We start from the raw sequence: 144,179 nt of genomic DNA, 5'->3' as shown, positions 1-144,179 counted from the left end.
GCTGGCTCAGTTGGTTAAGTGTCTGACTGTTGGTTTCAGCTCAGATCACAAACTGAGGGTGGTGAGGTCAAGCCCCACATTGGGTTCCACACCAGGGGAGTCTGCTTCTCTCCCGCTCTTTCTGCCCCTTCCCCATCCCAATCCCCACCAGCCTCATGCTCTCTCCCACACACTCTCTCTCAAATAAATAAAATCTTTTAAAAAGAGAGAATCTATTGGCTACATAGAATTTACAATAAAGAGTAATACATATTTTATTATTTTTAAACTGTAGGTTATACAACCTTTATATCAGTAAAATGTATAGTAAATTATTATGTGTGTGGGTACACACACACATATCATTTAACCTCCTGACTCCAGCAGAGCCAGAACAGTCTTACTCCTAGAAATGAGTCATTGGAGTTAAGGTAGCAAAGGCCTTCAATGATGAAAGGCCTGATGATGCACTAAATTTGCCCAGGATGAGAATGACTAGGGGTGGCCTTCAAGAGCCAAAGAACTCCATGCACTGAGTGATGGGGAGGGTAACAGAAGACAGCAGCAAGGAAGGGTAGTGGCTGTAACAACCTGATGGTAACTGTCTCAAGCTGGTATTACCCAACGGTGGAAGAGCAATGGTCTGGACATGGCCCCATATGGATTGCTGAGCCCTCATCTCACCTGTACTTTTGAGGTCCCAGAGAAAGCAGTGTCCTCAGGGAACAACGTGGTTTCAGCTAATTCTAATAGCTTCCTCTTATTGAGTTCAAGGGGAGCATAGTGCAGTGAGATGATCAGGGTTCTTGAGTTAGACATTTCAGGTTAGGATTCCGGCTCTGCTGCTTCTTGGATGAGTGATACTGGGCAAGCCATGTTCCACCCTGTGAGCTTTCATCTAATCCATAAAATGGAGAATGACCTAACACTCAAAAGGTAATAAACTGGGGCACCTGGGTAGCTCAGTGGGTGAGTGTCTACCTTTGGCTCAGGTGGTGATTCTGGGGTACTGGGATTGAGTCCCACATCAGGCTCCTCACAGAGAGCCTGCTTCTCCCTCTGCCTATGTCTCTGCCTCTTTCTGTGTTTTTCATGAATAAATAAATAAAATCTTTAAAAACAGAAAAAAATACCTAAAACACTAAGCACAGTGCCTGGAATATGGTAAGGTTTCAATTTATAAATATTGGGCAGCCCCAGTGGAGCAGCGGTTTAGCGCCGCCTGCAGCCCAGGGCATGATCTTGGAGACCTGGGATCGAGTCCCACGTCAGGCTTCTTGGGTGGAGCCCGCTTGTGTCTCTGCCTGTGTGTGTGTGTCTCTCTCTCTGAATGAATAGATAAATAAATATTTTTTTAATTATAAATATTACTGTGGCTGTGTAGTAAAAAAAGAAAAAAATATGTATGATTTATACATAATTATAAAATTATAATTACACATGGCAGGGGGAGGAGAGGAGGAGAAAGGAATACATCATAATGTTAACAACAGTTGTCCCTGGATGGTAGGACCGTGCTGTTTTTCTTTACTTCCTCTATATTTCCCAAAACGTCTACAATGACCCTATTTTTACATTCATTCCGAAAAAATATTTTTTAAAGCAAGGAAGGTGCATAGGAAGGAAAATATTCATTAAAAACAAAATAAAAACAGGGGTGCCTGGGTGGCTCAGTCAGTTAGGCATCTACCTTTGGCTCAGGTCATGATCCCACAGTCCTGTTCAGCACGGAGTCTGCTTTTCCCTCTCCCTCTGCCTCTCCCCATGCTTGTGCTCATATGTGCTATCTCTGTCAAATAAATAAAATATTTTTTAAAAATAAAAATAAAAAAAATTTAAAAGGCCAGTGTTGTCTCAGGGCATTAGAAAAATTTTACAGTCTTCTGTGGTAAGTACACAGGCCTATCACCTGAGTAAATGATTGCAAAGGGCAGAAAAAACATTTGCAGAATTTAGTATTCCCAAGTCATCCTTTTTCACCAGTAAAAAAATGGATAAGTTCAAAGGCTGTTTCCTCTTCTCTATTTTCTGTCTCATCCTGTGATTTTTACATTTCAGGAGGACTTATAATGAATAAAATGCTATAAATTAATCTAAACATGATTCAAATCTTTAATTTATGTATTCATTAAAATTTTACCTGTTATCAATCTTAGGGTTCCAGGTGTTAATGGCAATTCTAAATGAAAGTCAAATATAATCATTTGCATAAAAGCATTAGAAGATGATTAATTGGTATTTTCAGACAGCTGGGATCCATTCTGCACTTCTAGAGCTGAAAAAAAAATTTTTCCCCTAAAAACATTTACCTATGCTAATCCCCAGGAAGCTGCAGAATACCTTCCAGTTTTTCATGTACTCAGCTACATTTATAGTGCTTTCGTTACTAGAGCCACATTTCATATTTCCTGACTTTAAAAGACATTACAATTGTGCACCCTTGAAAATTAGGCTGATTTCCACACCATTCCTTGAATATTTATGTGTTCCATTCTGACAGGAAGCTAAAAATTAAATCTACCGATGTTAACAAATTCCCATTTGTGTGTTTTAACATGATTTGGGGGAATATATTCCAATTTCAAGGGGCCTAAACTTGAGGTACCCTAAAAAAATAAGTCACAGGACTTAGGAAGAAAAGTGCTTTCAGAAAAGTGCTTTATCTATGCTGAATAAAAGCTGTGGCACTGGCAGCTCAGATCCAGTTACGATTGCTAAAGCATGTCCAGGCTGGTTATCTAATGCCTCTGCAGGAATTTAGGCCACGCATTAATGCACTAAAGATAAAATCAATTTGAAAATTTCTTAAGTCAAATACCAATCCTGGAGTAAAACTCTATGTGCAAGAGAATCAGCCAACAGTAATAGGAAGCCAATTATAAACTCTAAACTACTCTGCTCAAACGTCCTGGTTTGTTACTGGTAGGGCCCATTACACACAGTTTGCTCAAGTTAAATCCACTGACTGGACAAAACTGCTTGCTAGACACAGGCATACATGTGCTCCCCTCCCCCACTCCACATACTTATAAAGCTGCAGTTCAATTAACAGGAAGTCATTGGGTGCAAAAACCACAGCAACGTCCTGAATATAAACATCTTCCCATTCTGCTAGGCCGTAGAGCCAGGCATTTTAGAAATAAGGCCCTAATTCATATACTGGCCTGGCCAACTTCTTGCTATTATTTCCCTTTTCGGCTTCCTCATCTATAAAATGGGGTCATAATGAGTGGAAGCCTATGGAAAATACATGAGAAAACACATGTGAGATTCCGAACACAGCTGTATTTGGCAGATGTTAGCTAGTGTCACCCCTTGTTCCTCTGTCTTCCTCACTGCCCAGACCCCCAAACAACAAAGGCATGGCACTGTTGTCACACTGGCCAGTGAACTGTTGCAGCATGGTTGACAAGGGTGCAAGCAATTTCTATTTGCTTTTATTTGCAAGTGTGACCTGCAGAGAAAATCAGAGGTGAGGGCCATTTTATAAACCTTTCTCAAGGCCAGATAAGCCAGCTGATGTAAATTAATCCCTTGAAATGTGAATGTAGATATACAGATCATCTTTTCATGTAATCCAGGCTCTGGTGGCTGAAAAAAAAAAGATAGTTTTCGACCCTATTCCTCTGCTGCTCCCTTAGATCAGGCTCCAACACCTCTGTCCTGGCCTACTGCAGGCCATCATCAACCCACCACCCCATAAATGGTCTTTCAACTTCTATTCTCTGCAATTCATTTTCATTCATTCAGCTATTTATTGCATGCAGACATGAATCAAGCACTGGGTTTACAGGTACAGTCTCTAAAGAGCTTCCTCAATAGCCTCTTTAAGCACAGATCTGACAAGGTAACCGCTGTGTTTACCAACCTTCAGAGGCTCTCCATTGTGCAAAAGCAGATTCCCAACTTGAAAACCTGATTTAGAATGACCTCAGTGGTGCCTAAGCATGGACATTTTGAATAAACCACATGGTTGAGTCTGATGTTTCCTCCTGATTGAGAAACAATAGAAAAACTTTCAGATTTCTTGCTATGAATACGTAACAACCTCTGCAATATGACCCCCACCTTCCCAGACTCACTAAACACAATTTGGCCTCTGCCTAAATTTTGCCTTTCCTCCTTACTATACTCCAGCCATACTACCTACACTGTTTTGTGAGCATACCAAGCTCACTCTTTCAAGTTTACACATACTGTGACAGGCACTACTTGGGAAGTGCTTCCAGCACCTTCCCATAACATTTACACATAGTAGGCTTCTTCACCTTCCTCAGACACCTTCCCTGACCATTCCACCTAATTCATACATAACTCCAGCCACTAACCCCTTACTTACTTTACTTTCTTCCAAACTTCATAGCACCAAACATTATCTGAACATATATTCCTCATTGGTGTCCCTGTTTATTCTTTCATCTCAACTAGAATTTAAGCTCTGTAAGGGCAGAGAGTTTGTATAGTATGTGATAGGGGCTCAAATACTTAATGACGAAATCATCACTCTCTCCCTATAGGTGCTTCAGTCACAGCACTTAACATGCTGTTTGTATAATCAAAGCCTAAGCTCTATTGGTTATTAAGAAACTGACTCAAACTATTTCACAGAAGGGACAAGGGAAGGGGCAGAAACTACTGAGAAGGCCTCCTGGGAAAGTGCAACTTGGCTGGAGCCAAGGCATTTCTATTTCTCCCCAACTCCCAGGCCATCGTCTTTTTGTTTTGCTCCCCAAGCTGCTACTCCATTCTCCTCATTGTCCTTTGTTTACTTAGCTCACATATGACCTAATTTATGTACTAGCACTACTGGCTTCTCAACATTTAAGAGTCTCCCTCAGTGAAAAGTAAGAGCCTGCTGGCCACTGGTTAGCTTTGAGTCAACTATCTATCTCTGACCCAATTAATTGTAGCCTTGGGGTGGAGAGGGAGGGACAAGGGAGGAGTGTCTAGCACACTTTCTAGTTTGAGGATGATCAAAGCAGCCTGGCACAAATCCATACCCTCCAGAGATATCAAACCATGCCACTTCTCCCAAACATACCTTGCTCTTTCATACCTCCAGTCCCTTGTATTTTCTGCCTGAAAAGTACTTTCCCCATATCAACCTTTTTTTTTTTTTTTGTAAATGCACAATTCAGTAGCATTTAATACATTCACACTGTTGTGCAACCGTTCCCACAAATTTCGGAACATTTCATCACTACAAAAAGAAACCCCATACCCATGAGCAGTCACTCCACATCCTCACCCCCAACCCTGGGCAACCATTCATCCTTTCCTTCCTTTCAGGTATGTATCTAGAATTGGATGTTGGATATATTGGAATTGCTGAGCTATATGGCAAATATTATGTTTAACTTTTTGAGACGTTGTCAAACTGTTTTTATTTATATTTTTTAAAGATTTATTTATTCAGAGAGAGAGAGACAGAGACACACAGAGGGAGAAGCAGGCTCCATGCAGGGAGCCCGATGTGGGACTCGATCCTGGGTCTCCAGGATCACACCCCGGGCTGCAGGCGACCCTAAACCACTGCGCCACCGGGGCTGCCCTGTCAAACTGTTTTTAAAAGAGACTGCACCACTCTACATCCCCATCAGCAATGTATGAGGGTTCCAATTTCTACACTCTTGCCAGGACTTGTCATTATCCATCTTTTTTATTTTAGCCATCCTAGTCGATGTGAAGTGATACCTCACACATCAGCTTTTTCTACATCACCTTTAAAGCCCAGCTCAAATATGACCACTACGGAACTACGTAACATGCTCCAGGACAGTTTTAGTTACTCTCTTTTCTATAGTACCATCATTTACCTAGCAGCACCAATTCACTCAATTACTGAGCACCTACTACATGCCAAGCACTGTTTTAGGTGAAGATATAGTGAACAAAACACACACATACAAATCCCTGTGCCCTGTGGGGCTTATAGTCTGGTGGAGAGGCAAACAATAAAAAGTTAGTGAAATGGTAGTAAGCAGTATGGGGAAATCTAAAACACAGCAGGGTAAGAGAACATGCCAATGGTACAGGGGTGGGGGGCAATTCTAAAATGAAAGTCTCACTGAAGTTACAGTTAAGCGTGAATTAAAGTTTTTTGAACTCTCGGGACATCCATGAGAGATGTCAAGTAGGCTTTGGATAATGAATCTGGAGTCCAGAGAATAGAGTCCAGGCAGATATAGTGGAGATGATGAAGAACCAGAACCTCAAATTGAGGTGTGACTGCTAAACTAGGTGAAAACTCAAGAGTATGAGGTCTGTCCTAGAAAGCAAAAATCCGTTTTCTGTTGCAGCTGTAACAAATGAACACAAACGTAGTGGTTTAGGACATAAATTCATCACCCTGCTGTTCTATAGAAGTCCCACATGGGACCAAAATTAAAGTATTGGTAGGCGAGTTCCTCTTTGAGAGATTGTAGGAGAGAATGTTTCCTTGATTTTTCCAAGTTCTAGAGGCCCTCTTCCTCTATCTTTCAGCCAGCAACATTCCATTTTCCAGACCATTCTTCCTCATCCAAGAAAGATCCTCTGCTTTTAAGAACTCATGCAATTAGGGATCCCTGGGTGGCGCAGCGGTTTGGCGCCTGCCTTTGGCCCAGGGCGTGATCCTGGAGACCAGGGATCGAATCCCACATCGGGTTCCCGGTGCATGGAGCCTGCTTCTCCCTCTGCCTGTGTCTCTGCCTCTCTCTCTCTCTCTCTCTCTCTGTGACTATCATAAATAAATAAAAATTTAAAAAAAAAAAAAAAAAGGAACTCATGCAATTAGGCTAGACCTATCTAGAAAATATGAGATAATCTCCCCATTTCAAGATCCTTAAAGCCATAAAGTCCCTTTTACCATGTAACATATTTACACGTTCCAGGGATTTCGAGTATGGACATGGGGTGGGAGGTTGGGGATATCATTCCTCTTACACAGTAAAATAAGGAACACATTTCAAAAAGGAGTGATCAACTATGTCATAAACTAACGCCAAAAAAAGGGATAAAGAATTGACCATTGGATTAAATATAAGTTCTAGTGATCTTTACATAGGCAGTTACAGTGGAATCAAAATCCTCAATGGAGTAGGTTCAAGACAGAAGTACAGTGTGCAGTTAGAGAACTCTTTTTGAGTTTTGCTATAAAGAGCAAAGGGGAGGAGTGTGGGCCAAACAGGATTTTTTTTTTCTTTAACACGGAAGAAATAATACTATGCAGTAGGCTAATGGCAATGATCTAGCAGAGGGAAGTTAATAAAGAGAATGGCTAAAGCTGCATCCTCTGAATGGGGATGGAATCTAGGACACAACTGGAAGAGCATACCTTACAAAGGGCAAGCATGTAACTAGAAGAAAGACAGAGCTTACAAGCAGAGATGCAGGTAGATGAGTAGATGTGATGGCAGAAGCCTGTGGAAATTTCCTTGCTTCTATTTTCTAAGTTAAGAAAAGAAAGAAAAGAAGAGAAAAGCAAGCAAGCCACAAACTGAGAGAATGGGAAAAGTGTTAAAATTTAAGTGTTTTCAAGGAGAGTCAAGAGTAAATGAAATAAAGAAATGTAGCAGGATTGTCAGATGGTACTACGGTCTATTTGAGGTCGTGACTTTCAACAGAAACAGAGTCAGCATGTTCAGTTGCACAAGTGCACAAGTGCAGATAAAGTGGCAGACTGAACTTAACTAATGAAGAACAGGAGGTGGGAATTTTAAAATAGCAAAGAGGATCAATTAACTCTAAGTCACACAGTACTGTATCCACATAACTCTGTTAACATCTACAAACCTAACTTCTCTTCTAGACTAAGATCCTCCAAAGTGGAAACAGTGTCTTCTCTTCTCATTCTTAGTACCTTACTAGATAAGCTTATTTTCTGAATGAATGGATAGATTATTACCCACGATCTAAGGGAAATTCCCCATCCCCAGTCCTACAATATGTAAAGTTCCTCCTTCCTCACTGTTCTCGGAGTTTGAGTAAAAAGTTGCAATGCTTCATCAAAATCTATGGTATAAAAAAAATCCCTTGGAAAGAAACAAGATGCTTAATTCCTAGAGTGTTGTGTCCAAGAACTAAACCACAAAATGTACCAGATATATCCCAACTCTGGTTAGGTTTGCCCTGGTTGAACACCTGGGTGGCATGAAATCTTTGAACTTCCCAACCTCTAATTATTTTACCTCTTTGCAGTAATTAACAGGACCCAAAACAAGCCTTGAGAATACCAAGTTTTCTAAGGAGACATAAATTAAATTCAACCTAGGGTGGAGAACGATACACAGACAAAGAGCATGTAAAATACGTTTTATTGTTCTTTAAAAGGGTTCAGGGTTTGGTTTTAAATCAGGCTGCACACCTTTCATCAGTCTGACATCTCTCTCACCATGTCAAACTGGCTTCAGCTAGCAATACTTCATTAAATCCAAAAGAAAAAAACTTTTAATTTTGAGGAAGAAAATCCAGTTCTGAGAACAATTAACATTAGTATGTAATTTAAAACAAAATGAGGGATAATGTTTCTTGTTGCTTTATACACCCTTCTCCTCATACAGAACCAGGAATGTAATTTTCCTATCTCAGGCAGGCACTGATACTGCTGGACACTGCACACACACACACACACACACACACACACACACACACTCCCCACAAACAACAAAAATCAGAGCATGTCAAAGGGAAAAAAGTTTGTTACTGTCTTGATCAAAAAAAACCCTTGGAGTCAACAGACAGTCTGAGTTTAGAGGGTATGCTGTTTTGATCCTGAACCTATGTTAAGAATCTATTGTCATGTTCTGAAATAAAGAATTTTGGAGAGTACCATCATTTTTCACTTTAAAATTCTAGAAACAGTTTCAAAAAGCATTATTTTGTTTTGTTTTCTGGGATAGGGGAGGAAAGAATCTACAGATATTCATTTAGTTAAAAATCAAAACAACTCCAGCATAGGAAATAGGCAGTTCACATAGCCAGCCAACGTCTGAGGTATCATCAGTGTGAGACAAGGTCCCAGTCCATTCCTACTGGCCTAGCTGATCCTTAAAAAAATGGGAAGTTTATGGCTCTGCATAGCAAATTCCAGCAAGACAAGATGACCCTAAGCCTTTATTCAAATCCTTAGAAGCAGAGCACTATTAAGTAATATTTAGATGAAGAGTGCAAGAGCCCCAGATGGTGTCCTTCAAATTGCTTTGTCAATGCAGCCTGGTCACAACTGCCGTCTGCAAATGAGCAGAGAAACAGCTTCTCTAGATCAGCACATTGAACCCGGCAAAGAATCTCCAAAAATGACACTACACCATTTCATCAACAATGCAGTCCCTTTGCTACTCATTGGGTTGCTTTATGTCTCTCTTCTACCCTGTATGGCCTGTGGACACATACTCACTAGGCATTGTTGGTTTGGAACCAGCAAATTATTTTTTTTTAAATCTCATAAAGAAAATAACAAGGCAATCAGTGGTTAAACTGAACTGTACATATAGGGGGCAGTTTGAAAAATACACATCACAGGCATTTCTCAAGTCCAAAATATCCTATCTTTGCTGTTATTACTTTCACCATTCCTGAAAATTCATAGTACAAGTCAGTCCTAAATAAAAATTTTAAAGTTGGTAGTAGTTCTCTGATATCATTAGACAGAAAATCAGAGTAACGCTACAAATCCACAATTCTAAGAAGTGTGCTAACTCTCTGCCTGGACACATCTTTAGTGATAACCTGGAGTGCTCCCCTTCAGAAAACAGAAGTTTCTGGGATACCCACTTAGCTTCATTGGTTGGGAAAGAGAAAAATTTGACTCTCAGCTAAGTTCTTTGAGAAGAAAGACTATTCTTAAAATGCCATCTCCCCACTAATTTACCAAAATAAAAACCAAAACAAAAGGCTCCTGGCTACTTTGCCTAATGTTGAATAGGGTTTTCAAGAAAAGAAACTAACATGAACACCCTATCATCAGTAAAGACTAAAAACCACCTGGATCATATAATATATATGCCACTGTTTTTTTTTGTTTTTGTTTTTTTTTTTGGTACTTTTTGTTTCTTTTTTTGTTTTTTTGTTTTGTTTTGTTTTTTCTAAAAGTGCCCAGGTGGGCTTAAGGCTGCCAGACTGCACACACATCTACAGCAACAAGGGCTTCTCCTATTCCATCTAAAACATGTATTAGGGGAAAAAAAGAGGGATGAAGAAAGAAGAGGGGAATAATATACGCCTACCACCAAAAAAGAGAGAAAGAAAAAAAAAGAGAGAGAGAGAAAGAAGAAAGAAAGAAAAGAAAAGAAAAGAAAAGAAAGAAAGAAAGAAAGAAAGAAAGAAAGAAAGAAAGAAAGAAAGAAAGAAAGAAAGAAAATAAGAAAAAAAGAAAAGAGAAAGAGGGGGAGAAAGAGAGAGAGAAATAGAGGGAGAGAAATCCCACAATAGGGAGATCTATGTGCCAAGCATAATGGAAGAGTGCGCTCCCCAAACAGATGGTTCTGCACAGGCTAATGTTCTGCTGGTTTTCCTTGGAGACATATTCTGAAAAGTTAAAAAAGACAGGAGATTTTGATATAATTCAATCCTGGCAGAAATTCAAACTCCAACAATTAGGAGCAAAATCATCCTTCACTGAATTAATCCCTTTTTTCCTTCTCTTTTTCTTTTCTTAAACATTTTATTCATGTTATAGAGAGATTTCTTTTTTGTTTGCTTTTTTCCAATCATTAGGAAAGTGGTTGAGGAGTACTGAATCCATCACTACTTTGGTGACACAGTTAAGATTCCAGATTCACATTTCCAGGTACCAAGAGTTCCCCCTAAATGCACAATCAAGCCAGCCTTCGTTTACACTTCTTTCTACTGAACACAGCAGTGCCCATTGGTGTCTCTGACGCGCAATCGCATCTTAGGTCGGTATTTCTCCAGGTAAAGCAGCTGTTTGGAATTGAATGCTCCCCTTCTTTTTCTGAAAATACAAGAATGACAAACTTGATCATGTAAAAAAAAAAAAAAAAATAGAGCTGTCTGACTCACTAAAATGCATTATTTATGGCCTAAGGCCTTTCTAACTCCACACAGCTGAAAACCAGCCTATTTCCTATACAATATCACTTAAGAGAAAAGGGCTGATGAGTGAGCAAGTATTATATGAAGCAGCAGGCACAGATGGTGTTCCTTGAAATATGTCACCTTCTTAGAGCTGCTACCATACATTTCGTGCCCTCTTATCACAGTCTTTTTTTCCCCCTTTTTTTAAAAAAAGAAAAGGTTGAAAGGGAAAGACAAGATAATGATTGCTAAAGAATTCTGGACAACAAAATAACATGACCCATTATTCCAGATGGATGCCAAGATTCTATCTGGGCAATACCATTCTGATTTTGTGCCTGAACAGGTCACTTAAGAGTCCTAATTAACTACTTCTCTATAGATTCTTCTCTGCCTCTTGGTCATAGTTGCATTTGGACGGTACTTTGAACATTCATTAAGAGAGTCACTAGATCACCTAGACTACTACTTAGTTATTCATTTTAAAGATTCCTAGATACTCAAAAGTCATATACTGGACATACTCTACAGTGTCCAAATTTGCCAACTAAATTAGAAAATCTTTAAATCTGGGAGCAAACAATACCATTATGAGTCTCTTCACCACATGGTCCTCTTGATTTCTTCAATCAAACAATATTTTTTTTTTCCAAACAATATTTTAAGCCAAAAAATTATTCCATACTACAAAGAGTACGTTCCATAATTCCTTCCTCTTGTATGGTCTTGTTTTATGAGTTTGTGAACATAAAACTTCATACTCACTGTCTTATAAACTGAACTGCGTCTTCATACTTCATTCCACATTCAATCAAAGCAAGTGCAACCAGCACAGGTGCCCTACAGAGAGAAACTCATTTGTAAATATCCACAAGTCTTTGGAAATAAAGGATCTTTTTTATTTTTATTTTTATTTTATTTATTTTTTTTTTAAGATTTTATTTATTTATTCATGATAGTCACACACAGAGAGACAGACAGGCAGAGACACAGGCAGAGGGAGAAGCAGGCTCCATGCTGGGAGCCCGACGTGGGATTCGATCCCGGGTCTCCAAGATCGCGCCCCGGGCTAAAGGCAGGCTCCAAACCGCTACGCCACCCAGGGATCCTAAAGGATCTTTTTTAAACCCAGGATTATACATTACCAAAACAATGAAAAGCTCGAGCTTTCCTTTCTCCTATATACTAAAATTTTTGCTATTTTCCCTACATAGGAAAAATGTCTGTATCAGGATAGGGTCTTTGGTGTCATCTACTTTTAGTAAAGCACTTTTTTTTTTTAAGATTTTTTATTTATTTATTCATAGAGACAGAGAGAGAGAGAGAGAAAGAGAGAGGCAGAGACACAGGCAGAGGGAGAAGCAGGCTCCATGCAGAGAGCCCACGTGGGCCTCGATCCAGGGTCTCCAGGATCAGGCCCTGGACTGCAGGCAGCGCTAAACCGCTGAGCCACTGGGTGCTGCCCAAGCACTAAATTCTATACCTTCATTAAGAGATCTTTATTCTTGGCGTGCCTGGTTGGCTCAGTCAGTTAAGGGTCTGACTCTTGATGTCAGCTCAGGTCATGATCTCAGCATCAGGAGACTGAGCCCTGTATGGGGCTCCATACTGGGCATGAAGCCTGCTTAAGATTCTCTCTATCCTTTCCCTATTCCCTCCCCTGTGCATGCACACTCTCTCTCTCTCTCTCTCTCTCTAAAAAACAGATCTTTATTCTTTAAACATCATGACATTATCTGAATGTTCATATTCTATGTTATCAAAAATTCTTCATTGGTCTTTAACCAACATTGCAGAAAAAAAAAAAGAAGATTTGGGATCCCTGGGTGGCGCAGCGGTTTGGCGCCTGCCTTTGGCCTAGGGCGCGATCCTGGAGACCCGGGATCGAATCCCACGTCGGGCTCCCGGTGCATGGAGCCTGCTTCTCCCTCTGCCTGTGTCTCTGCCTCTCTCTCTCTCTCTCTCTGACTATCATAAATTAAAAAAAAAAAAAAAAGAAAGAAAATTTGAAAAAAAAAAAAAAAAAAGAAAAAGAAAATTTGACCAAACGTGTCATCTGTATTGAGTATCTCAAAAACTTTATTACAGGGACACCTGGCTCAGTGGTTGAGCATCTGCCTTCAGCTGGGGTCGTGATCCCGTGGTCCTGGGATCGAGTCCCGTATCGGGCTCCCTGCATGGAGCCTGCTTCTACCCCTGCCTCCGTCTCTGCTTCTCTCTCTGTGTGTCTCTCATAAATAAATAAATAAAATCTTTAAAATAAAATTTCAGCACAAAACCTTTTTATTATCTTTTCCTCATCAAATACTAAAAAGGCACTAGATTTCTTCAACAAAATCCTTTCTATGAGCTAAGAGAATTGATAATTAGAACAGTTCTCTATAAAAGTATGTTTTTAGGGTTATGGTTTTTTTTTTACATCTAACAAGGGGACACTGAGGCCTGAGCAGGTCTCAAACTGTCCATGGTTTGGGGAATGCCCTCTGCTTCATGAACCAAAAAATAGAGGGTTTGTCTTCTGGGAAGACAAAGCTGTCTTCTCCTTTGAAAAAGCCTCCAACATAGTTGAATTTGGAGTCTTCCAGGAATATGAAGGCAGGGATTGAAGCCTCATGAGTCTGGATTTTCAGCTGGGGTAGAGAAAGAAGACAATGGTTATAAACAGCAAGTCCAGGTGAGGTATAGTTAAACTCCAGGACTTGTCACTGTTAATCCAGCCTGGGTTTCAGGACAGTCACAGAAGTAGATTCCTTAACAATAAAATACTACTACACACATAGACAAAAATCTAGCAAGGGAAATGACTTTTAAAAAAAATTTCATTAGAGAGAAAGGCAGAGACATAGGCAGAGGGAGAAGCAGGCTCCCTGAGGAGCCTGATGCTGCACTTGATCTCAAGACCCCAGGATCTCAACCACTGAGCTGCCCTGGTGCCCCTGGGAAATGACACTGTAAAACATCTACTACATGGTACCAACTTTAGACTACCTGCTAGGATAGTCACCAGTTTTAAAACTGCCCAAGTTAGGACACTATCTTCACCCTTCAGAATAAGGACTGGAACTTCTGGCCCTGAAGAAGAAATTATACAACACTAAACTGCAAAAAAAGGGGGGAAAAGAGCAAAGAACAGACCTGAGCAGAGATAATAACCTGAGTCACCACCACCTGGAGGCAAGAGCACCCTGCACTACTGTTCTGAGTCAAAGTGCACATCATAAATTAGCATTTAATCTGTTGTTGATGAGACTGTAGCAACACCGTTCCATGCAATGCTCAAGGAAAAAGGCTTTAAAATCAAAGTTAATTTTTGTTCTCCATACATCTCCTTTCAGAAGTTTAAAGTTCGGCCATCGGCTCTCCACCTATTAACTTCCTGTTCATCTCAATCCAAAATTAACCACACAGTTTCTTCAGAAATTTAAAATTATTTTTTGTTGCTCATCTCAAAGACCTAAGCCCCTCTGAATATGTGAAATGAGGGGGAAAAAATCCATACTGAATTAAGACCAATTTTTAGCTCAAAAAAAAAATTTTTTTTAGCTCAAATATAAGATAATTACATTAAATCAGTTTCAAAACAATTTCTGAGCCATCATCCACTAAATCTATCATGGGCATCAAACTCTTAAGAAACCATTGCACCAACTTTAGCTCTCATTTCCTTTTCTTTTAGGCAATTTAATATTTGGTGTAATAAATACAAACGTCTATCAGAGTGAAATTTTTGATAATGAATTCACAGACAAAAATGTAAGAGCTTACCTTCCCAATCCTGCAACACAATGCACTGCAACACAGCAACCTGGCTCTTCACGAAATTTGGTTTTTAACAAGTTTAGCCAATCGTCTACTATCTGATTAGGGGGTGGCGCTCCATCATCAAATGGCCAATCCTGGAAAGAAAAGATGTTTTACATTAAGTTGTTATTTTCTCCAGGATAAAATCTACTGCAGAATACCTGCAATAGAACACATCTAACTTTTAACTAACTGTACTTTATATACCTATCCAGTTTTTTTTTTTTAGAAGGTGAGTGCAGGGGATGGGGCAGGGGGTGTGGATCTTAAGCAGGCTCCACTCCCAGCACAGAGCTAGACTCGGAGCTCAATCTCACAACCTTGAGATGATGACCTGAGCCAAAATCAAGAGCTGGACACTTAACACTGACCCACCCAGGTGCCCCTATATACCTATCCTAAATAATACAATTCTGATCACTGCTGAAAAGTTTTTTCCAAGATCAAAATTCAAGTGTGCCAAGTAACTTAGCCTTCTCAATCACATGTAGCCAGCATTGTAAGCATCTAATTTTATCTTATGGAAATCTCTTATCAGAGTGGTAAGAAACTAGGGTCTTCAAATAATTTATCTGAATAAAGCAATAATTAGACATAATAGAGAAAACTATACTTAAAGCCTAGACAAAGTAAGAGAGAATACAACACCTATCAATATAATTTAAAAGTCCACTGTGGCAAAGAAGTATACCAACTGGGACGCCTGAGCGGCTCAGTGGTTGAGCATTTGCCTTTGGCTCAGGGTGTGATCCTGGGGTGCCAGAATTGAGTCCCACATCAGGCTCCCTACATGGAGCCTGCTTCTCCCTCTGCCTGTGTCTCTGCCATTCTCTGTGTCTCTCATGAATAAAGTCTTTAAAAAAAAAAAAAAAGTACACCAACTAGTATCTCACTGATCTCTACAAATATTTTGAGGATTATCCCCCAAATAGCTCTAAGTTATGATGCCTTTTCTTATTTATTTATTTATTTATTTATTTATTTATTTATTTATTTATTTATTTATGATAGTCACAGAGAGAGAGAGAGAGAGAGAGAGAGAGAGAGAGAGGCAGAGACACAGGCAGAGGGAGAAGCAGGCTCCATGCACTGGGAGCCTGACGTGGGATTCGATCCCGGGTCTCCAGGATCGCGCCCTGGGCCAAAGGCAGGCGCCAAACCGCTGCGCCACCCAGGGATCCCCTGATGCCTTTTCTTTAAAGAAAGATTCTCTCATAAGAAATCTCCAGCAGTTAGCATATCATAACAGAAATATACTATCATCTTTGGGCGTATATACTAAAAAGGCAGGAGAGGGGGCACCTGGGTGGCTCAGTCAGTTGCCTCTGCCTTCGGCTGGGTCATGACCTCGGGTCCTGGGATGGAGCTCCACATCTGGCTCCTTGCTTGGTGGGGGGAATCTACTTCTCCCTCTCTCTTTGCCCTTCCCCCGACTTGTGCATGTACATACATGTACTCTCTCAAATAAATAAAATCTTTAAAAATAAATAGCCAAGTAGCTAATATTTTTAAAGCTCTGCCTAAATCATACATATCCCATTTAACAAGCACAGTGCCACAAGATAGGTTACTAAACAAATGGAGACCTTTTTCTCAAGTATCCCTTTCTCTTTCTATATTCATTTGTACATGTGTATTTAAGTAATCTCTACCCCCAAGGTGGAGCTGAAACTCACGACCCCAAGATCAAGAGTTGCATGCTCTACTGACTGAACCAGCCAGGCTCCCCTTGGGTTGTTTTTTAATTAAAGCCAATCCCATGTGCATATAGGCAGTGTTTATCTTCCTTTCTACCTAGCAAGAAGACCTAAGTAGCCAACATAAATCAGCTTTAAAGAAAGAAGGGAAGGGAATTCACATTTTGCATTCCCTCTCTCCCATCTACCTCCAAGGACAGAAATGCAAAAACGCTGGGAACTTTTTTTTAAAACGTAGGATTACTCTAATGAGATTGGATAAGGACACTTTAAGATGCTAGAGAAAGCAAAAGAGAAAAGTGACAAAGCACTAAATTGATTCTGCACTCATTATGGGCACTACTAGAACACTTCATGTAGCCCATTAGCCATGACAACATATTATGTTTGATTTGTCAACTACGCCCCATAATTAAAGGGTTGTCAGTGTTATTATTATAAACGTCACTAAGTTTAACTGTAAATAGCAGTAAAACCAGTAAGCAAGTACCTTACTTGAGAGCTTACTTCCTCTAATACCCCCTAAAATGCACTCATTTAAGTAACAATAATATGAAACATGCTTCACTTACTCATATAAAGCAGTTTCTATCAAAAACAAATCATTAAAATTATTATTTGGAATTTGGAACTGTCTGAACTTCAAACTGACATAATGGATACCACCATTAGGCTTTTCCAATATGCCTTGATTTGCAAGAACATTAGTCAAAAGATTAAAAGATCTTATTTTGGGGATATCCTCTTACAAAGTATTCCAGGGGGTACCTAGGTAGCTCAGTCAGTTGAGTGTCCAACTATTGGTTTCAGCTCAGGTCATTATCTCAGGGACATGAGACTAAGCCCGATATCAGGCTCACCAGGAGCATGTAGTCTGCTTAAGATCCTTTCTCTCCCTCTCACTCTGTCCCTTTTCCCATTTGCACTCTTTCTCTAAAATAAATAAAATCTATAAAGTATTCCAAACCCTCTTTACCTAGCAAAAGTAGATTATCAATCCACTTAAAATCTCTGGGAAAAGGAAAGAAAGTCTAAGCTTAATTCTGTTTTTATTTTTTTAAAAGCTTAAGTTAGACCTTTAATTTTATCTGATCACATCTATTTAAAACAAAAGTGTAGATTTAAAGGCCCAGAATAAATCCCAGACCTACCATTATCTTTTACAAACTAGTTCAAGTTCTCTGGTTCATTTCTATTTCATAAAGGTGTTTATCAACATTACTGATTCAAACAAACTACAGTCAATCCATAGTTCATTTTCTCATTCATGCCATCTGTCAAAACAAACTGATTTCTCATCTGCCCACTGGAGAACATACAATACAGGAAAAAGAAGTCATATTCAGCCTAGTTTCAGAAGTTAAAATTTTGTTTTTATAAACACAGGGTTATATTTTATACATGTTTATACTTATCCCCACAGTGATTTCCACCCAGGGGACCTTAAAGTCCTTTAGAAATGGGAATGCAAGCAAATTATTACCACGCCATTCTATTAAAATACATTTTTAAAAAACATAATGCTTGGCTATTTGGTTTTTGTGTTTTCACCAAAATGGAGGTGAGAGAACTTTATGGATCAGATATGAGACAACTGCCTTACCAACAGGACATTTATTTTCTTTGCATGAACTGCCTTCCCTACTGACCAATGCATAAAGACTACAGAACTAACAGGAACATAACTTTGTACCAGTATCATCATCTTTTTTTTTTTTTTTTTGAAAGATCTTATTTATCTGAAAGAGTAAGAGAGGGAGCATGCGCATGCATACACAGGCAGGGGGAGTAGCAGGCAGAAGGAGCAGGAAGCAGCAGGCCCCTTGCTGAGCAGGGAACCTGACTTGGAGCTCAATTCCAAGACCTTGGGGGATCATGAACTTGAGCCAAAGGCATATGTTTAACTGACTGAGCCACCCAGGCACCCTCAGTATCTTATTATTTTCTTCCTTTTTTTTTTTTAAGATTTTATTTATTCATAAGAGACGGGGGTGGGGCAGAGACACAGGCAGAGGGAGAAGGAGAAGCCAGTCTCCATGCAGGGAGCCCAATGTGGGACTCGATCCCGGGTCCCCAGAATCACGCCCTGTGCCCAAGGCAGGCGCCAAACTGCTGAGCCACCTAGGGATCCCCACTTTTGCGGTTTACACAACTATTTAGGGAAGAAGGTAGAAAATTTTACCTCATCTGAGGCTGTTTCCAATAAATAAAACAGTGTATTTAGGGGCCAAGGAGGAATTTAAAATTCCAATCACATTATGTTCAAACTGAAAACAAAAGAAAGCTAATCACACAAAAGCTACTTAGAAACTTACCACAAAGTGTCAGAAACTATGTTGATTCTCTGAAGCAAGATGCCTTTCCCTCTCCTAAACCTTTTTTCCAGACTTTGTCCCCTATAGGTTATTCACAAAACACTAAGTAACTAATTAGTACTTGCAAAGTGAGAGAGAATACAGCTGACCCTCAAACAACACAGGTTTGAACTGTACGGGTCCACTTACATGCAGATTTTTTCCAATAAACACAGTATAGTACTATAAATGGATTTTCTCTTATTTTTTCTTAATAAAATTTCTCTAGCTAACTTTATTATAAGAATATAGTACATAGGGCAGTCCAGGTGGTTCAGTGGTTTAGCACCACCTTCAGTCCGGGGCGGGATCCTGGGGTCCCGGGATCGAGTCCCACATTGGGCTCCCTGCATGGAGCCTGCTTCTCCCTCTGCCTGTGTCTCTGCCTCTCTCTCTCTCATGAAAAAATAAATAAAAATTAAAAAGTTTTTTTTTTTTTAAAGAATATAGTACATAATATATGCAACATACAAAATATATGCTAGTGGCCTGTTTATGTTATTGGTAAGCCTCTGGTCAATAGTAGGCTATTAGTAAAGCTTTTGTTAAGTAAAAAGTTACATGTGGATTTTTTACTATGTGAGGGTTGGTGTCCCTACCCCTGCATTCAAGGGTTAACTATATTTCCATGTAAGTTAAGAACTTCTGATGAAAATTATTTTCAGGACAGTCTGGGTGGCTCAGCATTTTAGCGCCACCTTCAGCCCAGGGCCTGATCCTGGAGACCCAGGATCGAGTCCCACGTTGGGCTCCCTGCATGGAGTCTGCTTCTCCCTCTGCCTATGTCTCTGCCTCTGTGTGTGTGTGTGTGTGTGTGTGTCTCATGAATAAATAAATGAAATCTTTAAAAAAAATTATTTTCAGTTAGATTGAAACCAGTAGCCTATGGGCAGCCCGGGGGGCTCAGCAGTTTAGCGCCGCCTTCGGCCCAGGGCGTGATCCTGGAGACCCGGGATCAAGTCCCACGTCAGGAGCCTGCTTCTCCCTCTGCCTGTGTCTATGCCCCCTCTCTCTGTGTGTGTCTCTCATGAATAAATAAATAAAACCTTAAAAAAAAAAAAAGTAGCCTAGAAACAAAAACTAAATATTGCAATTAATTTCCTAGAGAAAACAAAATGCAAATTTCCATTTTCTTGAAGTAAATGTATATTCAATTTTGCTTTTCATTTGTTGAAAATACTCTGCATATATAGACTTTAAGGGGACAAATGAATAAAACTGCAAATCCAAAAATTTTTAAAGATTGCTGTCAACACTGTATCTCCTATAAACTTAAAAACCATACTAAGTGCCCAGTTTTAAAAATAGCTAAGTTTAAAAGGTACTAGTTGTTTGTAGTGAAAAATTAAAACACTACACACTCACTAGAACGTGGATTCCTTCTTTTTCAACTGGAGCTTTATCATATGTAGCATCACAAACTCGAACCAAAGTTGTCACTCCATACTTCTTAAGTTCCTTTAAAGAAGAACAAACATAAGGGAACATACTTTTAGAACCTGCAACCAAAACTTTAAAAATGTACTATTATAAATTGAAGCAATGAGATATCATTCTTGGACAAAGATCAAAATCATTCTCATTGTGGCAATATATCAAATGGACACTCAGGCTCTTAGGGGAAGCACCAACACAATCACCTTTCTAAAGGTAACAGGTCACAAAAACTATAAAAGCACATATACATTTTGACCTAGAAATGCTACTTCTGAGAATTTACACTAACAAAGTAATTAAAGACATATATAAAGATTCAGGTACCAGTGTGCTCAGCATGGGCTTTTTAGAATGGTAAAATGATGGAAACATTAATGGTCCAAAAACAGGAGAACTGTTAAAGTATGTGACAGCTATAAAAATAATACTAAAAAGGTTGGGGGAAGATTTTTTAAAACATAGTGTGATCCTATCTATGTGTATATAAGTAAATATACACATATATGCAGAGAAAAACATCTAGAAGTTAGGTACTAAGAGTTAAGTATTTTTAAACTGTCTTTTGCTTATATGTATCTTCTGATTTTCACATAGTAAAAATACTTATTGTTTTTGCTTTTTTAATTTAAAGAAACAAAAGCAGGGAGCCTGGCTATCTCAGTCAGTGGAGCATACGATCCTTGATCTTGGGGTTGTTGAATTCAAGCCCCTTGTTGGGTGTAGAGATTACTTAAAATCTTTTTAAAAAATTAATTAAATTAAATTAAATTAAATTAAATTAAATTAAATTAAAAAAACAAAAGTAATATTGAAAGTAAGATTAAAAAGTGATATCATAGAGTACCTGGGTGACTCAGTCAGTTAAGTGTCTACCTTCAGCTCAGGTCACGACCCCAGGGTCCTGGGATTGAGCCCCAAGTAGAGTTCCCTACACAGCTGGGAGACTGCTTCTCCCTCTCCCTACCTCCCTGCTGGTGTTCTCTCCCTCTCTCTCTCAAATAAATAATTTTTTTAAAAAGTGGTATCATATTACAAAGCCAATAAACAAACACACAAAAAAAGCCAATAAACATACAATTACAGCCAGAGCCTTGCTCCTTTAAAAATTTTCCTATAGTAAGGCCTAATCCAGTGACTATCTATCTTCGATGGGCCACCAACATCTTTTTATAGTTGTAGGACAGTGGCCTCTGCCACTTTTGGAGTCTACAACCAAGGAATCCACAGGCTGAAAATAGGATCACATAATTCAACCAGGCTTAAAGGTGACTGAACAACCCTAAGGGCACACAGGCCTGCAATCAACTTGTACACTGTGTACACAAAGTTAAGCAGCTCTGGGAATTAGAAGTATAAATGAGCAGGAATAGTTATATCCTACAAGAGGTGTTGATTAGTCATTTGGTTATCTAAAGAGTAAAGTCATTTTAATTGCTAAAGGACTTTTTCACAAAAAGGCCTTCGAAAACAGACCTGGGATAGTTGTTATTACATGGAGTCATTTTTAAACATTTCAAAATATAAAACAAATCCTATTAAAATGAACTCCATAGTTGCCATTCCCTGAAAGGTTATAGTAGAAATTTTTATAGTATTTGTGTCCTCCAGCAATTCAAAATCTCTTCTGAACTCAGTTTTGCCATCTGTAAAATGAGACGGGTAGATTTAGAATCCCTGGGAGTTCATCCAGCTCTCTAAGTCTAGTCCATAAATATAGCAGAGAAAATGAAGGGTAGGACATAAAAATGTTACCTGTAACACCTTTCCTCCCTGAAGGTTCTGACCCTTGTATATGATGGTTACTATTGCTAAACAGTTCTGGAGTAGGTTTTTATCAAAAGTGGCCAGAATATTTGAGGCAGACATGGGTTTTTGAGTCAGAGACCATTCTACCATATGCTATAACCTTTAGGGAAATTACTAAATTGCCCTGAACCTCAGTTTCCTAATCTGTAGGAGGGACAAAATAACAGTACCCATACCTCATAGGGCTATTTTGAGTAGTAAATGATATAATACATAAAACTGCGTACTGTAATGTTGGGTACATACTAAATGTTCAATAAATGTTAATTATTTTTATTTTTAAAAATATGGGGCAGCCCTGGTGGCGCAGCGGTTTAGTGCCACCTGCAGCCCAGGATGTGATCCTGGAGACCCGGGATCGAGTCACACATCAGGCTCCTTGCATGGAGCCTGCTTCTCCCTCTGCCTGTGTCTCTGCCTCTTCTCTCTCTCTCTATCTGTGTGTGTGTCTCTCATGAATAAATAAATAAAATCTTTAAAATAAATAAATAAATAAAAATATGAACTATGTTGAAAGGATATTAAAAAAAAAAAAAGACTACATAATCTCTAAAGTCTCCCAAAATCCCACAAATGTTCTTTTAAATATCTGTTGTAACTAATTCACCTCAATTCAAAGATTGGTAGGATGACCATCCATATCCTAATCACAGAAATAAATGGCTTTGTGATAAGAGATTTCTTTATAATGGTGTTCATTTATAACTCTATAAATTAATCAAAAAGTAAAAAAATAAATTAATCAAAAAGTAGACCATACTACAATCTTACCTCTGTGAACTTGTTGAGGGTAGCATTGGTAGGGTTGTGAGTTATCAGAAAACGCATATTCTCATAGGAGATCTCCACAGGGGCTGGACGGTTCATTATGGCAAATAAAAAGTGTGAGCGTGCGTGTGTGGGTGTGATGGGGAAAATGAAAAAAAAAATCAAATCTTGAAATGTTTCACAGCAGAAAACATTAAAAAGACCACTAAAATGCCTAATATCGATCAGTGTTTTTCTCTATTCAACTTGTTTATTCTTTAAGAAGCTTCTCTCTTCAAGGTAAGCAGAAGTATTTAGAATCCACTTGAATCCAAATTCAACTTGGGCCTCAATGTCTGCAGATGGATACCTTCGGACTCCAAAAAAATCCAACTACATTCAAAATTTAAGTAGCCTTTACTACATTTAGGCACTAGTGAGACAAGTTAAAAGTGTAGGTTGCTTTCCACTTTTGTTTACTTGATGCTTAATTTTACTGGAGTCATTAAAAGAAATATGCTTGCAATAATAAAAAAAAAAAAAAGCCAACTATTTCTGAGGCCAGTCTCGGTGTCCAGAGTCTTCAAGGCAATGTTAATTATGGCACATAGAACCCCCAAGCTCACTTGTCAGCGAAAACGCTGTGCTGAGCCTGGCAGAAGTCTGCCCTCACGCTCAGAATCGCCATAAATGTGCAACGTATATTCCAACGAAAAACCTAGAGGAGAAAAGCATAAATAAAATGAACTGGAGGTTGACAGCATAGTGAACATCATGCTCAAAGTCAAGAATATGTACTCTATGAGTCCAAAGACATTAAAGGTCACCAATTCTAATTAATTCAAATTATTGTCATCTATGAAGACTAGGATAAAAATGTAGATCAAGAGTTTTAAAAGTCAGAAATTCAAAAGTCTTTCTTTTTTCAAAAGGGAGTTCAAAAAAATTTGTGTTAATAAGATTTGTAACTCAAGTCATTTTTAAATGACCTTATTATTTTTAAATATAGTTATTGAAAGATCCTTAAAGAAACCTTCCCTCCATAGATTCTTCATAAAGTTCATAATGATCTTATTCTTCTGCTTTGATGATTAAGTCCTTCACATATACACTTTGATTAAAATAAGATATATTTGTAAATCGATGAAGGATATTTACCAAAATTTCACTTTGAGGATTTAATTCTTTCTATCCAAAGGATATGTACCGGCCCCCAATTATAACACTAGTCCATAAAGTATTTTTCAAAAAAATTAACTTATTTTCCTCACAACTCTTGAGTAGTTGTTACCACCTACAAGGAATGAGGAAAGAGGATCAGAAAGTGAACTTTCTTCATGATTTATCTAAGGCGAATGTCTTCTGTTAGTCCAATGTTTTTTCCAATGTACCATAATGCCTGTTGCCTCAATTAATGCATAAATACCATCATTTCAAGTCCAATTTACCTTTTCTCTCTCTCAATCTCTCTCTCTCTCTCTCTCTCTCTTATTTATTTATTTATTTTTTTTTTTTGAAAGACTGTGAGGGGGTTTGGTAGGGTGAGAGAGAGAGAGAGACTCTTTAAGCAGGGTCCATGCTCAGCACAGAGCTCAATGCAGGGCTTGATCTCATGGTCCCAATATCATGACCTGACCCAAAATCAAGAGTTGGGACGTTCAACTGCCTGAACCATCCAGGCACCCCTAGTCCAGGTGACCTTTTAACTATTTCTCACAACACATCACTACCTCAAGAGTACAAAAGCTTATCTAAAGGTCATTGATTCACACAGCATTCTTCTGCCCATACCAAAAACAAGGTGAGAAAGTGATAGAATTTTTAATATAATTTTGGGCCTGTTGCACTGAAACACAGCAATCTTTATAGTTAGCTCAGAGTATCAACAAAATCATCGTCTTTATAGTTAGCTAATCAGAGCATCAACATAATCATAAAATCCTCTGGGGGGGGGGATCCCTGGGTGGCGCAGCGGTTTGGCGCCTGCCTTTGGCCCAGGGCGCGATCCTGGAGACCCGGGATCGAATCCCACATCAGGCTCCTGGTGCATGGAGCCTGCTTCTCCCTCTGCCTATGTCTCTGCCTCTCTCTCTCTCTCTGTGACTATCATAAATAAATAAAAATTAAAAAAAAAAAATCCTCTGGGGGCACCTGGCTGGCTCAGTTGATAGAACAAGTGACTCTTGATCTCAGGGTCAAGTTCAAGCCCCATGTTGGGTGCAGCAATTACTTACATACATACATACATACATACATCCTCAGAAATAAATAGCTCTGGAAATAGGGACAGGGTCTAAGTTCTTTCACTTGCCTTTTCTCTAATCCACCAATAAATGCTTATTTAGTAGTCTCTGAAAAGAGGACTGACCAGATAGAAAAAGACATGAAAGAGGGCCATAGAACCATTTTCAGGAAGAAACTAAAATACATTTAAGAAAGAACCAAGGCCTACAAACTTTCAAGCCTACTCTATTCACAAGTCTTTTGTAATATTCTTATGGCATTATGTAAGTTACATGCTTGTGACTATATTACCATGGACAAAAGCACAAAACTAAAACATTCCTAAAATATGAAAGATATGTAAGAAATTCAAAATGGCAATCTAACCTCAGCAGAGGTTATATACTACAGTAAAATCATGAAACTTCTAATATTCAAACTAAGAAAAAAATATGTACCACCACTTTCCTAACTGTAATCCCCAAACACAGGCACCTTAGATCACACATTTCATAGGGTATTCCTTGTGCAGTCAAGGAATTTTAAAGCTAGGAGAAGGGCATCTGGGCAGTTAAATCAGTTAAGTATCTGCCTTTGACTCAGGTCATGATCTCAGGGTCCTGGGATCAAGTCCCACAGCATGCTGCCTGCTCAGCTAATAGCCTGCAGCTCCCTCTGCCTGCAGCTCCCTCTGCTTGTGCATGCGCGCGCTCTCTCTCTCTCTCTCTCTGTCAAATGAATAAAATCTTTTAAAAAAATAAATAAAAATAAAGCCAGAAGAAGCTTAGAGAGCAACAACAACTCCAATCTTTAAAATACAAACAAACAAACAAAAAACCCAAGATGATGTTTGGGAGCAAGAGAGGTTAAAATGAATTAACTAAGACCACATGACTAATTAGTAGCAGACCAAAGACAAGAACCCAGGTCTCCTAACTATTCATTTTTCCTTCAATTTTGATTATGGCGGTATCCACATATTTTTCAAGTCATAATCTTCTTCATGTAACTATAACTTTTCTGCAAATATTTGCTTGGATGTTGATCTACAACTCTGTGACCTTAAATAAGGGGAGAAAAGATTATTAAAGTAACCATTCAAGAACAATGCTCTGCATGCAGTGAAAAGCAAAACACAAGGAAATTCTAACCTGTTTGAATCCCTTTGGTTAAATGATGTTATCATGCTAATATGTGTGTCAGCTGAGTAAAGGCACTGAAAGACCTGCTTTGTAGTGATGGCCAGGCTTGAAAGGTTACATCTCTAGCATTAAGTTTTCTACCTAGTCTCCAATGTTTGTCTGCTCAGCAAAGAGAACAAGTTTTATGCCATCTTACTCCTCCAACCTCATTTTGGAAGGACCACTTCCAAAGATAAGGATTCATTATTAGATTTTCAATTCTTAACACACACTGAGATCCCCGGCAAAGGAATTTCCATCAAACGAAACAGTATGTTCTATCAATGTTAACAGATACATGATAAAAACAAGCTTCTGTTCCTTCTCCCACCCCCAAGAGTTCAACTATGCATCAACAGTTAAATGCTCTTGCACCTGTCAATTCAGATAAACTAATGTTAATTCCTGTAACAGACATAAGAATACAAAGCAGTCTGTAAAAAAAAATCATTAACAGTCTACCACAGCCGGAAAGTACTCAAAAGTTATAGCCTTGTATTTTAGCATAAACTCAGCACCTGTACATCTTACAGGAAAACTTTCTTCTAAACCTGTCTCTCTGACATTAAGTGATTTTACCTTTATAGAACCTTTTCTTTTTTTAAGATTTTATTTATTTATTCATGAGAGACAGAGAGAGGAAGAGAGAGAGGCAGAGACATAGGCAGAGGGAGAAGCAGGCTCCCCATGGAAAGCCTGATGTGGGACTCAATTCCCAGACCCAGGATCACGCCCTGAGCCAAAGGCAGACATTGAACCGCTGAGCCACCCAGGCATCCCTATAGAACCTTTTAAATGTTGAATTTGGGACATTCCCATTTCCTATGCAACATTTCCATTTTTAACCAAAGAAGGTGACTTCACTGCAGTATTAGAAGAAATGGTTTGTAACAGAGAAATCCTTTTAAATCAAGAAGGGAGGGAAAAGAGAAAGAGCAAGAGGAATGAAGAAAGAGGCTGGAAGAACAAGCAAGCAGAGGCCAACCAAGCTAAGATAGTGTACTACCAGTAAGACTAAGGAACACAACAGAGGCTACTTAAAAACTTTGAAGAGGTTTATGTTAGAGTTTAAATGTCCTGTGTTGATACTCTAGTGCTAACATCTAAACTCGATGAGAATCAAAAAACTCAAATGCATGAATACAACAACAACAATCACTTAATCATTACATATTCTTAAAATGGAAAACTATGCTGATGTTAAAAAAGAATAAAACCGATCTATATGAAATATGGAAAGCTGAGACACTGATAACTGAAAAGAGCACATGACAGTATGAACAGTACATATTGAAATATTTGAGAGTGCTACATTAGCTTTCAAACCCATCAACAATCTGGAAAGTTACAAAGAGGTAACTGGTTGTCGGGGTGAAGGTGACAGGAGCTGAAGGCCAGAAGCATGATTTACTTTATCATAGTACATACCTTTTGAAATGTTTTGTTTTTCCCATGTACATGCACTACCTCTTTTTTTTTTTTAATTCTAGGGTGATAAAGAACCCTACGATGATTTACAATTTAACCATGTTCTCAAAAGTGCTATAACCATAGGCTTATAAAGAGCCTTAAGAGAGCTCTGTCCCAGGCAGGCCCGTACCTACACAATTCCAGACAATTTTGTTCTTTGTTAAAGAAATTAAATTACTGAGTAAAATTCAGGTTCTTTTCTGGGATTTCCAATTCTAAATCAAACATATATATAGAGAACTTGAGGGCAAACCAAACATAAGCATCCTTTTAAAAATCCTGTCAATCCTGCTTCTCTCTCTGCCTGTGTCTCTGCCTCTCTTTCGCTCTCTCAATGAATGAATGAATGAATGAATAAATAAGTAAATAAATAAATCTTAAAAAAATAAATAAATAAAAGGTCAGCCCCGGTGGCGTGGCGGTTTAGCGCTGCCTGCAGCCCGGGGTGTGATCCTGGAGACCAGGGATTGAGTCCCACGTCCGGCTCCCTGCGTGGAGCCTGCTTCTCTTTCTGCCTGCTTCTCTCTCTGCCTGTTTCTCTCTCTGCCTGTGTCTTTGCCTCTCTTTCGCTCTCTCTGAATAAATAAATAAATCTTTAAAAAAAATAAATAAAAATCCTGTCAATCCACTCACATTGTTTTCTCTTTTTTTTTTTAATTTTTATTTATTTATGATAGTCACACAGAGAGAGAGAGAGAGAGAGAGAGAGGCAGAGACACAGGCAGAGGGAGAAGCAGGCTCCATGCACCGGAAGCCCGACGTGGGATTTGATCCCGGGACTCCAGGATCGCGCCCTGGGCCAAAGGCAGGCGCCAAACCGCTGCACCACCCAGGGATCCTTCTTTTTCTTTTTTTAAGATTTTATGTACTCATTCATGAGAGACACAGAGAGAGAGAGAGGCAGAGACACAGGCAGAGGGAGAAGCAGGCTCCATGCAAGGAGCCCAACGTGGGACTCGATCCTGGGACTCCAGAATCACGTCCTGGGCCAAAGGCAGGCGCCCAACCGCTGAGCCACCCAGGGATCCCCCCACATCACGTTTTCCACTGAGAAATCCTCTATTGAAGTAAATGATATAACTCTCTAATTTGATGGTTATGCCAGAATTCATCAAATTAAAACAATACATTATAATATAAATGTACAATAAAGAAGTCTAGATCTAAGAAAAAAATATAAAGGCAAAGTTCTGGAAAAACAAGGAAGCATACATTTACTGTTACTTTTCTTACCAGAAATTCTACAGGAAGTCATGCAAATTTAAGTCAGCTTGGTTTGTACAAACAGGCAACATGAAAGCATTATAGTGCAAAAAAGCTAAAACCTTTATACAGTGCATATAGGCTAAAACCTTGCAACAATTTCTTCCTAAAACAAATTCATCTCACTTCAGCAAGGACCCTGCACCTCTCTTAAGTATGAATAATCTGTCTATAGTTAAAAATTAATTCTTAGGGACACCTGTGTGGTTCAGCAGTTGAGTGCCTGCCTTCAGCCCAGGGTGTGATCCTGGAGTCCCAGGATCGAGTCCCACATCAGGCTCTTTCCATGGAGCCTGCCTCTCTCTCTGTGTATCTCTCATGAATAAATAAATAAAATCTTTTAAAAAAATTAATTCTTATGAAGAGTTAAGACATCTTCCTTACAATTTGGCTAATTAACAATTTATTAATAAATTTAACAATTAATAATTCAAGTATTTATTAGACACATACTATGTGTCATAGTACTTTTTAAAAAGATTTTGTTTATCTGACAGAGAGAAAGTACAAGCAAGGGGAGCAGCAGGCAGAGGGAAAGCGCAATGCAGCGCTCCATCCCAGGTCCTAGGATCGTGACCTGAGCCAAAGGCACTCAACCAACTGAGCCACCCAGGTGCCCTGTGTTAGAGTTTAAAAGTGCAAGAGTAGTAAACAAAAATTCTTATCAGAGTGGATCTTTTACTTTAGAAGGCAGAAAAAGGCAAAATATGCCACTGTTATGGACAAAAATGCAAAGCAGGGGAAACTACAGTGCCAGAACGCAGAGGGCTTCCCATTTTAAATAAGGCTATCAGGTAAGGCCTCACTGAAAAAAGTGACATTTTATCCAAGACCTGGGGGTGTGAGCCAAACATATTTGAGGGAGCATTCTAGGCAAAGGGATTAGCTGTTGCAAAGGTTATGAGGTGGGGCCATGCTTGGAGTGTTCTAGGAACAGCAAGGGGGCCAGTGCTACCGGAGCAAAAGGGAATGGAATGAATAGGGTGTCAAAGAAATAAGAGAGCCTTACAGGACAATGTAAGTATTTGGACTTTATTACAAGAAAAATGAGACAGTTTCAATCAAGAGTGACAATTTATGTTTAAAAAGACCGCTTTCACTGCTATGTGGAGACAGATTATACAAGTAGGAAGAGTAGAAGCAGGGAGATCTGGTAAGAGGCATTGCCATAATCCAAGAGAAATAGCATGGACCACAGTAGCAGCAGTAGACAGCGTAAGAACACATTAGTTTCAAGATACACTTTAGGAAAAAAAAAAAAAAAAAAAGATACACTTTAGGATCCCTGGGTGGCGCAGCGGTTTGGCGCCTGCCTTTGGCCCAGGGCGAGATCCTGGAGACCCGAGATCGAATCCCCCACGTCGGGCTCCCGGTGTATGGAGCCTGCTTCTCCCTCTGCCTATGTCTCTGCCTCTCTCTCTCTCTGTGTGTGTGACTATCATAAATAAATTAAAAAAAAAAAAAAAAAAGATACACTTTAAGGTAGATCTGTCCACAAACTGGATGTGAGGTCTATGAAAAAAGAGCTAAGGCCCTGAGTAACAGCAAGAACTAACAGAAACCTAACTTAATATTCTGAGACTATTCAAACAACAAACCATAAAATCATCACAATTATAAAGGAAGAAAAGTAGAGAAATTCATCCATAAAGTACTACTGTATCTACTGCATTCTGACCATTTGGGAAAAAAAGGTATCTTAAGAACTTGTTCATTAAATAGAACTTAACTTTGCTAATTAGTTTTCTAGTTAACTGGTCTCAAACTGAAATCATACTCCTCTTTGATAAATCTACTCCCATCTCATCAGAACCTTATGGAAATAATAGTTCTACTTTCTCTGCTACTTATCTTTGTTCATCCCTCTATGTTGCATTTATCAAACTAAAATTGTATACAATTCAAATTAATGTTAGTTGCCATCCCCTACTATACAGACCCGGGGAGCTGATAAGGAAAAGAGGTATCATTAAATTCTACACAAATTGGAATCCAAAATATCTGTAAACAAGCTAAAAATAGCTTCTTTACTGCTAAAAAAAAAAAGTTTCATAGTTACTCTCTTGGTTATTCCCACTTTTCCACTTCCTCATTTAAGGAGGGAACTTGAGAATCAAGTTCCAGTACAGAAATCAATAATCACTTATGTAAAAAGAAATTATGACCTTGATGGTGGGAAAATATCTTAACATTTCAGAACCAGCATGAGATACATGGCCTGCCACTCAGAAAGGAAAGGAAAGCAATTAACCAACAATCGCACCTGCTTCTGAGAACAGTAACCGTTATTTACTGAAGTCTTGTGGGCCCTGTTCCCACTCACACGAAAAGGGAGTGGTTTTCAAATTTGTATGTACCCTAGTGATTAGAAGTACTTGTCATTTTCTAGAAATTCCTACCCTCTACAAATAACTCTGAGACAAAAATTATATTAAATATTTTCATGCCATACTCGAAAATATTTAGTTTTCAATTCTGTACTGTTCTTCTAAAGATTAGCAAATTCTCCAGCTGAATTCATTGTCCGAAAATGTTTTTCCTTCTATAAATAAAATTTAAATGGAGGTAACAGGACTATAGCCAATTTTCACTTTTTCTAAAAAATTATTTGAATACCCGTAATAATATTAAAAATCCTACCAGCAGAATTCTAATATTGGGTATTATTGATTTCAGTGAATCTTTTACAAATTAAGCTAAAAAGCTCTATTAAATTGATTCTATTCATTCACACTTTTCACTTCCAGGCAAAGGTATCATGGCTATCCTCTTCGCGGACTTTATGCTTAAAGATTTTAGTTTATGTGCACTTTAAGATTCCCAAGCTTCTTTATTATAAAGTTTAAGCATATTATTTTTCTAAATAACTGTGGTAATCTCCCTTATACAATAAAAAGTAACTCAAATTCAGCAGCATTCCCATATAATTAAATTCTAATATTTGTTTTCTTCTTTTCTTACATCCTTCTTTTAACCTCAAAAGACTAAGTAATTTTCCTGGAGAACAATTTAAGTCTTAACCATTTTAATTTAGTTTCCAACATTAATATACATTAACCCAGAAACAGTGAATTGATTATTTCACTAATAAAGAAATGTATTTGAGATTCTGAACTCCAATTGTAAAAAAGCAAATTCAGTAGTGAAAATCAAGAAAGAAAGGAAGGAAGGAAGGAAGGAAGGAAGGAAGGAAGGAAGGAAGGGAGGGAGGGAGGGAGGGGGAGGGAAGGGAGGGAGGGAGGGAGGGAGGGAGGAAGAGAAAGAAAGAAAGAAGAAAGAACGAAGAAAAGAAAGAAAACGAAAGAAAGAAAGAAAGAGAGAGAGAGGAGAGAGAGAGGAGAAGAAAAGAAAGAGAGAGAGAGAGAGCAAGAAAGAAAGAAAAAAAGAAAGAAAGAAAGAACGCCAGAAAGAAAAGGGGAGGGGGGAGAAAATCCAAAGGGACACCTGGATTCATCCTGTCAACACCACTTGAATATTTTCTGAGCTATATCAGGACAGTTAGAATGACTGTAACAGCTGTGAGTTCCTGAGGTTGCAAAATAGATACTTGGGAAAAGGTTATTTGAATCACCTTTCAAAATAACCTACAGCACAGGAGCAGCATGCAAAGTAAGAACTTCCAGGCTATTGTTAGCATTATTTAAAATACAAGTTTTAGAGCTGAGCAGTTTATGGGTCAGCTTAACTCTTTCATTTCCCCATTTTGTCAAATGCATTGAGCATTATTTAAAGGTCTTATTCAAATATTCACCACCAATAAGAAGAGAAGGAAGCTCACTATGTACAGGATACAGAATAAAAACATTCCAAATTACATCTTGTCAGCATAAATTCTTTTGTTTGAGCCCCTGAAATTTTTCTGCTGTTAGGGCAGTTTGGTCCAAGTTTCCCCTAAAACCAGTTAAGTTACACTTCACTTCCTCTCCTAAACTTGCTTTTTATAAATCACATTGTACTTCACAGCCATCTCTCTATGTACTGAGAATAATACAAGATAAACAGAACCCAAATCATTCTATTTGGAGCTTCTGATGGCTTCTTAAAATATACTTTCTTCCCACTAATTGTCCAATAATGGCTTGATGTTTATTTTCATAAAACACAACATTTGCAAGCTTTAAAAAACATACAGTGAAAGCAGTTGTTTCACATTAAAACACGAAAGTAAAAATGGTGGAATACTTCTATAATGCCATGTCAAGGGATTATTATTCTTTGCTCACCAGCTTAGTTCAACATGGATCCACCTTCCTTCTCTTCCCACTTAACGCAAAATTTAATCTCCTGTTCTCTTCCTCCAAATGCTTACTGAGACAGCGGACAATATACCACCTCTGAATAATACTAAAATGCAGCATATCCAATCTTACAACATGCATTTGTGGAGCTCTTTGTGCATACCATACAAACACTATCGAGGATTAAGATACTAGAAGAATCCAGGTGGATGAAAAACATTTTATAAAGGACATTAAAATTTCATATTAATGCTATATACTTTGAAGACCCAAAGTATGAATAGAATGGAGAAGGATTAATTAAGACTTCAGAGGAAAGGTAAAACTTTTATGACAAGATTGTACAATCAGTGAAGGGCCATGGTAACATGATTGAGAAAGGACTCTTTGGTTAGGTTAAGTCTAGGAGGCTTTGACCATGCTGAGAATTTCAAACCAATTCAAATGCAATAAAAGCTCTTAGGAATTTAAAAGTATGAGCAGCAGTAGGCAACTCTTTGCTCAATGAGAAGAAACAAACAGGCCACGTTTGTGCGCATCTTATGATCTACTGAGTAGCTTCATAATTAACAAGCTTCACAAAAATAGACAACTTACTAATTCCTATGGCATAGGTGAATTATTTTTCCTACTAAACATATAGGAGTTTAAATTCTACTTGCTGATAACCTCCAACTAAAGATCTCAGTTCATCAGAGAAACAATTTAGGTTATAGTCTATGACTTAAAATTTGAAGTGACTTTCATCGAGAAAGATCTAAATTATTTGAATAATTTAAACCAATCACCAAAAGGAAACTTGTTTGTAACTACACGTGTGGAATGAAGAATAATGTCACTATAGTCTATTGTTTCTCCATCATATCCTTCTCAATTTGCTGACAAATCCTACCGATGACTCATATCCTTCTGCACTAACCAGTCACTCTGTTCCCTCATGATAGGCTTTTCACTAATAATGGAAAGTAGAAAACACATCAATTTGTTTTCCTACTAAAAACAGTAAATATCAACATATGTATATAAATCCAATTTATGGATACTGTGATGATACAATCTAGTGAATGTCTCCTGTAAAAGACTGAAAAAAAAAAAAAAAACCTTATGCTCAAATATCAACTAAAACTAAAGGACTACAAGAAAGCAGACTGATTGTGAATTTGAATTCTTGTCAAACGATACATTAGTTAAGAGCCAACATTTTTGACCACTGCAGAAATAAAAACACAAAGCAATTTATCTGATCTGCTAAAGCAAATATATCATGTGTGCATTTTATGCCAAAAGAATTAACATTTTCTGAGAAGAATGAAATTTCAACCCAAAAATACTATGAAAGGAATTAAATTTCTCTAAAGGTAAAGACCATTCTTATCGTCAAAATATTTTTTCAAAACAGGCTCAACTAGCAAAGAAAGGGTTGTAGAAAAGCTTAAACTTCTCTGCAGTTTCAAAAGGCAATGTTGTGCAATGTAAATATACATTCAAATGATGAGATTTAGTTTCTAGGCCACTTAAAATGGAGTGGACGCTGTGTTACAGAACCTATGGGTATAAGAAATCAGTGCAGGAAAACAAAAAACATTTGTATTAAAATCACATAAAAACTGTCGGTATAATCTGTCAACTCCTCATAGTCTTTTTTCTAGGAAAGTTTTGTTTTGTTTTTGTTTTTTTAAGATTTTCTTTATTCATGAGAGACACACAGAGAGAGAGAGAGAGAGAGAGGCAGAGACACAGGCGGAGGGAGAAGCAGGCTCCATGCAGGGAGCTTGATCCCGGGTCTCCAGGATCACGACCTGAGGCAAAGGCAGAAGCTCAACCACTGAGCCACCCAGGCACCCCCAGGAAAGATTTTGTACCCTGTCAGTCTATGTTGATTGAACAGACAGTTCGGGGGGGGGGGGAAGGGTCATTTTCTCACCTGGGTCCTGGTAACTCCACAGGGTAACTGTGGAAAGTGGACAGAGCCTGCAATGCTGTGTAGCTTCTTTCTTAGAAGTGCTAGAGTAGTGATAGTTTCTGGTTTAGCTTAGACCTCTACAAGTCCAAGGAGCAAAAAACAAAACATATAATATCTACTTGAGCTCTACACCAAGCAATCCTATAGGGCTGCAAGTCCCAAGAGAGTGGCCAGGAAGTCAAGGAAGCTAGAGAATGTGGTTCAGTCAATAAAACAAAAGATAACCAGAGAAAGCTACAGACACTTCTATACATATACTAACCCTAAAGATGAAAATGGATAAAAGGCTTTTCTAACATTCCAGATTAACAGGCTCAAATCACCATTTCCCAAAAAAGTTGTAATTGCTGGTATCCACTGTTCACTAACAAACCCAAGGTACAAAATTATGTGAATTGTAGTATTACAGACTCTCACTTTATAAATTTAGAGAATAATCATCATTTCTATATAACCCAACTAGTATCTCAAGAAACATCTCAAAGCAGCAACATACCCTCACAAAAAAGGATCCAAGTAACTTTAGCATTGTTTTAAAAAAAAAACTAAAAACTAAATTTCAAACAAAAAAGGCCAACTTTAGAATATCCACTTAATTCCTATATAATGACCAGAGTTAACTAAAAAATGAAGTTTAGCAAGAGATTTAAAAGTACCTTAAGCCTCAAGGGGAAACTTTTTTCATCTACTGCCATCTATTTACTGATATTTTTAACTTAGATTTCAAAATCTGGAATTCAACAATTGATTCTATAAATCAATCTCCTTATCTGTACAAATGAAAGTGCCACTTATTCAAAGGATTATTATGAACTTCATTAAGTAAAATGATTTATGATTCAGCATAATAAAATTCTCAAGAAGGGAATGTTGAAACCTGAAACATCGTGTTGGACTTCACAAGGGTCCTAAGACCTCAAGATCTCTACTACGGCCCTACTCAATAAACATAACTAAGTCTACCGTGTTAAAATTACGGATCTTGATTTCCAGTTGCTCAGTTTTTAAAAATCCCCAACCTCTCTAAGTAATATAGCTGATTACATAGCATTTGAAGAAATTGAGCTAACTTGGGTTTCACTCTCACTTAAGTTTTACTCTTCCAAGAGCAACAGCTAAAAATTTATGTACTGTTCTTCTGCATCTTATTTGTAAGATGCAGTAAGAGGCTTCACTGATTACTAATCCCACATTCCAACAAAAAGGAACAGTACAAACCCTGTTAAATAAACCTCTACTAAATTTAAACTCTATGTGTCAAAAATCATAGTTCTATAACTACTGCATACAAAAATGCCACCTTTAAAAGACAAAATGTTAAATAAATAGAATAGAGTTAAATCTTAAAAATATTTTATCTTGTTTCACACAAATGTCTTTTCAAGGAAATATAAATATGCGATTTCCAAACTTTTTAAGAAAGTTATATGCAAAAGCATTCAAACGTTTACTCTTCCCTAGTGCCACCAAAGTTCAATGATGTTGTAAATGGTTTCTGCTTATAAATTTAGTTAGTTCAAATTAAATATTACTTGACTGACTCATGGAGGGAGTGGTTTGACTTTTGCTGTTCTGAGTCAGAATAGACCCAGTTCAGCAATTCTAAACAATTTTTCATTTGTATAGGTGTCCTAAATGCTAGCTTTTTCCAGTTACCAAATATAACAAACTGTTGCCTTAGTAAAAAAGGTCTTAGTGGTAATATTTTGAATCTGTAGTTCAATTTATAATTAACAAAGTACTTCCACATATATTTTCTTATTTGATCTTCACAATCTCCTGAGTTAAATATCTCATACAGCTGAACAGAAAGACTTTCACATAGGAGTGACAACTTCTAGTTGACTCTTAGCGCCAATAAATGCCCCAATAAATACACTCTTTCTCTCCCCCAAAATAAAAAACATAAAAGGCTGCTGGGTTTCTTTAATCAGACTTTCCTCTCCCAGACATATCCCAGGTGCCTCATAAAAACTATGTCTCAAAGCACACACCCTGGGGCCCCAAGAGTTTCAAGGCAGAATCTCCACCCACATAAAAGCCTAGCTTAGGCCCCAAAGAGCCTCAAGTCAGCATCTCCTAAATGATCCCCTTGCCTTCAGCCATCTAGTCTTCTGCATTAAATTCAACACTTCTCATCTGTACAAGCTGCTAGGTCACTGTGTGGTTGAGAAACCTCAAAGTGAGACAACCTATTGAGAGGGTGGTAATGGTGTAGTGGAAAAACCAAGGATTTAGGAGTCAGAAAGACCTGGGTTTTTAATCCAGCTCCAATTCTTATTATCTTGTGTCCTAGGACAAGTTACTTAACTTCTTCTTTGAGTCTTTAGATCTCTTCATCTCATCACTGTAAATCATCGAGGGCTCATCACTGTATGGCAAGTGCCTAGCCTATAGAAACCACTCAGTATGTGCCAAATAAATGCAACCATCTTTATAGTAACTGAGAATTAAGTGAGAGTGTGTAAAAATACCTGGTACACAGTAGACCCTTAATACTAATTAATCCAATCTCCCACTAAATATTAGTTAACAATACTATTTACTATTTCTGAAAGCACAAAGCATGCTAGTGATGAAAAAAAAGGACACTCTAGAAAAACAATTTCTGACTCCTAATTATACACTGATGTTCTGGCCTATAATTCTATTAGGTCTACTATTAAAAGGACTACCATACTCTTTGCTTATCCTATTGAAAGACTTCCAACTTCTGAGAAACTTCTCATCATTAAAGTGTAAAATCGGTATCAAGGTACTCTTATCAACAACCCCTACTTCCACAACACAAGAATCTGGCAAAAGTCTGTAACAATGTCCATTTACTATCCAATATGAAACAATTTTTAAAATGTCAAGATTAGAATATGGGCAAACAACTTCTCACCATCTTCACCAGCACAATGGCACGCTGGCAAGTGATTCTGAAGCCTTAAAAATGTGTCATTCTGTAGCCTTCATTTCCTTTTGCACACTGAACAAGGCATAACTTCACTCACTTCCTGTCTGAAATTACTCTGTAATACAGAGCATGGCAGCAAATAACTACCATATTCTAACCCAGCAGCAGTTGTAGTTTAGTAATTCCAAACAGACAAGCATGCCTACAGTAGTGGTGCTACAACTGTTAAGACACTTTATATGCTTCTTGACAAACTCCAGGGAATAATAAACTAGCCTCTGGTTGTTCTTCGTCATCAGTGCTACATTATTTTTTTTTTTTTCTTAAAAGATTTCTCCAGAAGAGTAGAAAAGAGCCAAAAACCTAATAAAAATTCTTCCCATTTATGCAACGATAAAATACCTTTCGCCTGAAAAACTAGCAGCACTTTACAAAACAGCCTATGCTTCTGAACACTCGGAAGGCGAAAGCCTAGGACCCTGGGCAATACTACGCAAGACTGTTTTAGTTAGCTCTCAGAGCGCCAGACTAGGATAGGATGGCCACCATGTCCTTGACAAATTCAGAAATTTATATCGATGTCACAAAGCATTTGCCCCTCCACACACACACACACACACACACACACACACACCAAAAAAGAAGGACTTTTCTTTTAAAAATCCCAGAGCCAGAGGACGATTCCCATACCGTTTTCTCACTGTGGAACCCAAGAACTGAGGGCCAGGAGCAGGGTTCACCATCGCCACACACGGCGCCCACGACCTCTGAGAGCCTCCAGGGCGCCCGCTCACACACTGGACAATCCCAGGCACACCCTTCCACGCTCCCTCAGCTGCCATTCATCCTCTCCCCGGCCTCCCTCCTCACACCGCACTCAGGTTCCCCACACACACTCCCCCGCTCTACCCCATACACTCGCCGCCCTCCCTCTCCCACCTCCTCCCTCTCCCCCTCGACCCCTCGCGCCCCCGCGCACTGCCCCCCACGCCCCCTGTCCTCCACACGCACTGCCCCCGGACACGGCCCCCAAGTCGCTCAGCCACACTCCCCGCCCCGACTCCGTCTTCCCTCAGCGCACACGCACACCCAGCCCTCTCCCCAACTCACACCGTCCCCCCTCACGCACGCACATTCCCTCCCGACACTCCACATTCTTCCACACGCACCGTCCCCCCTTCCTCACCCACCCTCGCTCTCCACGCTTCCCGGCCGCACTCCCCCCGCCCCCGGCCCGGCCCGGCCCTCCTTCCGGGGACGTGTCTCGGGCCTGCACTAATGGCTGCGGCGCCTCCCGCCCTCCCCTTCCCCGAGGCCCCGGGAGCCGGAGCGGGGGCCGCCCGGGAGGAGCGCACTCACGCTGGCGAGCTGGGGACTGGGCATTGAAGTCCGGCGGCGGCGGGAGCGAGGAGGCGCCTCTCTCCTCAGTCACCTCGGCGGCGGCGGCGGCGGCGGTAGCGGTGGCGGCGGCGGCGACGACTCCCCCCCAGCCTCGGCGCGCGACACCCGGCCTGGCCCGGCGGCGGCGGCGGCGCGTGTCCACGAGTCCGTCTTGCTGCTGCTGCTGCGGCCGCCGCTGCGTCTCCTGCTACCGCCGCTGGCCCCGCTGCCGCCGCTGCCCTGTGGCGTCGCCTCGCGCCGTGCCCGGCCGCCGCTGCCGCTCCAGCCGCTACCGGACGGACGACGGTTACAGCCCGGCCGATCGCGCCGCCGCCACCACCGCTGCGCGCGCAGCCGGAACCAGCTCCCGCCACCGCCCCTCAGGGGGCGCTGCGGGGCGCGGCGCGCACGCCCACTGGCCCGCCCCCCGCGCCCGCTGACTGGCTGGCCGGCCGGCTCGCGGCGCGGTTGGGCCCGCCCACCTGCCCCGCGGGGCTGTGACCCACTGCCCTCGGCGCCTCCCCCGCTCCTCCTCGTGGTTCGTTCCTCTCCGCACTCCCGGCTGCGGAAGGCGCGTCCATGTGACCGGGGAGGGGGGGCCGGTACGTGGCCAGGGGAGTCGTTCGCCCACGCCGCGGCCTCCGCATCCGCACCTGGGCAGAGGCGAGACCCGGCGGCCGCGCTGTGACCTGCAAAGTCGAGGGGCTTTTTCCCGCATCCCGAGCCGGGAGGCCTGGGGCCAGACCCTGATGGGATGGGGCGGCCACCCAGCCCTTTGCTCGGGGATTTCCAACTCTGAAGTGACAACCGGGGCAGCTCGGTTCTTGGCTGCCCTTCTTCGAGGCCCCAAATAAATAGCGTGCGTGTCTGCAGTTCTGCAGTTGCGAAGATGTTTCTGCGCCTCTCCTTGTCCCATCCCCGCGCGACACATACACATACACACACACACACTCACATACACACACCCCAAAGAACCCTTCCTGACAGACCAGAATTCAAACTTCCGGAACGTAGCATCTTGGGCAAGTTATTTCCTCTCTCTGAGTGCTCTCAACTATTAATGGAAATAGCTATTAGCTACCTCCTGGGGCTCTTTTCACGTTTCAATGATATAATGTATGAACAATTCCTGATTAAGAGGAAATCCTGAATTTAAAGATTTCCAACCTAATGTCCTCTTTAACGACAGAGATTAGCCTAGAGATTCCAATATTCTCTCTTACTCTTGGAAGGTGACCAGAAATTCTTAAATTCTTTGTCAGACCACGAGTTCTAAGTTTTGGTTTGGAAAATGTGGTCACCGGTGAGTTAGGAGGCTGGTCTGGGCCACTGCTGGAGGGCAGCCAGACTAAGAGGTACTGGAGACTGGCTTGGGAGGATGAGGGGGAGGCTCATCCATGAGAGTTGGGGTACCAGGGCTCTGTCTTCCCTATCCATCCTAGGAAGTCATACCTGCCCAGAACTGGCATCTACCTAGAAGAGCCCCCTGCCCCTTGGGCTGCATCCTTCCCCCCACCAGACCACACACATGTTTATCTGGCCCTGTGGGGAGAAGCAATGGTCAGTAGACATCATTAGGCCATCCCCACAAGGTAGACCTGAGGCATTGCTCCTGGCCAGAAGGCTTCTATTAAAGCTTAACAGTAAAAAGAAAGGTCTTATGACTCAGCCACATCAAGCCACAGAACAGAACCCAAGATGTTCACCACCAGCAGGTGGCCCAGGAGAGGGTATTCCAGGGCAAGGCTGGCTGGCTGGCAGGACTGTGTGGGAGTTGAGAGGCCCTGAAAGGAGGGGCTGCAGATCAGAATCAAGGCCCTTGGATGAGGAGCACAGGCTCAGCTGCCCCTTGCATTCTGCCTGCCTCCAGCAGGCAGCATTTTCCACTTCCTGGAAGCACAGATTTGAAACAGAGAACTACTTCCTCCAGAAAACTTTTGTTGAGTCTTCTGGTCATTGATTCTTCCACTAAAATCTCAAAACACCTTGTGCAATCCTCTATCATAGCACTTATCACAGTGAATAGTAAATGTCTATTTTCATGATTCTCCCCCCTCCTTAGAATGACCTACTTGGGGCAATCAGGTACATGGTTGAACAAATGAATGCATCTTCCCTCATCTAGCTCTCAGCCTGGTCCTAAAATGTCAGTAAATAATACAATAACAACATAAGGAAAACAATAACGGCTATGATAGTGGCTACCAGTTATTAAGTATCTACTCTTTTCTAAGCCCTGGATAAGCTGTTTTAAAATATATTGTCAAGTTTACTCTTCAAAATAACCTTATTGGGCAGCCCGGTTGGCTCAGCAGTTTAGCGCCTGCCTACGGCCCGGGGTGTGATCCTGGGGACCCAGGATTGAGACCCGCATCAAGCTCCCTGCATGGAGCCTGCTTCTCCCTCTGCCTGCGTCTCTGCCTCTCTCTGTGTCTCTCATGAATAAATAAATAAAATTTTTAAAAAACAAAACAAACAAACAACAACAACAACAAAAAACCACCAAAGTAACCTTATGAGGGATGCCTGGGTGGCTCAGCAGTTGAGCATCTGCCTTCAGCTCAGGGTATGATCCCAGAGTCCCAGGATCAAGTCCCACATGGGGCTCCCTTCATGGAGCCTGCTTCTCCCTTTGCCTGTGTCTCTGCCTCTCTCTCTCTCTCTCTCTCTCTCTCAGTCTCTCATGAATAAATAAAATATTTTTTTAAAAAAACAACCCTATGAGAAAGGTATTATTACTTTCATTTTAAAAGGAATTGGAAGGGGCAGCCCTGGTGGCTTAGCAGTTTAGCGCCACCTTCAGCCCAGGGCGTGATCCTAGAGACCTGGGATTGAGTCCCACATCAGGCTCCCTGCATGGAGCCTGCTTCTCCCTCTGCCTGTGTCTCTGCCTCTCTCTCTCTCTCTCTGTCTCTCATGAATAAATAAATAAAATCTTTAAAAAAAAATAAAAGGAATTGGAGGGGCAGCTGTATGGCTCAGTGGTTGAGTGTATGCCTTTGGCTCAAGGTGTGAACCCGGGGTCCTGGGATGGAGTCCTGTTTCAGGCTTCTCGCAGGAAGTCTGCTTCTCCCTCTGCCTCTCTCTGTGGGTCTCTCGTGAATAAATAAATAAAATCTAAATAAATAAATAAATGGAATTGGAGGGGCACCTAGGTGGTTCAGTCAGTTGAGCATCTGCCTTCGGCTCAGGTCACGATCCCAGGGTCTTAGGATGGAGTCCCACTTCAGGCTCCCTGCTCAGCGGGGAGTCTGCTTCTCCCTCTCATTCTCTCTCTGTAATCTCTCTCTCAAATAAATAATAAAATCTTTTTTTAAAAGGGGGGGGGGAAGGGGATTGGAAGATCAGAGAGATGAAGTAGGAGACCCAGGATTCAGGTGTCTGCCTCTGAAGCCCAAATAAGCATCTTAGTCTTTGACTCCAATCAATAACTGTGTCTCTCAGAGTAGGCTGGAACCCCTTCTGAGATGTTGGAAACACCCACCTCTGAGAGTGAAAGCCCTGAAACCATGACACAACCAGATAAGCAGGGAAATACTCTAACCTCTGACATAAACGATCTCACCCAAATGGTTTCCCAGGGATGACTGCACCCCTCAAAACAGCAGGAACTGGGCTGCAGGCACCTTTATATGGTGCGAACCACCCTTGGCAGTGAGATTCCCACATAATGAGTGCCCTGAGTTTATCCAGTACCTTTGCTGAAACCTTCCAATTGCCATTAGCTTATTAATCTTTGTGAGGTAAAGTTAGCAGTATTGTTGGACAGTTTTTTTTAAAGATTTTATTTATTTATTTATTCATAAGAGACACAGAGAGAGAGAGAGAGGCAGAGACATAGGCAGAGAGAGAAGCAGGCTCCACGCAGGGAGCCTGATGCGGGACTCAATCCCGGGACTCCAGGATCACACCCCGAGATGAAGGCAGATGCTCAACTGCTGAGCCACCCAGGCATCCCTCTTGGCCAGTTTTATAGTTAGCTTCTTCTTTTTTTTTTTAAGATTTTATTTATTTATTTATGAGAGACACAGACACAGAGAGAGGCAGAGACGCAGGCAGAGGGAGAAGCAGGCTCCATGCAGGGAGCCCCACGTGGGACTCGATCCTGGGTCTCCAGGACCACACCCCAGGCTGAAGGCAGGTGCTAAACTGCTGGGCCACTCGGGCGTCCCTATAGTTAGCTTCTTAAGAGCAGGAGCTGTATGGGTCTGCCACATACAGGAGTTCGAAGAAGTAATGGTAGTGTGGCAAAGAAATGGAGACCTTTGAAGAAGTGGTTTAGACAGAGGTGGGGACATAAGCCAGGTGCCTAGAACCCACCCTGGGATTGTAGACTGTTTCATCTGGCATCCTCGCATTGCCATTTAGTTCCTGGGTAGTCTTGGGAATTACTTCATCTAGTCTCAATTTCCCCATCTGTAAAATGGAAAAGGTAACAGTACTTACCTCCAAAGGTAGTTCTGAGCATCACAGGAATTCATATATATAACTTGGAACGATCCTGGACACCTAGTAAGTGTTCAATAAATATTAGCTAGTATTACAATTATTAGCATGGTACTTGGCACTGTGGAATGAATAAATGGAATAAGCACTGCTACTATGGTTGTAGAGTTTATTTCAAAATTGCAGGCTCTGCTACTTACTACTAGCTTTGTGACCTTGGACAGGTGGCTTAACTTCACGATGAACCTCTGTTTTCATCTGTGAAATGAGATAGCTCTGAAATGAAGATCTTGAAAGTGCTTTGTAAACTGTCCATCACTATATAAACATTAACCATTGTTTTGTACCATCTGCAGGAGTCTCAGCTCTGCCCCTTAGAATTCCTGACCTCTGAAGTTTCTTCATGTGTAATATGGCCATGGTGATCACGTCTCTCTCAGGGGGTTATTGTGAAAAAAATTAAATGATTAATGACAATATATTTATAGTACCTCACAGGGAAGAAGTGGACCATGCATGCTACTTCCCTACCCCCTAACAAGTGTTCCTTTTCAGTGTCCCAAAGTAAAGGAAGCTGCAGGGCACTGCAGCTGGTGGGAAATTGATGAAACCAGGGGAGCTGGGATTATTCCAGGCTCTGCCACTGTGAGGCCTTGCGCAAGTTACCCAACCTCTCTGAGCTTTCAGATTCCCTTCCTTTAACGAGACCCTTGAACTACTCTTACGGAAAGGACCCAGTTGGAAGCAAGGACCCAAATTCCCCACCCTCTATACCAGATGGGGTCAGGAGCCGCAAAAGAAGCGATCCAGGCTCTACAAAGTTGAACTGAGCTTGGGAGGCTCCCGCCCAGCACTGCTTGGCTTGTCCCAATCCTGTGGACCGGTCAGGAGAAGGCCACGGGAGGACCCCACCCCTCCCAAAGTGATAACCGGGGAGGAGGAGGAGGAGGAGGAGGCAGGGGGAGGAAGGAATGTACTGATTCACCGCCCCACCCATCCCCTGCCTCTAATCTCTCTTCCGGAATTTTACAGCCCTCTCGTACAGGGGCGGAGGCGGAGGGGGCAGGGCGCCGCACTCCGCCGGCTGCTGGAACCCCCCCCCCCAACACACACACACACACACACACACACACACACACACACACTCTCCCCGGGCAATCAGCGGCTGCGGGGAGCCCCGGAGAGTGGTGCACCGGCCCCCGGGCAGCGTGCCCCCCGCGGAGCGTGCTGGCGGGGGGCGGGGAGGGAAGGGAGCTGTGAATTCCCACGGGCCGCCAGGCTCGCTCCGGCGTGGCTGCCTCTCCTCTAGCCGGTAGGAGCCGGAGAGCTGGGGCGGAATCCCGGCTCGGGCCTGAGTGCCCTGGAAGGCCGCGGCCTCCTTCAGGAACTTTCCCGCGGCCAATCAGCTCCCCGGATCCCCATCTCCGCCGCAGTCAGGTGTAACTGGGTTTCAGCCAGAAACCCAGAGAGAAAACGACTTCAGGCACTGGCAGCGACGGAGAAGGAAAAGTTTAGAGACGTAGCTCAACCACCTTAGTTTAGCTTCCTCAAGATGGGACAAGGGCGGCTCGGACAAGGCGGGGATGTGCTCCAGGCGGTAGGTGCTGAGGGCCCGCGCGGTGGACTCCCCAGAGGAGCCCTGCACCCAGGCCTTGAACCAGCCCGTCCTGCTGGGTGCAGTTCACAGCATTCTCCGCTAACCTCGAGACTACATTTCCCCCGTTTGGCAGTCAAAAAATGTAAAAGAATTTGTTAATAACTGAAGCAAGTGCTGTTGGAACTGCAACTCCCAACAAAGGGATTAGGAGGTAATGATGGCCACAGCTAACATTTACTGAGTACTTACTCTGTGCCGAGGACTGTTGTTCTAAGCATTTGATACGTATGAACTAATTTAATTTTCAAAATAATGCTAGGACATGGAAATTTTTATTATCCTTCTATGGAAACTGTGATAACAGCAAAGCCACTTGACCAAAGTCACTCAGCCAATACATGATAGAGACAGGATCTGAACCCAGTGAGGATTTTTCCAGGGCCCCACACCCTCAACCACTATGCCATCTGCTGCTCCTGATGAGAATGTGGTTTGCGTCTACCCACCTGGACATTGGATTACGGTGTATGTTCTCTTCATTATGGCAACCTCTTTCAGAGTGACTTAGATTATCTGTGTGTGTATAAATGTTTAAATGTGCTCTCTGACTGTGATAATGTTTCTACACACTGAGACATCAAAGTACTAGGTTAAATGAGGCAATCAAGGTCACATTGTGAAATCGAGAAGATTCCTTCCCCAATGGTGCACAGTTGTCTTAATTCTGTCAAGTGCTAAGGCCAGAATCTTGACTTCCCCTCCAAGGGGGTCCCCTTTTACCTAGTGGTAACCTGGAGTACCCATCTCCACATCAGTGATCCTAATTTGACTACTGCTATGTTTTTCAAGGATGTTGCCCTGGCCCCCAAAACTTATTCCTTACCCTATTCTCATCTGTGTGCATATAAACTGCACCATTGGAGGTTTCTTTTTCTTTTTCTTTTTTTTTAAGATTTTATTTATTTATTCATGAGAGACACACAGAGAGAGAGGCAGAGACACAGGCAGAGGAAGAAGCAGGCTCCATGCAGGGAACCCAGTGTGGGACTCGATCCCAGGACTGCAGAATCAGGCCCTGAGCCAAAGGCAGGCACTAAACCACCGAGCCACCCAGGGATCCCCAACTGGAGGTTTCTTACTTGGTTTCAAGCCAAGATGATAGTTCATCTATTGTCAAAATGCAAACATTACAAGAGAGAAAAATAAACTGGATTTCACCAGCCATTTTCATGTAATGAGAACAAGATTATAAGAGCCTTCCTAAAAATGAGTTTTGGTGGAAGAGGGAGAGCAGAAGGACTATGAATCCCTGAATTAATGTCTGAAAGAACAGCAGAAATCATCTAGTGCAACCCCCCCTTTTATAAACCCAGGTAAAGAAAAGGAATGTTGCAGGCCTCTCAGAGATACTGAGATTCCGAGGAGAGGAAGGGGGGACCCTTGTGGGGAAGGGAACAGAAATAGAGGCAAAGGGACAAAAGACCAGGTTAGCCTCAATGTCAGAAGCCTTTCCTTCCAGTGGCAGGGGTTATTTTCCTAAGCAAGCTCTATGCCCGATGTGAGGCTTGAACTCATGACCAAGAGATCAAGAGTTGCCTGCTTCATTTACTGAACCAGCCAGGTGCCTCTCCAGTGGGGTTTTAAAAAATCTGTTCTCCCTGCAGCCTTAAAAATAATATATGCATTTTATGGTATGTAAGTTATACTTTAATAAAGCTGTTATAAAATAAGACATGCTTCTTATAAATATTTTTTAATTATAGAGATGAATATTTAATAAAGTAAAAGTCCCCCACAGTCATATCCAGAGAAGGAGCCACTTTTAACAATTTGTATTATATTGCTCCTCTAGATTTTTCTCTGCACATTCATATTTTTTTCTGTGTATTCATTTACACATGCATGCCCACACCCGCGCTCATGGGTATGTTTAACAAAAATGGGATCGTTTCTCTTAACAATATGTCTTGGACAGTTTTCTATGTCAGTGCATTTAGATCTACTATATTCTTTTAAAGGCTGCCTACACAGTATGGATGAACTATAATTTACTTAACAGGTTCCCTAGTGATAGATACTTGGATTGTTTCCAATATTTTGCTATTACAAGCAGTACTGCAATGGACATTTTTGCACATGCATTTCGGAACCCTTTTAGGGGAATTCTGTATGACAAATTCCCAGAGAAACCGTTCCTTTTAAAACAGCATGCTTCATAAATTATCATTTTCATCCTATTCCAAGTGCTTTGACATAACAGCCTGTTCCTGATCCAAATGACATAAAGTGCTTAGGATATAGTACACATTAAATAAATGTTAGTTATTTTCATGATTATTATTGCCTTTGTTTCACAAAATCATTGGTCTGGTTGGAAGAAATCCATTCCTTCAGTCAACAATTATTGATGAGCTGCTGCCACATGATGGGCCTGAGGAGGCAAGGGTGAACAGAGGTAGATCCTGCCCTCAAGAAGTTGACAATCTCATTGTGGATGGATGTGTCAGCTGTCAGTTACAACACAGAGATAAGTACCACAAAAGTGGTATCCACAGGGGAGATAAGGGAGCAAGTAGGAAGGACATTAACCAGTCTGAGGAAGGGCAGGAATGATGAGAAAGAAGTAACAGCTTCAATTATCCAAAGAAGTAAGGTAGTTAGTGCCCCAGCCACCTAAGCAAAGGCCAACCCACCATCCCCAAGAGATACTGATAGGACCCACAAAACAAATCAGTGGTTCTCACATGTCCATCCTCAGATTGGTGCTAGTACATGGGGAAAGGAAGAAATTAAAGATAAAGTGGTGAATTTTTATATGTCAAATCTGTTGGATTTATTTTTTTTTTAGGATTTTATTTTTAAGTAATCTCTACACCCAATGTGGGGCTCAAACTCACAACCCCAAGATCAAGAGTTCTATGGTCTACAGCCTGAGCCAACCAGGAACCTCTGAACTTGTTTAGCTTAAAAGAAAGCCTTTCCACTTGACAGGATGAGCACTGGGTGTTATGCTATATGTTGGCAAATTGAACTCCAATTAAAAAAAAAAAAAAAGATAGCCTTTCATTCTGAGAGTATATCCCTCCTTGTTTGGTGGGTTGTTTTTGTTTTGTTTTGTTTTGTTTTTTGTTCTTTTTTTTTTTTGTATTAAAATGTTCTTTCTTTTATGAAGCAGTGGTTGTAGTACATGATAGTTGTTTTTCTTGAATGTTCTTGTCTGACCAAACTAAAAGCTGGAAACCCAAGCTCAGATACCCTCCTCATTTTTTAAACTTTTGACTATTGATGACGTCTAAAAGTCTGGGGACCTCTGAGCCAAGGGACTTCTTTTATCATTATTACTGAAGTATAATTAACATACAGTGTTATATCTGAGCCAAGTAACTTCTAAGGTTCTTTCCATACCTGTGGTTATAAGATTCTCTGCTCAATAGTGATTAAGTCCCAGAGCTAAATTAAGTTTAGAATCTGTGAACCAAATCTTTTTCAACAGACCCCAGGTAAAAATAAATACATAAATACCTGAATAAGTAAAAGAAAGAAAAAAAAATTTGGTACCCTCTCAAACACTTTCATTTTTTGGTTCCCAAACCACATAAGAGTGTGTCAAGTTTTCATATAGACTTGGTCTCCTGTTCCCAGGAAATGCAGCACTGAAGAAGAGAAGCCACAGAAATAACAGATAGAAGGGATATGGGAAAAATCAATTGATGCAGTTTTCACAAACCTTTAAAATAGATCAATTTAGGTGATGATGGGGTTTCATGACCAGTGGTGACAGAGCCTCTGATGGGAATGCTGGTGTTTTTCTGGCATTTCTCTGAGTGGGCTGGAAGGGGAGGAAGGTGGGGTTCCCCCCCCCTTCCACTTATAAAAAAATGGAAGTGATGAAAAGCAAAAGTTTCCTGTAATGTAGTGTTAAGAGGAACAAATGAAATGCAGCTCCTCTGCAGCCAGAAAATGCAAACCCTCTGACAGGCACTGGGCAGGCCCTCCCCACTGATGCTGCGGGCACTGGCTAAGTATTCACCACCACACCTGGCCCTGCTGTTGCCATGGCGACTTCTCACCTTTTGCATTCCTTGACTTGGGGGTTGAGAGTGGTTCAGGGCGCATTTGAGCTTTCATGTTTCTCCTTGGCTTCTGGAAAAGGAAAGGGGAGGCAAGGGAAGGATTCTAAGTTAGCTTGGCCGGCCTTGGCTGTTTGCTTTTGAGCTTATGTAACTAAAGCCTCACTAGGTGAGAGGCCTCTGCAGCAAGGGGAAGGAGTGGAAATGGCTTTGGCAGAGCCCAAAAGACCTAGGTTCAAATCCCAGCTCATCAATGAACCCCTCGTCTGGGCTGGCACTGGCAGGTACAGAGAAATGACTGAACAGCCAGAGTTGGCCCTCAGAGAGGCAGCAGTCCAGAGGGACAGCTGGGTCAGCAGAGCCAATATAAGTGTCTTCTCGGCAGCCAGTGCCCACTGCCCAGAGAGATGACCTTATAGGGAAGGGAGAACCAATATGGTACCCACATAGCATTGAGCAGCACTTTTAGGAACACTCCAGCAAGGATTCCTTCCCCTTGAGCATGAAGCCATCAAATTAAGGGTGTCAAGAACTGAGACTTCCACTATGACCCCAGGCAAATTAATTCATTCTCCTAAGCCTCACTTTCCCCATCTATAAACCAAAGCTAATGATAACTACCTTAGTCTCGTTGAGAAAAGTTGCATTCATTAATATATAATGATGAAGCAAAGAGCAGAGAGACCCAAATTCAAACCTCGACTCTCCGATGCTCAATTGAGTGACCTTGGATAATTCTGAACTTTGGCCCTTCTGAGCGAGATTCCTCACCTGTAAAAGGGTAACCATAATCATACCAACTCCTAAGAATATTGCTAAAATTACACGAGGTAATGTATAGCATCAGCATGTAGCAAAATGCTGCTTACTTCTTACTAACAAGTAGAGCTCCTGCCCCAGTGCCTGATGTGTCCTAAGTCAGATACTATTGCTGTTGTTACATGGCACCTGGTTTGCTTTTGGTAAACATTCCTTTCCCAGCCTTCTTCCAGGCTTCTTCCTTCTTTCCTCCAGCCACTCCACCTTTGTGCTTTCTTTAGCTTTCACAAGTGTTAGCTAGGTCTCTCCCAGGCCAAGGAGGGTGCAGCTTAAGATCCATGTCCCTCTCTCCCTCCCCAGTATCCCTTTTATTACCTTGGCTTAAGCCTCTCTTCCTGGTCTGAATGAAGGGGAGAGGGCCTGGGCCCATCCCCATGGGGCTCCCCTGAGAGTGAGGTGGGGAGAGGCAGGGAGTGCGTCATCCCTGATGCAATCACGGGCTCATTGCTTGGCCCACTTCCTTCTCTTTGGGTGTTTACCAGAGCCTGGATTCCACACGATCCCTTGGAAGTGTGCTCTGACAGCAGGGGCACGCAGCACAAGAAATCATGTGACAAAGCAGTACTGTGTCCACCTGGGCCTCATGCGCCATGGCTCAGGGACACAGGAAAGAGATACCAGGTGTGAGTCCTGAGGGAGCGGCAGGGAAGGCAGGCTCTAGGAGGGAGGGACTAATCCCTAGCTGATGCCAGGGCCAGCTTCCAGACCCAGCTCCCTGAGTCTTGATGAATAGGCCCTTTATCCTTGAACTGAGAAACTTAGGGGGAGGGAGCCACAGAAGGGGTCTCAGGTGACATGGAGACCCTGAACAAGCTCAGAAGATCTGGTCCCTTCCTTCCCAATAGAAATCCTAGCCGGGAAGAAGCTTGTTTTCCAATCATTTGCGTAGGATCTTCATTTGGGGTGGGGGAAGCCTCATCAATATCTCAGCCTTGCTTAGGATGTTAGCAACATCCTAATAAGCACAGGTCGCCTAGTGCTAAAAAATGGGGCTTTGGGCAGTCAATTCTTAGCTCTTCCAGCTACTGGTTGGATGCCCCAAGCAAGCCACTTCCCGTCTACCTCTCAATTTCCCCTTGTCAAATGGGATAATAACAGTAGTCAACTTCAGAGATCAAGCCGGTAGGCCCACAAACAGTACAGGGCAATGGTAAAGCGCTTAATGACTGTTTGATATTGTTATTTTTATTCAGACCTTGGGGGGAGGCAGAGACAAAAAGCATCCCAGCATCAGCTGTTTGCTCCCAGATCCAAGCCCTGGAATTCTCTAGTGCTTAGAGAGCCTTTTTTTTTTTTTTTTTTTTCTGAAGCTAGGGCCTCATTGTCCTTTCAATATCTAATGACTGTTTCCCAGTTATCAGGAGAGAATCTGACCTCCCCTCCCCCAGAGCTGTGAAACCAAGTAGCAAAACTTGCTCAAGTCCTGAGTCATTCAGCAAAACCGGCCCAAGGTAATCGGTGGATCAAGGAAACCAGATGCAGAGTGGGGAAAACCCAGCCACAAAGTCGGGGCCTTCTCTTAGGGCAATTCCCTCTGTTGGTCCCTAGGATGAGCTTTCACCCAGGTTCCACAAATAAGATGGCACCTGATACCTGAGAGCTTCCCAGGCCCTCTGGTGCCAGAACAAGACATTGGCTGCACCTAGGTCTCCAGCCCATGGCCAGGCCTTCCCACAGAATCTTGTTTGACACAAGATCTTGGACAAACTCTCTCTGTCCCTCCACACCCCAGTCCCAGTCCTAGGGAGAGTTGACACCTTGTCCTCCCATCCTCCCCACCCACTCATTTCTCAGCCCCTGCAACTTAACCCAGCCACTCCACTCCCATGGCTGATCTCTTAATTGGCAGACTACCTCCAGGCCTTTCCTTCCTGCCCTCTGTAAACATCCAGCACTGTTGACCACTCTATTCCTCTCTGGATTTCTCTGAGGTCATAGCTGCCTGGTTCTCCTTCCCCCTCAGCAACCAGCACTGTTCAATCTGGGTTGTTGGCTGCTCTCCATTCTTTAAAGGTTGCTTCCTGGTTCTGCTCTTAGCCCTCTTTCCTCCTAGCCTGCATTCCCTTCCAGAGTTAACCTGTGTCCAAGTCGTTAACTTCCACTGCTTTGCTGGTGACTTCTCAGTATCTCCAGCTCAGATCATCCCCCTCCCCCCCCATTGTCACCTGCCTACCAGGCAGCTCTGTTTGCATGACCCCAGGCAGAGCAAAACCCATGTGCCCCAAAGTGAACTCCTTATCTCGCTCCCCCCAACCCGTTCCTCCTCCTGTGTTCCCCTGATGAATGTGCTCCCTTGATGAATGACACCACCTTTTCACCCTGTTACCCAAGCCAGCGGCCCCAACATCACACTGGCCCCCTCCCTGCCCTGCCCACAAATCACTCTACTCTTAACATCTTCTCAATCTTCCCGATTCTCTTCCATCTCTATGGTTTCTGCTTCAGTTCATGCTTTCACCATGACCTGAAGCCTAAATTTCTATGTCTTATAAATGGGATCTAGGCCTTAATTTCTCCCCCATTTGTACAGACTCATCCTGGAGTGTTTGCCCAGCTACAGTCCTTTTTCTAAGGACCCACTGTTGCCCACAGACCTTGCTGATGAGGTCCCCCCCCAAACCCCCATGTTGACCTCACTGAAGCCTACCCTGCTAACACCAGAACATTTTGAACCAGAGATGCACATCTGACCCAAGTTGAGTTGAATTCTATCTCCTTGGATTCTTGTCCAAATGTCCCCAAGGGTTACATCTGTAATAAAAAACTAGTGCAATAATCTAAAGAGACAATGGGGAATGGGCAATTGTGGCAAATGGAGAGTATGTGTCTTGTCTAAAGGTAGCAGCTGCTACTCTGCACTAGCAGATGGTTGCCATGGGAATATAAGCCCAGACTTGTCAGATATTCTGATTTTCCAGGTTTTTTTTTTATGTGAAATTTACCAATTTTTAAATTTTGGGCAATAATTCATTCTTTTAAATGCCACTGGCTAAGCATATCTTGTGCATGATATTTGGCCTACAGGGCTGCCAATTTGTAATCAGCACCAGGGAGTCAGGTTTAAGCACTGGACCCAAAGCTAGAGACAGCCACTTCCTGCCAGTGTATGGAGAAGCAGAGAAAGCCCTCTGCATATAGAGAAAAAAGCCTGTTCCTGTTGGCTTCTTGCCCCCGATATGCCACATGCCCACATTTCCTGTCCCAACATCTCCTGCCCTTCTTTCCAGACCAGGGACTATATAATATAGTAATGGGCTCTGATGTCAGACAGACTTGGGTTCAAGTGCCAGCTCTGCAACTCTTCAGCTGTGTGCCCTTGAGCAAGTCACTTCATCTCTCTGAACCTCGGTTCCTTCCTCTGTAACATGTGGTATGTGTTTAATAGGGTTGTTATTGGGATTGAAGAAGCTATTACTCAGAAAGCCCTGAGCACAGTAAAGCACCCAGTAATCAGTGAATGAATGTTAGCCAATATCATCATTATTGCTATCAGCAGCAGTAGTGTCCTGCCTCCCAGCCTAGCCCTTGTTCCCAGAATGCTTCTTTTTTAAAGATTTTTTTCTCTAAAAGATTTTATTTATTCATGAGAGACACAGAGAGAGAGGCAGAGACATAGGCAGAGGAAGAAGCAGACTCCCTTCAGGGAGCCTGATGCAGGACTTGATTCCAGGACCTTGGGATCATGCCCTGAGCCAAAGGCAGATGCTCAACCATTGAGCCACCCAAGCATCCCTTTTAAAAAAGATTTTATTTAATCATTTGACATATAGAGAAAGCACAAGTATGGGTAGGAGCAGAGGGAGAAGCAGATTCCTTGCTGAGCAGGGAGCCCTATGTGGGGCTCAATCCCAGGACCCTGAGATCATGGCCAGAACTGAAGGCAGACACAAAACTGACTGAGCCACCCAGGTGCCCCCCCACACACCCCAAATGCTTTTTTGTCTGTATAACTCTCTGGGCTTTTACCATTTGCTCTTATTACATATCACTATTTTATCTGCCTTGGTATATTGTAAACTCCTAGAGGGGAAAAACACATTTTATCTCTCTTTATATTGAGTAAGGAAGTGTATGTTTTGTACACGATAGGTGCTCAAGAGACATTTATTTGTTGGTACACTACTGGAATTTAGGCTGTGGGAAAATAAAGACCTTGTCTCTGATTCAGTTGTGTAGCCCGAGCCTAACACAATGCTGAGCACATATAATACCCTCCATTAGGGGCGCCTGGGTGGCTCAGTCCGCTAAGTCTCCAATTCTTGATTCCTGCTCAGGTCATGATCTCAGGGTCCTAGGATTGAGTCCTATGTCAGAGTCAGCACAAAGTCAGCTTAAGATTCTCTCCCTCTCTCTCCTCCCCACCGCCCCACCCCCAGTTCTTGCACTCTCTTTCTCTCTAAAGTAAATAAATAGAATCTTTTTTAAAAGCCCTCAATTACAGACGCCTGGGTGGCTCAGTGGTTAAGTATGTCTGGCTTTGACTCAGGGCATGATCCCGGAGTATGGGGATGGAGTCCCAGATAGGGCTCTCTGTGTGGAGCCTGATTTTCCCTCTGCCTGTGTCTCTGCTTCTCTCTTTCTGTGTCTTTCGTGAATAAATAAATAAAAGTTTAAAAAAAACCCTCAATTAACATATATTGAATGAAAGAATGAAAGATATCTCTTCACATTCCACCAAGATTCTTTATCCTTGGTGGTTAGTGGTACAAATCTCAATCTACTGTTTAAAACAGTAGGTTCTGGGGATGCCTGGGTGGCTCAGTGGTTGAGTATCTGCCTTCAGCTCAGGGCATGATCCTGGGGTCCTGGGACTGAATTCTACATTGGGCTCCCTGTGTGGAGCCTGCCTCTCCCTCTGCCTATGTCTCTGCCTCTCTGTGTGTGTGTGTCTCTCATGGATAAATAAAATCTTTAAAAAATAAAAACAAAATAAAACAAGAGGTGGCAGCCCTGGTGGCGCAGCGGTTTAGTGCCATCTGCAACCCAGGGCGTGATCCTGGAGACCCGGGATCAAGTCCCGCGTTGGGCTCCCTGCATGGAGCCTGCTTCTCCCTCTGCCTGTGTCTCTGCCTGTCTCTCTCTCTCTCTCTCAATGAATAAATAAATAAATCTTTAAAAAAATAATAAATAAATAAAACAATAGGTTCTGGAATCTGTTTGGATTTTTTTTTTAATTTATTTTACTAAGAGAGAGAGCACAAGCAGGTAGACAGCAGGCAGAGGGAGAAGCAGGCTCCCCACTGAGCAAGGAGCCCAATGCAAGGCTCCATCCCAGGACCCAAAGATCATGACCTGAGCTAAGAAGGCAGAGGCTGACAGAGCCACCCAGGTGCCCCAGGAATCTCCGTTAATAACACCCCATTTTGGGGATCTCTGGGTGGCTAAGCGGTTTGGCACCTGCCTTTGGCCCAAGGCGCGATCCTGGAGTCCCGGGATCCAGTCCCACGTCAGGCTCCCGGCATGGAGCCTGCTTCTCCCTCCTCCTGTGTCTCTGCCTCTCTGTCTCTGTCTCTATCATAAATAAATAAATAAATCTTTAAAAAAGCACACCCCATTTTCCCTTTGGGGGACTATCCTTCTCCCCTTAGAAGGGCTGATGCCCCTTCAGCTCTGGGAATGGTCCTGTGACTCTGGGCTAGCCAATCAGACGCAGCTATCCCCTGACTATTGTGATTGGCTCAGGATGGGCTTATAACTCAATCAAAGCCAATCAGAGCCGGGGCTATTGGAAAGGAGAAATACGCTTTCCACACCAGAAGCTTGGTCATGAGAATATAAGGAAGGAGCTGCTAGTGATTGTACTACCACCGTGAAGAGAAAGCTTCCCTAGTAATGACACAGGAAAAGGTCTGAGGAAAGAAAAGAGATAGGTTCCTAACATTTTTTTTGAGCAAGTGGATCTAGCTGTGCCTGAAGCCAAGCCCTTGACTGTTCTGTTAGAGACAGTAAATTCCTCTGTTGTTGCTGTTGAAGGCATAGTGGACATAGACATACACCTTTATGGGAATTTGCCAAGACCACAAAGATCCCCTTTCTCTAAGAACTGCCTCCTATTCACAGACTACACTAGTCACCATGTTTGTATGGTGGAACTCTTACACAGGCCACAACTGGTTGGGCCCAGAAAAGGACACGTATGGCTGCATAATCAGATAAATTCTTTGTCCTAGGGATTTGTTTTAGGACTGAGAGAACTGCATGCTTAAACTGAGGGATGAAAAATTGGGAGCTGGGAGAAGGTCACATTCACAGAGCAGCAGAGATGATCTGCTGAAGGAGAATGAGGCTGCCACACGCATGGAAGACGAAGCTGGAGGCCATGTTTTCCCAGAGATAGAGTGGAAAGAGAGTGCAAGAGAGCAGGGCTGCTGCTTCCTCATCCCTCCTGAGACTAATTACTTCTCCTCTTGGGTTCCATGAGATTTCTCAGTGTTCATAATTCTCTCCCCTGCCACCACCTCCTCCCCCCTTTTGAACTTAAAATAGCTCTAGTGGTGTTTGTCTTGTTTTTAAAGATTTTATTTATTTGAGAGAACATGAGCAGAGGGGGGCAGAAGGAGAGGGAGAGGCTGACTCCCCGCTGAGCAGGGAGCCTGACAAGCAGCTCAATCCCAGAACCCCGGGATCATGACCTGAGCCGAAGGCAGATGCTTAACCAACTGAGCCACCCAGACGCCCCTGTTTTATTTTTACTTGTAACTAAATGGTGTTCAGACAACCATCCCAGGAACAAGTCTGCTGCTAAACATCCTGTTCACTTGGCTGACAAAAACCCTGGCTCCCTGAATTGAGACAACTTCACATCCAATTACTACCTGTAACTGTGGCCCAAACACCTGGATTCACTAAACTGGCTTCCTCTTTTGTAAATTGGGAATAATAATGCCTACCATACTGGATTGTTGTGAAGACTAAATGAGATTAAGTGGAAAGAATAGCTTAGCACATTTTGGGGTACCAAGAAGCCATGTAATTGGTGTGAGCTGAAGGCAGGAGAGAGACTGGGTACAAGCCTAGAGCCAGTTCACTGGTGGGTCCCACACCGGACTAGCAAAGGAAACTTAAAGGTGCAGTCTTTCTCCCCATCAGCACCTTTTTCATCTCATTTGTACCAATTTTTCAAAAGCATTGAGGAAGAAAGGAATATCTTTGTTTTTAAACGTGTCCATTCTGGAAATCTATTCTAATAATATAGTCAAATAAGAGAAAAAATATATGCATAAGAATGCTCACTGCAGTAGTGTTTATATTAGAGAAAAATTAGAAGTGACTTAAATATCCAATACTGTGTTTCGCTTAGATGACAGTACATACATACATACATACAATATTTTTAAATAAAAAGTAAATATGGAATAGAATGAAAAATGTTATGGATTTAATGCAAAATTTGTCTGAATTTTAAGGTAAGGGCCCAATGTGTCCAAGAAGTTTTTCCCATTGTCTTACACTCCAGCACCATGCACACTGTCTCACACACCAGCCACCCAGCAATGCGTTCATTCATCTTCTCTGCCTTTGGGGTAACTTGAGTGGAAAAATTTAAGAAGCATTTATGTAAGTACAAGTCCTGAAGCCTCTAACATTAAAGGTATTGACAAGGATAAATGTCCACAACATTTTCCAAGTAAAAAAGACAGTTTACAAAAATATTGCAACATTTGTAAATAGTAGTTATATCATGCCATGGGATTTCAGGCAATTTTTTTTCTTCTTTATATTCTTACACATTGTTTGAAATTTAAAAAATGTACGTATTATATTTATGTGAAAAAAATAAAGCTATTTTCATGGGGCAGAGGAGGTTACTTTGATTTTATTTTCTCTTATATCGTCCTCGACACACGTTCTACCAGATTTCCTCTAACATATCTTTCTTCCTCAAGAATAAAGAGGTTTACCTGGCTGCTCAGTTCTCCATGAAGCTGCTCCAGACAGAAGCCGCTTCTATAGGGAAAGAGCCTGCCTGTCTGGCAGGAGTCCTAGGCAGCTGACTACTGCCCTCTCCTGGTCAAAATGGATCAGAGCCTGATGTAGCCAACACGATGTACCCAGTGCACCCTCCAAGGTCATCCCCAGAGGTATGACTTCTGGCTACTCCTGCAGTCAGCAGCGTGCTGCACATCAGTATCAGTAGCTCAGCACCTCATCCCAAAACATACTATGACCTGGGCATAACCAGGCTTAGCCTAATGACTGCAAACCCATCTGGACAATGTTGTCCATCCACTCCAAGCCAGAGGATCCTGGGAAATGCTCTATTCCAACTGCTAGAGCAAGTGATGGAGAGCTTTCCTGTCTGCCAGAAAACACTGATGGGCTTGGGATTTGAGAAAGTAGAAGACAGGATTGCAGGAGGACAAGCTGATCATAAAATCCCTTGTCCTTGTATGGTTCCTTTCACTTTTTAATGCATTTCCTGAAATAGTATAGCATGTACAAATAAATTCATACAAGGATGTCTGCTGCAGAATTGTTAATAACGACAAAAGGCTGGAACAATCTAAATATCCCTCTGTGTGGGAACATTTGGACAAAATGGAATAGGATGCAGCTGTTTTAAAAATGAGGTGGTTAAAAAAATGAGGTGGTTCTGGGGGCACCTGCCTGGCTCAGTTGGAAGAACATGTGACTCTTGATCTAAGGATTATGCGTTTGAGCCCGACATTGGGTATAAAGATTACTTTAAAATAAATAAATAACCTTTTAAAAAATGAGGTGGATTGGGCAGCCTGGGTGGCTCAGCGGTTTGGCGCCGCCTTCAGCCCAGGGCGTGATCCTGGAGACCCGGGATTGAGTCCCACATCAGGCTCTCTGCATGGAGCCTGCTTCTCTCTCTGCCTGTGTCTCTGCCTCTGTGTGTGTGTGTGTGTGTGTGTGTGTGTCTTTCATGAATAAATAAATAAAATCTTTAAAGAAAACAAAAACAAAAAAATGAGGTGGATCTGTACATGCTGCTATAAAAAGATTTCCAAAATTCATTAAGTTAAAAAAAAAAAAAAAAAAGCGAGATGCAGAGCACCTGAATGGCTCAGTTGGTTGAGCATCCAGTTCTTGATTTCAGCTCAGGTCATGATCTCAGGGTCAAGGGATCAGGCTCCACGTTCAGTGTAGAGTCTGCTGGAGATTCTTCTCCCTCCTTCTCCTTTCCCCTACCTGAGCTCTCTTGCTCTCTTGCTGTCTTGCTCTCTTTCTCTCAAATAAATAAATACAATCTTAAAAAGGAAAAGCAAGATGTATCAGAATCAATAAGTGTGAGTATATGTGTCTGAAATAAGGATATGTATAACTGCAGAAATAAGTTTTTAGGTATATAATCAGAAGGAAACAGCAGAAACTAATAATCATGACTGTCTCTGGGGAACGAAGGACTGAGGATCATGGCAATAGGAGGGAGGACTACTTCCACTATATCTTTTTGTAACATTAAATTCTTTACCAGGTACATGTATTACTTTTTCAAGATAAATTTTTAATTTAATTTTATTTATTATTTTAAAGATTTTATTTATTTATTCATAGAGACACACACACAGAGAGAGAGAGAGGCAGAGACACAGGCAGAGGGAGAAGCAGGCTCCATGCAGAGAGCCCGACATGGGACTTGATCCAGGGTCTCCAGGATCACGCCCTGGGCTGCAGGCGGCGCTAAACCACTGCGCCACCAGGTCTGCCCAATTTTTAATTTTAAAATAATATCTTTCCAAAAAAGCTTGATATAATGGCATCAGAAAGACTTGGGTTCAAAACTAGTTTCTGATATTTACCAATTGTATGACCTCGAGTAAATCACTCAGCTACTCTGAACCCCAATTTTTTCGTATCTACAATGGAATTAGTAACATCAGTCTCATGGCATTATGAGAGTTAAAGATAAGCATTTAGCCTCAGGACAATCTTGTTGCACACCTCCAGGGGCACTATTCACATTACTTTCTGCACAAAGGCTGCCCCCGGGAGATGAACATTATGATGCCCTGTTGAAGGTGGGGCCTGATATGCAGTAGATGCAGGGAGATAAACTTATATTTTCATATATAATTTCATTTTAAGTGGTCATCTCTTCAAAGAATTTTGTACCTAAAGAAACAGGAATGGATCAGCTGCCAAACTTAGCCTGAAACATAGGTCTCCAAATTCCTACTCCAAATTAAAAGCAAAACACTAGGGAAATTAGCCTAAAGGTCATGTGTGAGAAGAAAGACAGGATAAGAGTTGGAAATCAGGCACCTAGATTAGAAGGTAAGAAGTAAAACTATTTCTATTTGCAGATAACATGAACTTATACATAGAATATCCTAAGGAATACAGACGTACACCATTAGAACTAATAAATAAGTTCATCAAAGTTTCAGGATACAATATCAAATACACAAAAATCAGTTGAATTTCTATACACTAGTGTCTTTGTCCATTCAGGCTGCTAGGATAGAATACCATAGACTGGTACAGAAAAACAAAAATTGATTTCCCACAGTTCTGGAGACTAGAAGTCTGAAATCAGAGCTGGGCCATCACAGCTGGGTTCTGGTGAAAACCCTCTTCCAGGTTGCAGATGGTGATTTTCTTTAGGGTCCCTTTTATAGGGGTTCTAATAAGCCCATTCATGAGGGTAGAGCCTAATCACTCTCCCAAAGGGCCCCCCTTTCCTAATACCATCACACTGGATCTTAGGATTTCAACATGAATTTTATAGGGACATAAGCATTCAGTCCCTAATAACTAGTAATAAGCGATCTAAAAATGAAATTGAGAAAATAATTTAATTTATAATAACAAGAAGAATATACTCAGTAATAAATTTAACAAAAGAAGTACAAGACTTATATACACTGAAAACTACAAAATATTGTTGAACGAAAAAAAAAAAAAACAACTAGGGGCTCCTGGGTGGCTCAGGCATTTAAGCATCTAATTCCATCTCAGCTCAGGTCTTGATCTCAGGGTCATGAGTTCAAGCCTCTCATTGGGCTCCATGCTGCGTGTGGAGCCTGCATAAAAACAAAAAAATTTAAAAAATAAAAAGGCTAAGGCCCCTGGGTGGCTCAGTCAGTTAAGCATCCAACTCTTGATTTCAGCTCAGGTCATGATCTCAGGGTTGTAAGAGTCCCACATCAGCTCCACACTAGGTGTGGAGTCTGCTTGATTCTCTACCTTTCTCTCTGCCCTTCCCTATCCCTCTCCTTAAAAAAAAAAAAAAAAAAGAAAAGCCTAAATAAAGGGGGAGGGGGTGTCTCATTTTCATGGATTGGAGTAGAACAGATGACATTGTCTCTCAAAATCTCAGCTGGCTTTTTTTGTAAAAATTGACAACCTGATCCTAAAATTTGTATGGAAATGCAAGGGACACAGAATAGCCAAACATTTTTTTTCTTAAAATTTATTTATTTTAGGGTGACTGGATGGCTCAGTCAGTTAAGCATATGCCTTTGCCTCAGGTCATGATCCCAGGCTCCTGGGATTAAGTCCTGCATCAGGCTCCCTGCTCAATGGGAAGTTTGCTTCTCCCTCTAACCTTCCTCCATGCTCGGGCTCTCTCTCTCAAATAAAGTAAAAAGTAAATCTTAAAAAAAAGATTTATTTGAAAGAGAGAGAGAGCTTACACACTAGGGGGGACAGAGGGAGAAGAGAGAGAATTTCAAGCAGACTCCATGCTGATCGCAGAGTACCATGCAGAGCCCAATCTCATAACCTTGAGACCATGACCTGAGCCAAAACCAAGAATCAGATGCCTAACCAACTGCAATATCCAGGGGCATCCCTTAGTCAAAAATTTTTTTTCAAAACATAGTATATAGCCTATTACTTAGCTAAAATAATGTGTGGTACTGGTGTAAAACTAAGCATACAGATTAATGGAATAATGAAAGTCTAGGGGATCCCTGGATGGCTCAGCGGTTTAGCGCCTGCCTTTGGCCCAGGGTGTGACCATGGAGTCCCGGGATCGAGTTCCGTGTCGGGCTCCCGGCATGGAGCCTGCCTCTCCTTCTGCCTGTGTCTCTGCCTCTCTCTCTCTCTCTGTCTATCATAAATAAATAAATCTTAAAAAAAAAAGAAATAAATGAAAGCCTAGAAAAAACCCTTATATTTATGGTCAATTAATTTTAGACAAAAGTGTGAAGACAACAACGGGATATCCATGGTAAAAGAATGAAGTTGGACCCCTTACTCACATCATACAAACAATTTAATTCAAAATGCATCATAAGCCTAAGCTAAGAGCTAAACCCAAAAACTCTTAGAAGAAAACAGGAGTAAATCCCCATGACATTGGATCAGGTAATAATTTCTTAGATGTGACACCAAAAGAAAAAGCAACAAAAGAAAAAAAAGATAAACTGGACTTTCTAAACATTAGAAACTTTAGTGTTTCAAAGGACACCATCTCTTGATGGTGATAAGATAACCTACAGGGACACCTGGCTGGCTCAGCGGTTGAGCATCTGCTTTTAGCTCAGGATGTGATCCTGTGATCCCAGGATTGAGTCCTACATCGGGCTCCCTGCATGGAGTCTGCTTCTCCCTCTGCCTCTCTCTCTCTCTCTCTGCCTCTCATGAATAAATAAATAAAATCTTTTTAAAAATTTTTTTAAATAAATAAAATCTTAAAAAAAAAGATAACTTACAGAATGGGAGAAAACATTTGTAAATCATATACCAAATAAGGGACATGTATTTAGAATACATAAAAAAGTCTTAAAACTCAACAACAAAAAGACAAATAGTTCAATGTAAAAATGGACAAAGAGGGGTGCCTGGGTGGCTCAGTTGGTTAGACTTCTGCCTTTGGCTCAGGTCATGATTCCAGGGTCCTGGTATCAAACCCGACATTGGGCTCCCTGCTCAGCAGGAAACCTGCTTCTCCCTCTCCCTCTGCCTGCTGCTTTGCTTGCTTGTGCTCTCTGTCTCTCTCATTCGCTGTCAAATAAATAAATAAAACAAAATAATAAATAAATATGTAAATAAATAAGAAGAATTGAAAGACATTTCTCCAAAGGAGATAAACAAATGTTCAGTAAGTACGTGAAAAGATGCAAAGATGCTTAAAATCAAAACTACAGCAAGATACCAATTCATATCCACCAAGATGACAAAAAAAAAAGAAAGAAAAGAAAAGACAGTGACAAGTGCTGGTGAAGATGTAGAAAAATTAGAGCCTTCATACATCCTGTACATTTTTTGTGGGAATGTAAAGCAGCGCAGCCACTTTGGAAAATTATTTGACAGTTTCTCAAAATGTTACACACAGAGTTACTGTATGCCCTAGCAATTCCACCCCTAAGTACGTACCCAAGGGAAATGAAATCACATCCACACAAAAATGTGTATATGAATGTTAATAGCACCAGCATTCACAAAAGTCAAAAAAGTGGAAACGACCCAATGTCCATCAGCTAATTAATAGATAAACAAAATGTGATATATCTATACAATAGAATATCATTGGGCAATAAAAAGGAACGAAGTACTGACACATGCTACAAAATGAATGACTCTTGAAGACATTATGCTAAATGAAAGAAGCCAATCCCCAAAGTCATGTATTTTATGATTCTATTTATATGAAATGGCCAGAATAATCAAACCCATAGAAATAGAAAGTTGATTAGTAGCTGCCAAGGGTTGGTGGGGGTTAGAGGCTGACTGCTAATAAATATGGGGTTTCTTTTGGGAGCAATGAAAATATTCTGGACTTGTTCGACTCTGTGAACATATTTAAAAAACCACTGACTTGTATACTTCAGAAGAGTGGTTTTTTGTTTTGTTTTGTTTTTTTAAGAGTGGGTTTTATAGCATGTAAATTATATATCAACAAAGATACTATTTTTTTTTAAGTTGGGGATTGTTACATGGGAAATACTCATAGCTTCCTCCTGATGTTTCCCTTCCATGGAAAAGACATCCATTAGTGCCATACTCTTGGCTTCTCTCTGCCTGCAACTCACTCCTACCCTAAAGGAGAGAAGTTATGTAATTGATCTGTGTATTTGGAATAAAGAACTAACATATGAAGCTCCTCTCTTTCTGAAGGAAGCATTCTCCCTATTTCTCTCTGCCTTAAATTTTGCAACATCAAGCATTGCCTGTGAATGGATAGTTAAGTTGGGCTAATTCTGGGGTCAACATTAGGAAGCACCTACCCACAGACAAAACTCCGACATCAGCTTTATCAATACTAAGGCTGCTATTTTGGTCTCCACATGCCTTATTGCCTCATCTTATTTCTCAAGTGGCTCAGAACCTTTTGAAGCAAGGAGGGTGCTATTCATTGACCCCAAGAACCCCAGGCTGATAGGAGCTCCATCCAATAGCTACTTGTAAATCACAGACATTGAGTTTGGACAGGTAGCATGGAGCAATGGGATGAGTCAACAGACCTCATTGGGCAGCAGCGGTTTGGCGCAGCCTGTAGCCTGGGGTGTGATCCTGGAGACCCGGGATCAAGTCCCACATCAGGGCTCCCTGCATGGAGCCTGCTTCTCCCTCTGTCTGTGTCTCTGCCTCTCTCTCTGTGTCTATGAATAAATAAATAAAATCTTTAAAAAAAAACATACCTTATTTCTCCCTCTAAATTCATTCATTCATACATACATTTATTCAAAAAATATTTAAGTACCTAGCATGTGCCAGGCATTGCTAAAGGAGTTGGAGAGTTAGCAATGGAAAAAAAAAAAGTGATCAAAACCCTGCTATAATGGAGCATATATTTTAGTGGCAAGACTGACAGTAAACCAGGATATACATTATTTTAGATGATGGTAAATCCTTTTTTTTTTTAATTTAAAAAAATTTTTAAAGATTTTTATTCATTGACCCATGAGATACACAGAGAGAGGGAGAGAGAGGCAGAGACACAGGCAGAGGGAGAAGCAGGCTCCATGCAGGGAGCCACAAAGCCGGGATTCGATCCTCGGACTCCAGGATCACACCCTAGGTCGAAGGCAGGTGCCAAACCGCTGGGCCACCCAGGGATCCCCACCCCCTTTTTTAAGATTTATTTATTTATTTAAGATAGACACAGAGCAAGAGAGAGAGAGAGAGGCAGAGACACAGGCAGAGGGAGAAGCAGGCTCCATGCCGGGAGCCTGACGTGGGACTCGATCCCGCGACTCCAGGATCGCGCCCTGGGCCAAAGGCAGGCGCCAAACTGCTGAGCCACCCAGGGATCCCCAGATGATGGTAAATCCTAAAGAGAAAGAAAAAAAAAAAAAAAAAACATAGAGAAGGAGAATAGGAAATATCAATGTAGGATGTGAAATTTTGGAATAGAGTATCCAGGAAAGGCCCCAGCAAGCAGATAGCATTGGAGTAAAGACCTGATACAGGTCTGGAAGCAAGTCTTGGTATTTGGGGCAAGAAGTTCCCAGGCACGGACGCCTGGGTGGCTCAGTGGTTTAGTGCCTGCCTTTGGCCCAGGGCATGATCCTGGGGTCCCAGGATCAAGTCCGACATCAGGCTCCCTGCGTGGGGCCTGCTCCTCCCTCTCCCTATGTCTCTGCCTCTCTCTCTCTCTCTCTGTGTCTCTCATGAATAAATAAAATCTTTAAAAAAAAAAAAAAAAAGGAAGTTCCCAGGCAGGGTGATCAGCACATGCAAAGGCTGTGAAGTAGAAGTGTGTGGTCTAAGGAAAAGCAAGTGCAGGGCACCTGAGTGGCTGAGCGTCTTCCATTGGCTCAGGCCATGATCCAGGGTCCTGGGATCGAGTCCCACATTGGGCTCCCTGCAGGGAGCCTGCTTCTCCCTCTGCCTATGCCTCTGCCTCTTTCTGTGTCTCTCATGAATAAATAAATAAAACCTTAAAAAGAAAAAGAAGAGAAAATCAAGTGTAGCAGATTGATGGTGGGGAGGGGAGACTGGACAAGGTTAGAAGTCTTGGGAAACCGCCTTGTAGCTCAGTGTAAGGACTTTGGCTTTTACTCATCAATTTCCCCACTGAAACATTTTGAGCAGAGGGCTGACATCTGAATCTACTGAGAAAAGATTAAAGAGGACAAAGGCAGAAGCAGGGAAACCCATGACAGATGATGATGGGTTGGACCAGAAAGGGAACAATAGAGACAGTGAGAAGTAGTCAATTCTGCACATATTTTGAAGAAAGAGCTGACCAAACGTGTTGATGGGTTACAGCTAGTGTGTATGAAAAATAAGTCAAAGATAACTCAAAGTTTTTGTCCTGAGTAACTGAAAGATAGAGTTGTAATGACCTGAGCAGATAGAGGGGGGTGGACATCAGGAAGTCAGTCTTGGACATGTTCATTCTCAGATGCCCATTGGACATTCAAGTGCATGTGTCTGGTAGGCAGTTGGACAGGTAAGTCTGGAGTTCAGGAAAGAGGTTCCTCCTACTTATTAGCTTACCATTCAGCTGTTTGTTAGCCTCATGACCTTAGACAAGTCCCCTAACTCCCAGAGCCACACTCGACTCTTGTGTCAAATAGAGATAAAAATGGCAGCTGTGACACAAGTTTGTTATGAGGGCTGAATTTGATGGTTAGTAAAGTAACTGGTTCACGGGACATTCTGAATCAATGGTCACTATTATTAAGTTCAATTAAACATGCAGTAGTTGAATGAAAGATACATCCCCTACCCTCAATCCCAATGGAGAAAATTTGGCCAACCCTCTCAACAAACAAACTTGCAGGTAACAAGAGTTCTGTGGGGGGATCATCAGGTCCTAGCACCTGGTTGGACAAAGAGAATAAAGGAAGAGCCAAAGATAATAGACAACAAGCTTCAGGAAAGAAGAAATCCAGGGAACTGGAGAGTAAACCAGAATGTCTATCTGGTCCTCACAACAGCTAGCCAGGAAATGCTGAACTCACCAGGCCTCTACCTCTCACCTCCCCAATAGGGTAAACCCCAATCACCCAGGGAAATGTTCAAAGCTGCTCAGGGGGAAAACACCGATACAGTGACACTCATCACATCACATTCCCATGTCTGTTCTCCCTGCTGCTCTCTTCTGATTAGGTCCTGTCCCCCTGTCAGGACTTCTCTGGTATCTTGATGGCCCTGAGTCTGGTTCTTCTCAGCTTCTGGGCAACAGGGTATTAGCTCAGAGACCCTGCACAACATCAAAGAACCAAAAATGGCAAACACTAAGGAGACACTTGAACCAACACGAAAAGAAAAGGCAGAGAGCATAAGGAGAGAGAAGGTACCTCTGAGTTCCCACCAGCCCAGGGGCTGTGCTAGGTGCCTTCAGGACTGAGCTGTGGCAAGAATTAAATATGAGACCATATAAAGCATTGTCAAATAGAGATAAGCTCAGGGCTTGGCACACAGTAAGGGCACAATACATGTTGGCTGCATTATTTTTACTACGTCTCTTTGAATCCTCACAACAATCCTGGCAAGCTGGGCTCCAAATTGAGAGGTAGATTGTCTATTGGTGCATGCTCTTGTGTCAGACAAATCTGGGTTCAAAGTCCAGTTCCATCTAGACTTGTGACCCTGGGAAAGCTACTTTACTTTTCTGAATCTTGGTTTGCTTATCTGTAACATGGGAAAGATAATGGTACCTGTCAAACAAAGATTCATCTAAAAACCTGAGTCCAGGACCTCATATCAGGAACTTCTCAATAATCATTAGCTATTCTTAGTGCTCTTGGAAGAGAGGACACCAAAGTTCCAGAGGTTGGGTCACTTATCCGAATTTACACAGCCAAGTAGAATAGACTCTTGTAGTTTTACCTTACTTGGCATCCATGCCTACTTTTTTGGTTAGAGTATCTTTACTTTCTTTTGGAAACAACCCTCCTCCACACTCAAGCCGTGTGATTTGGGTGTGGTTGACACCTCTATTTCAAGCTCCAGGGTTGGGTATGTGACCCAGGTCTGGCCAGTTCCTTATTCCACCCGTCTGGTCACAGAGATTGGTTTGAGAGTGGACTTGTAACCCATACTGAGTCAATGAGAATGCTGGAACTTCATTGAATCCATTGGGAAAGAGATGAACCTGATTTTGGACTTAACATAGGGAAGAGATAAGCTTGGAACTGCTGGTGGGAGCTGCTAGGTGGAGAACACGCCTGCAGGCAAAGCAAATCTAAAGGAAAGAGTGTTGAAGGATGAGATGAGGCTGAAGCTGAACACTTTGAGCTCTTGCCTAAATGCTTGAACACATATATCTAAAGTCTATACCTTAAGTTTCAGGCACAGGAGGCAATAATTCTCATTCTTTCTCTTTCCCTAAAGTCAACCAAAAGAATCCTTATTTGACAAATGTATTCTTCAGGGTCCCAACTGAATACAGATGGCTTGGTCAAGTTAGAGTCATTTGAAGAGGGTTTATTTATAACAGTATAGGTGGCTTAGGAGAACCACAAGAGATAGCACAGTGACCAGGGGCTAGTGACGACTGAGGGGCTATCACCACCCCTAGGCCCGAAGGGACAGGGGAGAGTTAGTCACCTGAACCAGAAGAGGGAGCTTTCGTAAAGGGACCTCCGTAAGAAGAGCAGGGACTGTCAATCACACTACCAGCCTGTGGAGGGAGCAAGGGGAATATACCATGCATGACACCTCTCTCTCTCTCTCTCTCTCTCTCTCTGTCTCCATCCAGACTCCCCACTGGCTGAGCCCTCCCAGAAGCCAGAAGGTAAAGGAGATCCTGCCAATGCATCAAAACAAGTCAGACCCAGAAGAGAATGAAGTGTGGCTCCGGAAGAGCAGACAGGAGATAGGGGGCCAAACAGGAAAGCTACACAGCCTGATCTGGCTGTCCCTCCCACAGTCCCACGATGACCTCTTGGAAGCTCAGATGAGTGCTAAAACTCTCATAGTTTGCTTTGGTCTTTCCCATACAGTGCTCTCCCTGCTTGCATAGAGAGGACCCCAAATGATGCTGCAGAGGAGATAGGCACTCTGAGCACCTGGGAAGAAGCCACTGACTAGCCCTATTACTTGGGAGGGAGAAAAAAAAGCCTCTGGCCCAGCTGCCCACATGGCCAGGAAGTCCTGAGCTGACCCTTAAGCCCTTACCCTGCCAGTTCCCTTACCCCCACAGAAATCTGTCTGCTGGTCGGTTTGGCCCCAATCTCAGGCAGCACCAGACAGCAGCTCTGTGACTTCCTTTTCTCTCCATAGGAGACGTCTGTTCCCTTCTGCAGCCAAGCCTGAGAAGCTTCTGGGATTCCCCACTACTGGCAGGGGCCCAACAGTGCCCTGAGGACAGGGCTGAGCTGCATCCAAGTATCTCACTTTGGTCACACAGAAACCTGTTCCCTCTTCTTCCTTCCCAAAACACTCACCCTAATCTTCTACGCCAAAATACATTCCTCCCTACCTCTCAAATCCAGTTAAAACCTTCAAACCTCCTCGGAAAACTTTTTTCATTAATTTGCCTAACTCTGCACTCTTCTGCTATTATGGTGATGATGATCAGAAGTGCTTCTGCCTGTACTATAACTAATAATAACAATTCATATTTACTGAGTGTGTTCTCTGTACCCATGACTGAGCTATCCAGGAACCATCTCAAATCATCCTCACAACCACCTTATACAGTAGATACAGTAGGTGCCATCAATAGAGAATATGTTGTGATTGGCACCCCTTGGATTACACCATGAGGCAACCTGAGGAACAATTACTTTATCCATTTCTATAGAAGAGACAACTGAGGTTCAGAGAGGATAAATCACTACTTTAAATTCACACAAATAAGCAAAAGGTGGAGAGGAGAACTAAACCCAGGTATGGCCAACTGCAAAGCCCATGCTCCTAATACTGAACTGTTTTACTGTGTTTCAGAGGTAGGTGGTGGCTGGAGGAGTTCCTGAATCTTCTCCAAAACATGGATGTACATGGGCTGGCATAATGGTCAGTGAACCTCACTTCTTATGTACAGCAAATCCATACCATGTACATTATAAACAATGCAATCTCCCAAGATTTTTTTTAAAAGATTTTATTTATTCATGAGAGACACAGAGAGAGACCAGAGACACAGGCAGAGGTTGAAGCAGGCTCCCCACAGGGAGCCCGATGCAGGACTTGATCCCAGGACCCCAACTACTGAGCCACCTGGTGCCCCAATCTCCTAAGATTTTACAGCAAACACCACCATCATCTCTTTATGGTTAGCCCACTTGGCTACTACTCTGACTCCCAAGTCCCAGTGAAATATCAAACACTTGAAATAATTTCATTAATAATGTCAGTGTGAGATTAAGAACTCATTACAGGCTAGAGCCCCTGGGTGGCTCAGTCGGTTAAGCATCTGCCTTCAGCTTAGGTCATGATCTCAGGGTCCTGGGATTGAGTCCCATGTGGAGCTTCCTGCTCAGCAGGGAGTCTGCTTCTCTCTTTCTCTCCTTCTGCCTCCTTACCCCTATTTGTGCTCGTTCACATGCACACTCTCTCTCTCTCTCTGCCTCTCTCTTTCAAATAAACAAAATTAAAAAAAAAAAAAAAGAACACATTACAGGCGAAATACAGAATACAAAGGAACCCACTAGAGGTTACTGGTCAGACACTCAGGTATTAGCCTGCTGCATTTCCTGCCACCAGTAAAGGCATCTTGAGTCACTTGGAAACCCGGCCTTGCTTTCACTTCCTTTGTGAAATGTCCCTGTGGTATTTCCCTCTCTACCCCGTGTAAAGAAGTGTTTTTACATTAATCAATTTATTTAATTCTCACAGCAACAGTATAAAATAAGTACTGTTCTTGTTTTCATTTTATATGTAAGGAAAGTGATGCACAGAGAGGTTAAGCTAGTAAGTAGAAGTGCTGGGATTTGAACACTCGAGTCAGCCTCCTGAACTTGTACTTTTAGTAACTGCTACTCTTTAGTTTAACATAAAGCTGAATGAAGATAATTAGAAAATCCATCAAATATGCAAAAAGAGCTGTGTTTTTTGGTTTTTGTTTTTTTTAGAATCTATGAGTTCCAGTAACAGAGAGGGGATCTCCTACCAGAATGTGTGGCTGGTTGGATTAACCAAGGAAGAAAATCTGGAGAACAGTGAGCTAAAGAACAGCCATCACAGCCTTTAGTGGGACAGGCAGATGAATGTAAAGAAGAATCAGAAGAATCAGAACTTAAAGAAGATCCATGGCTGAGGGCAGCCCTGGTGGTGCAGTGGTTTAGCACCGCCTGCAGCTGGGGGTGTGATCCTGGAAACCGGGGATGGAGTCCCACATCAGGGTCCCTGCATGGAGCCTGCTTCTCCCTCTGCCTGTGTCTCTGCCTCTCTCTCTGAATAAATAAATAAATCTTAAAAAAAAAAGAAAAAAAGATCCATGGCTGAGAATGTGTGACAAACCCTCAGACTAGCAAGGGTATAAGGGTATACCTGAGGATGGTGGGCTGGATGGAGCATCAACTGGGAGGGGAAGTCAGAGGAAGGATCTAGCAAAGAGAAGAAGAGGAGCTCTTCCATGTTTCCTTCCTTGAATCCCTCTTGCTGAATTCCTGTTAAGCACCAGGCACTCCCGCCTTCAGGAAGTTTGTGGTCTAGTAAGGGAGTATATTAGTCAGCACGTTTTTTGGTTGCAAGTGACGGAAACCAATTCAAATCAGCTTACACAAAGGGGAATCTATGGGCTCACTTACTTGAAAAGTCAACGAGCCGGGTGTGATTCAGGCTGATTGACCAGGGGCTCAAGCATGTCAGTAGGATTCAGTCTCTTCCCACACGACCTTGATCTCCTCTGGGTTTCCTCCATTCTTGGGTAGGCTTTCTCTTTGTGGCAACATGGTGGCTGCCACTGGCTCCACACTCTCCTCTTAGCTCATCGGTAACCCCCTCAGGAAAAGGATGTTTCTTTGTTTCTTTCCCAGTTGTTCCAGTAAGAATCCTAAGGTCGACTCACATCAAATACCTTGATTCCATGGTAAGACCCAGTTATGGGGCTGAAGGATGGAGCACACAGACTAGCCAGGCCGGGGTGATATGCACACCCCTTTGTGCAGCCCCACCTGGACCACACAGACTGGTTCTGGATGGGATGGTTCATGGGCCACTGGAGTGCTAAGAAACAGGGAGGTACTGCTGAGTGAGCAAAACAACAGCTGTCTGATCCAGAGATTCGGGCAACGATACTGGTAATTACAACACAGAGTGGTAAATGACAGAAAGGGAAGGAACTGGCGCTGGAGGGGCACATAGGAAACACCTCTCTCAGAGGAAGTGGCATGCAAGCTGAGACTCCAGAGGAGGTCTCAGGGCAGGAGGGGCATGGGCTGGAAAAAGGAAATAGGTCATACAAATTTCTTGAGCTTTATAAGATTGTGGCCTGAACCTTAACAGGGACAGTGAGAATGAATATGATGGACTGGATCATGAGTGGGCCTGAGCAGAAAGGAAGAAGAATAGATTTGGGGCTAAAGAGGAGATTTCAGTTTGGGATGTTGATCTTGAGGGGCAGGTGTGTCACCCTGTTAGAGATATCCAAGAGCCAGCTAGAAAGGTGAGTGTTGAGTTTAGGAGCAAGATCTCTGGAGGCAGCACAAACATGTGACCCGCACAAGGATGGTCGTTGACCCCTGTGTGAGACACCTCTGGGTGAGAGGATCAAGCTTGAACAGAGTCTTGGGAAAGGACATCCAACTGGCTAATAAAGATGAAAAGGCCATAGGCAAATGAAGTAAGCGTATGAAATTAATATCATACAATATCACACAAACACAATAAAATAGTGAGATGTCACTACACATCGACCAGAATGGCTGAAATGAAAAGGATTGACAATGTCAAGTACTAGCAGGGCTGTACAACAAATGGAACTCCCATACACCACTAACAGGAGAGTAAAAGACAAACCACTTTGGAAAACTGGCAGTGTTCACCAAAATGAAACACATGTATCCTCTAAGACCTAGAAATTCTACTCCCATATGCTATATAGCCAAGAGTTAAGTGATTAGTTCCACCACAATGTGTAAAAAATATTTGTAACAGCATTTTTCAGAAGAGCCAAAAGCTGGAAATAAACCAAGTGTCCATTGATAGACATTCATTCAATATAATAGCATACCACACATACGAAAATATTTAAGTACCAATATGGATGAATCCTACAGGTATAACGTTGACTTTTTAAAAAGCCAGACTTAAAAGAATATATACTGTGTGAGTCCAGTTATAAAAAGTGCAAAAACAGGTATCACTGTTTTTGGTGGTTGATGGTGCTACAGGTCAAAAATAGTAGGAGGGGTTATACCTGGAAGGGAGCCAAGGAAGCCTGCTCTGGTGCTGGAAATGCCTTAGTATCTTGATTTGGGTGGTAGTTATAAAGACATACACAGTATAAAAATTCACCCAGCTGTTCATTTAAGATTTGTGCACTATATCTATTGTGTAACTTAAGGAAGAGGAGGGAAGCTTCTCCCCTCCCCGAAAAGACACAAGAACCAAAGACAGCACTGATCCAGGGACTATGGATATTTTAGTTTTATGTTATTACATTTTGAGAGGCCCAGCTTGATGGTGAAGTTTCCCGGGGCCAGAAGTCTTGTTTTGATTTTTCTCTCTCCTGTTCCAAAGTGTACTGGGGTTCAGATCACAGCAGGTCCACAGCAGCCATGACCCAGTGTCTGCTCAGAGCAGCACACTCCAGCCCTCGACTGTCAATTCATTGCTCTTTTCCAGCACATCTGCCTTGTGCCAGACCCTGTGCTGAGAGCTGGGACTATGAAGGCAAATAAAACATTATCTCTGCATTTCAAAGCTGCCAAAGCTGCTCAAACCAAGAGGTGGGTGCTGTGGGAGAAAGGAGGGGTTCCTGCAGCAGCCAACTCATCCATCAGCACATGTAAAATAATAATAGTAACAAACAACCACCATTTATGAACTGCCAGGTGCTTTATGTGTGTAACAGATTTTTTTCCCTCTTAATTGCTATTTAAAACCACAACTGCCTGAAGCTACTTTTGTCTGTGAGGGGAATGGCATAATTTTTCTCTGGGTAGATGGCTCTTTGTTTAGGAAAATACTTAGTAAGTTGCTTTGGCATGAAGAATGAAGGTCCCCAGGGCTAGGGCCAGACAAAGGGAGCTGACTTGCTTTGCAAATTAGAGCAGGGAAAGGTGGCAGTATTGGGGGGTGGCTGAAAACAGGAGGGGGCTAACAGGTAAGAGGAATAGTTCAGGAGATCCGTGGGGTTTTCTGTTTGCCCGGACTCTGCTCCTTAGGGAACCACCCCCTTGCCTCCCTAATCTCACTCATTCTCCAGGTTTTACTTTTCAAACATCACTTCCTCATACCACACACAGCCTTCAAAAAGAACCAGGCAAAGCTCTCTCTACTGACATGGAAAAAAGCACTGGATATATTGTGAAATGAAAAAAGTCACCAGCAGAGTAAGTACATAATACAATTCCATGTTTTAAAAGGAGTGCCATAGATAAGTATTTACACTTGGCTACATATGGGAAATTCCTTAAAAAGTCTGTAACACTATACTGACAGTTGTTACCACTACGGAGGGTGCTTGGGGATCATCAGAAGCTTCTATTTTCAGTTTTCACCTTTTCACCCTTTTTACCTTTAAAGGCCTTTTTTTTTTTTTTTTTAAGTAGGCTCCATGCCCAATGTAGGGCTTAAACTCACAACCCTAAGAGTCACATGCTCTACCGACTGAGCCAGCCGAGCGCCTCCTTACCTTTAAAACATTTTATCATAAGATTATATCCCTCTTTCAAAAGTCTCTTCCTCCAAGCAGTCTTCTCTGACTTCTACTGTAGAACAGGTCTTCACAGCTCTGTTGTGACATTCAGCACCTTTCTACTTACCTGTTCACTCCCTCTCCCGACCTCCCCCTCCCATACCCGCCAGGTTCTTCTCTGCCCCAAGATGACTGGCACCAGAAACTCCTGGCAGGGTAACTATAGCTGCTAACCAAATGAATGAATGCTTCCAAAGAGTTTTCTCCTGCCTGGCTTGGAATCATCCAGAGGGAGGAGGGGGCAGTTCAGCCACACCTGTGTGTGCTCCCCAGTCCTGGCTCACTGTGTTCCAGCTCATTCCCAGCCTAGGGCTGGGTGAGTTGCCCTCTCTCTTGTTCTGGAGGAAAGTGTAGAAGCAGCTCCAGCCCTCTTCACTGCCTCAGCCCTGAGGGATTCCGGGGTGCCTGAGACTATGACAGCATGTGACAGGTGTGACTAGGTAGGGGACCCAATTACTGGAACAGGCCAGAACACCCTGGCTGACCTTGGTGACAGCAGGGACGGCTTCCCTTCCATGTTCCTTTTCTTTCCAGCAGTAGGGGGAGGGGGGAGGGGACGAAAGCTTAATTGTTTTCACCTTGAGAAAAATCTGCTGCTGACTATATACAGAGAGAATCACTCAGTTATACAGCAGGGAGCCTGAAATTAGATCAGATCAGGAAGGCTGACATCTTCCCAGAGGCCCTCTGACTAATGACCAAGGGGAAGAGAGGCACTTGGCCTAATACCCCTTCTTTGCTCTACCTACCAACCAGTGTTGGCGGAGCTCCTGCAGAACCCCACAGGCAAATCTCTGTGCCCCCTCCCCACCCAGGCTTCTGTCACTAAGACCAAGCCTTCAGCAGGGCTTGCCCAGGCCACAGGTAACGTTGCTGAGAGAGAATTAGAGCTCTGTCTCACAGGTCCCTGACTGCCAGGCGGATGCCTCTATCGACCCAGCCAGTCTCTTCCCGCCGAGTTCAGACAGCAAAAGTGATGCTGGCCACTGGAAATGCGGGGGAGAGGCACCGGCCAGCCCCAAGTACCTGATTCCACCCGAACACTTCTAACAATTAAGGCAGCGGTGAACTCTCATGCTTTCTCCATCCCTGATGGAAAGCAAGTTCAAAAGCCACATACTGTCCTCAGCCCCTGGGGTGAGAAAAGAATGTGATAAAGAGAAGGTATTATAACTCAATAAAGCTGCCTTGAATAATACCAAGGCTAGACAGGGAGTTGGCCACGAGAAGCTCAGCATTCCAGCCACTGAAAATCACCCAGGAAGTATGCTACTGGCTTTATGCAATTAATGACTTCTAAAGCTTTGGAGCACTAGCTGGTCACCTATTGAGTCCCAAGAAGAAATTTCCTTTAAGAAATTCTTGAAAGACTGGGGATCCCTGGGTGGCTCAGCGGTTTAGCGCCTGCCTTCAGCCCAGGGCATGACCCTGGAGTCCCGGGATCGAGTCCCATGTCAGGCTCCCTGCATGGAACCTGCTTCTCCCTCTGCCTGTGTCTCTACCTCTCTCTGTGTGTGTCTCTCATGAATAAATAAATAAAATCTAAAAAAAAAAAAAGAAAAGAAAAGAAAAGAAATTCTTGAAAGGCAATAAAAGCCCATAGCTTCATTCATAGCCTACTTCAACTACTTTCTAGCTGTGTGACTTTGGTCATGTCACTTAACCTCTCTGAGCTTCATTCTCCCCACCTGTAAAATAGAGGTAATTATACCTACTTCAAAGGGTGTCATAAAGGGGCACCTGGGTGGCTCAGTGGTTGAACGTCTCTGCATTTGGCTCAGGGAGTGATCCTGGGGTCCTGGGATTGAGTCCTACATCAGGCTCCCCTGATGTAGGGGAGTTCTGTGGGGTTTTCTGTTTGCCTGGACTCTGCTCCTTAGGGAACCACCCCCTTGCCTCCCTAATCTCACTCATTCTCCAGGTTTTACTTTTCAAACATCACTTCCTCATACCACACACAGCCTTCAAAAGAACCAGGCAAAGCTCTCTCTACTGACATGGGGGGAAAAAAGCACTGGATATATTGTGAAATGAAAAAAGTCACCAGCAGAGTAAGTACATAATACAATCCCATGTTTTAAAAGGAGTGCCATAGATAAGTATTTACACTTGGCTACATATGGGAAATTCCTTAAAAAGTCTTCTTTTTTTTTTTTTCTTAAAAAGTCTTCAAAGAAGACATTGACAATACTGGCTTTGTCAACAGGATAGAGTCAAGGCATCACCTGAGCCTGAGCACATAGAAGGTGCTCAGGAAACATAAGCTACATTGGTAAAGACTCATCACCCTCTTTCCAGCACCCTTCATTCACCTTGTTGGGTAGTTTTTACTAAGAGATGAAAGCCTGCTCGAAATGATTTACTTTGGATAGCATATTGATTTTATCAAAGCCAGTGGTCTCTTTCCTGTTGTGATTCTTCTTGTCATCTCTGTACTACTTGAACCTGGTGGTCACTTCTGACTTTATAACTTTTTTGAGACCTCCTCTCTCTCTCCCTAACAATTTTCTTGACTCTTTGATCCCCTGGTATTTCTTTTTCTCTCCCCCCACCTTCCTTCCCAGGCTCTTCATCTCCCTGGGGTTATTCCTCTGTCCTTTGCTCTCCACATCCCACCTGCTCTCTCCTAGAGAGAAGCCACAACACAGCCACCAAAAGCAAGTTCAGTCTGTTCTTGCTTCTGATCTCAAAGCTATCATTATTCTCCTGGCCACCCACACATCAAATTCTAGATTCTGGTCTATTTCCTTTCCTCTCTTTCTGAATCCAATCAATTGCCAAGCATCTCTATTTTTTTCTTCAAAAACGTTTCTCACATCATCTCCTTCTTTCCCATCTTTCCTCTTGTCCCTCTAGACCAATATCAACCCAAGTCTGATCCAGGTTTAATGGCTAATTCCAACCCATCCTGAACATTGCAGCCTATGTAAAAAGATCACTTTTTAAGCATGCCAGATGTGCTCCTTCCATCCCCTCCCATCTCCTTCAAAATCCGATTAAGGCTTATTCCCTGGTAGATTTGAGAGCATTCAAGTCCTCCATATCTGATTTTCTAGATTTGACTTTCTATTAGCCCCAATCCAGACTGTCCATCCCATGCATGCCTCACCCATGCCCAACCTCTCTTCTTTGTCCCCTGAGTCCTCCTCCTGGAAAGTCATTCTCTCCATTCCCTCCTCTATTCAAATTCGATCCATCCTTTAAGGTCCAACTCAAAACCCAGTTCCTTCCTGTGGCTACCCCTGCCCACTCCTGTCCGCAGTTACTGCTTCCTTCCAGTTTCCTCTGCTGATGATAATGATAGTGGGCACAGAGAGCCACCTGTCTGAGGAGCTGGTCAATGTCTGTCCGCACACCTGCTTCTGCCGTCTTCACCTTGCACCTGAGGGCAGAGTTGGTATCTTCTACATCCTCCTGAATGACACAGCATAGTGTCATCATGTCACAGTGATGTGTAGCAGGACCAGACTTGTGTTCCAATCCTAATCTGTCACTTTCCCACTGGTTGTAGGGCCTTAGCAGGTGACCCGACCTCTTTCCAAGTCTCCCTCAGCTGAAAAACAGGGGTGATAGTGGCCACAGAGAGCTGTTGTGGGGATTAAATGATAATGTAGTGCAAATGGCTTTGCACAGTCCCTAGCACCCATCTACATTCAATAAAAGGTAGAGATAATTTTAGTCCCTGGCACCCTGCAGTCCCAATATTACTTATGCAGCCCTGTTCATTTGCATAGCCAAACAGTAATTCCATGGACTGTGATATTTTACTATAGGTATATCTGCTTTCAAAACAGTTCTCTTTTTCCAACTTTCCATTTTTATAAATCACACCACTCTTCCAAGGCTCCAAGATTCAAATGTTGGCAGTGGACTCAGCTTTTCCTGCTCTTTCATGGGCCAAACCTGTTGGCACTTAACCATGGGCTGTCTCTAACTGTTCTATCTTGACTTCCCATTGGGACTATAAATGCTTTAAGAACAGGAACTTGCTTATACTGCCTTGGTATCTATTACACTGGCAAAGAGCAGGGACTCAATATATATTTGTATTCTGACAAGATGCTATCAATGAATTAATTTACAGAGGCAGGTATAAAGGAGAAACTAGGAGAATTTGAAACAAGGATAAGATATTCTGTGATTATGTTTTATTCTTTCCCCTTCTCTACTCCCTGAATTCCTCCTATTCATTCCTTTCTTTTTAGAATGATTTTATTTTTAAAGTAATCTCTCCATCCCATGTGGGGCTAGAACCTACAACCCTGAGATCAAGAACCCTTCCCATTGAGCCAGCCGGGCACCACACACACACACCTACTTATTCCTTAAGGCCCAAATCAATGTCTTCCTGAGATCTGCCATAAGAATTATTTCCTTGGGATCCCTAGGTGGCTCAGCAGTTTAGCGCCTGTCTTCGGCCCAGGGCATGATCCTGGAGTCCCGGGATCAAGTCCCACATCGGGCTCCCTGCATGGAGCTTGCTTCTCCCTCTGCCTGTGTCTCTGCCTCTCTCTGTGTCTCTCATGAATAAATAATAAAAAAAGAATTATTTCCTTTCTTTCTTTACTTATATTACATATTTAATAATATAGAGTTTTTACCAATTTTTTAATTTAATATTTAATTGAAAAAAATGAAAATAATACAGAAAGATACAAAGTGAAGATGAAATTTTTTTCTTGTATTCCCTCTTGCCAAAGGTAACAACTGGAAACACTTTGTGGAGTAGCCCTCCAGATCTTTTCCTGTTGCATTAAGAATTAATATCCTATCCTAAGACAGAATATGAAAATAATCTTTTAAAAATAATTGTGTTTCGGGCGCCTGGGTGACTCAGTCAGTTAAGCATCCAACTCTTGATTTTGGCTCAGATCATGATCTCAGGCTAATTGGATTGGGCCACATTGGGCTCCATGCTCAGTGGGGAGTCTGCTCAAGATTCTCTCCCTCCCTCTGCCCCTCTCCCCCTTAAATAAATACATAAATCTTTAAAATAATTATGTTTCTCTAAGATTTTGTATGCCCCTCTAAATGGCCACTTTATAGGCCACATGGGAGGGAGCTTAAAATAAATTCAGCTTGTGAAATAAAACAGTAAATGTCTCATTTGTCCCCAGCACTTTGACAATTCTATTTCAGAGCACCTAGCACACTCCTCCCAGCTAACTTATACACTGGGGCAGCAGCTGACATCCATTTTGATATTCCCAATACCTAATTTGCACGTAGTAAGTACAAATAAACATTTAGTGGAAGAATGACTGAACTTTCATCTCCCATCCTTCTTAATACGTTTTTTGGCTTGCTTTGTTTTATTATTTTTAAGATTTTGTTTATTTATTCATGAGAGACAGAGAGAGAGAGGCAGAGACAGAGACAGAGGCAGAGGGAGAAGCAGGCTCCTTTCAGGGACCCCGATGTGGGACTCAATCCCAGATCCCAGGATCATGCCCTGAGCCGAAGGCAGATGCTCAACCGCTGAGCCACCCAGGCATCCCTATTTTTTTTTTTAATAATAAGCAGATTTACTTTGAAAATTTTGCATCTCACCCTTGAACGATTGATCCATCAGAGTCTCAGCAGGAAATGAAAACAGTTTCAGATGGTTCCAGAAACGTTAATGAAGGGACTATTCATGAAATGTGGGTACAGTTGAAGGAAACAAAAAGAGAGGTCGAAGTAACCAGAAGCTGGCAACAGCAGCAAGTTATTATCATGCTTGGTCCAAAAGATAAGGGGAAGGAAATGGGAGTTTTGTGAACCCGGTGAGGTCCTGAGCTATGGAAGAGGGGCTGCTGACAGGAGCTGTTGCTTGGAAGAAAAGCAGTCACTGCCAGAAAATAAGAATATCCAGCACAGAGCAGAGGAAGACCCCAAATTCTCTCTCCTCCTGCACACCAGTCTCTTGCCAGTACCTCCCATTGGTAGAACCCAAGTGAGCAATGAGTCCAGGTGATACAGTCCATGGAGCTTAGCTTCCTGGGCCATAGGACAAACAAAGGCAGAGAATAGATCAGGGTGGGCTACACAGGAGAGGCACCAAATCCATCAGTTAACAACCACCCTGTGGTCAAGTGAAGTCACCTCGGTTATTCCTCCATCTAGAACCTAAATTGTAAAGGTACCACCACCAGTGTTTTTCATGCCAGATAGTAAGGAAGTGGGGGAGAAGGAGAAACAATCAATGAATAGAAGATACTCAGAGTAGCTACAGATCCTACCTCAGCAGGTAGCCGGGAGGCTAAGTGGTACTCATGGGTGCCTCCTTCTGTCATCCATTCCATGTTGCTTACTTCTGCAAGCATATTGGCTGGAGGGGATTCTTTGCTTGGTGGGATGACCTAAACCTCCCTTTCCACAGGATTCAAGCCGTTAGCATTCCCATCTTTACTACTTTGCTACAATTTTACATTGATGGAAGTACTAGGAGGTACCCTAGTGAATCCACTGGGAACGGACAGGGTTCTCCTTGCCCCTGTTGATAGCAGCAACCTAATTTTCATTTGATAATCAGGATCAGTCACCCTAGCCAATATTGTAAACCTCCTTTCTTTCTTTTCTTTTCTTTTAAGATTTTATCTATTTATTTGAGAGACAGAGTGAGTGAGAGAGAGAGAGCATACATGAGTAGGGGCAGAGGGAGAGGGAGAAGCAGACTCCCCTGCTGAGTAGGGAGCTTGACATGGGGCTTGATCTCAGGACCCTGGGATCATGACCTGAGCCAAAGACAGGCTCTTAACCAACTGAGCCACCCAGACTCCCCTGTAAACCTCTTTTCTTCCATTGGCTGAATAGCATGAGGAGCCCTAAATGACCAGGGAAAAGTCTCAGCTTCCAATATAATGGAACCAGGTTAATGTCTGTGTTCCCTGATGGAAGCATTCTTTGGGAAAGAGCCTCCAAACTCACTGAACCCAAAGTTGCAGGGACAAAAAATAAAAAAATTCTATGGATGAGTTATTAAGTATAAATAAGTGAAAGCTCACTCTCACTTCCATTCTGGACCTTTGGATTCTGGCCATGAAGAAGATAGCACCGTATATTAGTTGCTCGTTTAAGGCATGAACCACTTCCTTTGAAATCATCCTAACTTTGCAGGTTGCTGTCTTCTAGATGGCATTCCCAGAAATCACCTGGGTGTGATTTACTAAACTATTTCTATGCCATCCAGAATTTGTCTTAAGGTGTGATATTTGTCTTAAGGTGTGAATTGGAAGTTTTTGCTTGTGTCTTCCCATCTCTCAATGAAAGGGATATTTTGGTTATTTGGGAAGACCTTGTATTTTCATCACTAAAACAAACAAAACCAAGAAAATAAACACTTTTGTTCTACAATGATCTTTTTAGATTCCACAGGCAGACCCAACTTGGCTTCTGCCATGCTATTCAATGCCTAATCTCAACTCTTGTTTTCTCACCCCATCTACTAGAGAACAAGTCATCTATATCAGCCATTTTCACAGAGATGTTTTACTTTCATTTTTTAAAATTATTTGAGAGAGAGCACACGTGCGTGCACAAGTCAGGGAGGGGCAGAGGTGGGGGCGGGAGAAGCAGACTCCCCACTGAGTATGGAGCCCAACCAGGGGACATTGACCTGAGTCAAAGTTAGACACTTAACCAACTGAGCCATCCAGGTACCCCCACAGAGATGTTTTAGATCTCTTATTATAAACCATTTCTGGGGATCCCTGGGTGGCGCAGTGGTTTGGCGCCTGCCTTTGGCCCAGGGCGCGATCCTGAAGACCCAGGATCGAATCCCACGTCGGGCTCCCGGTGCATGGAACCTGCTTCTCCTTCTGCCTGTGTCTCTGCCTCTCTCTCTCTCTCTGTGTGACTATCATAAATAAAAATAAAAATTAAAAAAAAAAACATTTCTGGGGCACCTAGGTAGCTCAGTCAGTTGGATGTCTCTCTTCTGCTTGGGTCATTATCCCGGGGTCCTGGGATTGAGCCCTGAGAGTCGGGCTCCCTGTTCATCAGGGAGCCCCGCTTTTCCCTCTCCAGCTCCCTCTGCTTATGCACTCTCTAATAAAATATTTTTTTTTAATTTTTATTTATTTATGATAGTCACAGAGAGAGAGAGAGAGAGGCAGAGACACAGGCAGAGGGAGAAGCAGGCTCCATGCACCGGGAGCCTGATGTGGGATTCGATCCTGGGTCTCCAGGATCGCGCCCTGGGCCAAAGGCAGGCGCCAAACCGCTGCGCCACCCAGGGATCCCTAATAAAATATTTTTTAAAAGAAGAACCATTGCTAATGACAAGCTGGTAATTCTGTGACATTCATAAAGAATGATATGCTCTGTAACACATCAAGAAAGTGTCAAGTGGGCCCAGTGTTGAAGTAAAAAAAAAGAGAGAGAGATAATGACCCCTAGTGCTTCCTGTTTCATATTTTGATCTGATAAACTGAAAAGCAGTTTGGGATGAAAGGAGAGTCTGATTTGCTCAAAATTGTAGGAGAAAGACTTTCATTATAATAATCATTTTCATACATTTAAATAAATATCTATTTCTTAGAGCCAATCTCTATACCGAGTTGTAGTCTGAGAGCTTGGACTCCAAAATTGGACAATCCCAAGTTCCAAACTTTAACTCACCACTTTTGTGATCTGTACAAGTTATTTAAACTCTGAGGCTCAGTTTCTTCCTCCCTGAGCATAACTATAGTCCTTTCTCTTAGTCTTAAAGGCTTACACAGAACCTGACATATATTAAATCCTTTTTTTAAAAAAAGTAATTGTGATTTGCAGTAGTAATATACTAGACATTATAGGTGTTGGGCTCTAAGGCGAATGAAAGATTTTTGAAGTCTCTGCAACAGGGAGACTTACCAACAGGAAAAGACTCCAACTTTAGTTTCCTTTAGACTGTTTTTTTAGAGGGTTAGTCATTCTTCCTCCCTCGTCCTGCTCTCCCCTGCCAAAGACTTGATAAACTTTAAGAAAGCAAGCACAATTACTTACCATGAGCTTATCATAGAAACTTAATATTATAATAGTTTTAAATTAAAATTAAAACTAAAAAAAATAATAGTTGAAAACTAATTTGCTTAGGTTAACTTAATGATGCAAAGAAATTCCGTTGTTTTTTTTTTTTAAGATTTATTTATTTATTCATGAGAGACAGAGACTGAGAGTGAGGCAGAGACATAGGCAGAGGGAGAAGCAGGCTCCTCACAGGGAGCCTGATGCAGAACTCGATCCAGGATCCCAGGATAACGACCTGAGCTGAAGGCAGGTGCCCAACTGCTGAGCCACCCAGGCATCCCAGAAATTCTGTTGTTATGGGTTGTTAATATCTTGTCTATAAATGTTTGTGTTCATAAATATCTCAAACGATTGTATTGATACCATCATATAATTACTGAATTCAATATAATCATGCCTGGGGCACCTGGCTGGCTCAGTCAGTGGAGCATGCCACTCTTGATCTCAGGGGTCATGAGTTCAAGTCCCACATTGGGTGTTGAGATTGCCTAAATAAATACTTTAAAAAAAAAGAAGTATCCAATATAATTATGCCCAATTTTATAGAACTAGAGGACAAAATTTACCTATTTATATCACTTATTATTTATATTTATTTATATCACTTTATTATTATTACCAATTTATATAGGGGTTTGTGGTTATATCCTTGTAATTAAATCCCTAAATTGGTCCCACTTGCAATGTATTGCTTAAAAATTTGGGTTGAGTCTAACTGCCTGGGTTCAAATCCCTGGTAACCTGGAGAAAGTGATATAACCTTCCTGTGCTTGTACTTTTTCAACCATAGTGTAAGAATAACAGCACCAGCTTCATAGGACTGTTGTGAGAATTATATAAATTGAACACATGGAGATGTTGACTATTATTGGTTTTCTGTGATTCCAAGTTCCTAGTAAGGACTGAATCGTGGAGAGAAGTAGGACCAGCTTCTCCTATCAAAAAAGATTTGACTGGCGCTTGCGTGGTACAGTTGGTTGAGCATCTGACTCTTGGTTTCAGCTCAGGTCTCCTCCCACTCGTGCTCATATTCTCTCGTTCTCTCTGTCTCTCTCAAATAAATACATAAATCTTTAAAAGAAAAAAGGTGGGGTGGTTAAGTCGGTTAAGTATCTGCCTTTAGCTCAGGTCATGATCCCAGAGTCTCTAGATAGAGCCCTGTGTTGGAGGGCAGGAGTGTTTGTGTGTGTATGGGGGGCGGAGGGTGTTCCTGCACAGCAGGGAGTCTGCTTCTCCCTCTGCCCCTCACCCTGTTCGTGCTCTCTCTCGCTCTCTCAAATAAATAAAATCGGTTTAAAAAAAAAAAAAAGTATCTGAAAAGTCCTAAGTGCTCTAGTGATCTTGCCTCAGGAAAAAATCTGACCCCACAGGTAGTGAACCATTATCCAAAGAAATGCAGACTAACTATGCCAGTCAGGAATCCATTTTTCTTTTTAAAGATTTTATTTATTTATTCATAGAGACACAACACAGTTAGAGAGAGAGGCAGAGACACAGGCAGAGGGAGAAGCAGGCTCCATGCAGGGAGCCCGGTCTCCAGGATCACACCCTGGGCTGCAGGCGGTGCTAAACCGCTGCGCCACTGGGGCTGCCCCAGTCAGGAATCCATTTTAAGCACAACCACCCTAGAGGTTAGGGACAAACCTAGCAAGTCACCTTATTGGAGCATAGAATCAACTGACTGGTCCTATCCTTCAACTAATAGAATTTTTCAGGAATCTATAAGAAAGATTAAAGCAGGGGCACCTGGGTGGTTCAGTTGGTTAAGTGTCTGCCTTCAGCTCAGGTCATGATCTGGGAGTCCTGGGATCCACCCTGCATTGGGCTCTTTCCCTCTTCCTCTGCCTGCTGCACCACCTGCTTGTGCTCACTCTCTTTCTCTCTCTCTGTCAAATAAATAAATAAAATCTTAAAAAAAGAAAAGAAAAGAAAAGAAAAAAGCTTAAACCAGGGGCGCCTGGCAGGCTCAGTTGGTAGTGTGTGACTCTTGATCTTAGGGTTGTGAGTTCAAGCCCATTGGGCGCAGACCCTACTTAAAACAAAACAAAACAAAACAACAACAACAAAAAAAACAGGCCCCAAGCCACTGTCCCCCTGGGCTGTGGCCTCATGGATGGTAGGATCTAAGTTGTCTCAAGCAGTTTCCCAAGTAGGGTCTTTTCCATTACTCAGAGAGTAGTGATTTTTCCCTCCACAGCCACTTCTCATCTAGCTAGGGGAAAACAGAGGTGTTCATCCAGGATGCTTTGTGCTTTTCGACACTAGGTATAATATCAGGTTCAAAGTTACAGCTCAATAGATTATTATTAAAACTAATCCAAGGAGATTAGGGAGAGGCAGTTGAGAGTTGGGCAGGCCCCTGAACTATGTCATTCTGTGCTGAAAAACCTTTCCCACACAAATTCAAAAAGCTTATATTTAAAAATAAAAGCAGACAACTTAAGACTGATTTCTTTAACAGAAGACATATGTCTAAGACCTGGCCATGCTGTACTCTCTGCGGGTCCTCAAACTCACTAAGTTCTCACTCCCCTCTAAGCCTCTCAGTGCCTGGGATGACCTTCCTCAGCCCTTCACCGAGCTGATTTGATTCCTGAGGTCCTTCGAGTTCACCTTAAATGACACCTCCTCCAAGAAGCATTCCTTAACCTCTCAGACAAAGGACCCCCCTCTGTGTTATCATGGCACCTTGTACTTACCCCATTCTAGCATTTACTGATAGACAATCCCCAGTTTTCTTGTCTGTCCTGCACTGTCGTCAGCAACTTGAGGACAGAAACTTACATCTTATTCACCAATATATCCCTATAGCATCTAGCACAGTTCCTGGCATATAGCAGATGCACGAAAAATATTTGTTGAATATTTTACTGTAACAGCTTCCTAATTGGTCTTTCTTTGTACTTCTGTTCTCTCCCATCCTGCACATCACTTTTCCACAAAAGTCAGGAAAAGGGGATCCCTGGGTGGCTCAGCGGTTTAGTGCCTGCCTTCGGCCCGGGAAGTGATCCTGGAGTCCTGGGATCGAGTCCGACATCGGGCTCCTTGCGTGGAGCCTGCTTCTCCCTCTGCCTGTGTCTCTGCTTCTCTCTCTCTCTCTCTCATAAATGAATAAATAAAATCTTTTTAAAAAGTCAGAAAAAACTTGGTGCCACAGCCCTCATGGTTATATAGGATTCTGAACCCACCACCTCACCCATCTCACTTCTATGGCTAATCCCCATGCTCACTTTATTCTCCAGCCAAATGGCCTTCTTCTGTTTCTAGAATTCAATCAGTTCCCATCTCAAAGCCCCTGCACTTGCTGTTCCTTTTTTCCAGAATCTCCTTCCTTCAGCATTTGCCATGGCCAGCTTCTTCCCCCTCATCAGGACCCTCTCAGAGACCTTCCCCACCTAAAGTATCCAACCCCACCCCTTCTTGGTCACTCTATCAAAGTATCTGGTTTCATTTTCTTTTCTTTTTTTTGGGGGGGGGTCTTTTTTTAAAAAAAGATTTTATTCATTTATTCATGAGAGACTGAGAGAGAGAGAGGCAGAGACACAGGCAGAGGGAGAGGCAGGCTCCATGCAGGATGCTCAATGTGGAACTTGATCCTGGGTCTCCAGGATCACACCCTGGGCTGAAGGTGGCGCTAAACCGCTGAGCCACCCGGGCTGCCCCATGGCGGAGGGGGTGGGGCGGGGGTTGTTTTCAAGTAATACCTACACTCAATGTAGGGCTCAAACTTACGACCCCAAGATCAGGAGTCACATGCTCCGCTGAATAAGCTAGCCAGGCACCCCTGGTTTCATTATCTTCCTGAAACTTATTCTGACCTTGTTTATTTGGTAATTATCTGCCTCTCCACTTTACAAAGTACCACAAAAGCTGGGACCTGCCTATCTTGTTCACCACTTCCCTCAATGCCCAGAACAATGCTTAGCATCTATTAGGTAGGTATTTAATAAATATTTATTGAATGGATGAATGCATGCATACATAAATGAAACAAGTGCTGTCCTTGAAGGAGTTGCTTTGGGTGGGTGTGTCTACCCTTGTTCTGACAGTCATCATCGCTCAAAAGTATTTGGGGATGTCATCTTTTAGAATTGATTTCACGATCACTTTAAAGGTTACTCAAGAAAATCAGATTCACTACTTTGTCATCACACCTTTTTCTTTAAAAAATATTTCTCCTGGGTGGCTCTGTCAGTTGAGCGTCTGCTTTCAGCTTAGGTCATGATCTCTGGGTCCTGGGATGGAGCCCCACATCAGGCTCTCTGCTCAGCGGGGAGCCGGCTTCTCCCACTCCCTCTGTGATCTCTCTCATTCTCTCTCAAATAAATAAATAAAATCTTTTTGGGCAGCCCTGGTGGCTCAGTGGGTTTAGCGCCACCTTCAGTCCAGGGTGTGATCCTGGGGACCCGGGATCGAGTCCCATATCAGGCTCCCTGCATGGAGCCTGCTTCTCCCTCTGCCTGTGTCTCTGCATCTCTCTCTCTCTCTGTGTGTCTCTAAAAATAAATAAAATGTTTAAAAAATAAATAAAATCTTTAAAAAAAATCCTCCCCAACTTGATATCTTTTCTTTTCTTTTTTTAAAGCAAGCTCCATGCCCAGCACGGGGCTTGAACTCATGACCATGAAATCAAGAGTTGCCTGCTCTACTGATTGAGCCAGCCAGGTGCCCGTAACTTGATTTCTGGCTTATTCACTAACTTTGGCTCTGAATTATTTACTTCAACTTCAAGAATAAAAACTTGTCACCTTTGATAACAGTCTGAAGAATGGACTTTAGGCTCTGAAGACAATTTTGAAAAGAGGAATTCAAAACCTCTCATTTCAATGTGTAAGTTCTGAACTGTTGTGTTGATTTCAGATGAGATCGCGGGTGTTCAGGGTCGTATGGCCGTAGACAGTTGTTGATTTCAAACGATGCCCTTATTTTATAGTGAAACTCTTTATACTGGGACAATAGTATTTTCACCCCCTGGATTTGTTTTTCATTTTAGTTATTTTTGAAACAGTTCCATTTTAAAGATTTATTTATTGTTTGAGAAAGAGAGCAAGCATGCACGCATAAATGTGGGGGCAAGGGGACAGAGAGAGAGAGAGAGAATCTCAAGCAGACTCCCCACTGAATGCAGAGCCCTTGTCAGGGCTCAAACACATACCCTGAGATCAAGACCTGAGCCGAAATCAAGAGTTGGATACTCAATCAATTGAGCCACCCAAGCCCCCTAAAACAGTTCCATTTTAAAGAATTTATTTCTAGAAAAAAATCCAATGGTTTTTAGATTCACAGGAAACCTAGGGTCTAAATAATATGCTTCCTTCTCTTCTATAAAAGTCACTCCAACCCAATACTTCATTATTCCTTAAATATTCTCACCATTCCTTCCTGTTCTTTCTTCTGACTAGAATGGATCTTCCATGCTTCAACCCAAGCCCTAGCAACACTGTAAGCTTCTTTTCAGGCCCAACTCAAATGATTGGCTTCCAGATGTTAGACTCCTGTCAGAATTAATTCCTTCATCCTCTGATCTCCCAAACCACCACCTGGATGTAAGCTCTGAGTCAGAGGCGTATCTGTCTTCTTCAAAATTATATCTCAGCACCAAGCATGGTGTCTAGCAAATGGCAGGTGCTCAAAATATATCTATTGAATGAACAACTGCTTCTCTATTCTATTATCCAGCATGTAATATTTAGTTATTTATCTTTCTCCCCCACAAGACTATCAATTTCTTCAACAGTAAGAACTATAGTCTTATTCATCTTTTACCTCTCTGTGACATGGACAGGGCATAGGTGAGCCCAGAAGTTAGCATTTATCTTGCTAAAATTCCAAGATTTCCATTAATTTACACTCAGATCAGCTAGGATCAAAGTAGATTTCCTGGTTTGTTTTTATCTTCTCTTTACTTTAGTCCAATAAAAGCTGCCGATGGCGGAAGAGAGTCTCTAGGTTCTGAAGCTTCTTTCCCTCCCCCATCCCAAGCCTAGGCCAGACTGACTGGGTCCAGATGTAATGTCCCTTAGATCTAGGGGTCTCCAGCTCCTACATGAACTTCATTCTCTTCTTTGGTTCCTCAGTTCCACGGCCCTTCCCCACCTGCTCCAACCAATGGTTCCCTCTAGAAAAGGGTCACTAACTCAAATGCTTGAGTCTGGTTGGTAGTAAAAATGTCTAGGGAGTTAGAGGCAGTTCCCTCTAAAGGCAGAAACTAATTATTCCTTGAAGGAATATGAACCCAGGGTTCCTAGAACGTCTGATGTTTCAAGAAAACTAGAAATCCAGAAATTATTTTTATTTTTTTCATAAATTATTTTTAAATGTGAACTCTCCCAATGTTTAAGTACCAGCAACTATTTCATTTTTAAAAATTAGGCAAGCCAATTAAAACATATGCACGCACAAAAAAACAAAAACAGGGGCAGCCCCAGTGGCCCAGCGGTTTAGCGCCACCTGCAGCCCCGGGTGTGATCCTGGAGACCCGGGATCGAGTTCCATGTCAGCTCCCTGCATGGAGCCTGCTTCTCTCTCTGCCTGTGTCTCTGCCTCTCTTTCGCTCTCTCTGAATAAATAAATAAATAAATCTTTAAAAAAAAAAACATATGCACAGGGCAAAGCTGGCCTGTGACCACTGGTTTCCTTTTCTTTTTCTTTTTTAAATTTTTATTTATTTATGATAGTCACACACAGAGAGAGAGAGAGGCAGAGCCACAGGGAGAGGGAGAAGCAGGCTCCATGCACCGGGAGCCCGACGTGGGATTCGATCCCGGGTCTCCAGGATCGTGCCCTGGGCCAAAGGCAGGCGCCAAACCGCTGCGCCACCCAGGGATCCCCTGGTTTCCTTTTCTACTCTAGATCTGTGACTGTGTCACCTCACTGCTCCCCAAGGGCATCCTATTTCCTTACTTGAGCTTTGAAACACAGACTACCTCCTGAGCCTCATCTCCTGCCATTCTCCAGCACACTTCCCCTCCTCTAATCTAAGTCATATGACATGACTTGTCAAACCAGGGACCCATACAATGTTTTGTAATGTTTAAATGTAATTTTTATTTATTTTATTTATTTATTCATGAGAGACATACACAGAGAGAGAGAAAGGCACAGACACAGGCAGAGGAAGAAGCAGGCTCCATTCCATGCAAGGAGCCTGACATGGGACTCGATCCCGGGTCTCCAGGACCACACCAGGGACTGAAGGTGGCGCTAAGCCACTGAGCCACCGGGCTGCCCTAATGTAATGTTTTAATGCCTCTGCATGTGCTATTCCTATTTCTATTCATTGAGCCAACAAATCTTTGTTGAGCAGACAGTCCAGCCCTGCACTCTGCTGGGTGCTAAGACATAACCCTAAACACCACTGGCAAAGTTCCTGACCTCCTGGGGCTTACATTCAAGTGGCAGAAGCAGATGTTACTCAAACAATAATGCAAAGTAAATTTAAAATGTGATAGGTTTTAAAATAAGCCATAAGAACATATAACAAGAATTAACCTGACCTGCTTTGGGGATCTGGGAAAGATTCCCTAAAGAAGTGACATTTTGGGGCCACCTGGTTGGCTCAGTCAGTGGAGCACGTGACTCTTGATCTTGGGGTTGTGAGTTTGAGCCCCACAGTGGGTGTAGAGATTACTTAAAAATAAACTCTTTTTAAAAAGTGACATTTTAATACATCTGAAATTACAGTGACAGTATCTAAGGAAAATACGTGGTGGGGAAGGGAGGGGTAAAGTGATCAGAATTTTAGGGTAGGGAACCAGAAAGTGTGCAGTTTGGAGGAGGCAGGAATCTGCCTTCTTTGAGGAACTGAAAAAGGCCAGTGCTGCTAAGTACAGGAACTGAGGAGAAAGACCTGAGTTGAGGCAAGAAGGCCAGGCGGGGCTTACCATGTGAGCAGGGTGAGTCAGGCATCTTCAGGGTTCTGGTCTTTAATCCTGAGGGCAATGGGAAGTCAGTGAAAAGGTTTTATGAGGGATACGTGCGAGAGATAGAGAGGAGAGAGCAGGAGAGGCAGAGAGACAGTGACAGGAACAGAGACAGACACAGAGAAACAGGCAGGCAGGCATACATGATCAAATCTGCATTTTGAAAATATGCTGGCTTTTGGGTAGAGAATAGAGAAAGGATGCAGTAGTAGGAATAGAAGTAGGGGACCAGTCCAGGGATGGCAGAAGTTCAAGTGAGGCATTATAGCACCTCTGATGGAGGCAGAGGCTGTGGAGATAGGGAAACATTCATGGGATTTGCAATATTTATGCAGTAAACAATAGGATTTAGGCATGGATTGTATAGTTGGCAGTGAGGCAGTGGAGAGCAGTTAAAGAGGACTCCCAGACTTCCAGCTGTCCAATGAGTTAGGGGTGCTCTTCCCTAAGACAGGGGACACTGGAGGAGGAGCAGGTTGGTGGTGAAGGTAATGGAGAGAATGGGAGTTTAATTATTTTGCAGATATTTACTTGGTCAGCATACATTTATTGAATGTATGAAGCTGCTCTGTTCCAGCCTCTGTCTGTGTATACAAAGACAGAAGTGTTTCCTGCCCATGAGCTGCTCACCATCCAGTTGGGGAGACAAACAGAAAAGATGATTATAATCCAAATATCATGTAGGCCTCCTAAGCCTGTGGACAGAAACAAAATCACATGAACACTAATTCATCATCCCGAGTTCCAGTTGTTGGCCCTGCAAAGTCCCCTTTGAGTATTTTTGGGACACTTCTAGGGACTTTTGACAAGTGGCTGTCAGACAAAGCAGTAGGTTGTCACTGGCCACACCAACCCTGCTCTGATCCCCACTGTCCCTACCAAAGGCACCTTCTGTGAGAATGCAAAAAGCACCCTGGGACTAGAATGAGGCAAGCAAGGAGCATAGCCTTGAGAAGGAATCCCTCCTTAAATGTTGCTTGCCCTGATGCTCTCGAGGTGCTGGAGAGGCCTGGGTCCTGAAAAAGGAGCTTCTTCCAAGCTCTGAGCTCTGTTACATCATCTGGGCCATGAAGCAGTGCTGCTAAGGGCTGCAGTTGGAATGCTTCTGGGGACACATGGAGTTAGAGGAGTCTCTGACACAGCTAAACATGGGTATAAAGAGGGGTGCAATTGGCTATCTAGATTTGGAACTCAGAAGTTTGGGCTAGAGATCTACATTCCCGAGCCATGAACATGGAAAATGGAGAATAGGCACAGGAACCACACTCTGCTGAACAACCAATATTCATTCATTCATTCATTCATTCATTCATTCATTCATAACAACCAATATTTAAATGGCCTGCCCCCACTCCACCTGGCAACTTCCCAAAGATCCAACTTCCTTAATTCATGTCCCTGGTTGGTCAGTCACTCTTTCCTGTGCATTCCTACGGCTCTTTGTAGTCCTCTACTATAACACTTTTCACTCTACATGGTTAACTCTTAGCTTGTATATTTGTCTCCTTCACTCAGCAGTGAGCTCCTTGAGGGTATGGACTCTTTTTTTTTAAGATTTTATTTATTCATGAGAGACACACACACACAGAGGCAGAGACACAGGCAGAGGGAGAAGCACGACATGTAGGGAGCCCAACATGGGACTCGGTCCCGGGTCTCCAGGATCAGGCCCTGGGCTGAAGGCAGCAGCAGTAAACCACTGAGCCACCTGGGCTGCCCCAGGTATGGACTCTTATTCAATGTTCAATCTCATGCCATTTTCATCTACTACATTGGCAAAGACTAAAATTATGGGAAGATGATGCCCAGAATTAATGCGGAGAAGAGAGAAAAGAATGCGGCCTCCCCGGCTGCATGGCACTGTCTTTTTATATCATTTCTAGAATTAACCTATAGATATATGGATACTAGTGCACAAAGATGTTGTTCAATGATGCTCATTGCATTATGATTTGCCATACTAAAAAGGTGGAATGACCCTTACACATTTCCAAATATAAGCACCAGACCTAGTTGATGGAATGCTAGGCAGCCATGAAAAATGAAGTAGATGTATATTTACTGAGAAGAAAAAATGGCCAGAATATTTCTTTAAAAACAAGTCCGAAACTGTTCATACTGAATGCTGCAATTTTTTTAAAAAGATAGATTTGCATATAGATGTATTAAAATGTCTAGAAAGCTACACAAGTAACCATTGAATAAGGGCCTTTGGAGAAGGGTAGTCAAGTGAATGGGCAAGGTTTGGGGTGTATTTTACTTTTCACTTTATGCCTATCTTATGATTGGATTTTTTCTTTTCTTTTTTTTTTAAGATTTTATTTATTCATGAGAGACACGGAGAGAGAAGCAGAGACATAGGCAGAGGGAGAAACAGGCTTGCTGCAGGGAGCCCAATGCAGTACTCGATCCCAGAACTCCAGGATCATGGCCCGAGCCAGAAGCAGACTCAACCACTGAGCCACCCAGGTGTCCCTGGTTGGATTTTTCTTAAAACTAGAAATATATGTATATATACATATATCTATATGATTTTATTTTTAAGTGACCTCCATACCCAACATGGGTCTCGAACTCAAAACCTCGAGATCAAGAGTCACATGCCCTACTGACTGAGCCAACCAGGCTCCCCAGAAGTATATATTTTTATAGAAAACAAATTTAGAAAAAATTTAAGACATCAAATCTTGATCTCCCTTTCTCCTTCTCCACCCTCCACATATTTAGCACCAAGAAGATGTTTAAGCTTGAACAGATGAATTACACTCTTGGAAGAGAAAGTCTCCTGTTCAGATCTGGAGCCCTTCTTCTCCCAGGAACTGGCTGCAAAGCAGGAGAGGTAGACAGGGCTTGTGGATCTCCATTGGTAGAGATCACACAGATCAGGCAGCTAGACAAATTTCTACCTTTCCCAGTCCATCCATTAGGGACTCACATGAAAGTGAAAATCTGTAATAAGGTACTCAAAAAAAAATGCGTGTAGTAATAATAACAATGGTCACTATCACCTCTCAAGCACCTACTAATTACCATCCCTGGTGCCGAGTGCTTTAATCCTCATAGCCCGGAGGTAGGTATTGTTTCAACTCCTGATTTTATCAAAGAAGAGGAAGGAGAGGCTGAGTAAGGGTAAGTAATGTGCTCAAGCATCCAGCAGGTAAGAAGCAGCCAACTCCATCTGAATAACTATGCTCTCAATTGCTCCTACTACACCATAGTAACTGGATTATAGGAGGAAACAGGGTAAAAGTGTATTTGAAAAACTCTCCTTCCAAATTAATCTAGTTATAAGTCAGTGAAAGTGATACAGATTAGAGAGCAGGCCTTTGAGATCCACAACCGAGATGAAGCACCTCAAACTCTTCATTGGGCACTAGATGGCAGGATGATAATTTTTCTTTTGCTTCTAAATTCTGTCAGGAGGTTTACATTGGTATTTGTTCACACAAATTCTGCAAAGTAGATGTCATTACCAGTTACCTCCACTTTAGAAAGGAGGAAACTAAGGCTCTGACAGGCCGTGCTTTTTGCTAATGACACACAGCGAAGACAAGGCATTGTCGTGTTTGAATCTGTCTAGTAATACTCCAAAGTCAGTCTTTTCACAAGGCTTTATACTGTTAATACCTTTAGTCAAACCTGGAGAACCAGGTGATATCATGGTTAACACAAAATGAGCTCCAGACCTCTGGGCTTTCAGGACAGGAATTACTCTTCTAACCTCCAGGGAACTCCCTTCAGCCCCTGGACTGGCCCCGGCCCACCTCCACCCCAACTGAAGGCTGCTGCATCCCTTACTTGTTAAGTACAGGACAACGTCACAACCTGTTGCCTCAGAGATTACCTTTTGTCTCATCAGGAAGAACTCAAATCTCCCTTCAACCCCACTCTTTTCAAATAAGTAAAGGTTTGGCAGCCATCCGGAAAGACTGGTGATTCTAGTCTAGAAACCCACAGATACCATTACCCAGCTCCTTCTCAGACACTTCTTTATCAAAGTTTTATTAGCCTCAGCTCAAGGTACCTCCATCTGGACATCTCATTATAGAGCAAGGACACTTCAGCCATTTGTAATACCACTCCCACCCAAACAGGATTTTCAAGGACAGCAGCAGGAATGAGTTGCAAGAGAGCTATAAAATCCACCTTGCCCCCTTTTCCCCTCCTCCATGCATTTGCTCTCTCAACCTACCTATTTCTTCATAGTCTGCAATTGGATTACTTCCAGTCCTTAAACGCATCTCTGACATTCTCATTTTGAATGTTCATTTATTCACACTTCCCCTTGCCTGGAACTCATTCTCCCCTGGCCAAAATCTATCTCCTGCCTTGAAATTCAATGGCACTTAATAGTCACCTATCTTTTGGCACTGGTCACTTTACATTTTTCATTACAATTACTCAAAAACAGTTTTCTCCTACTTATAAACTACCTAATGCTACTTCAAAGTCAAGTACTAACAGTAATATATTACTGTTGTATATACATAACAGTAATATATAATAAACGTGATAGTTTATGGAGATATTTGTTCTCATTTCTGTGGGTAATCCCCCCCACCCCCAGATGGTAGCCAGACCTTAAATCTTCCCTAGTTTGAAGGCTTCTAAGTTTCAGAGCCAACAATTAAGTTTCCAGCCACACAAAAGACAATGTCCAGAAATGGTTTTGAAAAGCATGGGCTTACTAGGGGAACTGATCCAAAAGGAAAAGGGAGTGCTTTGGATGGGGGAAACACAAATCTGTGGAGGGAAAGAAAGGTTAGGGAAAGCACCAGGTTTCTGAGAATTCTGGAAGTAGAGACCTGGGCTCATTTGCATATAGCACCCCCAAGATGAGGAGACTGTTGTGGGAGACTGTCCACTATATGCCCTGGCCTGGAGAGCAGTGGTAATGCTCTTTCTGAGCAAGTCTGGAATGATCCATTGTGAAGAGTCCAACAGCGGCAGGGGGATTAACACTCGCATCAGTAGAAGGAGCCATCCTAGTGGTATAAGTAACCATCACGGATTAAGGACCTGACCTCTTCCTCACTTTTTTTGCGGAAGAAAACACTAAAGTCAGCAGAAAGCAGCACTGTATAAGGAGCTAAAATGCTTCGTCTTCGTCTTTTAAGACGACTTCTCAGACCAACAATGGCTCACCTTTTAGAGCCTACTATATTGGAAATCATGGGATAGGACTTCTGAGGTTCCTGCTCCTATCGGGCGCCCTTTTCCTCGCTAGACTTCAGGCCTCCAATCTAAACCTTCCCTCTTCGTTCGAGTCCCTGGCCCGTCCTTCCTCAGTTTCTCCCTGCAAGCGTCCCTTCCCCAACTCCACCTCGCATCCCCGAAGCAGACTCTTTCAGTCGTCCCTTCTTCTCTCCTAGTTCCCCCGAGTCCTGTACCTCCCCTCCCCCCCCCCCCCCCGGTTCAGGCAGTCGCTCTCCTCTCTTCCGACCCAGACCGCCCTCCAGCGACCCCCCGCGCCGGACTCTGTTCCTTTCTACACTTCAGGGACCCCCTCTACCCACCCCATATCCACCCCACTTCACTCCCACCCGGAACCCCACTGGGCGCAGCCCCCCTCCGCCGCTCAGCCGTTGGCGGGGGCGTGGCCCCGCGAGTAACAGGTCTCCCGCCCCACACTCCGCGGGCCCGCGCGCAGACAAAGACATTCCACAGCCCCCGCCCCTTCGCGCACCCGGCCAGAGGGGGAGGAGACACGTGTCCCGCTAGCGCCGAGTCACGTGGAAGAGAAAACGAACGAAGCCCGCGGCCACTCGCGCACGCGCACAAGACTCTGGCCTGGCGGGCTCGGAGGGAAAAGGGGAGCGGGGAGGCGACTTCTTCGGGCTCCGCGGCGGTGCGCAGGCGCCGTGGCCCGACTGGAGACTTTGTTCTCCGCGGAGAGACCCAAGGGCGGTGCCGGTGGCTGGCTGCGCACGCGCGCCGCCTCATTTCCGGTGCTCTCTTTCGCTGGGTCGCTCGGGTCGGCTTCGGTCGCTGTCGCTCCCGCTCTCCCACCCCCGCCAACCGCCGCTCGGGCCTCTGCCGCTGCCGCGTCGCTTCCTCGATCCCTCGATCGCACATCCGCCCCGATGCAGCGCCGGGACGACCCCGCCGCGCGCATGAGCCGGTCCTCGGGCCGCAGCGGCTCCATGGACCCCTCGGGTGCCCACCCCTCCGTGCGTCAGGCGCCGTCTCGGCAGCCGCCGCTGCCTCACCGGTCGCGGGGAGGCGGAGGGGGATCCCGGGGGGGCGCCCGGGCCTCGCCCGCCACGCAGCCACCACCGCTGCTGCCGCCCTCGGCCACGGGCCCCGACGCGACGGTGGGCGGTCCGGCGCCGACCCCGCTGCTGCCCCCCTCAGCCACTGCCTCCGTCAAGATGGAGCCGGAGAACAAGTACCTGCCCGAACTCATGGCCGAGAAGGACTCGCTCGACCCGTCCTTCACTCACGCCATGCAGCTACTGACGGCAGGTAAGCGGGCCTCCCCGGTCCCTCTGGGTCGTCTGGCCCCCCGGGGGCATGGGTAGCGGTGGCTTTGTTCCGCCTGCCTTCCGCCCCCTCGGGGCCGAGGCCATCGTGAACTCCCCTCCTCTCCTCCTCATCCCGGGAGCCTGGATTCCACGCTCCCATCCCGGCCCTCGGTGCGAGGGAGAATTCTGAGGCTGCGGTGGAGGCCCAGAGGGGACTTGGTGATCTCTTAGCGCAAAGGTCTTGATGGATAGCGCTGCGCTCCCCGCCCCTTTGCCGACCCTTCCCCCTCCCACCTTTTGCAGCTGCCCTGCGCTCTGAGTATTCAGATCCTTCCAGAAGCGAACCTTTTATCTCCCCCTACCCCCAAAGGGAAAGCCTTCTTCATTGCAGGTGGCGGTAGACGCCTCTACTGAGGGTGTAGGGGGTGAAGACAGCCGGAGCGGGGAGGGACCGTGGGAGGGAGGGCCGGGGTGAAATGGGGTGAGGCTGGAGTGCCCTGTCCAGCGCGCCGCGTTCTCTGGGGCCGGGTCGGACTTAGCGGTAACAGGAGCTTAAGTTGCTCGGAGGCAGGAGCAACCTGTGGGAATCGGATCTTGAGGCTTTCCGAACCAGACTTCCGACTTGGGCCGATAAAATGATCATTGCTATGGACCCCTTTATTTTATAAGGTGGTGTTCATCATAAGGGTAAGAATAGCCCTAGAGACAGTGAAATGGAATCGGAGTAGGTAAAGGTTGGTTTGCAGGACATTCCTCACTCAATAAGATGGACAAAAATTGAGGGAAGTTGCAAGATGCTTGTACCTGAAAGGCTTGGTCTTCCTGTTTTATTTCTTTTTGCTTCAATAGTGAAATAGATTCTGAAAAGTAGTCTTTGTTCTGTGCCAGTAGACTAACGCTCCTTTCCTGCCCTAACTGGCTAATCACCTAGTCTAAAGCCGTCTGTTTTGCCCCCACTTACAGTTTAAACGTTGTTTTAATAAGTTATTTCTTATATGACCTGAATTTTATAAGCAAGTAAAAAGTTGCAACCTTCAACTCTAAATGAGTAGTTGGACTCTTTGGCAAGGTTGATATAATGGACTGATCGATATTTCGTTTCCCTCCCCTTTGTTCTCTATCTCCTTACATTGGTAAGGGGTCTTCGTTTTTTTAAAGCAATAAACAAATCTCGCTGTGGTAAAAAAATAAGAACATTTGGATAAATCGCTTACATTTTCAATTGGGTGTTTTGCTGTTCTGTAACACAGTCAGATTGTTTGAAACATTACTGTTCATTGTGTTCTTCTGGCAGTCGTTTTGAAGGCCAGGATGTTTTTTTTAATCTTTATATTTTTCATGTTGTCTTGCAATATAGCAAACACCAGGTGTTTGAAAGCAACTACATGCAGACTTAAGAATGTCAAGCTAAATGCTAAAGGTTGACTTGGTAGTCTAATTTTTATTTCCTTTAATCTTTAAGCAGTCCAGGTTAAATGAGTGAGAATAACAAACTTTAGAACTTAAAGGTGTTGGCTTGGGTTTGAAATTCTGACCCTTAATTAAACTTCTTGGGAAGTTTTCTGAACCTCGGTAACCTTATCTGGAAAATGGGATGATGAGAGAATTAAGTGTCATGTAAAAGCACTGGCGCCATTCCCTTTGGCCATAATAATAAAGATAATAATTTGTCACCACAGTTTTCTAATAGTTGTAAATCCGTGGTACTGAGTAAAGTATGAAAACAAGGTATTTTTTGCCTTTCTGACCACACCAAGTGCCTAGTACAGTGTTTTCTTTTAAGTAAAAGGTGATTTTTTAGGATAACCATCAAAAACTGTTGATCCTTGAGGACACCTGGGTGGCTCAGTGATTGAGCATCTGCCTTTGGCTCAGGTTGTGATCCCAGGGTCCTGCAATGGAGTCCCACATCAGGCTCCCCACAGGGAGCCTGCTTTTCCTTCTGCCTATGTTTCTGTCTCTCTCTGTGTTTCTCATGAATAAATAAGTAAAATCTTAAAAAAAAACAAAACTGTTGATCCTAAAAAGTTATTTACAGGGGTGCCTGACTGGCTCAGTCGGTAGAGCATGTGATTTTTGATCTTGGGGTTGTATGTAAGTTGGAGCCCACCTTGGATGTAAAGATTACTGAAAAAAAAATCTTTTTTAGAAAAGTTACTTAAAATTTTCACTGTTCTCTCACTGCTTAAATTCTGTTACAAGAGAGTATTTAATATTTTTTAACTTGGGTTTTGTTTTTTTTTTTAATTTTAATCAAGTTATTTTCTTTTCTTTTTTTTTTGTTTTAGATTATTTATTTATTCATAGAGACAGAGAGAGAGAGAGAGAGAGGCAGAGGGAGAAGTGGGCTTCATGCAGGGAGCCCGACATGGGACTCGATTCCAGGTCTCCAGATCACGCCCTGGGCCGCAGGCGGCGCTAAACCCGCTGCGCCACTGGGGCTGCCCTTAACTTGGGTTTTTTGATGTCTTTTTTTTTATAATGAATTGAATTAAAAAATATTTTTATTTATTTATTCATGAGATACACGAGAGAGGCAGAGACATAAAGGGAGAAGCAGACTCCTCGCAGAGAGCTCGATGCAGGACTCGATCCCTAGACTGGGATCACACCCTGAGCTGAAAGCAGATGCTCAACCACCGAGCTACCCAGGCATCCCTAAACTGAATTTTTCATTGGAGAATTGGAGTTGAAGTAATGCTGGCTCATTGAGAGAGCAGACTTGGGGTATATGTTAAGTCTTGATATACATTGGACCTGGCTTTTAACATATTTTTTAATGATCTGGAAAAGGGATTGTAGTGAAGTCAACCCACTGTGAGGAAGTGAGACACTGAGAAGACAGAATAGTAGTATTTAAACTCTAATAAGGATATGTGTAAGAAAAACATAGTTAATACTTACTGTGCCAGGCACTGGACTGAGCACTTTTAAGTCATATATTTAGTCTTTGTGACAATATTATGAGAACGTTATTCTTATCCTCATTTTTACAAGATACCCAGAGATTAATTTGTCTACAGTAACAAATTTAGAAAATCAGCATAACTAGGATTTGAAGTCAGTCTGAGCCTGGATCCATATACCTAACCTTCTTCACCCACCCCACCCCCTACTATATAACTATATATAGTAACCTGCAACAAATTGTACCTTAAAATATTTTGTACTACTTGGACAAAATATTACAATTTATTAGAATGCATTGGAGTGCTAGCTAACAGGGCAGTAAAGATGATAATGCCAAAAGAAGAAGGAAACCCAAAGAGCAGAGCCTAGCTCTTGGAACTGACTCTCCTCAGGTACCTCTGCTCATTTCCAAAGAGAAGCCTCAAGACCCAGGCCACTCCTCCCTAGCCTTTTTTTTTTTTTTTTTTAAGATTTTATTTTTAAGTAATCTCTCTACCCAACGTGGGGCTCAAATTTAAAATCCTGAGATCAGGGCAGCCCGGGTGGCTCAGCAGTGTAGCACTGCCTTCAGCCCAGGGCCTGATCCTTGAGACCCTGAATCGAGTCCCACGTCAGGCTCCCCTCATGGAGCCTGCTTCTCCCTCTGCCTGTGTCTCTGCCTCTCTCTCTCTCTCTCTCACTCTCTCTCTCCTGAATAAATAAAATCTTAAAAAAAAAAAAAATCCTGCGATCAGGAGTGGTATGTTCTATTGACTGAGCCAGCCAGATGTCCCCCAGCTTTACTTTATTTTGTACTTAATCAGCATCTGATATACAATATATTGTAGTTATGTGTGTATTTGTTAACCACTCCTTCACAGCTAGAATGTCAGCTCTACCAGAGCAGGAATCTTTGTTTTTGTTCACTGCTATATCTCCTATTCTTGAAGAGTGCTGCCCAGAATGGACTCTTACTAAATATTTGATGAATGAATATTCATCTTCATTGCATGATGGAAAAATATCAACACCGTTCTGAAAGACTTACATATTGAATATAGACTTCTGTGTTAGCCAAATTGTTACTCAGTTATGATGACAATTAAATGCATTTGCAGACATGCAAGGACTCAGAGTACACATGCTTGTTTTCTGAAACAAAAAATAATTTATCTTGTGTTACATATTTATGTAATAAACATAAAATTCTTGTATGTGTATCAGCGTTTTTCTACTTTGTACAGTTAGGAAAATATAAGTTTGTAAATGTTTCAGGAGTAAGTAAACATTTTGAAGAGATTAACAATCCCCAGAAGATCTTGAAAATATACCTAGAAATCCATCTTTCAAAACACTCAGTAGACTTTTAAAGACAGTCTATTGAAATTTCAGAATACTTAATTCCTTTATTTCATTCACAATATGCTCTAAAAGTATATCTATTTCTTTTTTTTTTTATTTTTATTTATTTATGATAGTCACAGAGAGAGAGAGAGAGAGAGAGAGAGAGGCAGAGACACAGGCAGAGGGAGAAGCAGGCTCCATGCACTGGGAGCCTGACGTGGGATTCAATCCGGGGTCTCCAGGATCGCGCCCTGGGCCAAAGGCAGGCGCCAAACCGCTGCGCCACCCAGGGATCCCAAAAGTATATCTATTTCATTTCATCACAGAGCTAGCAAAACCTATTAAATTCAGAAAGTGGAATTAGTTGCAAAGAACTCTAAACCAAATATAGATATAGTAGGATAAGCAGGCAGAGATTATCACTATTTGGAGCAATATTTTTGTTTACATAGGAAAGTGATCAGTGATGCAGCTGATTACAAGATAGAGATGTACAAATCAGTAGGTTTCTGATACATGAGCAGTAGCCAATTAGAAAAGAATTGACAAAATCATTTTTAGAATAGTATCAAAAAAAAAGTGTCTCTTAAGGGATCGAATCCCACATCGGGCTCCTGGTGCATGGAGCCTGCTTCTCCCTCTGCCTGTGTCTCTGCCTCTCTCTCTCTCTCTCTCTCTCTGTGACTATCATAAATAAATAAATAAAAAGTCTCTTGGAATAGTATCAAAAATTAAAAATTTTTAAAAAATAATATCAGTTGTCTTGGGGTAAGCAATAAAAATCAGTTCAAAAATGTATGTGAAGGAACACCTGGATGGCTCAGTGGTTGAACATCTGCCTTTGGCTCAGGTTGTGATCCCCCCTGGGATGGAGTCCTATATCAGGTTCCCCGCAGAGAGACTGCTTTTCCAAACTCCGCCTATGTCTCTCATGAATAAATAAAATATATATTTTTAAAAGTACATGAATAATAACATTAAATAATATTTAACCTTGTGTAGAGCATGTTAACATGTGCCATGAAGTATGCTACTTACTCATTCAGTCTTCCTGGCCTTTATAGGAGGGAGAATTTTTTTTTATCTCCGTTTAACAGATAAAGAATTGGAATATTGTGATCATATTGTCAACTTTATTTTTTTTTGTTTTTGTTTTTTTTTATATTGTCAACTTTAAAATTTTATTGAAGGTGATAAAGATCTGAATGAAAAGAGAAATATGCCATGTCCTGGGGAAGTTGTGGGGTTGAGGGGACTAGCATTATAAAGATGACAGGACTTTTATTTTTATTTATTTGTTTATTTGTTTGTTTATTTATTTATTTATTTTAAAGATTTTATTTCTTTATAGACAGAGAGAGAGAGAGGCAGAGACACCAGCAGAGGGAGAGGGAGAAGCAGGCTCCATGCAGGGAGCCCAACGCGGGACTCGATCCCGGGCCTCCAGGATCATACCCCAGGCTGCAGGCGGTGCCAAACCACTGCGCCACCTGGGCTGCCCGACAGGACTTTTAAATTAACATGTTGATCTTTTGCATTTTCCAAACTAATTCCAACTGGATTTATTTTTTTTAAGAGATTTATTTATTTTAGAGAGAGCATGAGTGGGAGGGACAGAGGGGGAGAGAATCTCAAGCAGACTTCATACTGACTGTGGAGCTGGAGCTGGTCACGGTGATCCATCCCACGACCTCGACCTGACCTGAGTGGAAACCAAGAGCCAGACACTCAACAAACTGTGCCACCCAGGTGCCCCACCTGGGTTTATTTTTTCAACCTGACATGTTGAATATAAAGTAGATAAAAGAGGAAGAAAAATGAGGAAAAAATTTTGGAGACAGGAAAATAATGAAAATCTGAAGTACTGATGGAAATTTGGTTAAACAAGACTTAGGGTTTGAGAGTATGAGAATTAGAAGGAACTCTAAACATTGCTGGTGGAAGTGTGAATTGATACAACCACTCTGGATAACAGTTTAGCATTTCATCTGAAAATTAATTTTCAAATTCCTTAAAATTCAGCAACATCATTCCTAGGAACATGCCCAAAGAAATTTTTGTACATGAATGCCTCATTCATAAAATGGTACACCTTGTTCATAAAATAGTGCACCTTGTTCACAAAATGGTGCAACGTGTTTCACCATTGATTGGAGATTGAACTTTTCAAAATAAAATATATATTTTTTTAATTTTTTAATTTATTTATGATAGTCACACAGAGAGAGAGAGAGAGGCAGAGACATAGACATAGGCAGAGGGAGAAGCAGGCTCCATGCACCGGGAGCCCGACGTGGGATTCGATCCCGGGTCTCCAGGATCGCGCCCTGGGCCAAAGGCAGGCGCTAAACCGCTGCACCACCCAGGGATCCCCAAAATAAAATATTTATATAGCAGTGAAAACGAAAACTTACAGCTACATGCAACAACATAGAAAAATCTTGGAAATCTAATATTAGTATAATAATATTACTAATATTAGACTAATATTAGAAAAGCAAGTCCCAGTAGGCTAGATACATACAGTACAATACTACTTTTTTTGCAACATAATACTAGTGAGACTAAGTATAAAATATTGTTAGCATACATTTTTCTCTGATAAAGCAGCTTTTTACAAAACTAAATATATGTTTACCATACGACTCAGCAATTGCACTCTTGGGCATTTATCCCAGAAAAATTAAAACTTAGTTTAACACAAACCTGTGCATGAGTGTTCATAGCAGCTTTATTCATAATAGCCCCAAAATGAAAACAAACCATATGCCTCCAATAGGTGAGTAAACAGGTACCATGGAATACTATTTAGCAATAAAAAGAAATGACAAGTGGAACAACTTGGTTGGAGCTCAAGAGAATTATGCTGAGTAAAAAGAGCCAATCTCTAAAGGAAACATTGTATAATTCTATTAATTTAACATTTTTGAAAATACAAAATAGTAGAGATGGAGAATAGATAAGTGGTTGCCAGTGGTGGGGGACAGCTGGAGAGAGGGGACTGTGGCTACAAAAGGGTGGGTGAGGAATGGAACTGTTATGGAACTGTTCTGCGCCTGGACTGTGGTGGTACTCGTGTGACTGATTAAATTGCATAGAACTGAACATAAATAAATGGGTGTAAAACTGATGAAATCTGAATAAAGTCAGTAGATTGTATTAATGTTAATTTTCTGGTAATGATATTGTATTATATATGTGCAAAGTATTATGGAGAAAATGGGTGAAAGGTATATGAGATCTTTTTATTACTTGGAACTGCATATAAATCTACAATTACCTCAGAAAGCTTTTTTTAAAAAAGAAAAAGGGTGCCTGGGTGGCTCAGTTGGTTAAGCATCTGCCTTCAGCTCAAATCTTGATCTTGGGGTCCTGGAATCGGGCCCCACAGTAGGTTCCCTGCTCCGTGGAGTCTGCCTCTCCCCCCCTACTTGTGCATGTACACACATGCTCTCCCTCTCTCTCAAATAAAATCTTCAAAAAAGAACAGAGAAAGCTCTAATCTCTAAATTGTATCATAAGAAAGAAATTCAGGAGACCATGGTCTATATGTCATAATAGGGTTTGCCACTATCCTGGAATGTGAGAATTGAGCCCCTTAGAGGGCTCTTTACTCAGACTAGGGGGATTTTTCTGAACCAATACCCACTGTCAGTCAACCTTGTCTGTGAAATATTGTGTTATCTTTTCCTAGGGAACCCATCTGTACCTTTCATCAGATTTTCAAAGGAGCCCATGACCCCAAAAAAAGATTGAGAATCTCTATTGGTCTCTGCTCTTGCTTAAAACAGTTAAGTAATTTGATCAATAAAAAAAATAGAATTTTTTTATACAGAGGTAGTATGCTTACTGGACTTGTGATTCCACAAGGTGGATATCAACAGAAAAGATACAGGGCAGAGAACTACAAATTTGGGGATGATAGTCATGAATCATTGATGGTGTTAATGGTATGTTTCTTTCATTCAGTTAACATTTATAGATGCCTATTTTGTATTAGGCATTATACTAAAAATGGCAGGTACTCAGTTTAGGATTGGAAGGGGTCCAGAAATCATTAACAAAGGAAGGAATAATGTAGTTAGAGGTATGAAGCAAGTGCATTGAGAGTTGAGAGGAGGGCATGATCCCTGACCTTTTGGAGTAGAGATCCTCTGAATCTTGCCCTCTTAAAAACACTGCCTCTGAAAGTGTTAGCCAGAGAATCTTGACCATTGTCTTATAGCTTATACAGCCCTTATCACATGTTGTTAATGAAACATACATGGTAGTCTTTTTAGCCTATCCAGTTGATAAAATTTGTATGTAATTTTCCCAAACTTCTCTAGTATTAACATTTTTGTTTATTAGATCTCTTCTTTTCTCTTCTTTTCTTTTCTTTTCTTTTTTTTTTTTTCTTTTCTTAAGTATCCTCCTTTTTTAAGAAGTAAGAAGGAGGAGTGCCTGGGTGGCTCAGTTGATTAAATGGCTGCCTTTGATTTAGGTCGTGATCCCAAAGTTGGGATCAAGCCCCACATCGGGCTCCTTGCTTAGCAGGAAGCCTGCTTCTCCCTCTTCTCCCCACTCCCCATGCTCTCTTTTGCTCCCTTTCAAATAAAATCTTTTTTAAAAATGAAAGTAAGATGGGAAGACTAAGATTTAATGACTTGCTGAAGATCACATACCAAGTATGTAACAATACTGGGAATCAAACACAGTTCCATCTAGCTTAAAATTCATGCTCTTTCCTCTGAGATATGCATTTGAGAAACAATCCTTGGCAGCTCTTTTTGCCCATAGGTCCTGTCCCTGTGTTTTAATAAAACCGCCTTTTTGCACCAAAAGAAAAAAGAAAAACCTCATTCTTTAGAGCTTACAGTCTGTGCTAAGACCAACCAAAAAAAGGAATGGTTAAGTTATAGTAAAAGAATAAAAGAAATGCCACCAGAATAGTTGAATTTGTTCTGACTGATGGAAGGAGTGACCTGGATTTAAGTACCTCACTAACTAGTCTTGTGATCTTGGACAAGTTACATAACTTTTCTGAGCCCAGCTTTTTGCACCTGTTAAATAGGGATAGTCCTGGTTATAAAGACAAAATGAAACAATAAATGCAAAATTCCTGACACAGGCACTGCATGAAATACGATTTCTGTAAGCATCTGGCTAGGAAACAAATGGGTCACCTCGCTGTTGTTTACACCTTAGCTTTCCTTTCTTTGGCTCTTGGGACATCCAAGGTCTCCAGAGGCCCAAGCAAAGATCACTTAAAGGAGTTGGTTTCAAAATGTTGTCTAGAAAGTACTTTAGCCTGAGGGTTAAACCATTTTTAGGAAGCTTCTTGATTTTTTTTCCCCTCCCCAATATAGCCTACTGTAAGCTCTCTGAGAAAAGTAAGGCCAAGGAGAGAAATACAGAATTGTTGAAGACTGTACCCAAAATTTTGCAAAATCAGCTCTTCCTTGCTTAACTAAGGTATATGTGTCCCATCCCCCTCTCCCTACCCCTGTATTAAAAGTATGAGGTTGAAGCTGGAGAAAGCCTGGGTTTTGATCCTTTTTCTGGTACTTTAACAGCTTTGTGACTTAGAAACTTTTCTCTGAATTTGTTTCCTCCTTTGTAAAATGGAAATAGTACCAGCTATTTCATGGAGTTATTTTGTAGGATAAATGAGGTAATATTTGTAGGGCATTTGATACATAGTAGACATTGAATGAGTATTCAGTCCTTCCCCTTCCAAACATGGAAGATGAGCCCTCTTAAAGACTTAAAGTTACCTCTTTGTGTTTTGCTTTCTAGGCTAAACTTCCCTGATTGATTGATTGATTGATTTAAGAGAGAAAGAGAATGAGTGAGAAAGCATGAGCAGTGGGGAGAGGCAGAGGTGGAGGGAGAAGCAGAATCCCCAGGACTCTGAGATCATGACCTGAGCCAAAGGCAGGTGCTTAATCCACTGAGCCACCCAGGCGCCCCTCCCCTTTTTTTCTTTTCAGTTCTCGGTTTTATTTAAATCACCATTCTGTGACTTCTCCAAAAATGCTTTAATGTTCTTTTTTAAATTAAGAGATAAAATGTACAAAAGGATTCCTTTTTTTAAAACACAACCAATTCATTTTTTAAAAAATATTTTATTTATTTATTCATGAGAGACACAGAGACATAGGCAGAGGAAGAAGCACACTCCTCTCAGGGAGCCCAGTGTGGGACTCGAATCTCCGGACCAGGATCATGCCCTGAGCCAAAGGCAGATGCTCAACCACTGAGCCACCCAGGCGTCCCAAGGATTCTAATTAAGATACAGCTAGTACAGAATAGAAAGGAAGGCCGTGTTATAGAAGGAAAGGCCTGAAATGTACAGGGTACATTCCATTGCATCAAAACAAACCTTTCTCTTGGTTCAGTCTTTGCAGCCCTGCTGCCTATAGGAGTACAACAGATTAACAGGCTTAGAGTCTTCTCTTCCTGCACTGGCCAAGGAAAGTTTCTGGAAAATGGTATAAAATACAGCTGAAGGGCCTAACTAGATGATAGCAATTAGGACACACAAGAGAGAATTAAAATGAGGCATGTAATTTGTTCCACATTTTTAGAAGCTCTTTGGTGATGTTTTCAGATCACAAATGTGGCATCTTTGTTCCTAGGATTTTTGAGAGTTGAGTACCCAGCTTTTCAGCCTGGAAACTCAAGAAGAGATGTATTCAGAGATGGTAGGCTCAAAACTGGTGACTAGAAAAAGCTAATATTAGCTGTAAGTGGGAGGGGAGAATAGAGGTCAGGATATACCACCAGTAAAAGAGCAAACAAACAGGGTGTTGAATGAAGCATTTAGTCTGTTAATTTAAGGTCAAATTTATTTTCTTTTCTAAGCAGTGAAACATAGGAGTGTGTAGAGCATCGTCATCTACAGTTCTCATAGGAGTAAAGGTTTAGTTAAGAATATTTGCAATATGATTAGCAGTTTTAATTGTCAGAAAGCGAGGGAGTTTGTGCTTTTGGGCATAAACAGGTCAGTTAGCTCACCATATTCTGCAACCTCTGAAATTGGTTTAATAAGCAGAAAGCCTTCAGTTTGAAATTCTGAATTCCTATGAAAGTCTGTCAAAATCAAAAGGATTTTCCTTCATCTGTGTACTTCACAGCTGGAATTAGTCTAAACAGTTATTTTTTAAGGCTGTTAAAGGTATGGGTTTGCAGAATGTGTTTGAAATAATATATCTTTTAATATTTTAAAATAATCTCCACACCATCATGGGTCTCAATCTCACATCTCTGAAATCAAGAGTCGCATGCCCTGCTTACTGAGCCAGCCAGGTACCTCTGAAGTAATTTATCTTTACCCTTTAAACCAGTGGGTTTCAAAGTGTGGTCCCTAGATGAGTAATATCAGCATCACCTGGTAACTTGCTAGAAATGAAGATTCCTAACACAAATCCCAGCAGTCTGTTGAGTAAGCCCCCAGGTGATTCTGATGCATACTGAAGTTTGAGAACCATTACCTTAAAATTATAGAAGATAGAGAGGTGCCTGGATGGTTCAGGCGGTTGGGCATCCAACTCTTGGATTCAGCTCAAGTTATGATCTCAGGGTCATGAGATCAAGCCCTAGCTTGGGCTCCCTGCCTAGCTGGGAGTCTGCTTGAGATTCTTTCCCTCTGTCCCCACCCCCCACATTAGGGCAGACACATTCTCTAAAATAAAATATTTTTTAAAATTATAGAATTTAGAAACTGTGGGAATAGTATATAAGGAGGATATTTGGTGTTACTTAGAATGTTCCACTGACTTTAGGGAGTATAAATTTCTTTTTTGACTGTTTTCAGTGGACCATATAACCTTTTGTTGCTATTCATTGCCTTTGCGCACACTGCCCCATCTCTGTTAGTACTCTTGTCATAGTACTTAAGTGTATTTCACTGCCAACTTCATAGACTGGGATTGTCAGTGTATAAACATAGTGAAGAGGGAGATCATATTTGACTTATTTTGTTGTGTATCCTATACTTTATAGGTTAGATGCCTGGCCCTTGGCAAGTCTCCCCTAGTGGTTAATGATCATTCCTATATCTCTCCCTTATCTGCCTCTCCATAGGAAGCACTCAAATGCTTCCAATGAGTGGATGAAGTTCCCTAATTATAGGAGATCTTTTTGGATACTAAGATGATAGTTTCATCTGATGAAACTATCTTAACCTGGGAATTGAAAGTACCTTGGTTTTCCTTTAGGACATTGAATTTGCCTAGATAATGTTGACCGTATATCAAGCACTTCCTAGGAAATGGGTTTTAGTTGGTGTGTGTATATACATTATTTTACTCGGTCTTTATAGCAGCCTCATGTGAAATAGGTATTCCCCCCATTTCACAGATGAGGAAACCAAAAATTAGGGCAATTAATTAAACAACTTTTGAAAGTTTACACAACTAGTAAATGGCAGACTAAGAATGACGTCTTTCAAAAACTCTTAAGAACTACTATGATCCAAAGCTCTAATATCACAGTGGAATTTTAATGGAACCCTTCATTTTATTAGTAACTTTTGTTTCTTCATCAGGACTGTGCTCTTTTTTTGATACAGACTTTTTATTTTTAAGTCATTTATCCTCTTTTCCCCATCTCTCTGCATTTGTTTTGTTAAATTCATTTATTCTTGAGAAACATTTGAATGGCTCTGATGTAGAGGCTTCAGGTCGGGATGGAAGAGCAAACTACTTTCATAAGAAGCAACCTCTGGGTTTCCTAGTTAACTCTGTACACCTTTGATGCTTTCAGCCAGTCTCTATCTGAAATTAGCACATTCATCTGAACTATTTGGTCTTATGTTGTTTTTGCTTTATGCAGACTTGGATATTTGCATTTAGTTACCAGAACAAAAACTGAATTGTGTTTGTCTTATTCAGAAATTGAGAAGATTCAGAAAGGAGATTCAAAAAAGGACGATGAGGAGAATTACTTGGATTTATTTTCTCATAAGAACATGAAGCTGAAGGAGCGGGTACTGATACCTGTCAAGCAGTATCCCAAGGTAAGGCCAGACGTGCCTCACTTGGTTGTCTTTGTAGGTGTGAGAGCCACGGGCTATAATAAAGACTTCTGGAAATTGTGATGCATTAGGTCCTTGAGCCTGTGAAGCTTCTCTTCCATACTTGTAGTACTTGTTTTTGGTAGTTGAAACATCTGAGTCTGTAAGTAGCCGTATACCTATATCTAGGAAGGAAATATCAACTTTTTATTACCAAAAAGAGTTTCTTTCTCAAACATTCAGGCTCCAAGTTCAAAGAAAAAAACTGAAGAGTTGCTCTCTGTCAAAAGATTGATGTGGGGAAAAAAAAAGATTGATAAAATCTCAATACAGGGAATATAGCACAAATCTTTGACTAGATGAAGTTAATTTTATTTCTTAATCAGTGTTTTACTTTCAAATAAATACTTTCTTGTTTTTCTCCTCCTCCTCCTTTTTTCCTTTTTTTAAAGAAAAGAAATTAGTTATATTTAGTTTACCAAACAAGTACTATAAAAGAATGCCATATGTCTGTTCTGTAGTCACTGCCTTAAAAATATTTGTTTGTTGAAGCAGTAAGGGTTGCAGTGTGATAATTTGGAAAGAGCACTAGACTACATCTGGAAACCCAAGTTCAAGTCTAGGAACTGCTGCTTTCTATATGTATAATCTTAGACTATTCATTTTTTTCAGTGTATCCTCAGCATATCCTTTTCAGTAAAATAGGAATGGTAATATGCACCCTATTTTGCAGGGTTGTAGATCAAATGAGACAGTAATACATGTGGAAGTGTTTTATAGGAACATACGTATTTAGAAATCTATTTTTCTTTTCTGTCAGTTCAATTTTGTGGGGAAGATCCTTGGACCACAAGGAAATACAATCAAAAGACTGCAAGAAGAGACAGGTGCAAAGATCTCTGTGCTGGGCAAGGGCTCAATGAGAGACAAAGCCAAGGTAAGCTCACATCAGTGAGGCAAAAAGACAATGCCTCCTGGAAGCCAGTACTTATAAAAATACAGAATGTGAATCCCTTAAATTTGTGTTGGGTGTAAGAGATTACAGACCTAGTTAATTTACTTGTTTGGCAACGCTGGAAGAGGCTAGGTGTGCCCTAGTGGTTTTTTTTTTTTTTCCTGACTTTTGACTGCCTCGTAATAGAAGCAGCAGTAACAACTTTCACATTTGTAAGCTTGTCTCTGAAAACTTGGAAGGGAAGCTGTATATGCTAAAACTTATCCAGACTAAAGACACTAAAATGTGAACAGCACATTCCCTTTCCAGTAACATTGAAAAATGAGAGCAGTAATGTTGTGAGTACAGGTGAATCTGAGGATTAGTTGTCTGGGTTTTTTTAGAGCCAGTTGGAATGTAAAGAACACTAAAAGAAAGTATTTCAAAAGGAACCATAGTAATCCTGACAACAGAACCTAATGCTAATTTTTTTTCCCATGTCGTAGCCCATGAGCTTTGTATTCTTTATAAGCACTCAAAAAAAAAAAAAAAGAAAGAAAGAAAGAAAATTCTACCAAAACAGAATAGTCTTAGCATTCTAGGGTCAGCTTTTTAGATGAGATATATCAGGTACAGTCTAAGAACTTAGTCATTCAGGGCTCCTTTTATGCAGCCTAAACTGATGAACATTGTTTTCTTTTATCCACTCACATTTCTCACTAGATGAATACACTTAGGGCTGAAGTATGTTATTCTAGCTAATGAGATTTTCTTCACTCTATCCTGACTTCTTTCCTCCCCTAGAACATCCCAGACAATAAAAAGAACTGGTACTGGGACATCTGGCTGACTTAGTCACTAGAATATGTGACTCTTGATCTCAGGGTCCTCAGTTCAAGCCCCACAATGAGGGTAGAGATTACTTAATGAATAAAAAAAGTTTAGGGGCACCTGGGTGATTGATTCGGTTAAGCATCTGACTCGGTTTCAGCTCATGTCATAATCTCAGGGTTGTGAGATCGAGCCCTGCTTTGGGCTCCTCACTGGGCATGGAGCCTGTTTAAGATTCCCTCTCCGTCTCCCTCTGTCCCCCCACCCCCAAAATAAATAGTATTTTTTTTTTTTAGTGTAAAAAAAAAATGAAGAGCCTGTGCTCAACAGCTCTACCTAGGATTGATTGATTGATTGATTGATTTAAAAGATTTTATTTATTCATGAGAGACAGAGAGAGAGGCAGAAACATAGGCAGAGAAGCAGGCTCCATGCAGAGAACCCAGTGTGGGACTCGATTCTGGGACTCCAGGATCATGCCCTGGGCTGAAGGCAGACACTCAACCGCTGAGCCACCCAGGCATCCCTCTACGTGGAATTTAAAAACAAATGCTTGGCAATGAATGAATGCATGCATGCTTGGCAAACAGCTTATATCTGAATGAAGACTGGAATTAAGTTTCTCTCTTCTACACCTAGTAAGAGCTGCAGTGAATATACCATGGACTCAATACAGTGGTTAACTTTTACTAGCAGACCAAATTACAGGTTTAGCAGGTTGTGTGAATTACTATCCTCTAGACTTTGTTTGCTTTTGTCTTACACTTTGCTATTTTTCTTAGATATTTAATTTCTTTCTCTTTGAGCTGGAAATAACTATCATTTTCTCCCATTCTATGTGATGTGATGTTTTTCTGCATTTTTCCATAGGAGGAAGAGCTGCGCAAAGGTGGAGACCCCAAATATGCCCACTTGAATATGGATCTGCATGTGTTTATTGAAGTCTTTGGACCCCCATGTGAGGCTTACGCTCTTATGGCCCATGCTATGGAGGAAGTCAAGAAGTTTCTAGTACCAGTAAGGAAATCCACATCCTATATCTTTGAGCAAAAGAGAACTGGGATCTTGTACTGTTGCTAATAAGGCAGGGGTTCTTAATCATGATCTCTGCATAACCTGAAATTGCATACCAAATTCTGTATTTATGTTCATTTTTCTGAGGTAGTGTGTTACTTATACCTAGTTCTCAAAGCACTGTGCCCCAAAGCTACTCTACCCCTCCTTGTCTAATGTGGTTTTGGTTATATACCAGGATCTATTGTTAGTATCTTGGGTCTGCAGTGTGTCTGGCGTTTTAACATCTGATTAACAAAGATTTAACAGTCTTCACTGAATTAAGTGTGTTGGTACTAGTGTGGAACCAGGAGGTTATGATAAGAAGAAGGCTAAGATAGTCGTAAACTCCTTGTACTCAGGGGTTAATGTTCTAGACTTTGGAGAGTGTAGAAGATAACAGCAAGAGGCTTCTAGCATCCAGTGTTAATATATTAAATTTTGACCTGGGTGCTTTCAGGGCTTTCTCTCCTGGAGGAATTTACTGACATGGAGTTTAATTTGAAAGAGGCATGATTTTATAGTCTTGACTATTGATATTAAACAAATTGGTGTGCAGTTCCTTTCAGAGTGTAACTGAGGCCCACAAAGAATTGGGACAGACCAGGTTACATATCTTGCTTATTTTACCACCTGGTCAGAGGGTCCATTCTTTGAATAAGCAGAAAATGTTGTGATTTTTGCTCAGCAAGACTTATTAGTTGTCAGAGTTAACAAACTACAGTTGAATGTTTAATAACCAAGGATGAATCTGGAACCTTAGGAAGTATGTGAAATACTCTTAGCTAGAATTGAGTAAGCATCCTGTTTTTATCACTAAAACTAATAGGAGGTGAGATACAGTTCTTGGTTTTCTTGAATATGCAAAATGAGGAGTTGGAACTATATGTGTCAGAGGATGTGAGAATTGGTAGAGCAAAAATTTATAGGCAGTGTGTACCTATAATGCTGAGCTTCAAGAATTTCAACACTGTCTCAGATGTCTCAGCAGCTGCTTGGCTTCCAAGTACTTCATCTTCGTTAGAATGTTCAAACATGAAACAGCCAATTTAAAATATCCTAGAGAAGAACTCAGAGCTGGTAAATTTTTCCTTGAGGGAGTCCTTTTTACTCTTTTTGAGGTGTTCTACTGAAGCATCGTGAGCCACCTAGTTCCTGAAGGACTATAGGGGAATGCCCATCTCCTCTTTATCCTTAGTCTCAGCATATTTCTCAAAAGGGATGACTTTGCAAGGTTTTGATGTAAGTGGATCTTCTAAAAAGATGCCTATCAGGCAGATCTGGGTTTCCTCCGTATTGGTGTAGCATTTCGAAGAATCTAGACAAATGGGCTGTCATTGGTTACTTGATTCTCCAGAGTGTGGGTCTCAAGCAGTAGTGTGTAAGATAGGAGGAGGTGAAGAGTTGAGGGGGGGCATCTCTATGGTGACCAGAATCTTCTGTTCTTGAAGCTCTATCCACCTGTGATATATATATAAAAAAAAAGCATGGAGTATTAAAACTGAATGGCTCTCATCAGGAAGTATGTGAAAAGATTTGCAAATGGCATTTGACTCAATTCTTCCCTCTTGTGAAGAAAAAAAAAGTGAGCCTATTTTTGCATCCATGACCAGAGCCTCCGTTTTCCCCTTAGAACCATTAACTGTACCAGAGAGGCTTCCTGGTACAGTAGGAAGAGCACTGGACTGGGACCTTTATCCGCGTCATCTTGGACAAGTTATTATTTCACTTTTCTGAGCCTCAGGTTCCTTGTTCATCCCAAACATTTGTTAAGTATCTGGTAGGTGCCTAATACTCTGCTTGGGTCTGAAGTTACAAAAATGGCTCCTTTCTCACAATCTAGTGAGAAAGACAATTCTAGAATGACGTGGTAAGTGCTTGGGTAGAGAAAATTACACGGTGCTATGGAAAAAAGAGGAGGGAGTGGGGGTGGCATCAAAGAAAGTTTTTCAAAAGAGGTAGTATTTTAGTTTAAATCTTGTAAGAGTTAGTCTCTCAGGTGGACAAGAAAGGCAGTGTAATGTAATGATTCAAAGCCTAGATTTTGGAGACAGGTAATTCTGAATTCACATCAAGTCTACCACTTAACTAGCTGTATATCCTTAAGTTGGTGGCTTTATATGCCTTGATTCTATTTCCCAACCATAAAATGGGAAGACCTGCCTACTAACTTTCAGAGTTATCGTGAAGATTAAACTGCAAAATCTATAGAGAGCTTATTATAAAGTACCCAGGGCGTAGAGCTTAATTAACGGTAGTGGCTTTTACTATTCTAGGAAGAGGGAGCTCTTTGCAAGAATGGGTGTATAAATATGCCAGGTTCTGAGCAACAAGTTGTTCTGCATGGCTTGAAAGGAGGTTATCCATGAAGAATGGGTAGAAGTGATCTGGAGAGCTAGGTAGGGACTAATTATGAAGAGCTTCAGCTGAATAATGAGAGGTCTGCCATCAGGACTTTTCCTTGAAGAGGTGACAGGTAGGGTGCCATTTGACTTCAGAGAATGCATGACCTGAGACTTCATCCGGGCATTCAGAGCTGGTCTTAGTATCCAAGGCTTATGTGGGCTGGACAACTTCTCAGCAGGAGGTGGAGACATGGCACAATAGTCCTCATTATCTTTCATTTGCAGGATATGATGGATGATATCTGCCAGGAGCAGTTTCTAGAGCTCTCCTACTTGAATGGAGTACCGGAGCCCTCTCGAGGACGTGGGGTGCCAGTGAGAGGCCGAGGGGCTGCACCTCCTCCTCCACCTGTTCCCAGGTAAAAATAATGGAGACAACTACAAACAGGATATAAATTTTTTTTTAAAGATTTTATTTATTTACTCATGAGAGACTGTCACAGAGAGAGAGAGAGAGAGAGAGAGAGGCAGAGACATAGACCGAGGGAGAAGCAGACCCCGTGCAGAGAGCCTGACACAGGACTTGATCCCGGGTCCCCAGAATCACGCCCTGGGCTGAAGGTGGTGCTAAATCGCTGAGCCACCTGGGTTTCCCAGGATATAAATTTGATCGGTACCATCCTGGTACCAGATGGCCGGTAGCATCTCTTTCGTAGTGGTGCTCTTACCTCTAGCTTGGAAGGGGGCCTCAGGATTTGTACCATCAAAAGTGGAATAGTAGGGATACCTGGATGGCTCAGTGGTTGATCATCTGCCTTTGGCTTAGGTCATGATCCTAGGGTCCTGGGATCGAGTTCTGCATCAGGCTTCCTGCAGGGAGCCTGCTTCTCCCTCTGTCTATGTCTCTGCATCTCACTCTGTCTCTCATGAATAAATAAAATCTTAAAAAAGAGTGGAATAGTAGATCTTAGGTACTTTGGCCATAGTCAGGTGCAGCAGTCCTGTTGAAACTTCTGGTCTTTTAATTCTGGACAGTTGTAACATTTTAAAATGGTCTCTGGCTTTAGAATTTTACCTTTTGTGAATGACCTTTATGGAATATTCAGCCTTTCCAAAGTAGTCCACCAATGAAACATTCACAGACCCACTGTGGAACCTGGGGAGTCACCAGTATGGGTCTTTTATCCACCCATATGTTCCTCTGTGGGTTTTTTGTTTTGTTTTGTTTGTTTCCTCTGTGTTTTAATAGTAGTCTGTTTAAGGCCTCGTGAAATCTGCCTAGCTCCAGATTTTGCAAACAAATCTGAACAGGAATGTGTTAGTTGATGTATTAAAAGCTCCATTTAACGTAAATTTTCTTTTTGCAGGGGCCGTGGTGTTGGACCACCTCGGGGGGCTTTGGTGCGTGGTACCCCAGTGAGAGGAGCCATCACTAGAGGTGCCACCGTGACTCGAGGAGTGCCACCCCCACCTACGGTGAGGGGTGCTCCAGCACCAAGAGCACGGACAGCAGGCATCCAGAGAATACCTTTGCCTCCACCCCCTGCGCCGGAAACATATGAAGAATATGTAAGGAGTTGGAACAGTGTGCTGTTTCCCAATACCTAGAAGGTTGCCAAAGTTGAATGATAGGGCGTTGGCCTTTGACATAGGTGGCAGGGACAACCTATAAGAGATCTGGAGTCAGTCTCTTCTCTTGCAGTGAGCATTAAAATATGAGAAGATTTTTTCCATTTTAAGCAGTTTACTATGTGTGAATAGATTAAACAGGAAATAGGCTGTACCTTGATATGTATAGTCTTTTAGTAAGGGGTCTTTTTGCTAGTACTACTGATAATTCTCAACTTCAACTGTTTACCTTGTTTCCTGCCCACAATTTGAAAGATGATTTGGTTTGGTTGGTAGTTCAGTTTTGTTTCGTTTTTTAAAAAAATAACCCTTTCTCTCTCAACAATTCCCCAGTGAGTGTAAATTTTGGAGGGAAGTTTTGCATTGTTAATCTGGGAGTCTGCCATCCTCCTATGAGTTGTAATTACCTTCCCTACTCTGTGTGATTCTGACTATTTCATTTTATTTGTTCCAGGGATATGATGATACTTACGCAGAACAGAGTTATGAAGGCTACGAAGGCTATTACAGCCAGAGCCAAGGGTAAGTCAGGCAATAGAAGTGCTGTTTCGTGTCCTAGGGATGGATGGGAGGGAGTTTGAGCAACTGAGAGATTTAGGTAGGACACATCTAAGGAGCAGCGTGGCTCCCTTTTGGAAAGTATCGCCTTTACTTTCCATATCTGTAGGGCACACAGATCTATAAGCTTAGATAGCTGTGAATCTTAATTTACAGTGTAGAATTTGGGAATAGCAGATGGAAAATTACTGAGCTGTGACCGCATGGAAATGAAGGGAAAATGCCATTAAATTGTTTTGATGTATTCTTGTCACATTAAAAGTGCATTAAAGTTTAAAAGGAAGCCTAGAATCTTACTACCATAACTTGGGTTGTTTTGTGCACTCGTCTTAAATAATAATGTTTTTGTGTATACATATTTTGTCTGTGATTGATTGAAAAGTGTCTCATAATTATACAGTGGGGACAGGAACAGCATGTTTGTTTATTCTCTTCCAATGAGCCCTATAAATGTGTGTGTGTACACTATAATTAAGATGGTCAGTTTTGGATTATGCTCTCTCACTTTAAATTATGTGGCATCCATCTTTGCTATGGTTATCAATTTTTTTTTAATAATTACTAGCTCCTTAAAAAAAATAATTACTAGCTCCTATATGTTTTGAAATGTTTTCTGGTTTGGAGATGGGGCAGAACGAGCATTTTCCTGTCTTCCACACCTATTAAAATGACTGAAATGTGAGAGGAATGAGAAATGGAAACAAGAGTTACTCTAGCTCTCTAACGCTCTGTCTTTGGCTTTCAGGGACTCAGAATATTATGACTATGGACATGGGGAGGTTCAAGATTCTTACGAAGCTTATGGTATGTCTTTATTTCCATGGTGGGCAAAGTGTGCAAGTAAGTGCCTGCAGGAATGCTGGTGACTCAATTATTGGGGGCCACCAGTCACATACTGAAAGAGGAGCTTTTAGAAAGCTGAGATGTTGGTAGATGTGACAGTAGCTGTCCTTCTCTTATTGAAATTGTGTGATGTGGCATAGAAAGAGGAGCTCTTAAGGTGAAATGGGGTACTGTTACTCTTGGAAGGCTAAGTAGGTATCTTAAACTAGGGCTCAGGTCCAGCTTGGTCTGGTTGGAGCAGCAGACTTTTAAGTTGATGTTGATCTTTTTCTACGTTAGACCAGGAGAGATGGCCAGGCCTAGGTCATGTTGCAGGGCCTTTGCTGCTGGTGCCTAGGCCACATTAGTAGATAATAAGAACTTAATCATATCTAACTTTATTCTCCAGCCCCACTTCATTTTTAGCAACGATTTTGGATCTCATTGAAAAGAATCTCAATGTAGAGGAAATGTTAGCTGAAAGAGAACGAGACGGCAAGTAGCTAGCCAAAAGCAGGTTGGGTGCAAGAAGAGTGCCTATCAGCCTCAGATCTGAGGCTATAAGAGCTAGAGCCAATTCAGCTCCTTACTTGCTTGGAGACCTCTCAACTCAGTCCCTGATCCCAAAGGACCTATAGAGGCTGGAATGGCAGTAGGACCAAGCTGTCTTCCCTGAGGTTTAGTTGAAAACACATTGCTCAAGAGTGTCCTCAAGAGCCAATTATGGCCCTGTGTTAATGGGCCCCAGAGGGAGTGCCATGTGGCAATGGGTGCAGAGAGAGCAGCCTTTTGAATGCAAGGATTTTCAACATACTTGAGGGAGTTCCAGAGTGCTTGGTGAGGGGCTCAGTAATTGACAGTTCATCTTAAGACGCTAGTAAACAGTCTCTCCTTACCCCTAGCTGAAAAGGAGGAGGTGGGGAGCCTCTTAGAGCTCCCACTGACAGACAAGCTGAGCTTTACTCCTCAGCACAGTTATGTAGTAGCCAGTCAGCTGCTTGCCTAGAGAAATGGTTTTTACCAATTCTAGCTAAATGGTACTGGACAGTTGCCATCAGTAATGCTGCACTGCTCTGAGGCCACCGTTTAAAAGGGCAGTGGGATTGCCCTAGGGCATTCCATCCATTGGTGAGGCGGCACAACGGGGCCTCTGTATGTGTTTGACTAAATTACATTTCTGTTTTGCCAGAAAAGAGACTGGACTGAAAGAGTCAGACTGCTTCTTTTGCTCCTGGTGTGATGTTGCTGCAGTTAATCTGTTATGATTTCTACCTTTTATAAACAGAATTAGAAAAATAAACTGTCTTGTTAGTACTAGAAGCCACTTGGAAAGTAATGGATGTACCTATCATACTAAGGGTATAAATAGGCTTGCATAGGGTTCTGTGGGACTGCGGGTCCATATAGAGGTTTTAGACCTGTAGAGATGGAGGCTCATATTTGTGAATGCAGGCAGCTGGAGAAATACATTGGGGATGAACTGGCATAGGTAAAGTATGGGGGCGAGTGGGAAGAATAAGCTCATAATCCCAACTCCTGTTCATAAGAGGTCAGCTGTAGAAGTAAGGGATCATGTCCCTCAGGCTTTTCCCTGTATCAAAGGAAAACCATTTGAGGATGTCAACCACGTTATCTGGCTTCTCTGGACTACTGCATGAGAAAGGAAATCATGAATTCTCCATCATATCAGTGTTATGAATACATTCAATTGTACTTCCCTCCGCCAGAGCAGTGGACCAGCTCTGCTGGTGGGGAGGCCTCATGAAATGTGGCCCTTGCTTGTTCCTCCCAGAGAGCCAGAGGACACTTCTTAACAGGGAAACCTGACTTACTGGTGGAAAGGGAGGCCACCTGATTTCCAGTCTGAAAGACCTCGCAAAGTTGCCACATTACCCAAGACTTTCTGCCAGATGCTTTTGGGAACGGGAAGAAGGACATTGTGGACCCACTGAGATTCATCTCCTTACTGTCTCAAGCAAGGTGTTGGTTTATCCAGGTTTGGGGGTTGGAGTAGATCATGTTGCCAGTGGAGAACCTCTTTGCTGAAGATGATTCCAGGCCTTTTCTGAGCTGTTTCCTTCTGTCCACTCAAAATTGCCCCGTTCCAGAAGGCCAAACAGAGCGAAAAGTGAGGACCACTGGGATGTGGCAAGACACGGGAGGGAAGCAAAGCAGTGTTTTTGGTGATCTTTACCATATGACCTACTCCTGCTCATCCCAGCATGCCAATGGCACATGGTTTATAAATTGTTCTTGCTTTCCCCACAGGCCAAGACGACTGGAATGGAACCAGGCCGTCGCTGAAGGCCCCTCCAGCTAGGCCAGTGAAGGGAGCCTACAGAGAGCACCCATATGGACGTTATTAAAAACAAACATGAGGGGAAAATAACAGTTATGAGCAAAGTTGTTACTGATTTCTTGTATCTCCCAGGATTCCTGTTGCTTTACCCACAACAGACAAGTAATTGTCTAAGTGTTTTTCTTCGTGGTCCCCTTCTTCTCCCCACCTTACTCCATTCTTAACTCTGCATTCTGGCTTCTGTATGTAGTATTTTAAAATGAGTTAAAATAGATTTAGGAATATCGAATTAATTTTTTAAGTGTGTAGATGCTTTTTTCTTTGTTGTTTAAATATAAACAGAAATGTACCTTTTATAATAAAAAAAAAGAAGTTGAGTAAAAAAAAAACCACAAACCTGTTAGTTTCAAAAGTGACATTGCTTGCTTAAAGGTTCTGAAGTTTAAGGCTTGTTAACTTTCTCTTAGTTTTGATTTGAGGCATCCCGTAAAGTTGTAGTTGCAGAATCCCAAACTAGGCTACATTTCAAAATTCAGGGCTGTTTAAGATTTAAAATCACAAACGTTAACGGCAGTAGGTGCCACCATGTAAAAGTAAGCTCAGACGTCTCTAAAAATGTTTCCTTTAAAAGCACATGGCGGTTGAATCTTAAGGTTAAATTTTAATATGAAAGATCCTCATGAATTAAATAGTTGATGCAATTTTTAACGTTAATTGATTTAAAACAACAGCAACAAAATTAGGTTTGTAAAACTGACTTTTTCATTATGTGGGTTTTGAAATCTAGCCCCAGACATACAGTGTTGAGAGATACTTAGCCGGGAGTAGGTTTTGAAGAGGTTGATTCTGGGAGAGGGGCTGGCCACCTGGATTGAATTTATGCAGAGCTTTTTAGCCTTGAAAAATCTTTCAGTAATAGTACTAATACTTAAAATTTCAGTATTTAAAAAAGACAAAAGTGTTTTGTCCATCTGAGGTCTGCACTCCATGAAAAGCTCACTTGGACACTGGAGCCAAAAGCTGATGATTTTTTTAAATTGACAGTTGTCAATATTGAACTGTTCCCAAGGTAGTTAGTCAAGTATGTCTCAACACTAGCATGATATAAAAAGGGACACTGCAGCTGAATGAAAAAGGAATCAAAATCCACTTTGTACATAAGTTAAAGTCCTAATTGGATTTGTACCGTCCTCCCATTTTGTTCTTGGAAGATTAAATGCTACATGTGTAAGTCTGCCTAAATAGGTAGCTTAAACTTATGTCAAAATGTCTGCAGCAGTTTGTCAATAAAGTTTAGTCCTTTTTTAATCAAAGTAAATGTGATGAATTGTCATTTTTTTGGGTGGACAATAAAATAGTTTTCTCTTTCAAATAAACTTAAATTAACTCTAAAGTTAATGGGCTTGTTAAAAGTTGGAGACATTCTTAAAAGTGGTGGGGGGGATTTTATTTTAAGTTTACCAAAAAAAAAGTTTATCGAGTTGTTAAGTTTTAGTTTAAAAATAACCAAAGCTTTTTCACCCCCTGGAAGTTGTTGACAGCAGTTTTATCCCATCCTATCCGCAAGCTCTAATTTCTGGAGAGAGAAACCCAACTGAGCCAAAACTTGGATTGGTTTCCACACATAGGCCTCAGCGTTTAAAGTGCCAGCCACCCTCGTCTGCACCTTTTATAGAGCCCCTAGGTGGCCCTAAGCAAGCACCAAATAATCTCCGTGAGCTTGAAAAGGGATAGCACCTGCCTTTAGATAATGACAATTCAGCAAACCCTGGATACCCTTCAGGGTTTCCCTTCCAATCCCAGAAATGCCGTTAACAAATCAGATGGGCTGGGGCAGGATCTGGCATGATAGGCTGGCTCTAAACTCCCTCCTGAGAGACCAAGAGAGGAAACGATGGAATTGGTTGGCCCTGTTTCCACTCCTCTGTTAATTCTCAGGGTTCTTATGCCTTCCCTAAGGGAGCCACCTAAACTGCTCGGGGGTGAAAAATCCTCTTGTATGAAGTGCCAAGCTGCCTGCAGCAGTGCATGATGGACATTTTTTTTCTTTTTAAAACACACCAACAAAAAAATGTATTTGTAGATTGTGATAAAGTGTAAATAACTGAATTTTCAACCATGGTTTGAAGTCAGCTTTCAGGGCATTATGTCTTGTTTTGATGAAAAGAGATCACTCTATACCCCCCTTTTTAAAGGAAAATTATCGCAAGAGAATCAGGATGTGTAAAGCTAACATGCATCGCAAAAAACCAAAGGTAACCTAAATGTCTGATTTTAATAGCACATATTTCTCTTTTACATAAACTGTGACAGCAACTTGCATAAACAATTCTTTAGCTGTTAATTTTAATGTTAAAACTTTGCAAAACTTGTTTAATAAAAATAGCTGTAAAAAGAAAAACCATATGCTGCCGCATAAATTAGCCATAACTCTTAATAATCCTGCCCATCACAAGTGAACTGTAATGTAACCTGGGCACAAAGTCTGACATCTTAAATGACACATTGTAAAATTTCAATGACTGTAGATTAGACCTGCTGCTCCCCAAAGTCAAGCTTTCTGCTCAGCTATTTAAAAATGTACAAGGATGAGCCCCTATAGGTCCCCATATTGATATTCACAATGAAATGTTACTTAAAATTTCTTTAAAGTTGCATGTTTCTCTCCTGTAATGTGTAAACTGCATGCAGGATCTCTATCTTTTATTTTGTATGTCTTTAAAACTTCCTCTTCAAAAGGCTCATCTCTTACTTCTCCGTTTTCAGGTGGTTGAAAACTCCTGAGGCATTTGCTGGAGTAGAATGGGTAGTGAAGACCCATTTCAGGTATGTTAAGGTGGCTTTCTGTTAAGGATGTGGGACTTTTTTTTTTTTTTTTTTAAAGATTTTATTTATTCATGAGAGACACACAGAGAGGCAGAGACCTAGGCAAAGGGAGAGGCAGGCTCCCAGCTGGAAGCCTGATGCAAGACTCGATCCTAGGACCCCAGGATCACAATCTGAGCCAAAGGTAGATGCTCAACCACTGAGCCACCCAGGTGCCCCAAGGATATGGGACTTTTATCCTAACTATAGTTTCACCAGGTGGTGGCCTGGGAGGTGATCAGTAGGCAAATCTTTCTCACATGTCATTTGTACCATATTTACAACGCCATATTTATATGTTGGTTTATAGTCCATATTGAATTTACTTGTGATGACGGTAGTGTCAATATATCTATCAAATCCCGCCCTATCCTGTCAGTAACCTAATGGGACAGTGTTTCATTTGGAGTTCATTGGTTGTAAGCAACAAAGTGACTGGCTAGTATAAATGAGAATTTATTAGAAGGATGTTAGGGGCTCACAGATTTAGTGTGAAGCCCAGAAAATCTGGCATTGGAACAGGATTGGCTGCAGAGAACTGAGACAGCAGTGATAGACCACAGGAATGTTCTTGAAGCCAGGAGTAACTGTTTAGGTGCTATTGCTAGAATGAGTGAACTCTAGCCCTGTTTGCTTTCTTTTTCCCTTGAGGTTCAAGTTCTAGGGCGAGAATGTCAGACTGTATTAGCTTGAATCACATGTTCATACTTTACCAGGATGTGGTAAGAAAAAACTAATTCCTCAAGAGGAAGTCAGGGTGTTATTAGGAAAAAGGAATGGATACTGAGCAGGCAAACAGCAATTGTCCAGTATTATTTGTGTATTACGGAAGTGACTGAGACTTAGGTTAAGTGACTCCCCGGGGTCACATAATTAGTACGGTTATTAATCAAGCCCAAGTTTGTTGCTAGATCTTTATTCTCTATATTATACTACTTTTTTTTTTTTTAATTTTACTTATTTATTCATGAGAGACACACATAGAGAGAGAGGCAGAGACACAGGCAGAGGGAAAAGCAGGCTCCATGCAGGGAGCCTGACATGGGACTTGATCCCGGGTCTCCAGGATCAGGCCCTGGGCTTAAGGCGGTGCTAAACCGCTAAGCCACCCAGGTGTCCCTGTATTATACTACTTTTAATCTAAGAAAGAGGTATTTTTCACCCTGTGGATACCCTCGGAAAGGGTAATGTGGCATAGGAGGAAAGGCATTAAACCTGACAAACAGTATTGAATCAACAAGCTGTCTTTGTTTAGTGACCTAAAACAAATTATTTATTTCCACATCTAGCAGGGAAGATGGTGATAATGTATACTTTATAGTGATTGACAAACTGAGTTTTACTGTATATAAGGCCTGTCAATTCAGTGTCCTATACATAGCAAATATTCATGTTCTTTCTCTAAGAAAGCTTAGCCCCCTGATTTGGATTGGGCGGGGGCTCTGACAACTGAGAAAGCCATCCTGCTGATTGAAACCATCCAAAAAGCAGCTGCATGATTTTTCCCTCTGCCCCTGAGTGAGTTGTTAGGCTTAGGAGAGTACCAAAGGGACAGGTCAAAAGCACGTACAGCCTTTGACGTGAAATACGCCTTTTTGGAAATCCAGTCTTCCCACCCTGCCTCTCAGGAGCCTCTGAGTTCAGGAGACTTTAAAGAGGACTGTGTGTATTGAGCATGATTCTGGGCACCAGGGAGGTCCTAAGTTTGATACTGATTACATGAATGGCAAGGCAATTTTTAGGGAAAAGTCTCTGAATGCAGAGAATTAGTTCTAACTCTTCCTAGAGTGATCTTTACAGCAGAATTTGGGGGATGCTTCTTTCTTCATTTGGCCTATAATTTACATCCGGAAAAACAGGTTTAATTGTTGGCAGACCCAGGTTTGCCAGTGGTCTGCCTTTTCTGAGCATGGAATTTAGTTAGTTGGTCTCAGTGTTTTCTGTAGCTTTCTGTTACTACCTGTAAATTTTTATTATAGCCCTGTAAGCTTTCAAGCCAGGCAAGATTGGGGACCTATCCTGACTCTGCCTCATTATAGCCTTTGTCTTTGTTTTAACAAAACCAAACCCTTAATTCCTCTCTGGGCTTCATTTCTTTATCATCAAATGAAGTTGATAATAGTAGCTAACATCACTGTGATAATATCCTAAGCAGTTAATAAAGATGATCTCGTTTAGTCTTCTCTACCTTTCACTCTTAATTGATATAAAATTTGTGTAAATTAAAATTTACCATTTTAACCTTTTTAAAGTATACAATTTGGTAGCTTTTAGAATATTCACAGTGCTGTGCAACCATTGTCACAAATTCCAGAAAATTCCCATTACCCCAAAAGGAAATCCCATACCTGTTACCAGTCTCAATTCCCCTCTCCCAAGCCCCTGGCAACCACTAACCTACTTCGGTTTCTATGGACTTGCCTATTCTGGACATTTCACATAAATGGAACTATATAACATGTGCCTTTTGTGAGGCATCTTTCACTTCACATAAAGTTCTCAAGGATCATCCCTGTTGTAACATGTATCAGTACTTCATACCAGTGATAGGAAGCATATTACTTCCAAAGCAACCCATTTTATTTAAGACAGCTTCAAGTATTACAAGTTATCCCTCATTTTGCATGAATCACTCCAGTAACTTATACTGGTTCTACCTTGGACCCCTGAAGGAAGATCCTGTCAAGCATTTGAAGTTCATTTTCATTCATGTTTCTTTTCCAGCTCCACAAGTTTTTTTTGATAGATTTTATTTTCCAGAAAAACTAGAAATTTGGATTTTACATACTGGCAGTTGTTTGCTCAGATTAGTATTAGTCCCTGTAAAACCTATGCTGTAAGCCAAACATTTGCCCATAGGCAGCCTACCAGCTTGCAGCCTCTGGTCAGCTTCTATTAATACAAATTAAAAGACACATTAGGATTATTGAGATGCAATCATATCCATACAATTCATCCATTTTAACACAATTCAGTGGTTTTTAATAAATACAAAATTGTATAGTCATCACCACCATCGATTTGAGAATGCGTTTATCACCCCCAGAAAAGAATTCCCACGCCCCCCCCCCTTTTTTTAATTCCTATGCCCTTTAGCTGTCTCCCCTGCCAGCCCACTTACTTCTCCAGCCCTGAGCAGCCATTCATCTACTTTCTACCTCTTGACTTGCCTGTTCTGGACATTGGGTACAAATGGAATCCTACAATATAGGATCTTTTTTTACTGACTTCTGTCACTTAACATCATGTCTTCAAGCTCCATCCATGTTGTAACATGTATCAGCAACTCATTCCTTTCCTTGTTAAGTAATGTTTCATTGTGTGCATTTTGCAGCTTTATCCATTCACCCATTGACAGATCTCTGGGTTGTTTATGCTTTTTGCTATGATGAAAAATACTGTTATGAGCACTCATGTACAAGTTTTTGTGTGGTCATAATGTTTCCAGTTTCTTGAACATGCATCAAGGAGAGGAACTGCTGGTTCTGACTGGCAGCTCAATGCTTAACTGTTGGAAGGACTGTCAGACTCTTATGCAGAGGCTGCACATTTCCACCAATGTATGAAATTTCTAATTTCTCCATATCCCTACCAGCACTTGTTATGTTCTGCTTTGTTTACTGTAGCCATCCTACTGGGTGTGAAGTGGTGTCTCACGGTGGTTTCCATTTGCACTTCCCTAATAACTGATGTTGTTGAGCTTCTTTTCATGTGCTGATCCACTATTTGTGTATCTTCTGTGGAGAAATGTTTATTTAAATCTCGTGTCAGTTTTTAACTAAATTATTTGTCTTTTTATTATTAAATTGTAAGTTTTTTATGTGATCTGCTGCTAGACCCTTGTCAGATAGGTGACTTCCAAGTGTTTTACCCCCACTTCGTAGGTTATCTTTTTATTTTCTTTAAAACACAGAAGTTCCATTTTGATGAAGTTCAGTTTATTTTCTTTTGTTGCTTGTACTTTGGCTGCCTAGATAAGAAACCATGGTCTGATTCAAGGTCCTGAAGATTTAACCCTGTGTCCATCTAAGAGTTTTAGTAATTCTTACATTTAGGTCTGTGACTCATTTTATATTAACTTTTGCAAATGGTGTGAGATCGGAGTTTCATATTCATTCTTTTGAATGCGGATATCTAGTTGTCCTAGCAATATTTATTTAAAAGACCGTTTGGGGGGAGGAGGTGCCTGGATGGCTCAGCTAGTTGAGCATCTAACTGGATTTCAGCTTGGATCATGATCCTCGGAGCCATGGGATTGAGCCCTAAGTCAGGCTCTGAGCTTGGCAGGGAATCTCCTTGAGTTTCTCTCCCTCTCCTCCCCCTCATGCACACACACTCAGATGCACGCTTTTTTTTGTTTTTGTTTTTTCCTCTCTCTCTAATCTTTTTTTTTTTAAAGCATTAAAATGACTGTTTTTTCCCCATTGAAGAATGATCTTGGCACCCTTGCCCATATTGGCACATCAATTGGCCACAGAGGTAGAGATCTACTACCTTTTTTTTTTTTTTAATTTTTTTAAATTTATTTATGATAGGCACACAGTGAGAGAGAGAGAGGCAGAGACACAGGCAGAGGGAGAAGCAGGCTCCATGCACCGGGAGCCCGATGTGGGACTCGATCCTGGGTCTCCAGGATCGCGCCCTGGGCCAAAGGCAGGCGCCAAACCGCTGCGCCACCCAGGGATCCCCATCTACTACCTTTTGAAGTAGGTATTACTTAAAGGTGATTAATATAATCTTTGGCATGTAGTAGCTACTCAATAATAAGGACTAGCTGACTGGGTTATTTTGGCACCACTAAAGGCTAGTGGTAAGCGATGGGGCTAGAATTTGATCCCACATGTGGGTATCTCTGAATCACATCTTTACCCTGTGCTTATACTGCAGGCTCTCAAGTGGAAATGAGGCTAGCCATTCTAGCTGCCATGCCAGCCACATGTAGTTCTTCAAAGGCTTTCGAGGCTGCGCCCCACATGCCATTTCCCCTGCCATCAACATCCTTTGCTCTCTCCATCTTCCTCCAGGGTGCTCCTGGCAATGACTGTCACTGCAGAGGGAACACTCTCACCCCCTCTTACCTAGGAATATGGCAGCTATTCAAGAAGCCTTGGTGTTTGTCCCTCTTGCTTTCTCTCCTATCACTTCCCACTCCCTGCCCCAAGCTACGAATGAGGGTAAGGATGCATCAGAAGCTGCTAGGGCTCTCTGGCCACTAAGAATGAAACAGATTCAGACCGTGTTTTGTTTCAGGAACAGCAGCCTGAGAGTTGGGACCGAAAAACTTTCTTGCCTGCACATATGCAGAGTTCTGTACCATGTGAATAGGGGGATAGAGGTGGTGTGGTAGTGGAAATGTTTTGCTCAGGTTTTTGAAACTTAAGTACTCCCTGCCTAGTCTCAAACCCTGAAGCTCTGCCCCTCAAGGCTTTGTCCAAAGATCATATCAGAATTAGAATCCATAAAGCAAAATATGGGTTCCCTCTTCTTGATGTCTTTTTGTGTTTTGTGTGAGCCTAAACAAGCTGCTATTTCCTGGCAGTGTCACTGTTAAGTAGTCATTTAAATTTTCCCTCCGTCTATTCCCATTCATTGATTTTGTGACCCCACTTTGTGAAAGAAGGAAGAAGTGACAGAGAAAGTAGGCAGCTCTGCCTGGCTGAGGGAGGAGAGAACTGAATTTGCATGCCTACTGTGTGTCCCTATTTTTGTAAAGGAGGCAGCTGATAGGAGAGGTGAAGTAATTTGCCAACAGTTGTAGAGCAAGTTGTGGCATGTGCCTGTCAACATTTTTTAAACCGAATTCTCTAAGATTCAGTAAGATAACACCATATTTTCACTGATACTGAGACCATTAAGATGTATCAAGTACTGCAAAGAAAGAAAAAATACTGCCAATTAAACCAACATAGTAATTTGTTGTCGTTATCAAGTGTAGGATGCATCCTGATTTCAGGGATGTTAAAATCAGAAAAATATATATTTTAACTACTATTGCATTTTGTCCATTCTTTTTTTTTTTTTTTTTTTTTTAAGATTTTATTTATTTGACAGAGAGTGTGCGCAAGCAGGGGAAAGGGCAGAGGGGGGAGGAGAAGCAGGCTCCCCACTGAGTAGGGAGCCCATCATGAGGCTCGATCACAGCATCCTGGGATCATGGCCTGAGCCTAAGGGAGACACTTAACTGACTGAGCCACCCAGGTGCCTACATGTTGTCAATTCTAACATTGTTTCTTTACTATGTGCCATGCCTTCTCTTCTCCACCTGTAAAGGAGCTATTGTCTTGTTTTTTTTGTGTGTTTTTTGTTTTCTTTTTTGGGGTTTTTTTAAGGATCCTATTTATTTATTCATGAGAGACACAGAGAGAGAGAGAGTGAGAGGCAGAGACACGGGCAGAGGGAGAAGCAGGCTCCCTGCAAGGAGCCTGATGTGGGACTCAGTCCTGGGGCCCGGGATCACACCCAGAGCCAAAGGCAGATGCTCAACTTCTGAGCCACCCAGGCATCTCATATTGTCTTGTTTTTACAGAATGATGAAACTAAGGCCCAGAAAATTACTTACCCAAGGTCATGTAGCTGCTAAGTAGCAGAGTTGGGATTTAAGCATAGGCAGTCTGATTTCAGAGTCTGTGATCAATCTCAACTACTAGATTATGCTGGAATTTAGAAGCAGTTTTGTCAGCCTGAACCATCTCTGGGAGCCTAGGCAGCCATTCTCTATCCTTGAAGGAGGCTTCTTCTGCAGGAATATTATTGCCAGTGCAATAAACATTTGCTGATGCCACTTAGGTCTTTATTCTGGCTGTTCCAGGTCATGGGTCTCCATCAGTGCACAGTGTCTACCTATCAGAAACTCAGTCTAATGGGAGAGAGTAAGTCTTTAATAGTTGCAGTAGTGTGTGGCTGTGCTCTGTTGCTGAACTGATTACCAAGGAGCCTGGGGGAGCTGTCAGAGAAGGCTTAGGAAGCACCAGGCAGGCAGATTAACACAGCACCTTATTAATGGTTTTAAACAGACTAACATCAATTCTGCTGCCTCCAGAGTTAATTTTTCTAGCTTCAGAGCTATCCTCCCCAAGACTCAGTTTCATCATCTGTAAAATGGGGGATTATCATTTATTTCACCACATTGTTGTGAAGATTGCATGAATTCATAATAAACATTCATTGTGACTTATAGTAAGCACCCAGTAAATGTTAGCTATAAATAGAGGCTGGAAGAGAAGTGAGCGCTCATTTTGAAAAGGTAAATGCTAGGCAAAGTATTCAGACTTGATTCTGAAGTTTAGGGAGCTATTTGAAGGCCTTGAGCACGAGAGTGACTTGACCACACCCATGTTTGCCATTGTGCTGGCAACATAGGGAAGGAGGGAAGAGGCAGAAGAGCAGAGCCTCCTGTGCAGTAGCACCTATCCTTGTGGGAGAGTGAAGGGGATATTCTCCCCTCACCTTTCCTGCCTTTTGCTGTCCTCTTGCTCCATGGCCTTTTGGTTTTTACCTTTTTCAGAAAGAATAATCCTCTCTTGTCAGAGATTTGGGCTACTTGAGGGTCGGACGTTAGGCCTTCGCCATGTTAAGGGAGGCTTCCCACATCCTGTGCTTTTAACCCACCTGTGAGTTGGAGACCAGAACCTGCGGTCTCCTCTGATACAAACTTTGTTTTTAAGGAATTGTGAAAGAAGGCTTTGCTTCCTCTGAATGCATGAAGTCTCTGCCTCCATTTTAAGCTCTTAATTCTGTGCTAATTCCGTTGGAATTACCATATGAAGATGCAGTGACCCATTTAATTTTCACAGACAACCCTGTGAAGTGGGGATAATCCTGGGATCCCCTGGGAAATTGACAAATCTGGGTTAGGATGACCACAGGGCCCAAGAGCTGGAGTTTAAACCCAGGTCTCTGCTCTCACTTGACTGCCTCCTGGTCTCTATACCTATAGTGGGCACCAGAAGATCAGCTTACACGGCAAATAGTTCCCAGCTTTGGTGTACAGGATAGGTACCCCTTGCTGCGTTTCCAGATTCCTGAAATTAAGAGAATTGGATTGTTCTAAGCCTTCTCTTTCTCTCTCCAGAATTTTCTTTCCTTTTTTTTTTTTTTTTCCTCTCCAGAATTTTCATGTACCTCTTGCTCTCTGGATTAATAGTCGTTACATGTTTAAAGCTAGCAGGCATCTGATGAATATTTAATAACCTGAGCAGACAGGCTGGATACAGCTGTCTAAGACAGCAGCTGTTGGGGGGAAGGGGAGGAAGTACACTGCCCCACCTAACTACTTGTTCTTTCCTTCCCTGAGCTAGCCCTTGTAGGCCCCTTAGGAACAAAGGCATATGGTGGGCACTGTACCTGAGTCGTGTTCTGGCCTGATTGCTCCCTGGGCTTCCAGAGAAGGCTGCCTTTATGGAACAGACCAAACCGTTTTGGAGGGTAGTGAGCAGATAAGTTCACTGATCTCTAAAGTCAATTTTCTGGGATCTCTGGGTGGCGCAGCGGTTTAGCGCCTGCCTTTGGCCCAGGGCACGATCCTGGAAACCCGGGATCGAATCCCACATCGGGCTCCCGGTGCATGGAGCCTGCTTCTCCCTCTGCCTGTGTCTCTGCCTCTCTCTCTCTGTATGACTATCATAAATAAATAAAAGTTTAAAAAAATAAAAATAAAGTCAATTTTCTGAGGTGTCTGGGTGGCTCAGTCGATTAGGCATCCAAGTCTTGGTTTTGGCTCAGGTCATAATCTTGGGGTCATGAGATTGAGCCCCACGTTGGGCTCCTCGCTCAAAGGGGAGTCTGCTTGAAATGGTCTCCCTCTACCCCCCCACCCCTCAAATAAATAAAATATTTTATATATTTATTTATATATATTTTTTATATATTTATATATGAAAATTAAATCAATTTTCTAGCCCCTAGGCTGAAATTTTTATTTTTTTTTGAAAATTTTTTACTCTAACCTGTTTTAGCACTGCAGCTAATGACATGTTCTTATCCAATTCTGCCAACTGTAGCTCTCTATTCTAAGAGGAGGGAGACTTCTATCTGGAAGGGACTCCAATTTCCTAACCATGCTACTGGTGTTTAGCTTCTTGACATTCCTTGACTACAAACGCAGCAGCCTCTTGGCAGTGGCTCTACTGCTGTGATGAGTATCTTTGGCTACTGTTTTGGGCAGGAGATGGACAAGTAGAAGTTCTCAGATAGGTACACAAGCTATACCAGTGCTTCTCCCTTGCCGAGACCTAGGAAGCTTGTCACTTCAGGAGGCCTTGTCGGTTCCAGGGCAAACTTGGGGAGGATATGGGGACTCCTGAAAAAAGATAACTCATTTGAGAGGTTTCCAGGCAGAATATGAAGCACAGCAGGCTGTCAGCCCAGATCTGTCACCGTGGAACACATTTGCCAGGCATTAGGAGACTACTCCTGTTCTTAAAACTGCATTAAGGTGCCTGAATTAGCCATTCCCTTACAATCTCTGAAGCCTACCTATTCCACCTCAGTCTCTTCTTCCCAGACACTGTGGTGTGAGAACTTGAGATAGAAGAGTTTGGATTTAGATAGAGCTAATTCCTCCCATGGGCTTTTGGCTCCTCCAGCCTTCATGCTTCCCATTCATGGCTCAGCTTTAGGTATAGAACAGGCGCCTCTCATTTCTCAGGAGGCTTTCTGCAGTTAAGAGTTCAGAAACAATCTCTATCTGCCTTTGAGAAAGAAATGCCTTATGCTCTGATAGGATTCATCATAAGATTGTCTCCAGGGATCAATATAAATGGCCCTTTCTTTTTTTTTTTTTTTTTTTTTTTTTTTTTTTTTTAGATTTTATTTATTCATGAGAAAGACAGAGACATAGGCAGAGGGAAAAGCAGGCTCCCCATGGGGAGCCCAATGCGGGACTCAATCCCAGGACCCCAGGATCATGACCTGAGCCAAAGGCAGATGTTCAACCACTGGGCCACCCAGGTATCCCAGATTTATTTATTTTTAGAGAGTGTGTGTGAGTGGGGGCAGGGGCAGAGGGAGAGAGAATCCCCAAGCAGTGTCCCCAGTGGAGCCAATTCGGGGCTTGATCCCATGATCCTGAGATCATGACCTTAGACAAAATCAAGAGTCAGCCACTCAACCAAAGCCACCCAGATGCCCCAATATTATTAAACACATTGGCTAATATATACTGGAACCTCTACTATGTGCTGGACCCTGGAGATTGGTGAATAAACAGTAAAATTAGTCCCTGACTTCATGGAGCTTATATATGAAGAGACAGACACTAAACAGATATTAGTCTCATAAATGACATACATCATTTCAGTTGTGATAAGTGCTGGAAAGAACAGGGTGCTATGAGGACAGACAACAGGCAACCTAGCTCAGGGGTTCTCTTTGAGGAAATGATGTTTAAGCTAACATCTAAAGGAAGAGGTGGCTAGGCAGAGAGTTTGTAAGATGATAAGGACACAAAGCACATTCTAGGTAGAGGGCAGAACCAAGGCAGGTTTGGGGTGAGATAGGAACCTGGACTTTCCTCTGAGGTCAACACTGAAGACTACTGAATGAGACGTCAGAAACAGCATGATTAAATTTTTTTTTAATTTTTTATTTTATTTTACTTATTTATGATAGGCACACAGTGAGAGAGAGAGAGGCAGAGACATAGGCAGAGGGAGAAGCAGGCTCCATGCACCGGGAGCCCAACGTGGGATTTGATCCCGGGTCTCCAGGATCGCGCCCTGGGCCAAAGGCAGACGCCAAACCGCTGTGCCACCCAGGGATCCCCAGCATGATTAAATTTAAATTTCACTTGCTCCTGAGTGGAGAATGGATTATGGATAATGAGGACCTATTAGGAAACTTTGTGTTAATCTAGACAAGAAATGAGAAAGGCCTATAGTAAGTAGGGTGATAGCAGTGAAAATATAGAGAAGTGAGTGGATCCAAAGACTTTTCAGAGCTACAATAAACATAATTTGGCACCGGATTAGCTGTGAGAGAAGAGGGCATGATTAAGGAGGGCTCCCACGTTACTGGCTGGAACACCCAGCAGAATGGGGGTGCCATTTTTTAAAAGAATGAGAGCACTGCTACAGGCTTAGGCATTAGAGCAGGGCCCTGCCCTGTGCCCCAGGCTTGAGATGTGTGTCTCCTACAGATAACCCTGAGTATCTGGGGCTGAGATGAATCCCTCAAAAAGCCAAAAGAGATGGCCCCCTGCACCTAGGATTGAGGTGCTAATAATAGCTGTAAGAAGATGCTGTTTCCTCATTCTCTTTTCCTCCAAAGGTTTTAAAACTCTTTGTTAATCTCTATCTTTTTCACATCTCTGAGAGAGCAGAAATGATTTTCCCCTTCATACATCTGGAGGCCCCAAAGCTTGTATAGCTAAAGGCCCAGAGTGGCCAAGTTGATTCTGCCTTGGATCACTCAGCCCGGCATTGCCAAGGATGGGAGGTGTATAAAGTAAGACTCCATTTTCATTGCCTGACCATCAGCAAAAAGCTCTTAGGCTATGGACTTCTATTGCCTATCCATCTGTGCACCTAGAAACCTGTACCGAATGAAGTAACTAGAGCTGTGCTGTGGGATGGGGAGATTGCAAGGGGGGGGGACACCCTGGCCAAATGGGAGGCTAAGAAGCCCCCTGATAGGGTAATTTCATGTCTCTTCATTCTCTACCTGTGTCTTTGCAGTGATCAGAGGACTCCGGAAACCAGGAGAGCTGCCTGCTGTGTGTCAAGGCTGGCCTGAGGGCATCTGCCGAGCACAGAGAAACCCAGGCCACAAGAGCAACAGTCTTTTCCCACTCCACCTCTTGAGCTGTCTGATTTGCCCACAGAACACCAGCCAGGATTCCCCTAACAGAGTCTCTGAGTCCGGAATGGAGTCCTCAGGGCTGCATGGGGCTGTGATGCTAACAGTTACACCTGCTCAGGACTTGAAAGAGTTGAAGGGGACTGATGGTATCCCAGGCACAGCCTCCCAGATCTGAATAAACTGCCACCTCCCACTGTGTCACTCCCATTTTGCCTGCTTCCCCTTAGCCTCCCCTAGAACTGGCTGGAATACACACCAGCATCACCTATTTCCCACCCTCCCACACTTGTGTTGTGGATGCCAGCCTGGAGGCCCTTGGGCACCTCCAGAGGGCTCTCGGGACAAGACCGCTTGTCACCTCTATTACAGGCGGAGGAAAGCCAAGTGAGGAGGTTTATTTACTTTGAGCAAGTTATTTAACTTCTGAGCCTGTTTTTCTCTTCACAGTTGATTACTTACTTTGCTCAAAGACTACTTTTGCAGGGTAGGGCTTTTCCTATTCACCTCTGTACTATATCCCTTCCCCAACAAATAAAAGATTTGGTCACATGAAGAATGGTCCCACTCTGGTAGCTTCTGTCAGCTTTGGGAAAGACCCAAAGGCCCCTTGTCTAGCTAGTCCTCCTCCTCCAGCTATGTTGAGCTAGCTCTTGGTCCCAACACTTTGTTTTGAAGGACTGGAAAGTCTGTCCTCAGACAGACTTCTAGTTTCCTGCAGCCTGTGGTCTAGGCTGATTTCACATTGAGCTACCTGAGAGGTTAGGGATCTCTAATATTATACTCTTCCTTTAATAAAAATAACTCTTCTGGCCATTTATCCTAACAAAAGAACTGGGAGGACTAAGCCTGAGAAGAAAGACTGTCTGCATCTTCACTGTGCCTGGGGCATTCTGATGAGCTTGGATTCACTCTTAGCAAGATAAGGATGTTGAAATCAGTTGATTTACTTTGGGCAAGTTATTAAACATCTGACCCCATTTTTATTCTCATTTCTGATTATTACTATAAAGAATTACAAATATTTTGAGTGCTTATTAGTATAAACTAGGCACTGCATCAAGTGTTTATGTGCACAATTTTACTTAATCCTCCAATCCATTATACTCATTTTACAGATGAGAAAACAGAAGCTCAAGGAGAATAAACTTGTATGAGGCTAAAAAAAGAAGCTATCATATAGACTTCATAGTCCCTGCTTTTCACCCATTCATACCTTTCACCACAAGTACTTTGAAATACTAAAGCATTTGTGTTTGTGTGAGAGGTTTGTTTATGGTTCAAACCTGGTCCTGGTTTACCCAAGAAAGAGAAGGTTCCTGGGGTGTCAGACTTTCAGTGCCCAGACCAGGCAAGTCCCAGGCAAACTGAGATGAGTTTGTCAAATGTTTGCATGGAGACTCTTGTTTCGGAGCTGGCCACTAAGGTTGCATTTTCCCTGGCTTCTTGGTCCCTTAGGCCTCACCTTGTGGCTAGAGATCCTTTATATATCTAGCATTTGAAGACTTGCTTCAGTTCAGCAGGCAGGGGAGGAGTTTGGGGCAGGGAGTTAGGGATTTGGATGGCATCTGAATGATAAATGGAGGCACAAAGCCTGGGTCACTATCTGAAAGCCCAGTGCTAGTTTCATAAGCAGCCACACCCTCAACCCCCAGATGCGGGATATCTACTTGGGAGCCACGGAATTACAGTAAAGCTCACAGAGCTAAAGCCAAAGCCTACATTCAAATCCTAGCTCATCAGTTGCTGTGTATTTTTCTGGGCCTGTTTACTCCTAAAAGTAGGATAATAATCCCTGTCCACTGAGCAGGATCTGAGAAACAAATGAAATGGGTGTCAAACACCTCTAACACAAGATCTACATAGAATACTTCTCAACACAAATCTTCCTCCTTTTTTCCCGGCTTGTGTTTCTTAACCCAAGTCCTGTCACCTGTCACGTCTGTCACTAACAGCCTCCTCCCTCCTCCCTGTTCCCACTTGCAGCCCTAGGGATCTTTGAGAGCCCTGATCTAGTGGCTTTGGCTGGCCCACCCACCCAGCTGCCCTGCATGTCAGTCACCTCCCCTGCAAGCAGAGAAGGGATGACATCAACCCTCCTCCCTCCCCCATCTGAAGCCTCTGAACTGTTTTGAGCCATAAATATTTTAGCTGGGCCTTTCTCTGGCTGTTGCCAGGGTGATGGGCTCTCAGGGGACTGGGGTGGGAGTGTGGAGGCAGGGCTGGCAGCCCAGGACCTAGCAGCAGAGCTGGCTCTGGAGGGGCCATGATGAAGTCTGGCCAAGAGCCAGTGCTTGCTGCAGCAGTTCTGAAGGCTGTTGCTCTGTCTGCCCGCCTTCCCTTTCCTGGGCCCCTCAGAGTTGTTCCTACTGCTTCCAGGCCCAGCTCTGCCCTTGAGTGCTGTATGATCGTGGGTAAATTGCTAAGTGTCTTTGGGGCTTCATTTTAACACCTGTATCAGAAAAGTCCCTGCCTAACTCAGTACCGGGAAGTAGAGAAGACAAAGCAAAGGAGGTTTTATAAAAATCCTATCAAATACTAGGTTAGTTGTGATTGGAGAAGTTAGGCCCCATAACCCTTTCTGATAGACCTAATCAGAGTCCTAGGGCAGCATGGATGCCACTTTAAAGACTGATCGTCAGGTAGGGTGCTGCCTCTCCTCTCTCCTTCCTCAGGCTGCAGCCCCAGCTCCTTTTCTAAGGTTCCCAGGTCTTGCTGGACTACCTGGTCTGGCACAGGGTGTTCTAGGAAGGAGTTGGGCCCAGTGACTTATGAGAAGAGTTGATGAAAGCCTTTTTTGTTTGAGATACAGAAACTCAGAACCCCCCAGATTAGATCTGGCCTCCATCCTCTACCCCTTGTCCTAGAGATCTTATGTTTGGCCAGCTAAGTTTGTGGCAGCATGCCTCACCCCTCCTTGGGACGAGTCTACTAAAGAAAAGAGAGAGGAGGCACCTGGGTCCATGTCCCACTCACACCATTAAGAAGCTCTGGATTGGGTCCAGGATTCCATATCCTCTGCCCAACCAGGCCCACCACAATTTTCCTGTTGAGCCCAGAGCTCTGATTCCTTTGTATCAAGCTCCCTCTGGTGGTTGCCATATGCATTGCAGGAAAATAAGTGGAACTAAATTGCAGGCCATCCAGAGAGGTGAGATGGTTTGCTTTTATACCAAGGAGACAAGAATCCTTGTCCACAACTCCTAACGACAATCTTTTTTTTTTTCTTTTCTTTTTTTTGAGAGAGAGAGTGAGCGAGTGTATGGGATGTGGGATGAGAGAGAGAGTTCCGGGGATCCCTGGGTGGCTCAGCGGTTTAGCACCTGCCGGCCCAGGGAGTGATCTTGGAGTTCGAAGATCAAGTCCCACATCAGGCTCCCTGCATGGAGCCTGCTTCTCCCTCTGCCTCTCTCTCTGTGTCTCTCATGAATAAATAAAATCTTTAAAAAAGAGAGAGAGTGAGTTCCAAGCAGGCAATACGCCCAGCACAGAGCCCAACTCGGAGCTCCATCTCATGACCCTGAGATCATGATCTGGACCGAAATCAAGAGTCAGACGCTTAACTGACTGAACCACCCAGGTGCCCCTCATTCCATTTCTTATCTAGGACATCTCTCCCACCTGTTTGCTTCTGTCATTAATCATCACAATGACAATGATCCTAATTATACCAGTGAAACAGGCTTAGAAAAGTATAGTCAAATCCAAATTCTTCACTGTATGTAGCATTCAGGAACTTAACCTATTTTTCCAAGCCCATCTTCAATTACTCTCAAGCTGAAATGGACTTGCTCTCCTGCAACATACCTTGCCTCTGGGCCTTTGCTCATGCTGTCCTCTGTATCTTCGCTGCCCACCCTACTCCTGACCAAGTACATTACCTACCAAAATCCTATTTGTTTTTGAACACCTAAGCAAGAAATACAGTATTTTCTAAAGCTTGCATTTATTATCTTTGTAATCAAATACTATAAGAAATGGAAAGACAAACATCTGGATGAGTACAAATGGGTGGGGGCCCTGAGATATGGAAAATTCAGACAGGGAGACTAAGATATACATGGAAGTAAGAACGGCTTAGGAAAGTAGAAGAACACGAAGACATGGATTCTCTTGGAGCTTGTGATAAAAATCAGGTGTAAGTACTCTTGCTGGCAGAAGAAAGAGCAAATCCCTGGGGAGCTGGGACAGCGCTATGGATGACATTTCTTCAAAGTCTTCAGTCTTAAATTCACATTAGTTTTTGTACTTCATAATAGATCTGTTATAATCATAGTAACTAATACTTACATAGCACTTATATTGTGTACCAGGACTATTCTAAGTACTTTACAGACTGATTTTCACCATAATCTCATAAGATAGGTACTAATACTACCTTCACTTTACACTGAGGAAACTGAGGCACAGAGAGGTTAAGGAACTCCCTAAGATCATGAGGCTTGTAAGTGCTGAAGCCAGGATTTTATTCTAAGACTAGCGCAGAGAAGGCATCCTGAATAACTACACTTTAATATTGCCTCATGTTTTCGTGAATAAAACTGATACTCCAGGGTCTCCTGAGTGGTTCAGTAGGTTAAGTGTCTGCCTTCAGCCCGGTCATGATCCCAGAGTTCCAAGTCGGGCTCCCTGCTCAGCAGTGAATCTGCTTCTCCCTCTGCCCATTCACCCAGCTTGTGCTCTCTCTCACTCTTTCTCTCTCTCTCTCTCTCTCTGATAAATAAAACTTTAAAAAAAAAAAAAAAGAAAAAGAAAACTGACACTCCAGAAAGCAGTCCTGTGTTTTATCCTGTGGTTTCAGCACCCTCACAGGGTGCCACTAGAGGTCTACATAATCCAGGTAGAAAACTGCCAATCTAGAGGACAGAATTGCCAGCTATGGCCCCAGAATAACATGACCAAGGAAGAGAGCCCAACTCTTGACACCTAATGACATAGGGCTGGCCTAGAGCCAGTGGCATTTCCTTAAAAATTCAGACTCTTGAAAAAGCCAATAGAGAGTAAGTTAATAAGGAAATAAAGATGCAAAGAAAGGAAGCAAGGGCTTTAAGGTCACAGAACAGCTGAGACATGTAACCACAGATCTGAAAAACAAGAACCTAACCAACATCCTGCCACCTTATGATTCTTTTCCCCAGGGATCCTGTAGGAGGCAGATGTTGAAGACTAAGACCCTAGATATTTCTGCTGGATACTGGAATAGAAGTGTACATTGTTCTGGATTATGTCAGTTGCAGTTGTCAGACACAAAACACAAACTGACTTTTTGTAATAAAAAAGGCCAGGAATGCCTGGGTGGTTCAGTAAGTTTAGGGTCCCACTCTTGATTTCGGCTCACAGTCTCAGGGTCTTGGGATCAAGCCCAGCATCGGCTCTGCACTCAGCTGTGAATCTGCTTAAGATTCTCTCTCTCAGGGATCCCTGGGTGGCGCAGCGGTTTAGCGCCTGCCTTTGGCCCAGGGCGCGATCCTGGAGACCCGGGATCGAATCCCACATCGGGCTCCCGATGCATGGAGCCTGCTTCTCCCTCTGCCTGTGTCTCTGCCTCTCTCTCTCTCTCACTATGTGCCTATCATAAATAAATTAAAAAAAATTAAAAAAAAAAAAAAAAAAAAAAAACTTTAAGATTCTCTCTCTCAGGGCAGCCCAGGTGGCTTAGCGGTTTAGCACCTGCCTTCGGCCCAGGATGTGATCTTGGAGACCCGGAATCGAGTCCCACATCGGGCTCCCTGCATGGAGCCTGCTTCTCCCTCTGCCTGTGTCTCTGCCTCTCTCTCTCTCTCTCTCTCTCTCTCATGAATAAATAAATAAAATCTTTAAAAAAAAGATTCTCTCTCTCTCCCTCTGCCCCACCCCTCTCCTGCTAAAATAGGTAAATAAATCTTAAAAAAACAAACAAAAAAAAACAAAAAACCTCCATAAAGGGTTCAGGTGTGGCTGGATCCAGGGGTTCAAATGATGCTATCAAGACAGTGTCTACCAATTTTTTACTTTTCTATATTTCTTTTATTATCTAAGTTCTATCCCCCTAAAAAGTGGCAACATAGCCACCACAAGCTCCAAGTTTATATCCTGCTTGCTTAACCATCCCAGAGGGGAGGAAATTATTTCCTAATTGTTCCAGCAAAGGTCCTAGGATTGCATTGCATCTCATTTGGCCTGACTGATATCACTACCCCCCCGCACTCCCCACCCCTAACCAGTCATTGTAGCGTGGAGTGGCAGGGTTGGAATGCTTTGATTCGCCAGGCCAGGGTTATCTGCCCACACTGCAACTGCAGAGTAAGGCAGCCCCACCAGACCACATGGACTCAGAGAGAGGAACGAAGGGTAGTTCCCCAAGGGAAAATCAAAGTGTTCTAACCAGAAGGAGGAATGGATGTTGGGCAGACAAAATCAACAGTCAGCCTGTTCAAGATGGGCAAGAGCCACAGATAATGGGTTACGTGTATAGCTGTCCATTTGAGTGGCCTTAAGCTCTTACATGGGGTCACTGGGTTGTATGAATGCCCTCAAATCAATTAAGCAAACATTTCCTGAGTATTTGCCATGTACAAGGTCCAGCACCCTTCTACATAATGGTTGGACAGCAAGACATGCCGTTGTCACCAGCACCACTAAGACAATTACCAGACCCAAGCTACTGCTTCCTCCCATAGGAGCATAACAGGCAAACTCTTATTCCTCTCTCAGAAACCAGCTCTGATGTCATCTTTCATGAAGGCTTCTCTTGATCACCTCCCTGTCAGAGTTAGTCACCTTCCATCCACCTCTGGACTTGGTACATACTGGTATTGTTATCACACTGTGCCATAATTTATTGATTCTCTTGTCTCTCCCAAAATGAGTGGCACCCTGGTATCCATAGTGCCTGCACTATGATGACACTAAAATTTTTTTGTTGAACTGAGTTAAAACAAGTTCCCAGGAATAGCCCAGCTTCAGTCCTTTATGGACTATTCCTGAAACCATTTGGCATTCCTTCCCGTTCGCTTTCCTTTTAAGAGCCAGTTTGCCACTACCTGAATTTAACTCAACTAATACATATTTGAATGCCTCTCATATGCCAGGTAGTGTTGGGCTTTGGCAATTCAGAAGTTAACAGGATATATTTCAAATTTAGTACTCTAAAGAGGTCAGAACCAGCTCTTCTACCAGAATTTTCTTTTAAGATTTTTATTTATTTATTCATGAGAGACACATACAGAGAGAGGCAGAGATACAGGCAGAGGGAGAGGCAGGCTCCTCGCAGGAAGCCCAAAGTGGAACTCGATCCCAGTACTCCAGGATCACGCCCTGAGTCGAAGGCAGATGCACTTAACCGCTGAGCCACCCAGGTGTCCCTTCCAGAATTTCTTTAGCTGGAAAAAGGAATCT

At 42.3% G+C, this 144,179-nt stretch overlaps 2 protein-coding genes and 2 long non-coding RNA genes across 11 annotated transcripts; 1 reads left to right on the top strand and 3 right to left on the bottom strand.

Annotated features, from left to right (window-relative positions):
• Window positions 1-8,254: 8,254 nt before the first annotated feature.
• On the bottom strand, window positions 8,255-39,576 carry PTP4A2 (protein tyrosine phosphatase 4A2). 3 transcript variants are annotated; one of them, XM_035713182.2, is made up of 7 exons: window positions 39,437-39,574; window positions 23,996-24,131; window positions 22,862-23,555; window positions 20,213-20,305; window positions 14,761-14,891; window positions 11,761-11,835; window positions 8,255-10,912 (listed from the first exon to the last, which is right to left on the bottom strand). In XM_035713182.2, the coding sequence occupies exons 3-7, from the start codon at window positions 22,955-22,957 to the stop codon at window positions 10,804-10,806; spliced, it is 504 nt and encodes a 167-aa protein (XP_035569075.1). In that variant the 5' UTR covers window positions 22,958-23,555; window positions 23,996-24,131; window positions 39,437-39,574; the 3' UTR covers window positions 8,255-10,803. The 3 variants fall into 3 exon arrangements, with proteins under 3 accessions (XP_035569075.1, XP_025303060.1, XP_035569076.1); XM_025447275.3 differs by lacking the exon at window positions 23,996-24,131 and having other exon boundaries at window positions 39,437-39,576; XM_035713183.2 differs by lacking the exons at window positions 23,996-24,131; window positions 39,437-39,574 and adding an exon at window positions 35,137-35,689.
• Window positions 39,577-43,273: 3,697 nt separating this feature from the next.
• LOC112660512 (uncharacterized) lies at window positions 43,274-97,361 on the bottom strand. Of its 3 annotated transcripts, none has more exons than XR_003136992.3 (4): window positions 96,171-97,361; window positions 50,192-50,341; window positions 49,571-49,643; window positions 43,274-43,966 (listed from the first exon to the last, which is right to left on the bottom strand). It is a non-coding gene; the product is annotated as an uncharacterized LOC112660512 (long non-coding RNA). The 3 variants fall into 3 exon arrangements; XR_003136991.3 differs by having other exon boundaries at window positions 43,274-43,873; XR_004813874.2 differs by lacking the exon at window positions 43,274-43,966 and adding an exon at window positions 45,157-47,931.
• Window positions 97,362-97,897: 536 nt separating this feature from the next.
• KHDRBS1 (KH RNA binding domain containing, signal transduction associated 1) lies at window positions 97,898-137,361 on the top strand. 4 transcript variants are annotated; one of them, XR_007407786.1, is made up of 12 exons: window positions 97,898-98,443; window positions 111,552-111,676; window positions 112,494-112,610; window positions 114,309-114,455; window positions 117,122-117,255; window positions 118,204-118,405; window positions 118,920-118,987; window positions 119,769-119,827; window positions 122,114-122,306; window positions 124,911-124,970; window positions 134,814-134,957; window positions 136,682-137,361. XR_007407786.1 is itself a non-coding variant. In XM_025446976.3 (9 exons), the coding sequence occupies exons 1-9, from the start codon at window positions 98,062-98,064 to the stop codon at window positions 122,209-122,211; spliced, it is 1,332 nt and encodes a 443-aa protein (XP_025302761.1). In that variant the 5' UTR covers window positions 97,898-98,061; the 3' UTR covers window positions 122,212-123,462. The 4 variants fall into 4 exon arrangements, 1 of the variants encoding a protein (XP_025302761.1); XR_007407787.1 differs by lacking the exon at window positions 134,814-134,957 and adding an exon at window positions 129,545-129,715; XR_003136524.3 differs by lacking the exon at window positions 134,814-134,957.
• Window positions 111,596-116,443, bottom strand: LOC112659832 (uncharacterized). The gene is made up of 2 exons (XR_003136525.3): window positions 115,432-116,443; window positions 111,596-111,858 (listed from the first exon to the last, which is right to left on the bottom strand). It is a non-coding gene; the product is annotated as an uncharacterized LOC112659832 (long non-coding RNA).
• Window positions 137,362-144,179: the final 6,818 nt, after the last annotated feature.

Source organism: Canis lupus, chromosome 2 (assembly GCF_003254725.2).
Source record: "Canis lupus dingo isolate Sandy chromosome 2, ASM325472v2, whole genome shotgun sequence".
Lineage (NCBI taxonomy): Eukaryota > Metazoa > Chordata > Mammalia > Carnivora > Canidae > Canis > Canis lupus.
Note: the sequence above shows the minus strand (reverse complement) of the source record. Positions and strands in the feature narration are given on the sequence as shown.

What these genes read in the sequence shown, in the direction of transcription:
- PTP4A2 (XM_025447275.3), bottom strand. Translation starts at nt 22,957, where the DNA reads ATGAACCGTCCAGCCCCTGTGGAGATCTCCTATGAGAATATGCGTTTT. An exon ending in AAGAAGGAATCCACGTTCTA is followed by an intron (nt 14,892 to 20,212) that starts GTGAGTGTGTAG and finishes TTTTCTTTCCAG; the next exon opens with GATTGGCCATTTGATGATGG. An exon ending in TGTGTTGCAGGATTGGGAAG is followed by an intron (nt 11,836 to 14,760) that starts GTAAGCTCTTAC and finishes TTCTCTCTGTAG; the next exon opens with GGCACCTGTGCTGGTTGCAC.
- KHDRBS1 (XM_025446976.3), top strand. Translation starts at nt 98,062, where the DNA reads ATGCAGCGCCGGGACGACCCCGCCGCGCGCATGAGCCGGTCCTCGGGC. An exon ending in CATGCAGCTACTGACGGCAG is followed by an intron (nt 98,444 to 111,551) that starts GTAAGCGGGCCT and finishes TGTCTTATTCAG; the next exon opens with AAATTGAGAAGATTCAGAAA. An exon ending in CCTCCTCCACCTGTTCCCAG is followed by an intron (nt 117,256 to 118,203) that starts GTAAAAATAATG and finishes TTCTTTTTGCAG; the next exon opens with GGGCCGTGGTGTTGGACCAC.